General features: G+C 32.7%; 3 protein-coding genes across 3 annotated transcripts; 1 reads left to right on the plus strand and 2 right to left on the minus strand.

Annotated features, from left to right (window-relative positions):
* Nucleotides 1-22946: 22946 nt before the first annotated feature.
* LOC132746584 (uncharacterized) lies at nt 22947-26175 on the minus strand. The gene is made up of 5 exons (XM_060735783.1): nt 25073-26175; nt 24614-24727; nt 24327-24404; nt 23551-23688; nt 22947-23345 (listed from the first exon to the last, which is right to left on the minus strand). The coding sequence occupies exons 1-5, from the start codon at nt 26015-26017 to the stop codon at nt 23169-23171; spliced, it is 1452 nt and encodes a 483-aa protein (XP_060591766.1). The 5' UTR covers nt 26018-26175; the 3' UTR covers nt 22947-23168.
* Nucleotides 26176-26519: 344 nt separating this feature from the next.
* Nucleotides 26520-27074, minus strand: LOC132746586 (golgin subfamily A member 6-like protein 6). The gene has a single exon (XM_060735785.1). It carries the CDS (start codon nt 27072-27074, stop codon nt 26520-26522), a length of 555 nt encoding a protein of 184 aa, XP_060591768.1.
* Nucleotides 27075-32443: 5369 nt separating this feature from the next.
* Nucleotides 32444-88307, plus strand: LOC132746585 (proteasome activator complex subunit 4B-like). The gene is made up of 47 exons (XM_060735784.1): nt 32444-32501; nt 32996-33185; nt 35205-35321; nt 36010-36054; nt 40322-40471; nt 44375-44438; nt 45329-45403; nt 45815-45934; nt 47589-47681; nt 48302-48360; nt 48810-49016; nt 49585-49771; nt 50093-50182; nt 50848-50912; nt 51271-51415; nt 51884-51982; nt 54544-54616; nt 54946-55013; nt 55869-56084; nt 56528-56682; nt 57743-57835; nt 58617-58678; nt 59004-59069; nt 59386-59441; nt 59860-59958; nt 60501-60563; nt 60863-60958; nt 61406-61531; nt 62005-62220; nt 63067-63197; nt 63517-63570; nt 63963-64092; nt 64786-65033; nt 65709-65977; nt 66227-66387; nt 69247-69411; nt 72177-72281; nt 72783-72874; nt 73493-73624; nt 75215-75366; nt 77897-78016; nt 78706-78782; nt 81901-82029; nt 85789-85941; nt 86648-86722; nt 87391-87594; nt 88278-88307. Exons 1-47 carry the CDS (start codon nt 32444-32446, stop codon nt 88305-88307), a joined length of 5580 nt encoding a protein of 1859 aa, XP_060591767.1.
* The last annotated feature ends 17285 nt before the right edge of the window (nt 88308-105592 follow it).

The raw sequence follows: 105592 nt of genomic DNA on the forward strand, positions 1-105592 counted from the left end.
CTGTTCCAGTTGGCCTCTTAGTTCAAAGGCCCAATTTGGCATTTTGTTAAACGAACAGTCATTTAGTAAAACACACGTGATGTGGATACAGCTTTAAATAATATAAATAAATATTGACATATAAATACAGTGAATGAATGTAAACAAAGGAAAAATAAATAGATGTTTTTATTTTAAAACATGTTCTCTGCATATATTAATTTTAATGCATCAGCTTTTTTAATGAGCATATTCATATTCAAAACACTTTCTCGATCATGTTTTAATACTGTTTTATATTATTAGCATATATGTTCAACAAAAGGTTTGGTCATATCAGTAAGTTTTTTTGTCTGTATAGAATGACTCAATTCCTGTGATCAGACCTTTATAAAAGTCATACAATGTTAAATGTGTTATCTAAGAACTGTGTCTGTAACTTTAATACAATACATGTATAGATACGTGGCGTTCCAAGTACAATTTCGTAGACTCGATATATAAGCGCAATGTGAATTAACCTCCGATAAATATACAGACTTTTCGGAATGTTTATAATGTCAAGTACACTAAGTTGCTATTCTAACCAAGCTATTCAAACAAAATGCTCGTGTATTTATCTCAGGTCGCGATAGTTTGGTAGTTAAACCTCCGCGGTACGTCTGAAAACATAAATAAGCATGCAAGAACGTTTTTTTATAGGCGGTGATCGAGAGGAGCTATTAAGGTCTTACGATTTTAAGCTGTTTTTGTCTCCGCAAAAAGTAATGCTGTTTTTCATGGTTAACGTTCGCGTGATAATGAGTTGGTGCGTAATAATATTTAGTAATGTGTTAGTTTGATTGTTTCCACGCGCAATTTTAAAAATCACAATGAAGCCGCGGTCCCACTTGAAATTAATATACCATCTCTCAAGTAGTGGATTAGCCAGAACCAGCATCGGACCAGACCAGCCTGCGCATGCCGCGCAGTCTGATCAGGATCCAGCTGTTCGCTGTCAGTTCTCTCTTGCTATAGGGTTTTTAAGCGACCAGCATGATCCTGATCAGACTGCGCGGATGCGCAAGGCTGGTTTGGATCCATGCTGTCGCAAAACGCACATATGCTGGTTTTGTCGTGAACATCGGCTCAAATATTTGGTCATTGGATCGAGGCAGCACGATGCTTAGAGTCTACCTCAGTCAACTTATCAGTAAACTATCAACCAATATATACCTATCTCTGCTCAGAGAGTCAGAGATTCCACTTACAACTCACTAGACTATGATTTCCCAATCTGCCAAGGCACCCTCGTGTCTGGGACAAAACAGCTTGCTACTATAAGCAGTAGAAATGTGAGATAGACCATGATGATAATCCGACAACGTTCTCCATAAGATTCATATCGACTTGCTTTCTTTATTGTGAGCATTAAGATCAGTCATTTTAACGTGACTCAACTATTAAATCAAAAGCATGGCATACAATCTTACAAAGGCGATACATTACAAGGATGGCACCAGAGTTGTGTGCGTGTGTGGCGTGCGTGTGTGTGTGTGTTTTTTAATTTTATCATTTCTAGTGAAGGAGTTAGTCTTAGCAGCTGGTATCGAAGAAACTAGGTGACTATGGCCTGCCAAGTCGTCGGAGCGAGTCAGATAATTAGAATGAAAAGATCCAGAGTATTTATAAAAAGTTGAAAATAAATTAATATTTAAATATATTTTAAATATTGATTGAAATTATAATTTCATTCGAAAATCTCAATAGCTTTTAAGGAACTCTTTTGTACCTGTTTCATCACTACTGTTTGCTTTACGCTGACAAAGATTTAAATGTTATTATGATACAGGCTAAAACGCTACTCTATAGTGAGATGGTAAAAGATCGTACAGATATGGAAAGCAAACATGATATTCGGAGAATAGAACATGTCGAAATATAACTCAGCCCGAATAGCTATAGATATGCAAACATTTGTGGTACTAACAACGCCGAGCGCGTTAGAGTAATGACCTGGTTTAGTGGAAAGTATATATGTCTATGTCAATGCTTATTTAAACCAATCTCCCTTTTGGGGTATTAAATAGTCATAATAGGTAAATAACTAAAACTGAAGCGGCTTAGAGTAAAGTCGTCCCAGCAAACCACAGGCAGAATACAACAAAAGTATTATTTATCTACAACTATTAGCCAACTGTCACCCCTTGTAATCTTGTAAGTTTAATATTGGAAACCCTGAACAATTACCATGTACAATTCAAAATTAAAAGCAAGGCAAGTCTAAGACATAAACGGCGCTAGCCAGAAACAAGGTAATAATATAATAACACAGTGAGATTCGTAACCGGATTTCGGCCTGAAACAATTGAGTTATTTAACTTTTAAGGTTAGTTGGTACTGTGGCGAGAGAACAATGTCCTGGACCCATGTGATCACAGAGTTCACTTAGTCGTGGGCCACGAGTTACTAAGGAATCAACTATTTCGAGAAAAAACGTGGAATAGCAGGTGGTTACGTATGTATGTGCGGAGGCTGGGTTTGGGCGCCAACGAGTTACTGTGTTTATTTTTAGCAAACCTATAAACCAAAGGTGTACTTCGATCTGCAAGTATCGATGAGGAGAAGAATGGTTGCAATGCCTTATACATCTCGGAAATGTTTATGCATGCTATGTTGTTTGTTGCAACCTAATGAGGTCCATTAAAAAGACGAATAAATCACAGACGTATGCAGAAACATTGTATAGAGGCCGCTGAAGATCCCGGAGTTACGACACCTATGACAAAAAGATGGCCATCAAATCAAAAGATAAATTGGAGCGGGAGGAGGGTAGATGACCACACACAGAGGGCATGGCCCGATAGTTGAGAAGAACGTGGAAGAGGAGCACCAAAAGTGTTAGGACCTCATCAAATAACGATATAAAGAAAGCTGAGAGCTGAGAGGATGTTTATTAACATAGCGGCACGAGATACCCGAAAATGGAAATTATACCAATATCAAAGAACTAAAAACATCATGAGAAACACCGGCAGTGCGAATCAAAAATTAACGAGAGCATTGCATTTAGAATAAGAATCTAGAGAAATCAAGCATCTCTAGAGAGATTCTGTATAAGTTTAGCTATGAGAATGTTTAAGTGAGGATAGCACTCAAATGTATAACAAGAGTATTGAAACAATCTATCAGATGAGTTACAAATGGCCGCCAAATCTCTTCAGCTCTATATCCTAATGAGAATATATTTGAATTCTAAGCGACAAATGTTGACAGATTTTTATCTCTATTTCCTGTCAGCTTTTTATGTAAGAAACCATCATTATGCCTTTGATAGGCTCAAAGCAACAATGTTGTACAAGAAAGTTAAGCTTCTTCAGAAGGCAAGATCAGGGAACACCATATTAAATGTCAAAGATAAATCAAAGCATTGAAAGTCGTTACCTTGTGATCGTAGACAATATTCAGTGGATAGAAACATTTCCGTTGCTTTTGGGTGGTGATATTTATACACCAATTGAAAGGAGATATATCAGTTTAATTACCTAAGACTCACTTTCTGCGCAGATTATTGTAAAAATGAACCATTGGACTAGATGGTTAAACAGATTATCAAATCGATTATAATCGGCTATTTAGTGGTCAATGATGGTTTCTAAGCTTCGGTCCAATTCTGCACTGGGTCTATATGTGCACTGCTACATCTTTTGTTCTAGTATGGATTTGCTGTTTCATGAAAGTTATTTTTATATATATCTTAGTATCACCTCATTTTCCAGGCGTAAATAAAATAAGACAAATCCTAATAATAAATACTCCTTAAGATGGAAAAGATCTAAATCTCTATTCGCTCCATGATTCATGTCCATGTTTGTCTGTCAGTATTTGAGTCTTTGAAATGTTAACATTCTAAAGTGGCAGTGATCTGTATATCATTTCCCTCCTCGTGCCTAGGAATTTAAACAAATCAATACAACTAAATTTAAGTCTATCGTATTTGACTGAATCCATTATAACCCTTATTATATACCTTAAATATCCTTCAGTGTGGACATTGTTTAAAACACAGCATCACCGTATTTATTGACAAGAATTTTTATTAACCCATGAGTGTCACAATAGCTTATAGACTCTAACATTCCTCATATATGGAGAGAAAATTCATTATTTCTCCAAGTATAGAACATCGTTTATCAAAAACACATACACTGTTATACAGGTAGGACAATGATTTTTTCGGGATCGAAAAAATATGGGGCAGAAAGTTTATTCAGCTGAAAGCGCTTGTCTGAATATATTTGGTCGCTTGTCCAGCTGGGTGCTTCAGGGCGAATCCAACACAAAAGACGCTTGCTCTGATGCAAGCCTATGGACAAATGTTTAGCAATTGGGAGATGTTTAATGTTCACGGAGAATAGCGCAGTAAAGTAGTCTATTTATTCATTATTATCTATCATGTTAAACGCTAAAAGACAAATCTGATTCTCTCTATGCATGCGTATGCTTGCTCTGTGCTTCGAACGGATTACTTTTGTAGGTGAAATTTTGTCTCACGAGTAGTATAACAGAAAAAGCCGTTAAGCTATGTGTTTAATAGACTATGTAATCCTAACGTGATTAGTTGTTTAGTAGTGAATATAGGTTTATTTTTAATAAGAATATCAAATAATTTCTAGGGATTAGAAATTCATGCATCTGAATTTAATGAACACTTAAAATGACTTTTGACTTAAGTCATGAATTAATGCCAAACTCATCTAACATTTTTAAATATACTTGTACGCGTGCTAGCCTCTTAATGAACGTAAAAGAAATGTATTCTAAAACTCACCGTTGTACGAAGATTACTGCTAGTCAAGATATTTACTACTATTTCAATGTGAGATCATTTTGAGGATACTAATCCACTCTTCATAACATCATACATAAGGAGATTGGAATCATTGATCGCGCAACGATACTCAAAGGTCCATAAACACTTTAGCCGTCTATCAAGTTGGTTTGCCTGCAAATGGCAAAAATGTGAATGTGATTTCCAGGACTTGTCTTATTTATTTGGCCCACCTTGGACGCTCTTGTTTGCTCAGGTAAATTTAAATATTAAAACTTTCATGAAAGACTCCAATGAGAAATATGGTATGTACCAAAATTAAATCAGCTTTGCAATGGGTGTATCTCCACTAATAATTGTATGATGCCAGTAAACCATGGCCGAGATGTAGTGGCTTAAAAGCACTCTTATATAAACCTCGTTTACTAGCGTGTAGCATGCATGCTAAAGCCGTAGTATTTCAAAAAATCCATATCAAATTCATATTGTACTCCACGTAAGTAAAAATTCGAGGTCAAGCTGCTCAAAATTTTATGTGATGGTGTACAATGTATATACAGATAAAGCAATAGCACTATCTCACATTTGCTATGATTCAGATAGAGTGACACAGAAAGTTTATTAACCATGAATTCGTGGTTTACATCGTTGTTCTTGTCCTCACCTGGATGAGAGGATAACTGCGAATGTTAGTTTGTTACCTAATATATTTTACGTCTAGTGTTATACGAATCCCCACGATTCAATTGCGATGTCTCTTGGTGTCGCAGTAGCCCTTTTGTTTCTTCCTCGCCGCCAGGAATCCCAAGCTACTGGTAGCACATTTATATATCCGTCGATGGGACAACGGAAATGTCTGATTAAAGAGTATTCACTAGCGTCGGACATAAGAGAAATTCTCATTTGGAGATTGAACGAACATATCCTCAACAATTTGGTTCTAGCTAATCCGGCAAAGATTAATTAATCTACTGAGTAGCAAAAACGGTGGCCATTTATAGGAAATTATTACGTATATTTGATCTGGTCTCGTGATATAGACGATCAACAAAAGCACCATACATTATATCACTGTGCTACGCAGTGTTTTAATTACACTGTTATATATTATTTGTTATATACGAGAATATTGTAGTGTTTTAGGGTCGTAGGCCCGAGCTGCGATTATAAAAGTGTCTAGTTGCAGCTCATATCCCATCTGTTGAGTACCACTCACTTTTAGTCGCTGTTCAGAAATACTCTACACCGAAACCAGAGGAACTAGCTCTTTCATGTGAGAAAGATACTATCAAACGGTGTTAAAGGAACGTCCAAGTGGTTCCACCTTCTGAATACAGACACACATTCGAACTCTACAGAGAGAGGTAACTCGAGGTATCTTACTATAGTAAAGCTGGAAAGTCGCGCATACGATGACATTTCTTTGTGGTGTGACGTAGAAATTGCAAGCGGCCAGAATGAATAGGAGTTGCTTGGAAAAACAGAGTGCGGCGTGATAGGAGAAGAAGCTGGTGAGACGAGAGATGGAGAATTGTTGAACGTGCGATGTAGACAAGAGGGAGGGCCAAGCCTGATGAGCTTTGTAATCATAATAAGAAAAGATCAGTCTGTTAAATACAACCACTAGAAATCTTACTATAAAGTGACAATCTATTTCATGTATTCACAAGTTGTATAATTTGATAACTAACTAACTAAATACGCTCTAAGATTTGACATGCATATCAATGTAGGCTCTATCTATATATATATTTGTATAAGTGAGTATTATACACCTTGAATACTCAGATGAACATTACAATCGTTTCATAATTTACTTTTACGTCACTGGTTTTTGCCATTCTAAGGGGCTTGGCCTATCTTCAATTTGACTCTCAAGTAGTCTGAACTAAATGATGTTCTTCTTGGTGCGTTGTGTTTTTTTGTTTTGCTCCTTAGCGATAATCTATAGAAGAAATATGCGATATATATGAAATCTCATACTTCGCTAGGTCATAAATATACCTGCGCGCATACGCGTAATCGGGAATAAGAACTGTGGCTGTTGTGTGTGAGATTGAATCTCATAAATATACATTATCACGTATGCTATAAATATTTTGATTTACATGAAATATTATTATGTATTGATATTTTATCGTACGCACAAGTCACTCTCCGCTTCATATTAATATTGGTCAGCAATATATCTCCTGTATATATACTGCCATAAACGCTTACAGACAATAATTTTGAAATGGACGTTGCCCATGCTTCGACAAAATCGGTGGTCAATGCAGACAAAGACCCACTAATCACCATGATTTAATGATAAAAATTGAGTCTATGTTGCGAGCTGATCTTATGGCATCATGAGGTGCGGCACGGGAAGCTATAATTTCCACATCAAAGGCTCTAACACGGTCAGAAATGGAATTTAAAGGCGATGTTAAGAGAAAAATGCTATCTTTGGGATTATAAAATTCATGCCTGGTTTCTATGGACTATTTATAAACAACTTACATTTGTCTATATGTATGGGCGAAACAACTTGTTAATCCGAGAATATCCTTTTTATTCAGAGCTGCAAAATATTTCGGAAAGAGTCAAAGGTATTAACGATTCGACTGAGTCTATGAGAGAGGTTTTTACTTAGAAATTGGCAAGCAAAGCCCTAAATATGAAGATCATACGCGATAATTTAACGATTCTCTAAGCAGCTGGGTGTGGGAAAATGCATATGTGAGATCATGCTGGCGCGTGACATAGAGCTAAGTAAAATAGCTAAACGGCTATCAAAAACATTCAGAGAGTGATTTCGTCTGGCGATGGGAACGCCTGACAATCTTAGCAGTATTGTCACAATTATAAGTATCATGTCTTTGTTAAATTTAGGCACCGATTGGGGTGAAAATTTACAAGTGTATTTCTGTACTCAGCTTCAGTGTCGAAATTTTTATGGTAAATTTACGAACAATTAAAGACCTTAGGACATGTTCAAAGAGAAACATAGACATTTACCAGCATCTTTCTAAGAAAATTATGCTAAGCTAATAAAGTAACTAGAAATGTATCCAATAATCATATAGTATAATTATAATACAGGAGAAAAGCCTCAATTAAAGACACCATTAGGACTGGTCCAAAAGTGGCCTTAAATTTCCGGGTGGTCAAATGTTAATTTCTTATTGGCTTACATAGCTTCATGACGCACCGGGTGTATTGTTAGTCATGTTGGCATGAACAAAATGAAAAGTGTATCTTTAACAATATGTCATATATGATTTAATCTGATGCAGAAGTTGAATCATTATTTCTGAGAGAAATTAACATAAATTCCTCTTTGGTCGCTGATTTCATAATACATTTCATTAATTACTCCTTATTAGTTCAATATATTAGTTCACTGCATTGTACAAATAAGAAAAATTTAATTCTTCTACAAAATAAATGTCGGTCCTAGAAAGCAATCATTAAATTAATCTACACACTAAATATCTATTTCTCACCCTAATTTTCATAATATACGCGCCAATTATATAAATAACAACAGTTTTATCCATCACACTTATGTTAGACATATAAAGTGTCATGCATAGAGCATTTCGACACGCAGATGATAAGAGATAAATTTAAGAATTAGCGTGAGACAAATGTTTAAACCAAAAACAGTGATTAGGTTCCAACAGTGGCGGTCAATTTTCAGATATACAAACAAGAATATTGGACCTAATGTGGTGGTGTAATATTTAGTTGATAAGTTCCATCACGACCGTAGGTTCGTTGATTCTGGAATCAATTGGTTAGCAGAGGCTGATGATAATACCAATTATACATGAATCTATTGCACTCTGGATCATTTTAAAAAAAGGTCTAATAGGCGGGATGTGGTTAATTCGGGAGGTGTTAGGGAGGGATTCTACTGTACATAGGTAGAATTCAACCTATTCTAAAAAGTGGGTCTAATAAAAAAAAAAAGGTACGGAGATGAATTATAAAGGAGGAACAATAATATGGCTACATCTGAATCGAAACGAAGTAATAGAATCTGCATTATGCATGAAAAATAACATAGATGACTTCTTGCACATATATAGTAATCTAGGCACTACAAACACCGAGCAGACTATTGCCGCAGTGTCATAAGGCGAAACCGAAATTCATCATCAACACATGGTAGATCAATTGTAATAAAAATTGAACGTATACATTCACAAACTTATAGCGAATCATTGAGGCCATATATCACATCGCTTGATCGTTCTAAAAAGGACTACTTACTTCTGTAAAATAAGATATTTTATTTCATTTAACAACAAATTTAGATGCTAATTTAGGAAACATCTCTATTATAGCACTTTGGTGTAGTCATATCTTCCAGGCTGTGTTGCCTTCTATTTTCCTTACCTCGGCTATATATTTACGACGACATGGAAATTTAATGGCATGTCACGTTCCTGCTTCTCTTTCTGCGAAACACATAATTATAATATTGATTAAATGTAATCTCACCTATATAATTAATACATTTTTGCATTAGACACTCGAAAAAAAAAATGAATAATTCACTGGACAATTTACCCTGAAGAAAGTAATCAATATCAGTATCCAGCTACGTAAGAATTATCAAAGGAAATGGTCGATTGATAATCGAATATTAGATCTCCAAATCTAATTTCTAGCAATATGTAATTTTAAAGCTGACTGCGAAGTGAATTGAAAATACAACCGAGCGTATCACAAATTGTTTTCTACAAGTCAGACCTAAATAAGTCTTAAAAAAATATTTTAATAACCAAAATTTAAAACTATGTTAAAACTTATCTAAAACATAAGAAATGTCTTTGGAATAATTTGAAACACTATTTGAATTGATGTTAGAAATGGCCAGCAATTAGACTATAGCAACTGTTCTGGAGGTCCAAGAGCAGGTGAATCTGTGCTCCAGTAGAGAGGCTTTAACAGGCAAGCATTCACGAAGTTTCTGCTTCTTGGTGGAAATAAATAAAGTTTCAAATAAATATATGCCATATACATGATATGAGAATATAATCTAGATTCAGCTTAAGTTTGTGTTTACTTCACGTGTTAGTTTAGAGTTACAAATACAAGTTAAAATACAGCATGAGTAATCTAAATATAATATCATATTTAAGAACGACAAAGAGTTTCAAAAGCATCCAAACAATTGCGAATATATAAAAACTATTCCCTTATGCTAAAATTGACAAATATGAAGAGTACCATTATCTGGTATATATGGAGACCAAGCAAAATGTATACAGGAAATTAAGATGAACAAAAAATATTGGAATTTACATGATTCTTATGAATAACATAACATGAACATCGATAAAAAATATTATTCATAAAGATCGATATATCTGACCACCCAAAAGGACATACTTTAAAGAGGGACTGGCAACTCATTTACACTGCATTTACGCACGACATGTATAATACATTGCTAAAATATTGTTTGACATGATTACCTAGCTGAATCTGATGCGGATATTTCAAGTTATACACCTGTTAGCTTTATATATATAGTATAGAAAAAACACAAAAGAACACAACTTATTTCACTATTATTCACAGAGGTTCTCATTATCACTTCATCTTACTAAACCTGTTCACTGCGAGAATAGAGGAGGACTGCGTGATTGTGAAGAAGAAGTAACCTCTCTCATCACCTTCCAGTGGCAATATTTGGGGATTACCATCAAAGTGAAGCATTAATACTGTTCTTTGCACACATGGAAGAAAAACAAAGAGTCATTAAAATGTTACAATTTGATAACTGAAGTAAATAGGGCTAGAGAGACTATATAATATGCCTATCCTAAGGCACGTTGATGGTAACAATGCTTATCTCTATAATTCTTTGGTCTGATGATATACCACCATCTTGAGAAACTAAAATAGGTCTAATATAGTTGCAAACATGTTTCTCCGTACTATATTTATTACATATGAAAAGGTAGGCAGAACAGACAACAACCATATAGAAGTGCCCCGATAAAAGTTTAGGACTAGAATCAATCACAAATCTGACATGATATCATCTCAAGACACAAGTTTCTTGTTCACGAATAATGAAACACTGAGCTATCACACGTGAAAGAAATTCCTTGGCAGCTATACCATAGGTAGTGCATGTATTTTTCTGAGGATGAACATATGATATATTACAGTGTAATGGAGAAATAAACATAAGGCCATAATTTTGCAAAAACAAACATCGAAATATTAATATTGGATACAGAAGAACCATGCAGTTATATAGACTGGTGGATTGCCCTCCATAGTAGCTAAAAGCGGCAAGTGCGCAATACGGTGTATCAAATAATGCTAGTTTACGAGTTGAGCTTGAAGCTTTCTATAGTTAATCTATGATTCCAACTATCGCGTGCCCTCTGGTCTCTTTCGAGGAGATATGGCTAAGTAGCTACGGACTCCAGCGACCTTGGGAAACTGTACATCTCCTAATAAATACATAGAAATAGATAAAAGGTCAAATAATTTATATAGCTGATTTTAGAGTAAGAAAGCACTAATTATTAATCCTTAACATGGATAAATACATTAAATACAAGACTGCTTAACTATAGATCAGGATTAAAGTTTGTCAAAAGCTCTTTTGCTTATATCAACATCACTTATATCTTTTCTGATCAGCATATACTATTTAAGCATATATGACAGAAATGAGTAAATATCTTGAAACACTCAAAAATTGAATAATATAATTAAACCTTTGAAACTTGTAACATTGATATAGTGTAAGTTTAGAAAAGGTTAACTAAGAGATATTTTCTTTAAAACAATAATAATGCTCACAAACACTTAACCTGAGTTAATAAAGTATTGAAAAATTCCCTGATTTTGAAATGATTGATATTCAAAGGTCTATACCAAAATGTTATGGGCAGCAGTCCATACTTACCGAAGTTCGTCCCCATTTAAGAAGAAAACTATCTTCAAAGAAATATCATGTGTCCTAGTATGAAATAAATCCAGTTTTGTAAATGAAGCAAATTAATGACAGTCTCAAATTAAAAGGAGTCTGCCAGGCAGAAAAAAAAAAATAGTGACAAAGCAAAATCAATTATTATTAATTCTTTGTTGGTTTTATTGACAGCACTACCATTCATGTTTATATTTTACTGTCAAGCAAACGATTCTCGCGGAGCCCTCTGTGCATCTCAGGAACCTGAAAAAACTAATCATCTTCACATGTAGAATAGGGAATCTCAAGTATAGTATTGAAAATCTGTTAGATTAAAAACCCAACAGCAATTTCTAGCCCGTGTAAGAGCCATAAATAGACTAAATCGCAAAGCTGCTTAACCATTCGTAAGTAGTCGGCCGTGACAGTATAGACACCTCAGAAACCGCTTCAACGCACCCGACCCCCAAATAAATGTTATCTACAATAAAAAATACGGAAAATAAGAAAAATGACTTACAGAGTGTAAATATATATTTTGAAGGGCCAGTTACAACTTAGTGGTAGAGAACCATCAGTGTTCCTGCTGACACTGTCCTTAATTCGTTAATTCACTTAGATGGTCTTTCGCTGCATATATAAACCGTTATTGGGGGGCAAAATCAAACCACACTGAAAAGAGAACAGTATTATTATGAGCCCAGTGACACAAACAACTTATGGTTGCGAACAGCAAAACGTTATGTAGCACTCGACTCGCATCCCGCAGTCTGATCAAGGTGATCCATGGCTTGTTTCGTCATATTCTAGTTTCTCTACTTGTTTATACGTCGTGGCCTGAGCCAAGGGACGAACATAGCTATAAATGCCTATCAGACGCCCAGATGCGCAGGCTTGTCGTGATCGCATGCTGGGCAACGCCTACCTGTAAGTCGAGTTGCCGATGGCGGCGGTCTCAATATACTATACCCATCATTATGTTTTTTTCCTGCATATTACAAATTAATGATATTTCGAAAAGAAAATACCAAAACTTATATTTTATCTAGCACTTTTTTCTGATAGTAGCGTTTCAATTTACATCTTCATCCATAACAGCAGAATGACATCATTCCGAGAACACATTTCATTCATAAAAGGTGCATGGGAATGACATCATTTAACGCAGGCAACTTGTCCTAAATGGAGGGTGTAAGACAGGTTTTTTGTAGCACCGGTGTGAACAGTAGATAATCCTGTCTGATATGCAAGAAATATTTAATCTGACAAAGTTCTAATGTAGGGGAATCCCCTTAAAATATTGTGAAATGAAGTTGTACTCAAAAACTTAACCAAGTCTTACATCAATCAAAATGCACAATTTTATATTAATCAAATTGTCATTAATTTTTTTTCATATGAAGCACTGTAGAAGATGATGAAAATGATTATTGTTTAATGTCTCAAAAATAAGTTTCAGCTGTTGATAAAGTCACTTTTTCAGCTACTTTAGTGTATGATGTCAATGATCCCTTTTGATTTCAAAAAATTAGAAGATCAAGGGGCCTACATGTGACTTTTTCTAATGGTATCTATATTTACATCGAGGCAGCTTACATAGGAAGAAAAGTTATTACACTGAATTCGTTGTTGGTATCAAGGTCACTCTCTAGATCTGGTGAGAGAATTATGGTATAATATACTACATCAGCCTACACTAACTTGGAGAGGTAAAACTCTTTATATATGAATAAACATTGATTTTATAAACAACCTTCCAGTGCTTCCCACAGAGCTTATGACGTAATACACTCGGTTCAATAAGAATAGCTAATAGCTTTAGATCATATATTATCTTATATTATATATAATGTTTATCTTTATGAGATATCTTGCTGTCGACATCGTGAACAGCCGAGATCAACGGCGTTAAAGTCCTCCGTGTGTAACATAGCGTACGAGCAAATGATAAGTAATAAATGAATTGCATAATTCCTAACTTTAATCTATAGAGAATTTACATTTTTGCTTTTATCTAATATTTGAATATGATTTGTGTTAACTGGATATAAATTTAAGCAATAAAACAATTATCTGGTCTGGGCCAACTGGCTAACATTTTAACTCATGATAGATTGATTATGGTATCAGTGTGATCCAATCCTTAAATATAGTTAAGAGAATAAGATTGTGATATAGGTATCTGTCACGATGTATGTTGGCTGGCACAGTCCTGAAAATTAACGGTATATTACTATCTGTTCTGTTTTAAAACATTTACCTTGCTCTAATGATCTGTGCCAGGCGGTCCATGGCATATTTTTAACCAATGATTAGCACGGTATTATGACCGTCCTCCAGATCGTAAACAACAAATATTCCACAATTTTTCTTTCAGTAAAATATTGTTGAAAAGAGTGAATATCACAGCAGTTGTACTTATAGATGTGCAAATAACGTATGAAGATCTGAAGTGGCAATTATATATTCGCACTGCATGGAAGGCCAACCATGCGAGTACGACTAATTATTTGTAAACCGTGAAAACAGCTCATGACACACTGCTAACAAACTTAATAGTTCACCACACATTTTATATGAAAAACGCGGTGTTTAGGAAACAAGACATCGCTCTTATCCTGAAATTACCTTGATGTCTTCTTTTGGGACAACCTACTATGAATTTGGATCATAGAGACCATATCTTATTATTAGTTCTTTGAAGCACATCCAGAATAGTATTGAATCTTGATAATTTACTGAACTAATTTAGTTTTTAATTTTGGAAAAATCCTCAAACTGAGATACAGATATTTCTCTCACTCAAATGTTCATAGACAATGCTTTTCCTTTAAGGCTTTCTGGCCTACTTCATGATTCTATGTATTCTATAAACAAAGAGGAAGCAATTTATAAATTCGGGAACTCGCAACTATCAGTGTGAAGAAACTGTCAATGTTGCTTTGCGTTATCATAATAAACTTTTATTAACTTTGTAAAGAATATTAATATTCAAAAGATTATAGCACTTTCTAAGAAACTTTAATAAATAGTATATACTGTTTAAGATGGGAATTTAAAAAAGATATACTTTCCTAAGATAATTTTTAAAAATATAACTTTGAAGATTCTACTTGTTTATGTTTTATAACAGATATATTCATTTCTTAACAAATAGATTGAAATTAATTAAACCAGGAATAGTCCTATTTTTCAACATAATGTAAAATAAAATTATCATGCAATGCTAAGTTACAACATTCTCTGTTCACATCGTCTAAGCGGCACCAAATACAGGAAAACGTACTCCTAACACAGTTTAATGGCAGGGACATTGGTTAGCAAGAACCAAATCACAGAGTCCGTAAGAATATCCTTAATAGCAAAAATACCTCGTTTCAATTATTATACAAAGAATATCTTTTGAGCGAGTTAGAGCAAAGATTTATAAACAGCTCATTTCATTAATTGTGTAATGTACATATATAAGACGACTGATGTATCAACATACTTAAAGATATCTTAAATCTAAGTGTACATAATTATAAGTAATTAAATAAACATTAACCATAATAAGCAATTGAAGCATCTCCATAACTGTACCTAACTGGAGAAAACATACGTCAGTAAATAATTGAACATTCGAGCACAATAAAGTTATTATATTTTTTATCACACAGCATTTTTTTAAGATTGTGTCATTGTCTACCTAAATGGAATGGAAAAAAAACTGTGAGCTGAACTAATTTGAATCAAGACATTAAGAGTTTCATTATACTTCAGAATGATCACTTTCTTTTACATTTATGCTTTATCTAATAATGAACTAGGTCTAACGAGCACTCAAATGAGATGCTATGTAATTCATCAGATTAATGCGGATTTTCATGATAAAAGCTTAGGAAAAAAATGTATAATAAGTCTACTAGTATAATTTTAATATGTGAATGAACAGGGAGAAGAGGTGGTAATATCATTAACTCAGCGAATTTGATATTTAAGCACACACATTCCACACATAATTACCAAGAATATAGTCCAAACTGTGTATATAAGTCATGCAGTAGAAAAACAGTGATAAATACCGCAAAATCAGTCATAAATTACACATAACATGTAAACTATGACTTGAATTGTGAATCTTTTTAAAAATCTTTTTTAAATTTTTCTCAAGTTTGATTTTTCCTATATAACATAGTTCTCAGGCAGCATCTAACTTATCAAAATATTTTACACTCATTCTTTATTATTATTATGTCTCCAGGGAGAACACAAATCAAAATTACAAGTGTAAAAAATACAATCTACAATATTAACAACTAAGCAAAATCATATAATTAGCGTAAACTAAGCATGTAGTTTACATACCTGCTGCTAAAAACTTTAGAACTAATTCTCATCAAATTCCGCAGATATCTCCATATAGTAGCACATAACACAGAGCCTTTTCGTATGACACTGACAAGATTGCAAGCTGTTGACACCATTCTGTATCAGTGCCATTGAAAAATTATGTGTCACTACAATGATTGCTAAGTAATAAGAGGGCCATGATGGCCCTGAGGTCGCTCACAGCTGTTATAGTCCCCTCCCCCGCCCCCCGCCTAGGTTGCCAATTTTTAACCCAAGGGCTTTTTATTGATACACAACTCTTGTAATAAACACTATAAGAAGATGTTTCTATGCTAAACTACTACTGCATAGCACTATTTGAGAGGTTATTAAAACGAAGAGGTTTTTAGCCAGTAGTTTACTATAACACAAACACTATAGTATAACAAATGACACCACTGGGGCGGGGTCCATTTTGACCCCAGGCTTTATTGAAACAAACTTTTGTAGACACTACGTAGAAGTAATTTTCTTTGCTTAATATCTCTAGAAGTCTAGGCTATTTGGGTTTTTTTCAAAAGAAGTTTTTGCCCTATACACATATAAGGAAATCAATGACCCCAGGGTGGGCCGAATTTTGAACCAGGGCTTTTTATTTGAACAAACTTTGTAGACATCCACTAGAAGATGTTTCAGTGCTTATATATCTAAAACTCGTAGCTATTTGGGTTTTTCAAAGAAGATTTTAAAGTTTTGCATATACAAATATAAGGAAGAATCAGATGATCCCCCGGGCAGGCGCCAATTTTGGACCCCCAGTGGCTTTTATTAAACCAAATTGGTAGACACCATGTAGAACAGTGTTGCATGATAATATCTTTAGCTCTAGCTCTTTTGAATTTTTAAATAGGAGATTTTTTTAAGTTTTTTACTATTAATGCCATATAGGGAAATCAATGACCCCACGGGGCGGGGCCAATTTGAACTCCGTGGCTTTTATTTGGAACAAAGCCTTGAGATAGACACTCATGTAAAGAGTGGATAATCTATTCGCTAAATTGTTCACGTCTTCTTACACTATTCGCGTTCTTTAAAATAAGACGGTGCATATTTTTATAGTATTTTTTATCTTATAATGCGATATAGAAGATCAATGACCAACGGGGCCTACTGGGCAGCCGGAGCTCAGAGTCTTTGTGCGCAACTAGTCGGTCCTCATATTGTGACAAAACTTGGTAGATTCACTTCTCACTAGACAGTGTTTCCATCCAAATATCCTAAGCTCTAGCTCTTGGGGTTTTTTAAAAAGAAGAATATTAATAAAAGTTTTCTACTCTTAGAGTTTCTTCACATCGTAACCTAAAAAGTTATTATGCAATGGCGAACAGTAAATATTGTCGAATGATGGAATCAATTATTTTAAATGAGATGAATCCACCAGTGGACATTTGACATGTGTGAGTGGAGATGTATATTTGGTCTCTATATGGTTTCAATGAGGCATAAAATAATTGCTAAAGTAAAGTTACCAGGAAGCGGAACAGCAAGTGGTGGCACCGAATAAAAGAGATCACATAATGCATGAGCATAACCTTCACTTTGGTGAACCCACATGTGGAGCTAAATAATATGCGCGAGTTGTAGAATCAGAAAAATGAAATATATAACGAATATATTAATAAACCACTTCTGACTAAGTATTGATGAGAGCGAGATATTGAGAAATACATTAATTATTTCAAATTACACAGACATTCGTGAAGGGCTGAACAGAAGAACAAAGCAACCTATAATGTCCATAATTCTGCCATAAATTACCAAATGAGTCTTTACATTAGGGCCATGATTGGCATATGCCTATTTCTGAAGATATATATAGGTTGAATGCAACTCCCTTGGTGAAATCCTTGGAGACATGTATGCAGTTATCTGACAAAACTACGATACATAATCACATATATATATAATTGCAGGTTTAAATGAATTCATATATTTAAAGCTGTAACTGTTAACATAGTAAAGAGCTAAAATACCTTATTTTGGCCTATGCTATATATAACTACACTTTCTTTTAATCTAAGGTGTAAAGTAGAAGCGATAAAATCCACTTGACAATCAAACTGATATTACCAAGCTTCTCTTAAAATAAGCATCTATGTAAGCATAACGTAGGATTAATTCTTAAAACGGATTGAAAATGTTCAAATATAAATAAAATTAAAGCATCATTATATATATCGATGAGTAAATAACTCTTAACTCACAAAATGTTGTTGTTAGTCAGAATCACAATTTACCACATATTTTGTGGGGTTAATTTTACTATTGTATATATCTTTTTTAATCGCGATACAATCATTTGTTTCACTAAGTCAAATGCTAGCGTTTATTCATGTTGAGCAGCCTACACAGTCATTAGCTAACATAAAACACATAAAAAACTCAGCAACAACATCTTTGTTTTCGTATAATATTCATAAATCCCCTTCTCATATTTCTAAAGTTCATAATCCGAGATAAAATACGAACCAATAGTGATTGCTAGACGATTCTTATATTTCTCTATATATCGCAACATTTATATTCTTATGATATTGAATTATTTAGTCTTGCCAACCTAGTCTAATTAATAATAATTAAACTGAAAATATGAAACAGTAACTTTGACTGAATATGAGAAGCTGTTTTCTGTCTCAATGTGATGGTTTAGAAAAACCACCAACAAAAACACCAACAAAAAACAAACAAAAACCTAAATACGATTAAGTCATGTCAAAGTATTTTTAAAACATGAGGAAACACAAACTGATAACACAAATAAAATAGTTTCTAATGTATCTGTATTCCCTAGAGATGATACGTTAGTCAAAGAATTTATCTGCTAAGCACTGAATTGGCAGTATAAATCGACTTTATCTATAGTACTAGCGAATCAGTACAATATCTGTTTGCCATGCTGCTCGACCACAAAACCATTCGTATATTATGTCATTATTCTGTATTTAATAAAATGAAATTTTCATTATTATCAACAACATGTCTAAACATTTTTAATAGAAGACTTATAGATACAAATGAAAATCTGTAGCCTCTGATCAAGCAATAATTTGCTATTTGCCCTGAATTTGGAAGCAGTCAAATTAACTACTTTACCCTATACTGGAGACCAGGAAGTAATTAGCTATATGAGAATGTAGCTGATTATATCCTGTGTTCAGTCTGATCATAGCTGCTGAGCATGCAAAATTGGTGTCCAATTCTGCGAGCATCGCCATTATATATAGCTGCTAACAAAAAATTGATAAATTGACAAGATGGAGAGGCTTTGATAACACAGTCTATGATGAGAATAAATATTAAACTAGGTAAAAAGTTCCAGATATTACTAAAAATTAGAGTCTTACAAACATTCTTAATGCTGTGATAAGAGCTAGTTGGTAATAAATCGATTGGATATTGCCAATGCTGTTCTTTCAGCTTATGAGAATGATCGTCGAAAAAGATACATGGTTCTAAAGGTTAAGAGCAAATGATAAGTAAGAGAACATGCTCGACAGACATCTTGACACTGATAACAGATTACAATATTGATGCGCGAGTGCCTTTTCACTAAATTTGCCATGAAACAAAATAAAATTGAGAGCAATAAGATAATCTATGTAAGGAAAGAGTACCATAATTCAGCTCATTTGAGTACTTATGTAAACAGACAATATAATTGACATGAATACTTTTGATATATATTATTATTCAATTATCAATTTGTTGAGAACGCATCTCAATCTATCTATTTTACATTGAAGAAATGATCGCTTTGCTCTTGTACTTGTGAGTATATACACCTAACCTTTTAGTCATTAGTAAATAATACCTTATTCAAAGTTATGACATCTTTATTCAGTTCCATGATATTTTTAGAGGCTTCTGGCGCAAAGGTGGTGAATGAACTAACGACATAAAACTATAACAAGCCTGTAAAGTGTATGCCTTAATATAAGGACCCACTAGGATTAAAAAAGGCCAAAAAAGTTATACCTCTGTCGAAAATGCAGGTTTCATCTAACAAGGATATAATAAACTTAGTCATGAATTCTATTATCTGTAACGAGGATAAAAACGATCCCTTAGAGTTTGATCGTTACCATTATAATTTGTAGCTGGACAAAATTACCGAACACACATACTAAGGCCAGTAAGAAGAATCAGGGGAAGTTGGGATAAGGTGATCTTTTCTTGCCAGGTGAGTTGTCTATGTTCTTATATATCAATACCTGTGTTAAACAAATTGCTCTAAAGGTGGGATCGATCCGCTATGAAAGCGTATTATTTTTAGAACTTTTTAATAGCAGTTATTTTTCTTGAACGTCACATGACAATATTAGATTAACCCCGAAATTAATTAGGTTTAAATGAAAAAATATCAGATGATTGACAGATTACAGTCAATTAGAGTTTACTGTTCTAATCGCTGAACACATATTAATCTGTTCAGAAATACATCAATTTTCATCTGACTGTGAATAAAAAATGATAAGACATAATTTCGACCAATGCAAAAGGCAGCTTAGTAATAATCAGCGATTAAAGATGGACTGCTGATAGAAACATATGCTGAGTAAGCATAAACGATCAAGAGAGACTGATTTAAAATGAGATTGATCGACAGACATTTCTGCTGCGAAGGATTGTTATAAACCTCGGAGAAAGCGAAATTTATTTACCAACAAGCTTTCCGTATAACGATGGAGATCTGATGCAGAAACAATGCGGTACTGTAGGAAATCAAAGCTAACTGTCGGGAAAATTTGGAGAAGTATTGTCATATATAAACATAACGAAAATTCTCTAAAGTTCTGAAGAGCTGAGACCCTCGTAGAGCGCGGGAAGTAGTCTGGCAGTTATTAGGTAAGCAAAATTTTTAACCTGCCTCACACTGAGTTTTTTTAAATAGAATAAATAACTTAAGCAGTTTATCAGTTACAAATTTTATGCATTTTAATTTTTTTATAAAATTATGTTTGTTAAGTTGCCATATTCTGATATTTTTAACTTAATTTAAGTTTAAGTGGCTAGCTGGGGTGGGAGTGGTTTTTCGTCGAACTACCAGTTCATCGAACTGATCTTATATAATAACACAGGTAGTGGTTTCGGCAACTTAATTTATATAGTGAACAATAGCTATTGTATAATGGGCACGTCAATTATCGCGGGTCATAATGTGTGGTTTATCACACCTTTTCATGCAATTAAAGACAAGATATTGAAAATTTAAACCTATTATTTATTCTTTTCTTTGGCATAATAATGATATTTACATAAAAGCATAACACAATACAAAAGAACAACATCATAGAAATATATATGGGTCATTCTAGATTTTTTTGAAAACACAATAAAAGTTGACAAATCAAGTCAACATTGAAAAAGACAGTCATACTTACAGTTTTCAAAGATTATCTACATTGATCTTGCTGTCATTTTAATCAACAACGAGAAATAAACTACTTTACGTCATATTCCTCCATGTTTTATTACCAGACCAAATACAAACTTCATTACCGTAATGCAATTTTGGCCAAGATTTAAAGAAATATTAATGGATTAAAATCTACAAAAATGCTTGCAAATGAAGCAAGTTATATTAAAAAGCGGGTCTGAAAAAGAATAAAATACTTTTTTTCGGTAGGTGAGAAAATATAGTTGAAAAATTGAAGATTGGTTACTTTTTGACAAAAATGTATAATAACACATTTGTTAGTGGTCTTGAGCAGGTGCATGGCACCTATAAATCTCTATAGACTAATGAAATATATTACAAGCAGAGATCTGCCAAGAATTTGAAAGTACTGGGCCCTGGGCCCACTTGGTCTGAAAATGATGGGCCATTTTTACCAAAGTATGGGCCTTGGGAAAATAAGTAAACATTGACCAAAATAACTGTTAAAAAGTTTGTAGATACATGTAATTGAATTTCCCCGGTAATAAAACTTAAATCATATTTTATGACAAGTGGTTCACTTATAATTCAGTACTTTACCAATAATTAAAAATTATGCCTACATGGTAACTTTCTAACTAATATTAATTGCAGGCAAAAATGAAAATATTTTTTTAATGGCTGCTCAAAAATTTGATATGCAAAATTTATTCACATAATTGCTGGTTCTTACTTGTAATGTCTTATATTGTGCATTATCCATTTAATTGTTCCTACTTTGCACAAAAATGTCCCTTATCAATGTATATTGACGAATTTTATTGCCCCTTGTATGCCTCTTTGTAGACAGCATACATCAAAGACATTTGCCGACAGACCTTTTGATCATGAAAAAAGTCATGCACAATGTTTCTCTGATTGGTTAATCACCCTGTCAAACATTCTGATGACGAAATATACATCTTTTTTTACACTTCATCAGCCAAAACTTGCGTGAACTTGAGTGACCTTAGGGTTGATCAAGTTGAACACCTGTCAGATTATACTGTAACTTACAGCATTTCTTAAAATAGCAACACTATTTTTTTTCAGTTACCGATAATCATTTTAAATATTAAGTTGTTGTATAATTTGTTTGTTTGTTTTATTGGATTAAATTTACGGTAGTAGAAATGAGTATCTGTGTGGGAAAGGGATTATGAGAAGAAATGCGGTAAGTAGATAACATGGACAAAAAGCTATAGGGGAATGGATAAAACTAAAAGAATATGCGTAATTACAGGAGCATGGGTAACAATGTTGCTGTTGGTACCAGTTTTGACTGGATGACTAAATAACCCAGCAGACAGTTTTGTTTTCTTATAAGTCTGGCACAGATTTTAGATGCGCCCATGGCCCTTTGCTGCCGATTTTCCTGCGCCATTCTCATTTTTTTAGCGCCAATGGCGCAAAATCGCGTCCTCGGCAGATCTCTGTACAAGTAATCATAAAATGTTAAACTGACTCGTTTATAATCCGAATTAAACTATCTGATTAAAATTTATGCAGTGTTACGGAAGTGAAAATGTGTTACGGTAATGAATGCTTCGTTATGGAAATGATATACATGTAACAATAACACATTTTTATTAACACGTCATAACTATTTAATTTCAGTTAAGAACATTTCATAATCAAAAGCAGCAATCTGAACAGTTTGATTTTTACAAGTCCATTTCTGCCTCAATCGCTCGCCAAACGTCAGGGTGAACCTGGCAATGTCTCCCCGTCACCTTCTCTGGGGGCCCGTCAAGAAGTGTGACCACTTTCTTCTTTTCGTACCATAGAATATCCGGTATAAGAGGCCAGAAAAAACGATTTTGACCAATCTTGTGCATAACCTGAAATATAAAATACCAAATATATCAATTTAGACGTTATAGCTCTTGAAAATATGAATTTTTATCTTAATGAAGGATATTACGTTCAATAGTTCAAGAAAAACGAAATAAAAATAAACAAAACAACAATTGTAAAGGTCGTTTTAGTTTTAATCTGATAATGCAAGGAAAACAACATAATATATGCTTTAGATAAAGAATATACCTTAACTTCAACGTCATTTTCATCCACGTCTAATATCTCTCCTGGATATGGCAACCCATCATACTCTACCACAGCCCAAAGCCCTATAAGGTCCTCATCTACAACTATCACTTTAGTGAGATATCCCGATAATGTCTCCTTTAAAAAAAATTCAAATAACTTAAAATGACTGGAATTTCCAAGGGCAACAGAATAAAAGGCATCAATCTTAATATATAACTTATCACTTATTATTATGATGGTGTGGTGATCCCCTGATTAAAAGCTGTCAGAAAGAAAGTAATTTATCAATAATGCAATAATTATAATGTGATAATGCAAATTGATTTCTAGAAATTTGAAGCGCGCAAATGACATTGTTTTATGGTTTACTATGTGTGTGCAGCTTTTGGTTCTTTATATTATATTTATCGACTTTAATAGTTCACAACAATGATGAATTTTAAATTGCACTTTAATGGCGCAGCGCAGGCGTTGTCTTGATCTCCTTTATGACTATCTTGTCTCCGCGCTTCTTTGTCAATAATTGCAAAATAAATATAGAAATTTTATAGGATATTGCCGTCAATAGTAACGAGCGCTATTATAATCCGTAATATACGTTGCTGTCTAGGTATACGGGAGATATTTCTCTGAGATAGATATAACCCTCAGTTTGTACATAGGCCTATATGTATCTCATTCAGACTATATATTATCCCGTATACCAAATGACATAAAGTCAAGAAACCTGTCATACGATGCTTAAGACTATATAATTCAAGATATTTAATTACCTTTATAGTATTTTCAGGAATCTGATTCGTCGTTATGCAGTTTAAATCGTCACATGAAGACTTTTCTAGTATCTTGTCCTAGAATAAAAAAGTAACAAACATACAAATCTCTATAAATACTGTTATATGTCTTAAATTTCAATTTATATTATTTTACAGCGATAGCCAGGAAGCATTACAAACAAATTCAAATTGATAATAAAGTTAGCTACACCATCTTTACGACAAAACCGCTTGTAATAATTATAACTATTCTAAAAGTTTCGTCGTTTATCATTGTATACTACCTTGTCAAACACAGTCATAACTGGCTTAAAACAGCTGCATCCATTTACATTAAGTCGATTGCAGAAACAGGACAGCTCTCTAGCATACACAATACCAGGGTTGGTCGCCGTCACCTTGAATCACAAACAAAAAAAAACTGTTATTAAATTATTATTAAACCAGATATATTACATCGTTTATTACTATCACAATATAGCTCAATTTCATTACAACATAAACACTTTAATTACAAATAAAAGTATGTTAAAAGATTTGAGCATGTGTTGTTACAAAACCATGGCTTTTTCAAGTTAATGAATTATTCGTGTATGGTTTGTATTTTAATGACAATTGATAATCATAAATTGAAAACTTTAAGTGGGTATTGTTTTATTTTGTAATGAACTATAATATAATTTATATCTATTTGAAAAGATAGTTTTGATAATTGAGATCCAGATTACAAAAATAATTCATACCTGATGAATTCTCATTGTTTGAGGAACAGCTTTTATATTTGCTGCCGTTGGTATTTCTATTGCCATTATATCAGACTCTGTGACTTCAAACACGTGAATAGATGAATCTTTAAGGGCATTTTTTAGGTCTGCTGCGCACTTTATATCATGACCAGCTAGCACATGACGATCACCTGTTCGCTTCACTACCGCCCCGATTCCATCTGCCGCCCCTTTACCGTGACCAGCTTCAAGGAAATTCCATGTGCCACTTTGGAAGCCAAAGTCAAATATCTTTGTGGAAAACAAGAACATATTTGTCTTATTCCTATATTGTGTAGTTGGGCCATCCGATAGAAAATGTATTATTGTCTGTCCATGTTCTGATGGCTTCAAACAATCAAATATAGGATATAAGTGACCCCATATTCCCGCTGGACTGTGTAAAAGACAATCTGAGACAGTTGCAAATGGCCATAATTTTTCTTTTGTGTAAGCAATTCCAGTATGAATACTTATTTGCCTTTGAGACGCACCAAAATGCATACTTTGAATTTCTGATTGTAACTTGCAATTGTAATTTTCACTGAAGTCCATATGGATAAAAATTTCTTGTTCAGTCATATTGTCTTTCAAAAATGCCATAGCTTTGTATTGATGTCTGATGTTAAAGATATGTCTAGCCGCCCTTTCCACCTCTTTATTTACTTCGGAATCTAACGTTTCGAGTGTACCACTTTCTACCTCTCTGATTACTTGTGTTAACATTGTCTTTTTTTCTGTTTCGATGCGCCTATTTTTCCACATACGCCACTTAACCTGTTTCCCCATGTCTATTGCATTGCTTTTTGGTACTTTGCTCTCTTTACAATTTTTACATTCACGATACATGCATTCTTTAATGTCAAGGGAATTTTTACACGTGACCGTCTTAACAATATCATCTACATTTTGACTGGTATACATGTTTTCAGCATATGCCGTTACGAGCTTGAAGGCTAGATTTTCATGAATTTTGCACAGGCATGTTTCTCTGTCCTTGGCTGTGGGTGGCCGAATCCAAAATGGGCGAAGTTTACAAAACAAACTATATGAAATATTCCTTTTGCCTATTTCTGAGTTAAACTTTTTTATTTAAGGGGTTTATATCATTTATTAAGGAGCCCGGACTGGGTTTTTTTTTTTCCCTTTTTTTGTTTTTTTTTTTTTTTTTTTGTCACTTTAACAGGGGAGTTATATCCTCTCGAAAAAATTCTGCACATTAAGCTTTACCTTTTTGGCTTTTATTTTAAAACTTTTCTGGCAGAAGATTTATCATTCATTTGATGAGTTAAACCCAAAACCCCCTTCGTTTCGAAAATTTTCTAATTTGTACTTTTTAAAAAGACGGGTAGCAAAATAAAAAAATTGAAATTTTTTCTCTTCTTTTCTTATCTTAGTCATTCTATATTTTTCCTTCAAAAAGCCGCTATAACGGTAAAAAAAGTAAAAGAGGGCCCTTTTTCCCTCCGTCATGGCCTTTGATTATTTCATCTTCATCTTCTTTATTTTTATAATACTTTTTCTTCTGTCTCTGCCATCTTTTCTTATACTTTTCCTTTAGCCTTTCTTCTTTTTTTAAAGCCACACGCAGTCTGAAGATTTCCCTATACGCTTTAGACCTATCTTTCCTAACCTTCTTTCTTCCTAGCTGTCTGGCAACTTGTTGTTGATAATTTACTTGTTCCTGCCTTGCATCTGGGGACGTTGGTGGCGTAAGTGCGTTTTCAATAGCTCCTAGTATTTTCTTTTTTCTGTTATAATATTCATTCGAACTTTGCCTCCACTGTTTTCGTTTGGTTCTCTGTTCTCTATTTGTCATATCTTTTATTGACCTCACAACTCCTCTTTTCTTCTTTTGTTGATACCTCTCTCTTTCTTTTCTTTTATACTCTTCATGTTTACTTGGACTGTCTCTTTGCCTCTGCCTCCATCTTGCTACTCTTTCGGCATTAGACATTTTCCCTCCTGTTCTACCAACCATTCTACAAACTGTTTTCTTCTAAGAAGTATCAAATCTTTCAGCCTATCAATTCTTAATTGCAGATATAAGATGCGCTGGGTCAATTTATTGCTTAATTCTCTTTCAGGTTCTTGCAGAGCACAAAGCTTTTTTTCCAACTTGCCAAGAATAATGTCTAAACCATCGATTTCTAATCGTGTTTCTACAATTTTAAAAATTGTTTTCATTTAGTTACTATTAACAAGTTGTTTATATTATATATTTATAAATGGAAAAAATGAGACATACATTGTATTGATTAAATAGAATATGTATTTTCATGATCCGTATTTTCACCGTCAAAACTATTTTTTCAAATACTTTTTTTAAAATTACTTTCGGTATTTCAACTGGTGTCTTCAATACGTGCAGCTCTTTCAAATTCCAATGTCAAAAAAGAGAGATAAATGTATATAATACACTGAAAATCAAGTTTTATTTTTCTATAAATACAGGAATTATTCTCATCGTGTGGTATAAAATGATCAATCGATTTCGATGCTACCGCCACTCATAAAGTATTTATTTTCTTACCAATAAATGAAAAAAAACCTGCATTTATAGAAAAAAACTTGAATATCACCCATTTATTTCTTTCGAAATAAAATAATAAAATAATTCTATATCTATCTATTTATCACATCTATTGGTATTTTGTCCGCTTTGTATATTGTGTTGCAAATTTTTTAAATTTGGCATGTAGAATCTAAACGTATTAGATCTATCTATTTTGTATTAGACATGTTAGAGAAGAGATTGTTTTATATATTGCTTAAAGGATTTTAAACATTATAATGACATGTTAGATAATTTTAATTCTGTGAATTCATGTTTTCTTATTTTAATTAATATGTCTTTGTTTAACAACATTTATCACAATGTATCATCTATATTTGTTTAAGTTTAACTAAATTTCAACATAGTTATTAAAGATGCAAATATACTATCAGTTCCGTAACACTATTATCAACTCCGTAATGATTTTTCATGTTACGGTAATGAGGATTACGGAGATGAGATTATTCCAGTATTTTCTCTAAACCACACTGTAAACTGTGTAAATCAAGAATGTTTTTCTGTTACAAAGGTTATTAACATGGCTGGAAGCGTATGCCGATATATCAATGACTGTGTTTAAAACCATTTATTTTTCATAAGATATACGGAATTGAAAATAAGAAAGCATACGCTTAAATAAAATTCACTCACCAGAAACGTATTCGTCCGCCATGACATATCTTCTCGCCAGATCTACCGCCTTTTGAATTTTCCCGCGGTATCAACTTTATGTGACGTCACATCATGACGAAAGTAAAAATGTTGCGAAAATCTCCTGCCTTTTCTAACATTATTACGGGAATGATAAAAAACTTAGGAACATGATTCAAAGTTAGATTTTGTTTTGTTTTCGTGTAGCCATTGTTTATTTGTATGTAAATCTTTAACTGATTGTCTATTGGGACGGTCAGGGAACACTAAAACCGAGGCTTAAGCGCGACGGTACCGGTTTCATTTTACTAAATAAATAAAAGGCTGTGTTTTGGGACATTTCCATATTACGATATCTGGTCAAAGATGTGTTCACTACATAACATTTATAACGCAGTTTTGACATTTTTCTTAAATGCAATGCTTTTGAATATGTATGTCTGATCACATTGTAAGATATATTAGCAATAGATAGATTATATGCATCAGAAAAACACCTATTTATGGCCGGGGACATTGGTTTCTAAAAAAAAGTAGAATTAACCATATACATATAAAAGTACAACCTGAAAAAAACCTAAAGAGTCAACATTTACACAAATTACATTTCACACAAGTTTATTTTTATAATATAGGTCAAACTATATACACAAATAGTGAAAGCTGAATAAATTGCTTTTAATCGGGATAAAATTGATATATATACAGTCAAAACTGTCTGCAGCCAGCCAAGGGATGCAGTCATTTTGGCTGCTTAAGACAGGTGGCTGCTGAATGGAGGATCCAGTTTTTATCCCAATTAATTATTCATTTAAATATCTTCGTAAAATAAATCTAATTTAAGTATAAATAAACCAGTCTGATTCATCATCATCATCATCAGTTTTTTACCACTTACAAACGTATGCCATTAATAGTTTAACATGTACACACTCCTTCCAACATAAAGCTTTACATGAATGTAACACAGAAAAACAAATGCACTCACGATTTATTATGTCAATAATTGAAACTAATTTTCCCATAAAAATATCTTCTTGCACAATACATGTAACTTAAAATGCGTAATATTTCTTAACAAAAAATAAGACAGTTTCTTTTTCTAACTTTTGATCAACAGAATATTGTGTACACGTCATCTAAGTGTCGGCACTTCCTTTGATGTTCCAGAACTACAGGTTTGTAAACATCAAAGATTCTTTTGAAGAGCCCGCTAGTTACCCCTTAGAGGTCATCTAGTGTGTAACTTAATGGGTGTGATTTAACAATGACATCATTATATTTATGCAATTTTATTTTCACACATGGATCAAGTTTTTCATGAATTTATGACTGAGGAATTTAGACAATCGGCGATGTAATTCATTTTCATTTCTTTGGTAAGTACCATGTATGCACCAAATTTTTCTGAATCGGGATAAACTGATAAAAAGGAAAACAAATCAAAATATTTCTTTCCGCCATCAACAATGCATTTTTTCTTCTTTTTTATTTCTTAAAATCGGTAAATTGAAAAATAAAGCTAGCTAGTAATTCAAAAGAACGAATTGCAAGTGCGTGGAGACGTTCCAAACGTTTGTAACTACGACACGGATGAACAATTATGCAAATTCATTCTTGAAATGTTGTAGTTTGTGCTAATATCTAGCCTGACAAGTAGCTTTTGTTAATCCGTGACACGTGTCATCCTTACAAATAAATGACAAAAGATTGTCTGGCCGTTTCACTTGGCTGACCGCTTAAGATGACCGAGTTTAAGATTCGGGAAGCATTTTAGGTGACTGTTGACCGCGGACAGCAGGTGACCGTTGAACACATGTATAAAATAGAGTGGTTTTCGTGGGGAGCGTCACAAAATGGCCGTTAAGGTCAGGTGACCGCTGAAAAGAAGTGATCCTTAGTACAGGTTTGACTGTACACAGAAAAAAAATAAAGCTTGAAATTAAGTTATACATGTAATATGATTAGTGTTTACAGCTTAACTAATCGGCTGATAAGACAAACAAACTTTCTCTGTCATCAATTATAAACAATTGATTTATTTCGTAAACCAAGCCCTAACTAAACATTTAATTTTGCAAACAAAATAATATTGTTTTTTTTTTTTGGTAATTTATTCTTGACTCAAAAATAATTTATCGAATAACGAAAAAATCATTATCAAAATAAGTATAATAAACAAACTTCTACAATATATTATATTCATTAATGATTTGTCATAATTTAATTATAACAAAACATTGATGATAAAATCATTATATATATATGAACCACGTCTACTTTGCCTTTAATTACTATATAACTTAAATTCGACGAAACCACTTTCGCACCTCTTAATAGATTAAGTTCGCCGAATCGGTAGTTCACGAAACCACCATAATTAGCTAGCTGTACCTCATAACCTGGGGTTGAGCTGTATGGACCTAATTTAAGTTTTTAAGTGGCTAGCTGTACGGGCCTGTCCTAGCCAAAAGTTCTAGCCATATGGAGTCACGTCCGTCTAGCCCATATGCACTGTTTGCTCTAGTTGTACGGCATTTTTTCAATAATAAATCAAATTACAGTCATTTAAGATTTTGAATTTACTGGTCCAAATTCCAGTTTAGAATTTATTCTACTATATATTTAACTAAAATTTACGCTGGCCCGAAACTAATTTTCACTGGCCATGGGCCACCGGGCAAGTGATAAATTCGATGACTGAAATTATGATGAAGTCAGTAACTTGCATGTCTTATAAATATAGATTTTATTACACTTTCCCAAAGAATGAACATGTCCTGATATTATGACAAGATATCGGATATCTGTCAGAAATAAATTCATCTTTAATTAAAGAGTTTTTGTGTGCCGATGGAAATTCTGTGTTATTTACAAGTTGTAATTATTAAAGATACTATGTCATACTCAAAATTGACCATTTTTATTGCCCTTAAGTCCAAAAGTGCCTGTGGCAATTTAATGTGCTGCCTCTATATCCACAATTAGGAGTGATTATGCTGAACCCAAATTCATAGCTGATGGTTACATTTTGGTCGTACAGTATCCTTGTTTCTAATAACAGGGTTTGTAATATTTTTCATAGTGGGGAATTTTTAATTATCCCCCGCCGAAAAATTTCGGCGGAGGATATAGAAATAGTCTCCGTCCGTCCGACCTTCCGTCCGTCCGTCCGTCCTTCCGTCCGACATTTTTGTCCGGAGCATATCTCTAAAAGTATTTGAGGTATCACCTTGAAACTTCATAGGTGGATAGACCTCATTGAGGAGGAGTGCAGTGCACAAGAATGATAACTCTACCTTGCATGATTTTTGAGTTATTGCCCTTTGTTATTTTTCAAAATTGATTTTTGTCCAGAGCATAACTCCAAAAGCTTATGAGATATTAACATGAAACTTCATAGGTGCATAGATCTCACTCAGGAGGTGTGCAGTGCACAAGAATGATAACTCTACCTTTCATAATTTTTGAGTTATTGCCCTTTGTTATTTTTCATACCTAATTTTTCACCTGAGTGGAGCATAACTCAAAAAGTGTTTGAGATATCAACATGAAATGTCATAGGTGGATAGATCTTATTGAGGAGGAATGTTTGTGTGCAAGAATGATAACTCTTCCCTATACAATTTTTGAGTTATTGCCCTTTGTTTTTTTCTATGTTATTTTGTCCAGAGCTTATCTCAAAAAGTATTTGAGGTATCAACTTGAAACTTCAAAGGTGGATGGATCTCATTGAGGAGGAGTGCAGTGCTTAAGAATGATAACTCTACCCTGCATTATTTTTGAGTTATTGCCCTTTGTTATTTTTCAAAATTAATTTTTGTCCAGAGCATAACTCAAAAAGCCTTTGAGATATCAAAATGAAACTTCATAGGTGCATAGATCTCACTCAGGAGGTGTGCACTGCACAAGAATGATGACTCTACCTTTTATAATTTTTGAGTTATTGCCCTTTGTTCTTTTTCATACTTAATTTTTCAATTCAATTTTTTTCTCAAAAAGTATTTGAGGTATCAACTTGAAACTTCATAGGTGGATAGATTTTACTGAGGAGGGATGCAGCACACAAGAATTATTCCGCTCTACTACATATACATTCTTCCAATGAGCAAACACATTCGGCGGGGGATGGCCATGTTGACATGGCTCTTGTTCTGATTGAAATAGCCCCTCAAAACAATAATTATATGAGAAAACAGGGTATGTGTCATTTCAAAACAGCTTGCTGTTCTACCGGCATCATTAATATCAAAGTTGTGGTGACATTTAGCATTCATGGTAAGAATTTGAATGACTGACAAGTCATTTTGTTGAATGAAGAGTCTGCAACAAAATTCAAGGCTTCTGCATAACATGTTTGAGCAGGAGACATAAACATTGTAAATCTAATCTTCAATGCCGAAAACTTCCCTCGCATATTTCCACGTCAACATTTTGGTCACACACCACTGTTAAGTTGATGACAAAGGGCCAGGTGATAGTTTGATTTGTAATATACATTGTACAATGAATAAAAAAAAATAGCAACTCTTTGGTGCTTCTTATTTAAGTTGATGTGTTAGTATTTGAAACACTGCTCCACCCTATTCCAACTAGTTAAGCTTGTCAAAGAGACATCAAGATAACTTTTGGATGGGCATTGTCTTTTTTTCATTGGTTTGATGGTGCAAAAAAGTCTTAAAAATGGGTCAAAAAAATTCTTGTGTGTTTTACCTTACCATACAATATTGTGTTAATTTTCAGATATATACGCCTATATGGATTGAAGTTTTCAAAAGAGGATCATGTAAATTTTATCCATTTACTGTATGAGCTGACAGTCATTCCTGACCTGGAGATGTCTCTGGTCTCAAAGTTTGCTCAACAACTCTCCGGTCTTCTCAAGTAAGTTTGTATTCACATATAAATATTACCTGTGTCCTAGCAAGTATGATATTGGTATTAGTAATTACTGGTCTCAATTTGCTTTCAGGAATGCCTTTATAATGTGCATTTGTCAAATTTCACTACAGGTGTATCAACTCCAGTATAAACAAGCCTTGTGCATGAAATAAGATACAAAGGGGCATAAGAGGCTTTCCTCTATCAGTAAAGTTTGAAAATTGCGATCCATGACTTTGTAGTGTCAGAATGACTTAAATACATGTACATGTAACAGGAAGTATGAAATCTAAATTGAGTGATATACTGGCAAAAGATATCTCATATATTTTATACCAGGGCTCACACTGGCTCAAATAAAATAATAGCCAATAATTTTAACTTAAAAAAATAATAGCCAAAAGTTCAGCGGACTATTCACGAATTAGCGATTAACAACATAAGCAGTTGATTAAATAAACATTACATTTATATCTTTCAGTTTTATAAGGATTCTCAAATAAACTGATACATTTGTGTATATTGATAACTACCTTTTTTTAAAAATAGAACCACAACTTTAATTGTTATTATAGAACAGAATAAAAACGTTATAATTAGTATAATTACTGTATAACAATAATATTAAAGATTCATTATAACTTTACATAATGCTGTTATCAGACAACTTTTTTTGTTTGTTCTAATCAAATTTTGTCAGCTATAAAATTACCACTGTCAATTTCACACAGAACTGGAGCATAGGCACTTGGTTTTGGGATAAAAAGCCTTTTGAAGGGTTTGTAGAGCTAATTATTACTAAAAAAATAATATAAATAGTAATATCGGAAAAATGTCAAATTTAGAATCGAGACATCTACGTTAAAAAATCGTTACATTCAATCAAATTTGAGCTCTACAAACCCTTCAAAAGGCTTTTTATCCCGAAACCAAGTGCCTATGAACTGGAGTAGATCTAGGTCATATTAGCCTATAGAAATAACACAAGTTTGCAAACTCATTCACAGAATGCAGCCTTTTTTCTGAATAATTTACTGAAAAATATCATCATCACCAATGTAATACATATTTTCTGCCATAGTAGTAAAGATTTTTAAACAGAACATAGCTTAATTCACCTTTAAATAAATATCAAAATTATCGGTGTCGCGAAAATATGTGACAATCGGATTTTTCCTGTTTTCTTGAGAAATATTCACAATTTTGGTTGTTGTGCAAATAGTTGTTTAGAATTTAATACTTTTAAATATTTTACCATTGTTTTCCACTGGCGATTTAGTCAAGTAGCTTAAAAAAAAAATCAAAATTTGCAATTACTGGAATTCACGGTAAATTTTGGGTAAGTCAATATCCAGTTTATCAATTTTAAAACGATTTTTGTGGCTAATTGACGGATATTTGATGGCTATTATAAATGCTGGACAATATCTTTAAAGTACTTATACAATTATACATCTCGCATGTATTTTATCACCTCGGGCAATATAGTTAGCAGCACGTGACCGGTAAAAAGTTGACACTCAATTAAATGCACCCCGCTGGTGTTAATTGGGACTACTGCATTCATTATCGATTTTTACACCTTATATAAACACTGTTGGAAGTAAAAAATAATCGCCAGATTTTGTAGCCAAAATGCAAAAATAATCGCCAACCTTATAAAATAATCGCAAATGGCGACTATGGCGACCGACAGCGTGAGCCCTGTTATACTCTGCTTAGATTTTGTGCTTAGTTGTCAAGATATTTAAAAAATGCCATTTGTCAATTTTACATGTATTACAAATAAGTCACACTGTATCAATAAAGTAAACTCTTGTTGATGGTCAGAGTTTTCTTACCATGTGTGCATTGCATAGTTTTGTATGATTGCAAAGATTTAAAAATGTTCCATGATGATAAAAAAAGATACATTTAATGATGCATTAGGGTTGAAAAAGGAGTAGTTTAAGTCCAGAGATGTTGCAGTACATTATAAAATTTACAATTTTTATGGTATTTAATAACAGTATCATATTTCAGAAAGAAGAAGTTGTTGTTTAGAGATGACCTGACTCTTCAATGGAAACCACTTTATAAATTGTTAGAGTCTGTTCTGTACTCACAATATGAGCAGCATGGCCTTCAGCTGTTTCCAGGGTAATGTACAGCCATTTTGTTTTGCTATGATATGTTTTCATAACTTTATTTATGTTTTTATTGTCAATCATGTTTTGGATTGTCAATACACAGGTGGTGGGCTTTTATCCTGACTTGAATGATTTGTCTGAATTGTACATTTGTACATTCAGTCACTTGCTTAGAAAGCTTTAAAAAATACATGTATAAATGCATGTTCATCTCTATAATTATTAATATTTGCATTCTACATGGAATAATACAAAAATATAGTTTCCATTGTACAAGTTTTTGATTCAACAGTCCATTTAATGTATATGTCACTGTTTACTTATAAGGCAATACCAATTGCTTTTTCTTACGAAAACTTAAACAAAAAATGGCGTATCTGATTAAAAAAAAAGAAGAGAAGAATGATGACAAAACAGAATTATTTTGTAACTTCATGTATATTTCGTTATTTGTATTGCAGGAAATTAAGGATCTTAAGATGAAAATGTTATCATTATTTCCTGTTCCATGATAAAGTAATTGATTTTCTAGAAAATTGTAGTTTTCTTAAGTTGTTTGCATACAAAACGAACATTCTTAAAGTTATGTTATCTTATTTATCAAGTGACTGTTAATTATCTTACATGATATAAGAGTGTTGTATTAATATAAACACCCACATCTCAACTTGCTAATATCAAGTATGTTTAAATTTCAGAAATATTGAGTCTGTTTTGAAGAATCTTGTGCGAGACTGTAGAACGTAAGTTATCTTGAGATTAATCATTATAAACCACAGTATTTTTGGGAACATACATGTAAAACATACCCTTTAGATTGAGAATTTTATGCTCTTTGCTCATATGAAAAATACAAGATTACAATGTAGCATTAATTTGGTCTCGCATTATAATTTACTTCATCTTGAGTGTGTTAGTTTACGTTCTAAGCTAATTACTCGGCCTAGTATCCTTTTCATATTTTCTGGTTTTCCCAAATATAATATAATATGTTATATAATATATTATATATACAAAATGTATTATGTTTTATTATGTTTTTGTCTTGGAAGTTCCGTTTAGGGACTTTTGTCTGAGAATGGGAAAAAAACTTCCATATAAAATGTGCCCAAAAAAATCCTTCATGATATATAAGAACTGATGCGTTATACGATGTATATACAAAATATTGTACAACAAAGACTATCTTTAAGTTTCTACAGGCAATTTATATCCATGCCTTTTTAGCTCGACTTTTCTATGAAAAGGGGAGCTATCCTACTCGCCCCGGCGTCGGCGTCGGCGTTAGCGTTAGCGTTGGCGTCACACCTTGGTTAAGTTTTTCGTACCACCCCACTTTATTTCAGAAGTATTACAAGTATGGCTTTGAAACTTACCATACTTGTTCACCATCATAACCTCCATCTACAGACAAGAGTACATAACTCTGTCAAGGTTTTTGACAGAATTATGGCCCTTTTTTGACTTAGAAAGTGTATTGAGCTTGGTTAAGTTTTTTTGTACCACCTCACTTTATTTCAAAACCATTGGAGGTATTGCTTTGAAACTGACCATACTTGTTTACCATCACGACCTTCATCAACAGACAGAGGACATAACTCTGTCAAGGTTTTTGACAGAATTATGCCCCTTTTTGACTTAGAAAATACATTGAATATGGGTAAAATCCACTTATTGCCTTAACCCTTTGAGATATTGCTTTGAAACTTTTAATGCTATTTCACATCATTACCCCCATCTGTACGCAAGAGAAGGTAACTCTGTCAAGGATTTGTTTTAAAAATTAAGGCCTTTTATCGACTTAGAATCTTGGTTAAGTTTTTTGTACCACCTCACTTTATTTCAAAACCATTGGAGGTATTGCTTTGAAACTGACCATACTTGTTTACCATCACGACCTTCATCAACAGACAAGAGGACATAACTCTGTCAAGGTTTTTGACAGAATTATGCCCCTTTTTGACTTAGAAAATACATTGAATATGGGTAAAATCCACTTATTGCCTTAACCCTTTGAGATATTGCTTTGAAACTTTTAATGCTATTTCACATCATTACCCCCATCTGTACGCAAGAGAAGGTAACTCTGTCAAGGATTTGTTTTAAAAATTAAGGCCTTTTATCGACTTAGAATCTTGGTTAAGTTTTTGTACCAGTCCACTTTTTGACTGAACTGTTTGAGATATTAATTTGAAAGTTGGAATACTTGTTTACAATCATGATTCCCAAACATGTCCAGGAGAAGGTAATTCTGTCAAAGATTTTATTTGAATTATGGCCCTTAACTGTCAATGTTTTGTATTATAGGCAAGCACTAAAAAAGTCGAGCGCGCTGTCTTACGGACAGCTCTTGTTAGCTCACTTGTCACAAAGTGACATGTTGAGCTTTTGTGATCGCTTTTTGTCAGTCTGTCTGTAAAATTTTACTTTAAACAACATCTCCTCATAGGAATGTTCCTTTGGTCGTCAACTTTAAAATTGTTCAAAGAATTTATTTCCAAGCAGAACTCTGGTTGCAATGGCAACCGAAAGAAAAAACTTAAAATATCTCCCTTTGGGAAAGCGAAAGAGCTAGAGCTTAAATATTTGGCCTGAAACATCATCTATTCAGTTTTCAAGTTTGTTTAAATAAAAGCCCTGGGGTCAAAATTGGCCCCGCCCCAGTGGGTCATTGATTTTCCTTTTTTATATGCCCGAAAGAATTTCGGGCATATTATGTTATACCCCTGGCGTCCGTCAGTCTGTCCATCCGTCCGTCTGTTAGCAATTTGGTTTCCGGAGCATAACTTAAGTTCCATTTGGCCCACAATATTCAAACTTCATAGGATGATTGTCCATCTTGGGTAGTAGACCCCTATTGATTTTGGGGTCACAAGGTCAAAGGTCAAGGTCACTATGACCTTAAAACTGAAAACAGTTTCCGGAGCATAACTTAAGTCCCATTTGGCCCAAAGTGTTCAAACTTCATAGGATGATTGTCCATATTGGTTAGAAAACCCCCATTGATTTTGGGGTCACAATGTCAAAGGTCAAGGTCACTATGACCTTAAAACTGAAAACAGTTTCCGGAGCATAACTTAAGTCCTGTGTGGCCCACAGTGTTCAAACTTCGTGGGATGATTGTCTCTATTGGGTAGAAGACCCCTATTGATTTTGAGGTCACAAGGTCAAAGGTCAAGGTTGCTATTACTTTAAAACTGAAAACAGTTTCCGGAGCATAACTTAAGTTTCATTTGGCCCATAGTGTTCAAACTTCAAAGGATGATTGTCCATTTTAGGTAGAAGACCCCTATTGATTTTGGTGTCACAAGGTCAAAGGTCAAGGTCACTATTACCTTAAAACTAAAAACAGTTTTCGGAGCATAACTTTAGTTCCATTTGGCCCATAGTGTTCAAACTTCATAGGATGATTGTCCATATTAGGTAGAAGACCCCTATCGATTTTGGGGTCACAAGGTCAAAGGTCAAGGTCACTATAACCTTAAAACTAAAAACAGTTTTCTGAACATAACTTAAGTTCCATGTGGCCCACAGTGTTCAAACTTCATAGGATGATTGTCTATATTGGATAGAAGACCACTATTGATTTTGGGGTCATAAGGTCAAAGGTCAAGGTCACTATTACTTTGAAATTGAAAACAGTATAATTAAGTATAACTTAAGTTCCATTTGGCCAACAATATTCAAACTTCATAGGATGATTGTCCATATTGGGTAGAAAACCCCCATTGATTTGGGGGTCACAAGGTCAAAGGTCAAGGTCACTATGACCTTAAAACTGAAAACGGTTTTCGGAACATAACTGAAGTTTCATTTGGCCCACAGTGTTCAAACTTCAAAGGATGATTCTCCATATTGGGTAGAAGACCCCTAGTGATTTTTAGGGTCACAAGGTGGTCATGGTCACTATTACTTTAAAACTGAAAATAGTTTCCGGGCATAACTTAAGGTTCATTTGTCACACAATATTCAAACTTCATAGGATGATTGTCCATATTGGGTAGAAGACCTCTATTGATTTTGGGGTCACAAGGTCAAAGGTCAAGGTCACTATTACCTTAAAACTGAAAACAGATTCTGGGGCATAACTTTAGTTCCATTTGGACTACAATATTCAAACTTCATAGGAGGATTGTTTTTTGATAGAGGTTATACTTTATTTATTCCAATGTCTTACATTTGCGTCATCTTTACTTAAAATGCTCTGCCTAGCGGTGCTCTTATTGTATATAGTAAAAACTTAAAAAATCTTATTTTAAAAAACCCAAAAAGCTAGGGCTTAGATATTAAGCTTGAAACATCTTCTATTGGGTGTCTACCAAGTTTGTTCAAATAACTGCCCTTGGGTAAAAATTGGCCCTGCCCCAGGAGGTCATTGATTTTCCTTATTTGTATATAGTAAAAACTTAAAAAAATCTTTAAAAAACGAAATAGCTAGAGCTTAGATATTAAGCATGAAACATCTTCTAGTGAGTGTCTACCAAGTTTGTTCAAATAAGGGCCCTGGGGTTAAATTGGCCCCATCCCAGGGGTCATTAATTTTCCTTATATGTGTATAGTAAACACTTTAAAAATTCGTTTATAAAAACCCAAAGAACTAGAGTTTATATACTACGCATGCAAACATGCAAAGTCTTCTAGCGAGTGTCTAATTGTTCAAATAAAAGCCCTGGGGTCGAAATTGGCCCCTCCCAGGGGGGGGGGGGGTCATTGTTTTTCCCTATAAGTATATAGGAAGAAATTAAAAAATCTTCTTATAAAAACCCCAAAGAGCTAGAGCTTAGATATTAATCATGAAACATCTTCTAATGGGTGTCTGCCAAGTTTGTTCAAATAAAGGCCCTGGGTTTAAAATTGGCCTTGGCCCAGGGGCCTATATACAGGTGAGCGATTTTAGGGCCATCATGGCCCTCTTATTTGTCTTTAATGACAGAAAATGATAGAATACACAATGATTTCAAAAGATTATTGTAGTTGAATAACCTTGAATTGCTTTTTGGTAATTTTTAGGTATTTCCCTGCTGAGAGTACCCAGGAAATGTTAGATGAGTGGCGCCCTCTACTCTGTCCATTTGATGTCACGGTGATAAAAGCACTACAGTACTTAGACTTGTTTTTACCCACAAATCTCATGGAGCATGAGATGGATAAAGGATTTAGGTAAGTTGTTTGTTTGTTTGTTTGATTGAGTTTTTCGTCACATGACACGTTCCAGCTTTACTTGTGGAGGAAGACCTTAGGTGCCCTTCCATGCATGATTTCAGGCACAAACGGGCACCTGAGTAGAACCACCGACGTTCCCTAAGCTAGTTGGATAGCTTCCTCACATGATAGAATCCAAAGTCCCTGTCGGGATTCGAACCCACAGCGATGAGAGTTTTAGGTAAGTAAAGTAGATACAAATGAATTTTATATTTACTGGTGCCTGCTTGTGCTTGAGTTATAAATATACAAATGGACAATTGATAAGCTGGAATGTAGAATAAGCTTATATTTGTAACACCACTTGGGTCAGGTTGGAGCGTTAAGATTTCACAACAGTTGTCAAAGTGAACCCTGGAAACGTTAAAGAACATGTCAAATGAACGACTTAGACTTGTTTCAATCATACAATATCCAAAATATATGTTATTGTAACTTCCAGGGTTTGTTCAAGTCTCATGACTTAATTTAAAATTACCCATGATTCAGTCGATGTTTGAATTTCGTTCAACATATATAGATATATTTACAACTAAAACCCAATATATATAATACGAATACAGAAATCATGCTGGGACTTTAAAAATGTCATTTCAGCATGATTTGAGTACATTAAATCATTTTAATATTTTTTATAGCCCGTTTGAAAAACGGGACATATTATGGGAACGCCCCTGGTGGGCGGGTGGTCCGGCGGGCGGGCGGTTGGTCGGGCAGGTGGGCGGGCTTCGTCCAATTTTGTCCGGAGCATATCTCCTACATGTATGGAGGGATTTTAATGAAACTTCATAGAAATGTTCACCACTATGAGGAGCAGTGTCGCGCACATGAACCAGGTCTCTAGGTCAAAGGTCAAGGTCACACTTAGAGCTCATTGAAAAATGCTTGTCCGTAGCAAAACTTCCACATGCATGGGTGCAAGTTTTCCGGCATGTGCCGGAAGTTCCGTTTTTTCACGTGCCGGAGGGACCATTTTTGCAAATCACGTAAATCCGTTGAGATATTTGGAGGGGTATGGTGTGGGTCTACTCTTTCAAACTGAGAAGTACCACCGATTAGAAGTTCATAATCGAGAACGCTATATAACATACGGATGCTCACGGTTGTTCTCGAAGCGTCAATAGTAAACTTTCGCGGAAACTGCCGATAGTTTCCGAAGATATACGAGATGTTTACGAAAACATGTATTATTAATCCCGGCATGCAATTTTATCCGTGAATTTATTACAACGATTTAGATTGGCGCGCTAATTATAATCATCCAATGAAAAAGCGGCTTCGTTACCGATTCGGCTACAGAGTAATATGTAAACAGAAAGTAATTGTACAATTTGTTAGTCAAAATGAAGTTTCTACACGAAGGATTTAAAACAAAAGATATCGAGAAGACCTCAAAAAATAAATGGAGATGGGAATGGTTGTCTGTATGTGATCGAAACGGGGATAACTACGGAAACTGGCTGGAAAAGCCAGACGTTCCCGGCGTAGCTTTCTGCACTGTAGCGGGAAAAAAAGAATTAAATGCACGCAGACGATCCAAACCATATGAAAAACAAACTTACTGTGAAACATAACCAGGCTTGTTTTAATTATCTTTTTTGAAAACAATTTTTTGTTTGTATGGAATCAGGGTCAGCTCAGCCCTAATTAAAACGTAAACTCGGTACAAATCAACTCAGTTTTCAATTTATTTATATATTGGTTTGTTTTATCACTCTTTACTTTTGGAACCACAATATTAAATAGTGGAAACAATATATGAATGCACATTTCTTTTTGTGTTGAGATGTTTTTGTTTATATAATTAACAAAAAGAGAGAGAAAAGAAGAAAATAATTATGTGAGCAATATTTAAGTGAAAATACTATACTACAGTATGTATGTTATCTGGCATGTAATCATTCAAGGGAATTGCATTTTAGGCCTTCAAATGTGCTATAATGCAGGAGCTTCCGGGGGCCTCCGGCCCCCCGGACCCCTGGCCAGGCGTTGCCCTGGACCCAGCGGGGGCCCTTGCGGCCCCCTGGCCCCCAAACAAATAGTTCAGGTTTTTCAAAATTTTTAACTTGCACCCATGCACATGTATAGAGGGATTTCAATATTACTTGGCACAAATGTTCACCATTGTGAGGCGGAGTGTCGCGTGCAAGATTCAGGTCCTTGCGGCCAAGGTCAAGGTCACACATAGAGGTCAAAGTTCAGATAAAAATATGAAGATGTGTATATGGACCATTTAGTCATCATTTATTGAGGGATTGTAACACAAATGGTCATTATCAAGACTATAGCTGTGATACATATAATTTAGGTCAATATATACAAGGTCAAGGTCACTAAAGATGGTGAAATATCCAGATTTTGTTCGGAGCATATCTCCTACACGCATGGAGGGATTTTAATGAAATTTCATAGAAATGTTCACCATTATGAGAAGCCATGTCACGCACATGAACTAGGTCTCTAGGTCAAAGGTCAAGGTCACACTTAGAGCTCATTGAAAAACGCTTGTCCGGAGCAAAACTTCCACATGCATAGAGGGATTTCAATATAACTTGGCACAAATGTTCACCATTGTGAGGCAGAGTGTCGCGCACAAAATTCAGGTCCCTGCAGCCAAGGTCAAGGTCACACATAGAGGTCAAAGTTTAGATAAAAATATGAAGATGTGTATAGGGACGATTTAATCATCATTTATTCAGGGATTGTAACACAAATGGTCATTATCATGACTACGGCTGTGACACATGTACTTTAGGTCAATATATGCAAGGTCAAGGTCACTAAAGATGGTGAAATATCCAGATTTTGTCTGGAGCATATCTCCTACATGTATGGAAGAATTTTTATAACACTTTATGGAAATGTTCACCACCATGATATGTATTGCTCCATGCATGATCCAGGTCAAAGGTCAAGGTCACACTTAGAGCTCATTGAAAAACGCTTGTCCGGAGCAAAACTTCTACATTCATAGGGGGATTTCAATATAACTTGGCACAAATGTTCACCATTGTGAGGCTGAGTGTCGCACGCAAAATTCAGATCCCTGCTACCAAAGTCAAGGTTACACATAGAGGTCAAAGTTCAGATAAAAATTTGAAGATGTGTATAGGGACCATTTAGTCATCATTTATTGATGGATTGTAGCACAAATGGTAACTATCATGATTACAGGTGTGACACATTTAATTTAGGTTAATATTTGCAAGGTCAAGGTCACTGGAGATGATTAAATATCCAGATGTTGTCCGGAGCATATTTTCTACATGCATGGAGGAATTTTAATGTTACTTTATAGAATTGTTCACCGCCATGAGACGTAGTGCCCTGCACATGAACCAAGTCTCTAGGTCAAAGGTGAAGGTCACAGTTAGAGCTCATAGAAAAACGCTTGTCTGGAGCAAAACTTCTACATGCATAGAGGGATTTCAATATAATTTGGCACAAATGTTCATCATTGTGAGGCTGAGTGCCGTGCATAAAATTCAGGTCCCTGCGACCAAGGTCAAGGTCACACATCCTGTGCATATCTTCCCTACTGATTTGTTTTAAGGTTCATTTAACAACACAGTGCCAAGAATAAAAACTTGCTTGCTAGATAACACTTATCCATAATGCCCCCATCTCCATCTAAAGCTTTCGTAAACGGGCGTATTTTGTGACTATGGCACCCTTGTTTGTTATAAATTTGCCTGAGTAAACCTTTAACATCAAATTTTACACATTTTTCTCTTCTAAAATATTTATGTAATTGTTAGCAAATATTGTTCGAAATAAATTAATGCATATAGTAAATTAACAAGTTAAACCCTCATCTTGTTTGATACAACATTTGTTATGATATTCATTATATATTTTCAGACTATGGTTCAAGGAATTGATGGATATGTGGGACTCTTTTCAAAATAACCCATCATGGGAGAAGGTACATGTACTGATTAACATTCTTATTCAACAAAGAGTATGATATAATAAAATTCATTTCAAGATATAATCACAGAATGGCACTGTATGTCAGATAGGACTTTAAATGTTTAAGGACACTGATCTAGAAAAATTTGCCCCTCACTGCTGTGGGTTCATATTCAACCAGTGACTAGTTTACAAAAGGTTATAGTTTAAAATAATGCACAGAGGTGCACATGAGGTCTTTCCTCTTCAGTAAAGCATGCAAGTGTTGACTTGACTTTTACATTTGAGCTGCAACTTGATAATTTATCCAAATGAAAAAAAAATGTGAGGATGATCAGAAAATTCAGGGAAACTGTGATTTGTTGATTTACTATATTGTACAGAAATTAAAGTTTGCTGTTAAGTTAAAATTTGACTAGTATTAGCTTTATTATGACAGAAGTTGTATCTTTACATTGCTCATTCTTGGATCCTCATTCTGGGCTAACTAGTGCAGGGTTAAAATAAGGACTCTAGGTCTTTTTCAAAGTTAGGCTTGAACCTATGACCCTTAGGTTGATTTGCAAACACCTGCACCATCAATGATTAAACCATACTTTTATAATTTTGCTATCTCTTTGTAAGGTTAAGTAATTTTATTTATGATATACATTCTTAAAAATTTAAGTGCTTGTCTAGAGTTTACATGTGCTGACAATATCTCAGATTAATATGAAAATTATTTTTATGTCATGAGGTTGCTTCATTGTTTTAGGTTTGTTATTCTTTTGTAGTGAAATTTGAATTTGCTCTGTTCTTTATCTAGAAGTCTGGACTATATTTGTATTTTTATGTATTAATGGATATGTTTACATCATAAATGTTTTAGAGTGGTAATAGACTATATTTGATTTGTTATTTCAGTGCCTTATCAACCTAATGTCACGTCTTGCTAATTCAAACATAGGATATATAGACTGGAGTCCATATATACCAAAGGTATCAACTTTGTTACATCTAAAATATTTTTTGAAAAAAGTATATTTGAGTACATTCTTAACATGCTTCTACAGTTTAGATGTTTTGAAACCTACAAAGATTTTATTGTTGTTTACATATGATAATGAAACAGAAAATTATTTGTAAATGGTTAATGCTCAAAGATCTGGTGTTAAAAATGTTTAAATCAGCTTAAATGGTTCAGTCAGAAGCTGGCCTTGTTTCAGTACTTAGTGCATTAAAGAACAAGTTATGTTTGAACATTAGCATCTTGTATTTGTTTATTTGAGTAAAAACAAGTTATGTTTGATCATTGGCTATTTGTGCGTGTTTATTTGGATAAAAAGTGAACAAATACGTATAACACAACAATGGTAGGCAACTACTTTATTGCTGTTATTGTATACACAGGTGTTCACGCGGCTTTTGCGAAGTTTTGACCTACCCGTCGGAACACAAAATGTTCAGGTCAGCCGTAATCACAACAGGGTGGAGATAGAGCCTTGCGTCATATGGATAGTATCTAGTATGGTAGGTAGTGTGGTTACTTTGATGTGTTTATATATCTAAAATGCAGGTCTTCACTCGGCTGTTGAAGGGTATTGAACTTCCTGTCGGGACACAGCCTATCCGAATTGTACGATCCAAGCTGATAACCAATAGGACTGAGACAACGAGTTTTGTCATTTGGATCATTAACATGATGGTTAGTCTATTATGATAGTTTTAAACTGTGGAAGTGAGCTTTGAATTCCAGTTATTCTTTGGAAAAAAAATATAGGTGCAGATACTGTTTTGTTTTCTTTGATGAGAAAATGGAAATAACTTTTCTGAGATTTTGTTCTTAAGTTGACAAATTTGTGAAAAGAATGGATTTGTGCTGACACTGGCCACAGAATCAAGGACTGACCCATACTGTTGAAATATATGAGTACCTAGTCTGCTAAAGTGTTAAACGCTTGCCCTTTTTAGCTCGACTATTTGATAAGAATGAGTAGAGCTATCCTAAACACCCGAGCGTCTGCGTAACCACTTACTGTAAGTTTTTATAACAACTCAAATATTTTCAAAGTCCATTGACATTTGGCTTTGAAACTTTGCACACTTGTTAACCATTATGCCCCTAACAGGAGACAGAAGGAAGTAATTTATCAAGCATTTTGGCAGAATTATGCCCCTTTGACATAGAATTTACGTTAAAGTTTTTGAAACGTTAAAGTTTTTGTAACACCTCAAATATGTTCAAAGTCCAGTGACATTTGGCTTTGAAACTTCGCACACTTGTTCACCATCATGCCTCCAACCTGTAACCTGTAGACTGGAGAAGGTAACTGTATCAAGCATTTTGAAAGAATTATGGCCCTTTTCAACTTAGATTTCATGTTAAAGTTTGTGTACCACCTCAGATTTTTTCATATTTGATTGACATCTTGCTTTGAAACAAGTTGAAATTTTATACACTTGTTTGAGAGCATAATAGGACTCTCTCCAAGGCCTATAACTGTAACATGGATTTGAAAAAAAAATGGCCCTTTTGTGATATTAGAAAATTTTATATTATCTAGGCTGTTTTCCTATCAAGCACTAAGAGTAGTCGAGTGTGCTTTCCTACTGACAGCTCTTGTTATATAAGGAAAAGTAGATTAGTACTTAATGGTATTTTGATATTCAAAGTACCATAACTGATCTGCCATTTGACTGTGTCTGTACAAACTGTACATATGTGTAGACTAGTTTATGTTGGTGTGGCATAGTTATGCTTTTATTACCACAAGAACTTTTTTATGCTTCAACAGGGAGATAACCAAGATGAAATGTTGCTGTTATTTATTCTTGAAACACTTGTTTTATAGCAACCATGTCCTCGTGGTTTCTTTGCAGTGCTCAGCATTGGGTGAAATTTAAACATTTACAAAAAATTGTATATGCGGGAGCCTTAGTGTGATCTTAGTTAAAAAGGAAACATATTTTCTTTGTGTGTATTCAAAAGATGTTTATTTTACATTTCAAAAGAGACTGTGTAGTAATAACAGTTTTATCAGTTATTAAATTTGAGCATAATATACCTTTAATAGATTTATCACACATGGCCAGAAAGTCTGATTTTGACTCAGAGATTTTTTGAAATCAAAGGTGCCATAAATAGCTTCATTAGGAATTTGTTTATGTAATAATTTATTTGCAGGGAGGAGAGGGAAATAAAGTACAAGATCACATAGATATGTTATTCAAAACCTTACAGAATTTCTACCATCCATCTAACCTAGGAAAATGGAATGTAAGTTACCTATTCACATTTATGTCAAGCTACTTATGACTGTGTCTATATATTTAAATGATGTGGAGGGGGCTATAATGGTAGAACTTTGTCACATTCAGTTGGTCAGCCAGTCAGTTTGTTAATGCGTTAGGGCTTTAATTTTTTCTTCATATATATTGTATAATTTACAGTTATAACTGGAAAATCATGGTGACAAGTAGTTAATCACTACGTCATTTAATTTGCATCTGCATATAAGAGCTATGTAAAGAAATGATTTCATTATCAATATTAAATATTAGTTTGGTTAAAGACCAGTTGATGTAATAAGAAATTGTGTTCTACTGACATTTTGTCATAGCACTATTTTCGTCCATTAGTAGTTAGAATAAGAATATGTAAGAGCATGTAACTTACAAAATAGAAAGAAGTGTGATTATTAAATCAAGGCAAACTTTTATGAACTGAAAATCTTATACCCTCATTCACAAAGGCTAATAGTTTCAAACCAGGAAATATAAAACCACCTTTTAATAATTAATATCAATTTTTTAAGAAAATACATGTGTTAATAGTAGACATATTTTAATAATCATTTTATGATTTGTTATTACAAATTTTAATGTTTTTGTTCACAGATTAAGTTAAGTGGTCTGTTGATGACATTTCCAAAAGTCTTTATACGAAGAATAAATAGGTAAGTTATAAAATCAATTAATACATAACTAGAAGAAAAAGATTTATGCTAAAAATGTAGAGAAGATTTATATTGAGGAATGGAAAAATAATGTTGATTTGTATGGAAAAAATAGAGAATATAGTGTTGATTTGTATGGAATAAGTAGGGAATATAATAATGATTTGTATGGAAAAAGCAGGGAATATAATGTGTGTTCATATTGAAAAAGTCGAGAAGATTATGTTGGTTTATGGAAAAAGTGTAAAAAATTAGTTTCTATATGAAAAACAGTAGAGAATGCTTTGTTCATCTACATGTATGCATAAAAAAATAAAAAGGTAATTGTCAGAATTCAAATAACTAACATGTATAATATGTAATGTATTATTATCATATTATAATTATTATTATTATTGTTATTTTTATTATTATTATTATTATTATTATTATTATGATCATGTTAACAGAGAAAGGTACAGGAAACCAACCTGGATGAAGGAGATACCAGCTTCTCATAAATTGTCAGATGCTGCGATAACAAAGTTTGTTGAGAGCATGAAGAGTACAGTATTTACGTGTATGTTTAGCAAGTACGGTAGTCAGGACTCGGCTGTTGCTCTCCGCCATTTGTCTACTTTGAGACCCGAACTTATAGTTCCTACGCTACTAGAATTGTAAGTCTAGTCTTCATGTGTGATAAGTATGTACTTTTATAATTACAAGAAAGATATTCCGATATTTGTAATTTGTAAACTTTATCAGTAACAAATGATGTAAAATCTTTCATTAAGATATTTTAACTATTTGCCTTCCCCAAAGCATCTTTATTACCCCAAAAACATATATTCTTTTACAATGGAACAAAAAACATTTATAATTTCCATAAAGTTTACAACTTTAAATGATTTTGGATTTGGAATATAATCTCATTTAATGAAGCCTTATTTGATTTGCCATTTGACCTTAACATAATAGCTAATTTTAGCTTAATTTTGATGGAAGCATTTTTGAACCACTCTTGGATGAAACATGTATGTGTCTCCATTAGGACCTGAATCCATGAAATCATTGAGAGGGAGACAACACTTGTCAACCTTTCCTGTCTTATAATCATTTGGCTACTCTTTCTTACATTGCAAAAAAATTAAGTATTGATTTAGGTCAATCTGTATCTGAATGAAGTTAGAGCTGTTTCTACCCTGTTATATTTAATATATCTAATTATTGATAATTATTTTACAGTATGTATCCTGCCATGGAGACACTAATAGAGCCACATAGACTTATAGCATGTATGAACTGTGTTGTGTCGGTAGTGAGAGCGATGCTGAGTGCTGGAAAATGGTACCCTGAGGGTCGGTCACATCTAATCCCATTGCTCAGTCTGTCACTTCCTGGTATAGATCCAAATGACTTTAAGAAATGCTTGGTAAAAATTTTGTTTATATCATTTCTCATTCTTATAATGTGAGTTTATTTTAATTTGTTAAAATAATATGTTGTGATACAGTGAGGAAATAATAAGGAAAAAATGACAGTACAAGATGATTTATTGGTTCTTAAGTTTAAGTAAGTGAGTAAGAGTAAAATTTTTATAATACAAAACTGTAAAGAATTTTTTAATGTAAAATTTACTATACAAATTCTCAAGCAAAAATTTCTTATCTGACAAGCACTGCTGGCACCAAAGAATTTTTAAAAGGAGAAATGTTATTTTTTTGTAATACAATATGATTGTATACATTTGTAGGTAACATTCCAGATGATATCCACATTTGTGTCTCTAGTACCTATAGTAGATTGTTCAGATGCTGTACATAGCAGAACTGACCTTACTGAGGTATTGTTTACTTATATCTATGAACTCTAACTCTAACAACCCTTACACTCTTAATAACATAAATGGGATTGACCATCCATGAATCTGGACAAAACAATTTATAATTTATATGGAAAATATCAAAATAAGAAATGACTCAACATCAAACATGACCATGATTAGATAGCACAGGTCTGTTCCATCTGATATTGGTCTACACAGGTTGTCGGGTAGAATAAGCTGCTTACAGTCTTACGGTTCAGTATATATTCTATATCAAATTCTCAACTCCGTAAGTATGACCAAACCAGACAAACATAAAAATTTATTTTTAAAATTTCATTTACAGTACCATTCTAATTAAAAATAACCTCATTTATGTCTTTGAGATGTGTTTCATGGATTATTCAGAAGTAAATATCCTGAGTGTGACTCAAGTTTTCCTTTTCCAATGTGTCTGAGGTCAGTTGTAACATACTGTTGTTTGAAGTGATCAATATGGAGATGTTGGCATGTACTTCTTGAGAAACCTAACTGTGTTAAGTTGATGAACATTTTTAGGTAATAACCTGCTAGTATATGACTGAAATACATGTACTGTTCTTGGTTATCATGTTTATTAAGTTATAACAAAAACAAATCACTGGAGGATATTTGTGAAAAAATGAATGCTGTTTCTTATACAGGAGGAACGTGAGCTGTGCTCAGCAACAGCCCAGTTTGAAGACTTTGTTCTACAGTTCGTAGATAGGTAAATAATATGTTTTATTCACAAATCTGAATGATATATGAAAATAATTTCTTTTATTCTCAAGTCTGAGTAATATATGGAAATGATTTCTTTTGTTCACAAGTTTGAGTAATATATAGAAATAATTTATTTTATTCACAAGTCTTAATGAGAACTGAATTAATCGATTCTTGCTGTTTATAGTCTGGTCAAATGTACAGATATGCATGATGACCAGACTACTGGTTACATAGTTGTTATTATCTTCACCATTACACATAGGGTTTAAAATAGATAGCTAAGGAGAAATGTATGAAGCAAATATTCAAAGTGGCAGACTTAAAAGATTAGCCTAACTTAAAATACTTTTTTCCATCAGGATATTTGCACTGATAGAGAATAGTGCCCAGGAACATGTTCATGGTAACCAGGACAAGTTAAACCCAGAACAGATGATAGTAGAGAAAGCCCTAGCTTCCACATTTACCTCAGTGTTACAACAATCTTCTACACCAATCTTCATGGTAAATATTCTACTTTATGTAGACACTTTGTATGATGTAAGCGATACAGCTGAGCAATCCCATGCTTCAAACTGTTGATCGCCTTGTTTAAATTACGATATCATTTTCACATCTCTGCAAGGATGTTTTGATTGCATTTAACAGGTATTTATGAAGATACATGTACATTTCCAAATTTGTGGACTATTGGGATATACAAATCTTTCTAAATAGCAAAATGCAAAATAAAATAGAAATTATATATTTTTTGAGAGTAATTGAAAATCAATTTTACTAACCGATATTCGTTTCTCGGTTAACCGGTTACTCGTTGCCATCCCTAATTAAATTTGATTAACATGCACCATCTCACTGTCCGTTTGAATCCTGCTGAGGAAATATAATAGCTTGACAGTAAGCTAACAGGTGTTTAAGTTGTTCTTTTCAGATCTGAAATAATTCAATATATATACTATATTACATTTACAGTCGGCATTACGTAGGTTACACAACTTTATAACAGGTTCTGTGTATGAGAGTAGAGTTGGAGGAAGATATGCTGGTAACCTTATCAGAGCTGCTCAGCAGGTACGAGGTTCTTCATTACATAAATGATATACCAATGCTTTGATTGAATCAGAATTAAGTTTGCTGGGAAAAAAATTTAAAGTCAAATATTCATGAAAGTTCATTGTCATAAAGGTATAATTTTGATGAAGATTTACAATTTCATGAAAAAAATGCTTCTTTATGTTTTAATTGTAAAAGGAGAAAATTTCCGTAATGTTTTATATTTAGTGAATGATATTGATTACTGTTACTTATAATAATGTTAGATTCTTAGATTAACATAATGAGCCGCGCCATGACAAAATCAATATACTGCGTTTGAGACCAGCATGGATCCAGACCAGCCTGCGCATCCGTGCAGTCTGATCATGATCCATGCTGTTCGCTTACAAATTGTATTACAAGTAGAGAACTGATAACGAACAGCATGGATCTTGATCAAACTGCGCGGATGCACAGGCTTGTCTAGATCCATGCTGGTCGCAAATGCATTGTTAGTCCCCTACCGGTTTAACCGGAGGGGACTTTAGGTTTACCCTCCGTCCGTCTGTCTGTCCATCCGTCTGTCTGTCTGTCAGTCCGTCAGTCCGTCCGTCCACAAAACTGGATCCCGCGATAACGCAAAAAGTACTGAAAATATTTTTATGAAACTTGATATATGGATAGATGGCAGTATGGAGATTATGCACGTCTTTTTCTTTTCTTCCTATGTTGAAAATTCTGGTTGCTATGGCAACAAATAGTCTGAAAATATGGCAAATTTAACACATAAACTGGATCCAGTGATAACTCAAAAAGTACTGAAAATATTTTTATGAAACATAAAATATGGGTAGATGGCAGTCTGCAGATTATGCACATCTTTTTCTTTTCTTCCTATGTTGAAAATTCTGGTTGCTATGGCAACAAATAGCCTGGATTTCAAGATTTCTGATTTAATTTTTTCAGCTTTTTCACTATAAGTTCTTTATTTCTTAAGGTGTTTACTTCAAACATTAAATATAAGTTTCTGGTCATCAACCACATCATATGTGACAAGGTTTACAACTCTAGCACAAAAATTATCAGTATTACCTCCCTTGAACTTAGAATTTTTATGAAAAAAAATGTTGTCTTTTTTAAATTACTTCTTTATTTCCTAATGTATCTACTTCAAACTTCATATATATGTTTCTTATTATCACTCAACATTTTTGAGAAGGTTAAATACTCTAGCAAGACTATTTCCAGATTTATGTCCCCCTTGAACTTAGATTTTTTCGAGAAATTGGTATTTTTTACTCCAACTTCTTCATTCCTTATAGGATTTACTTTAAAATCCCACATCGTAATAATATGACAAGGTTGTATAAACATAATTGCCTTACTAGGCAGGGAAACTTAACACATTACTGTGAAATAGACAAACTTAGAACTCAAAAGATTTAAGTTCATTCATGTCATTCATTCACTGGTAAAATTGAAATCAGAATGTTGCTTGGGTTCTAACCGGTAGGGGACTTATGGATTGCTTGCAATACTATGATAATTGCTTGTTAGTTTTGTCATGGCGTGGCTCAATTATAATGATTAAACTGGTGAACACTTTTGATCTGATAAAGTAAATAAACCATGTCCTTATAAGAAAAATTTGTTTACCATCTAAATTTTTATATTATGTTATACTCCCTGGCGTCCGTCCGCACTACGGAATAGGGGAAGGGGACCATCTAACTGTAAACAGAACAAAAGAGAACAATAGAGTTCATTCCGTAACAATAGAGTAAGGGGCCATTGGCCCTCTATTAAACAATAGAAAATAACAAAAGAAACGGCCCCTTAAAGTTCCATTTGGGCCACAGTGTTCAAACTTCATAGGATGATGGTCCATATTGGGTAGAAGTGCCCTTTTGATTTTGGGGTCACAAGGTCAAAGGTCAAGGTCTTTTTTACTTTAAAACTGAAAACAGTTTTTAGAGCATAACTTAAGTTCCATGTGGCCCACAATATTCAAACTTCATAGGATGTTTGTCCATATTGGGTAGAAGACCCCTATTGATTTTGGGGTCACAAGGTCAAAGGTCAAGGTCACTATTACTTTAAAACTGAAAACAGTTTCCAGAACATAACCTAATTTCTATTTGGCCCATAGTGTTCAAACTTCATAGGATGATTGTCTATATTGGGTAGAACACCCCTATTGATTTCGGGGTACAAGGTCAAAGTTCAAGGTCGCTATTACCTCAAAACCGAAAACAGTTTCAAGAGCATAACTTAAGTTCCATTTGGCCCACAATATTTAAACTTTATAGAATGATTGCTATTTGAAGGAGGTAATACTTTATTTAATTTATGTAATGTCTTACAAATGCTTCATCCTTACTAAAAATAAAACACTTTCGGGCATATAATGCTCCGCCTAGCGGTGCTCTTGTTAAATATTGTAAAGACAATAAATAATTAAAAACTCAAGTGAAAATAATTTATTTTATTATAGTTTTGCGAAAAAAAGTTCTATAGATTGCTAACAATCAAACGTTTCCTAATGGTTTTTCATGTGTATTAGTCTGTATACTTACATGTGTAAAATTATTTTACAGGTAAATCCAAAGGAAACTTTGAAGATGTTCATGGACAATATATGTGACAGTCTCCTAGTGCAATTAAAATCACGTAAATATATTTTACATTGTGTAAGAATAATAATCGAATCCTTTACGTAGATACAAGTTTCCTTATAACTCATATACAGTTAAATAAATATTTCTGAGTTCCCAGAGATACAATAAATGAATAATAAAATAAATAATATAGCTTTGACATTGGCTAATTGGAGGAAAATTTGACGTTTTATGTGTATAAAGATTAGTATTTATACTCAGAAGGCTGAAAATTCTTTTCATTAAATATTTATGATACAACCATTTTTAAAATTGCTGTTGATTTCAGCATATTGGCCTGACATAGTTGTTTTGAAATGTCCATGTCAATTTTATATTTAGATGAGGAGGTTCTACAAGCAGAGAGACTTGATGATGGATTCTTGTGGAATCTTTTGATGTTTTCACAGGTAAATTTTTGTCCATGATTGCTAGTCATATTTCACTGTGATAATGTAAACTTTTTTATTTTATTTTGAAAGTATGTATCTGTTTAATTAGCTTATGATTGCACACAAGCAACATGGTTGCAATATTAGGACTTTTTTTCAAAGATAAAACCTTTGATTTATAACAAGTATCTTCATACAATAGTTAACTTAGTTGTTATTAGTAAAACCACCAATTAAGTGATTTGAATGAATGAGTGGGGAATAACTTTCAGATGTACATTCATTAGAATTGCAGTTATTGCCAGATTCTTTGTATAGTTTTTAAGGGGTAATTATCAGGGGTAAACAGAGAATCTGATCTTTAGATAGACATTGTATCATAGTTGACCATTTTGTTAAAAATGTGTCAGAGTTTATCGTATACACATACATGCACAGTGTGTAAATGGAGTGAAGGTATTAGTTACCTGCACTCCAGAGCATGCCCATTGATTGGCTCTTTTTTTTTCTGGGGTTCACTTTTTGTGACGACAGAGAAAGAAATAATGATAGAGTGTCACATTTGGATGATCGTTCATTGGTTACTTTTTTCTGGGGTTTCATATTGTGACAACAGGGAACCTGATTTTAGTTTTGCCTATGATACAAAAGAGAAAGAACATCAAAACACTCGGCAAACGGATTTATACTCTGGGGCTATGCCCCCTCGTACAGATCAGATAACCTTGTGTTTCAATGCTCTTTCTATTACTTATAGTTTGTCAATATAATCAGTGTATCACTATTATAATAATCATTCTTTTTAAATAAATAATCAGCTTGAATGAACAGCAGAAATTGTTTCAACTATCATTGTAATCTTTCCTATTTCAGTTGCTAAGATGTAACGGGTCCTATTTATTACCATATAAGACTAAGATAGTTGATGTGTTCACATATATACTGAGACTACAGTGTGTACAGGGATATGAGATAGCGGGCAAGTCACTGATGTATTTACTACGCGGTCTTACTCTAGTCTTTCCAGTAAATTATGCTAGTGTTAGTGGATCTCTTGATAGACCTGTCACAGAATATCTTGCCATAAGGGTAAGTAAATGCCTTTATATTTTTTATAGTTAAAAAATATGTGTTTCTGATATTGTACATACAGGGTTAATGGTTACGATGTTATTTGAATCCTTATTGTATGTTGTTATCTACATGGAAAAGCATAGCAATTAGCTTTGTCATGTTAGGTTTGCCAGCTTGTGTCTAGAGTAATATATGAAGGGCACCTTATGTATTTCTCTTTATAAAGCTGTTAAGATGCCAATTTAACCTTAAAAGAGTTATTTTGTTTGAAGCTTCAACAAAATGGGCAACAAAAACTCCGAATAACCTTATTCAAGCTTCTGTAAAGAAATAGAGATGGGAATGTTACAGTTCTCATACTAAACAAAAGTTTTCTCCTGTTTTTTTACTCCACATAAGTGTATTGTTCTGGTTTTTGTCATGCAGCGTTTAATTATGTTTTATCCATTTTATGATAGGAATGGGCAAAGCCAGGAGATATAGACAACCTTGGTCTAGAATGGCATGAACCGTGTCAGGAAGAAACGGATTTTGTACAAGAATTGCTAGAGAAATTCTTAGTACCTGAACTAAACACTCTTAAACAAATATCAGCTGAGAATGCCATACCGAGGTATGTAGTGTTATAAGAATCGGTCCTTTATTTTAATGATTTGTTGAACTAGTTTCTAGTTGTTAATAAATAATTTGAAAAAAGGGAGATGTGGCTGAGAAGTTTAGATGTCCACCATAGTAGGTTCGAGTTAATAATTAAGTCACAACTACAGTCCAACCTCGATTATTTTCGAATAGCTGGGGACTGAATTTTTACTTTTTATAATCGATGGGTCCGAATAATAGAAATACGAATATAGTGACAGTAGACAACTATTCAACTTTGGCCATACGCCAATCATAGCAAATTATAATCGGCACCGAAATTTTACTTCGAAAAATTAAATAGGAGGTAGTCGGATAATGCATTTCGAATATTTCATTTGTATTTATATTGATTAATATAGAGATAAAAACAGGACTGCCAATCTACTTCAGATAATGCCGGGTATTCGAATAAAAAGGGTTGTCAAATAACCGAGGTCGGACTGTATGTTTCTAAGGTGAAAGAACTTATTACACAGTTACACTTAAAGGCACATTACACCTTGGGGATGAATAAAAGCTGTGTTAATTTAAAAAAAAAGCCAAAATGTGTTTTGTAATGGTGTTATAATGGATCTAGAATATGCTCTAAGCCTATCTTAATAATGTTGAATATAAAATAATTTGTGCTAAATGTGGCAAATTGTAAATGCACCTTCTGGTAACTGTAACAGCACATGAAAAATTTATAGCCATTGAAAAATAAAAATGAGAGAATTTATATTCTTTTTGGGCCTTTAAATAACTATGTTTACATGATTGAGCATGAATTAAACTAACAACAAATGTTAGATATAGATTAACAAATAAAGTAAAGTGATTTATCTTCCAAAGGTGAGGAATACATTGTACATTGAAACAGGTAGGCATAAATGTTTTGCTATTGGATTTTAGCCATGGAATCTGTGCAGACAGTGAAAGTTTTACAACAAATGAAAGTTAAACTTAAAAAAGTCATGTTTATTTTTATCCCTTGTAAATAATTTTTTTTTTTTTCCGTTTTTGAATATAATGATTTCACGGGTTTTTTTCAGGGAGGATTTATTAAGACGTCTCAACATTATAATGGAATGTTTGAATGGAGCAGGAGGTGTGTTACCTATGTGGCAAGGAGATCACATCTCTATGTAAGGCTAGAAATTTCTCCAATTCTTTCATCACAGGATGTTATCAAAACTTTTCAGTATGTAAAGTGTAATGTGAAAGTGCAAAAAAGAAAGGAAAAAAAAAAAACAGCTGCCAAACTTTATATATTACAAGTTTGCAGATACTTGTTTGTTTTACCAAGTTACACTTCTTGTTTAAAATATTATGTAATAGGCATTTCTTGGATTAGAAATATTTGCTCACTTCCAACCTAACCACACTGCAACTGGAAAGCAGCCATGTGACTGTAATAGTATTGTTGGCATGAGTGTAATTTCTAGCTAAAATCACGAAAAAAATTGAACACCTTCACACTGAAATATAGTAGTTGCCCCTAGATCAAGGTATCCAAAGAATTAAACCAAAAATTCAGTTGCACATTAAGAAACTCACAAGAACTTATTTTTCAGGTCATTTAACCAGCAGACATGAATAATACAATGTTAACTTAAAAATTAATGATAACTTTCTTTATAACATGATGGATAATAATTATACCAAATTGAATACATCAGGCAGACACATCATTTATCATTTGACCTACAAGTGCATCTTGTTAAAAGTTTCAAGAAAAACTACAAAATGAATTTCCACATGGTTATTATGATATCTCCCTTTGTTGGTTAGTAAACAGTTAAGACCAATATCTCTGGACTGAGAACTTTGTGAGTTTTTTTTTAAATAAAAAATGAAATTTATATGAATGGCAAGAATTGTTTATGTTTTATTAATTTTTTCAAGTGTTGATGTTTTATATTAAAGGATTGAGAGTCAGGTTCCTCTTAAAAGATTTGGTTGTGCAAAATCTTGCGGAAGTAACAGAGGTATTTAGACATTTTTCATTTAACTCTTACTGAAATGTGATGTGTATTGTTTTCATTAACTTGTAACTGTGTGTTGTATTCAGTAGATATAAGATTTTTGTTAGAAAAAATAATAGAACAAATTCAGCATTTTTATTAAGGAAGTGCCAATCTTTGATGAAGTTTGATGAAACCACTTACAATATTTGATATTGAAAAATAATTATGGCTTAGCTTATGTGATGTTATAGCAAAATGTTGTTTAATTTTAAGTTTCTATCTGTTGGATTTAAGGCAGTATAAGATATAGAATGTATTCATATATTGTCTATTGATTTTATTACAGAGGTAACAGTATCAGGTGGACAGAATGTAAGGGTGGTTGTTATCGAGGCTATCAGAAAATTGCTCAGTGAGTTTAACCTCTTACATGTGAATTTTCGTAAAACTTCTGTGTATATTTAAAACCATTTAACACTTAAAAACTTATGTGTAGAAAAATTCAAGGAAATTTAGTTTCCGGTTTCTTGAATGTCATGATATGAGATTATTTTACACACCAAAAACAATTAAAAGAAAAAAAATTGCCTATAACATTATTAAAGTCCAGCTTGTTCTTATTAAAGGCAAGTTTTTTAAGGAATATCAGGTTTGATTTTGTAAAAGACTTTAATGTGTCATGGTCACATTTTGTGTTGAGTCGTTAATCAATCAGTTTATTGTTTCAGGATATATGCTGTCATGTGCAGAGGATGATACAAAAAGTTTTCACAGACTTTTAAGGGTATGTAGATATAACAATTTTTAAATTTGCTTCCTACAATATTTCTAAATGGGTATTTGTGCTTTAGTCAGTTCATCCGTCACACTTGTTGTTTCTCACGTTTTTCATTTGTACACTTATTATGTGTGATCTTTATTTTTGATAGTGTCTTTATATAGACTTCTCCATTTGGGTAAGGGTCAAATTCATTAGAGTTTAGGAAGCTAAGGCATGAAAATGAATTTCTTATGATATTTCTATTGGCCTCTCTCTAAACATCACAGGTAATGATTATTTGAGAGCAGAGAAAAAAATTGTCTTGAAAGTTGTTGTTAAATTAAATCCAAAATAAAAATAAAACACTCATCAAGTAGTTATGAAGAACATGATTTTAGGGATTTTTCAATATAAACTAATAAAACTTGTTTATATTTTACAGATATATGAATCAGTGCTGTTTTTCCATGGTATACCAGAAGGGGAGTTTGATGCTAGATGGAAAAGTTTCCATGCCGTCAAGAAAGCTCTAGAAGATAAGGTTTGTGCTGTGTATTTGAAACATTATTTGCAACAATGGACATAAAAAAAGCGAATTAAAGAGCTCATCCATAGGATATAGAATTTTCAAATAACTTTCAATCGTCTCTTTTTCACTTTTGATGAAGACAAGAGCTGATACTCATTCTCTGTTGCTAATTCAAGTTGTATTTTAGCAGAAGAGATGGTAACTGGTACAGAATTAAGAAACAGTTAATGAATACAATGTACTTGTAAATGTTTTTCACTATTTATAAACTTATAATAAAAGTTTTCTTGCCACAAATATTGACAATACTTGTTAAATTAATGTATAATTGTGAAAAATAGATTTATCTTACTATCAGTGTGGAGCTATCGATAATAGATTTTAAGATCAAAAATTTAACTTTATCAATTACATGTACTGTAATATAGCCATATTATATCAAACATACATGCAGGTTGGCCTAACCAAGTATTGGTGCCATAGGAAAGTCAATACTGGTGCTAAGAGTTAAATTGTGAACCTGAAAACATTATCTTTGTTTTGTTCAATTACAGCTAAGAGGTGGTAAGAATCATCTGCGAGCCATTCTAGTAGACAGGGTTCTCTTACAACATCAGGTAAGCTAGATAGTATAGTACAAGAAGGTTAGTTTTGATTACATGTAGTATTTGATTAAAATTGCAAAACATGTAAACAAATACACATTTTGAATGTTATTAAAACATGTTTACCCAAAAGTTAATATAAAATTTGAATAAAGCTTTTTTTGTGACTGTTAATAAGTATTGATTGAAAATGCCTGTCAGAATAATATGTTTATTACAAAATAATATAAGAGTTTAATAATTATCCAAATGGACATAAAGTTGGGTGTAAAAGAACCACCAATTGCTCAACCAGAGTTGTATATTTATAGATGAGATGTCTACAGAAGACAGACAGGTCTTTTACAGCCAGACATCAGGAATTGCTTCAAGATCTATATACATTGTCTATTAGTAGATACAGTGAGGTATGTATCTTGTGATAGTTTACTTAAATTTTGTTTTTGATAGAAATGTGAAACTTGTTTTGGTAATTTTCAAGATATCATCATTAGACAGTCAAAACAGTTCTGTGTCTAATTGGGCTTAATTTACACTTCACTCACAATACAGTTAAAATATGAAAGGTGGTCAAAATATGAAAAAGAGGTCAAAATATGAAGAAGAGGTCAAAATATGAAGAAGAAGAAGAAGAAAAAAAAACCTTACTGCATTAGTCACAAAATAGATATATGGTGATAAATACTGAAAAATGAGTCATTAATGCTCATAAAATGCAAATTATAAACAGAATCTTGAATGAATCTTTTTATTTTTCTTGAAATCTTAGTTCATCAAGTTTGATTTTCTTGAAATAATTTGGTTCACCTGGTGGCCTGCAGCTTTAATGACGGATTATTTTGTTGATATTTCAGGTTAGAAAAAAAGCTCAGTCTGTGCTGTTTCAGCATTTCCATAACTATCCATATTCCTACAGAACTCTAGTAGATCCTTTAGTTAGCAAAGTGCTCAGCCCTGATACCCCGGAACATGAATTTCAGGTAATGTATAACAAACTGTCGACAGCATTTTACATACCTGATTGGCTTGTATTTTGTCAAAATGTAGCTATTACTATAAAGAGGGTAATTGTCAGCAACTAAACTTAATTATCAATTGTACAAATATATTATAAGTGGCAGAAATGTAATTATTGGTAGAAACTTTGTAATTATCAATAGCAAGCATGTAATAATCAATTGAAAATTTGTTATTATCACCATGTCAAAATTTGTAATTATCAATGGCAAAAATGTATTGTCCTTGGTAAAAATGTAATTACCAGTATAAATTTTTTCAGAATTGAATTTGCGAAACACAAAAATTTATTAATCAATAGATTAATTTGTAGTTAATGTAATTTTTATTTGTATTTCTGTACAAAGCAACAGTTGTCTTAAAACAAGAAATTTCAGTTGTAATGCTTTTGTCTAAATTGTTTACATTACATTGATTTTATTTATGCTTATTTCAGGGAGCCTTGTATGTGGTACTTGGTAACAATAAGCGTAACATAGCAACCAAGCGTAGCTGGGAGATAATCAGTAAAGTGTGGCCAGCTATAACCCAGGCTCAGCATTCAGAGAAACCTTCCATACTCAACCTGATTGATCAAATTGTTAGCAAAACTGTCAAAAATGCAGAAACCACAGAAATAAAAATCTTGGTCAGGCAACATTTTATATCTTCTAACACATAAACTTTTAAAAATGTAAATTTAAAGACACATTATGCCTCAGAAATTCATATTTCTGTAATTCTTTAGAAATGCCAAACATGTTAAGAGCAAATTAGATGTTTAACAACTGAGGAAAACAGCACTGAATTTGCAGTAATGTGTCGTGAAGGTAGCAAAATGTAACCAAAGTAGTATTTTGACTTTCATACAATAAGTAACTATAATTATATTCATTGCCAACAGAGTTAAAGGCAGTAAAAGACAGTTCATGTATGAATATTGTTTTGGAACTATAACATTATACCTAAAGTAAAAAAAAAAAGAGAAATAAAAATGATTTTTTAAGGCATAATGGGCCTTTAAAAGACCTATATTGTCCACCATGTCTTGAAGAAAATGTATGAAGTAGAATATAGCCATCCAGTCCTTGTAACTGGTGTATTAAACACAAGTTCTATAGATAGATTGATAAGAAATAGTAATTTATACTGATGTGGTAATTAAGATATTTATAAAATGTATGTTTTCCACAGGAAGCTACATTGTTACTAAGTAAAGAAATAATTCTCATTAATCAATGTTGGTTGATTTTCATGCTTTTTAAGGTCAGCTCATATCATTATAATGTTAATTTTCCCAATTTTAAAGGGTTAAAAAAGATTTTGCCTTTTTATACCCATTTATATTCAATACTTTCCCCAATTGTGTAAAAACCCTAATTTTATTAGAAAAGCCTAAAAAAGTATTTTTTTTTGTTTTTATCATGAATTTAAAATAATGGGTTTATATAAATTTTTTTTTTTTTAATATAATAATTTTTTTTAAAGGTTTTATTGTTTTTTATTATAGGTTTAAAAGAGGGGAAGTTTAGCAGCAGCTGGTAAATTGTTCGAGTCTCAGCACCCACCACCATCTCAGGGTACTTGTTCTAGTATAGAATTACAGGCTGCAATACAACACGAGTCTAGCACCAATGATAACTGTCAAAAGTATGTATAACAACTTAACAAATTTACTTCTATTTTGATTTCATTTCTTTATCTTTTTTCTTAAAAAATTTCTGTATCAACATTTTTCATCATTGATCTTTTATTGGTTTAATCACAATTCAAATGCAGTATTCTACTAGAAACTGTTCAAAATGATTTATGATTTTAAGATATTTTGAAAAAGATACATGTATGTTTTTCGTTGTAGTTTTATATGCTAAGTTTGTGTAACATATTGGGACAAAGTCCAGAGCAAATTGCCATGTACTGAAGATTTTGCAATGAGATGCCAAGTTTATATTTGTTTAAATATTTACAGAATGTATGTTGACTTAGTAACCAAACTCACTGGCTTAGTCACTGGAGGAAACTTGTAAGTGTTCTTCATTTAGATTAATTTGTATATTATGTGTAGAAATATCTTCTAAAAAGGAATGTATTTGTCCGGATGTGGTATACTACACATGGCTTTGATCTTAATAGATTTTATTGCTTCTTCTTTTTTTACATACATTTTAAATAATCATTTAACTGCTAATAAATATATGACCTTTTATTAAGTTTAAATTGTTAGTGAGTTCTTAATCAAAGGCAATTCTTAAAAAAAAATGTTACTTTTTTGTATCAAAATTAAAGGTATTGATAATGTTTTATTAAATGGCTTAACTACATTCCTGTGGGTTATGTGATAAAAGACTATCAATTCCTGTACAGGGTTTAACAGATCAAATGATTTCTTATAATTTGTTATTTTGTTACATACAGGAGATGGAAGTTTTGTCAGATAGGTATGGAGTTTATGACATTACTAATCAGACATGATACACCATTACCTACATGTGCTGTAGAATTGTTTGTCCAGAAATGTGTTGATGATTCCATATATCTGAGAAAGGTAAGTCTGTGACTGTATTATTTGACATCTTAAATTTTGAGAAATTTTTACACATTATTTGACACCTTAGATTTTGAGAAATTTTCACATGTTTTCTAGCCAATGATGAATAGTGCCAATCAACTTATATGATGGGTTTTGAGTACAGAATTGTGTATTCTAACGGACTTTCTATGTGTCCCTATGTATGAAAACATGTCTTGATTGCAATCATTTTAATTGCTGTTGTAGTATCAGGAAATATATATTATTAATTAGTTTGGTTGTGGATCTTCAGAGACCCAATGTAGGGTTATAATCACACAGGATATATTTACTATAAGCTGGTTAAGTTATTGCCCCTTCCTTATGTTATGCCTTTTGTAGGTCACTTTTAAATGTTAGTGGCTTGAAATTTTGTTATTAAACTGATACTGGTACAAGAGTTGAAGTCCTGATGTCTTAATTCTTTTTCTCCGCAAGTCCCTTCAACCTTGACTTACTAAAGTTCTACTGTACTTTATACCTCAAAGTATGATGAAGTTTTACTGTTAACTTACAGTTAATTTGAAGCGTATTCAATGTTGTTAGCTATTTACAGCACCCCAAAATTTATTTTTAACACTTTATATATTTACTTCTTAAATAAAAATGTAGAAATCGGATTAAAACATTGTTGTACCCATTTATACCTGAACTTTCAATTATTTTCAGATAAGCACCTCTGCCCTATTAGGTATTCAAAAGCAACATAAAAGACCCCACAAGAAGATAAAGATTGACCCTACAAAACAAGGAGTTGATACAGGTGTTACAGCCCCTGGCCACACTCTGTCTCCTGGAGATAGACCTGATAATAGATGGCATAAATATAACTCACAGAATTTACCTGACACTCAGGACAAGTGGGAAAAACTTGTGGTTATAGAGAAGACACACTGGGGATATTATACCTGGCCTAAGTGAGTTTTGCTTTTGTTCTTTATTGTTATTTGTCAAAATAAATTTTAAAATTATAAAAGTTTATCTATAAGCAAAGTAGTGTTAGAGTAGTCATCTACTGACTGACTTTTTATAAAATCAGTTCCCAGATATGGCTTTCGGATTTTCTTGTGCAAATGTGTAACTATGATGCCTGAACTAACATGTATCTAAACCAAACAATTAATGTTTAAGATATGGTGTTCCTGTAATGAATTTATGTCATTTAGAGTATATGAAGATGTTTATCAGGCAGTTTCCATAAAAATCTGGAAAGAAGGTGACCCCTGGGAAGAATTAATCACAACAAAGTTACATCGTATGACAGTGTTTCTTTAATCCCTGTATTTTTTTACCATGTACAAGAACAGAGTTCGTAAATGAGCCGCGTCACGACAAAACCAACATAGTGGGTTTGCGACCAGCATGGATCCAGACCAGCCTGCACATCCGCGCAGTCTGATCAGGATCCATGCTGTTCGCTGTCAGTTTCTCCACTTGTAATAGAGTTGGTAAGCGAACAGCATGGATCCTGATCAGACTGTGGGGATGCGCAGGCTGGTCTGGATCCATGCTGGTCGCAAACACACTATGTTGGTTTTGTCGTGATGCGGCTCAAATGTAGTCTGATTGCTATTTACAATTATCTTTTGCAGAGAAATGGAAACATATGCTCCACATAGTGAGCAGCCAAAGTTAAATAGAAGCACAGATGAGCTGACAGAGGGGGAGAAAGTTGTGTATAATGCCTTCAGCAACAAAGAGTATGTACAGAAACTTGTAGACTTCCTTGCACTGGAGGAAAACAAGAACAAAGACAAATTTAGTCAGAAGAAAATGACATTGTTTAAGGTATATTTCATTGGTACATTTTCTCTAAGTTCAAGCTACATTTTAAGATGTATAATGCCTTCAGCAACAAAGAGTATGTACAGAAACTTGTAGACTTCCTTGCACTGGAGGAAAACAAGAACAAAGACAAATTTAGTCAGAAGAAAATGACATTGTTTAAGGTACATTTCATTGGTACATTTTCTCTAAGTTCAAGCTACATTTTAAGATGTATAATGCCTTCAGCAACAAAGAGTATGTACAGAAACTTGTAGACTTCCTTGCACTGGAGGAAAACAAGAACAAAGACAAATTTAGTCAGAAGAAAATGACATTGTTTAAGGTACATTTCATTGGTACATTTTCTCTAAGTTCAAGCTACATTTTAAGATGTATAATGCCTTCAGCAACAAAGAGTATGTACAGAAACTTGTAGACTTCCTTGCACTGGAGGAAAACAAGAACAAAGACAAATTTAGTCAGAAGAAAATGACATTGTTTAAGGTACATTTCATTGGTACATTTTCTCTAAGTTCAAGCTACATTTTAAGATGATTTTTTTTTTCCTATCAAAATTCATTGTTATTTCTTATTATGTGAATTATAAGTGATTAAAAAGAATTAAAACATGCCTACTCATAGTGGTTTAGGTAGAAACAATAGCATAAAATTTGCACTAAAAGCTACTCTCACAAACATGGTGGTTTGAACATTTCTGAAGTAAAATTAAACCACATGTTCATATATTGACGTGACACTAGATGATAGAGGCTCGGCTTTTTCCCACGAATACCAGCTTCTCAAAATTTTGGCTCTTTTATTAGCTCACCAGAACTGAAAGTTCAGGTTGAGCTATTAGTATCAAAGGGGGCTGCTCCGGCACCTGTAGACCGGCACCTGTCATGTGTTAATATTCATCTTTTTCTCTAAAACTGCTTGGCAGATTTACTTCAAATTTGACCTTTTGTGAAAGGTTTCTTTTTTATTTTGAAAAATAAATAAATTAGTGTCGTGAAACTATATAACTTGAGGGGCCAGTTGAATTTGAGTTGGACTTGCCTTTCTTACACTGAAAAACAGTTGTTTCTGGTGAGCAATTTAGGGCAATCATGGCCCTCTTTTTATGCCCCCCTTCGAAGAAGAGGGGGTATATTGTTTTGCTAATGTCGGTCTGTCTGTCTGTCTGTCTGTCGGTCTGTCCGTCGGTAGACCACATGGTTTCCGCTGATTATCTTGAAAAGTATGTATCACAAAGTCTTCATATTTCGCATAGTGATTGGTTATAACTACTAAATGTCCCCTATTGATTTTGGGGTCACTAGGTCAAAGGTCAAGGTCACAGGGACCTTAAAATGTCAAAATGGTTTCTGCTGATTATCTTGAAAAGTATTTATCACAAAGTCTTCATATTTCACATAGTGATTGGTCATAACAAGTAGATGACCCCTATTAATTTTGGGGTCACTAGGTCAAAGGTCAAGGTCACAGGGACCTTAAATGTCAAAATAATTTCCACTGATTATCTTGAAAAGTATATATTACAAAGTCTTCATATTTCACACAAAGATTGGTCATCACTAGTAGATGACCCCTTTTGATTTTGGGTGTCACTAGGTCAAAGGTCAAGGTCACAGGGCCTTAAATATCAAATGGTTTTTTTCCGCTGATAATCTTGAAAAGTATGTATCACAAAAGTCTTCATATTTCACATAGTGATTGGTCATCACAAGTAGATTACCCCTATTGATTTTGGGGTCACTAGGTCAAAGGTCAAGGTCACATGGGCCTTAAATGTCAAAATGGTTTCCGCTGATTATCTTGAAAAGTATGTTTCACAAAGTCTTCATATTTCACATAATGACCCCTATTGATTTTGGGGTCAATAGGTCAAAGGTCAAGGTCACAGGGGTCTTAAATGTCAAAATGGTTTCCGCTGATTATCTTGAAAAGTGTGTATCACAAAGTCTTCATATTTCACATAGTGATTGGTCATAACTAGTAGATGACCCCTATTGATTTTGGGGTCACTAGCTCAAAGGTCAAGGTCACAGGGGCCTTTAATGTCAAAATGGCTTTTGTTGATTTTTCCATAATTGAACACTTCCATGTACCCATTTTTGGCAAGTTTCTGTAATAAAATTACCAATTATGTGAGTCAATGGCTAGAAAGGGGGGTATATGTGTCGTTCGACATTCTTGTTCTTCTTTAATTTTAAAAAATTGCACAATTTTATTTTGTAAACATTGATTTAAAATCAAAACTGTATAAAAATTTATCCTGCTGGAACTGAAAGTGACTGGTCTTTACAAACAGTTAAGATTCAGGCAAGTCTGCACTACCATGCTGTCAGACCAGGCTCTATACTGTTATCTTGATGACTTTTAATTTTCACCTTAACATATGGCCTTCGTTGTCAATTCCTACGCATCAAAACTCCAGACTGGTGTTAAATAGCTGATAAACACCGCTAAGACCGATATTATTTCTTAATTCCAGATTTAAAGCACATTAGTCCCGAGAAACAAATAAACTTTTCACTCTTTAGAAATACAAAAAATGAGTTTTAAAATATTTAAACAATGCTTTTAAAGCATGTAGGATTTTTATCACTTGAAGAAAGAAGGGCTGAATGTGATATTATTTGTCAAAAAAGTATCAAACTGTAAACAGAGTAGTATTTTGACTTCCATACAAAATACAAATTCACTATAAATGTACTTATTGCCAAATAAAAATAGAAGCAAAAGAAGGTTCAGGTATTTGGCCAATAAGTAACTTTTTGAAAACTTTTTTAACAAAAAATAAAAAAGCTTTTGAAAAATAAGAATAAAAGCATTATGAAGGACATTTTGGGGCCTTTAACAAAGTAGTGGTAAGTTACTAGTATTACAATGTCTGTCATATATCATTCTTTATTTAAGAAATAATATATCCCAAACTGTGATTTTATTGCTCAATAACATCACTGTTTGAAGTTCTGATGCGAGGAAGTATATCACGAGGGCGTAGCCCAAGTGATATAATGATGCGCATCCTAACGACAAACAGTGATTTTATCAGGCAATAAACTCACCGATTTGGATATATTATTTCGATTCTAACACGACATCAACAAATCAATGCTGCCGTGCCTGATATTAAGCTTAATTGCGCCTGATTTGTTTCCATACTTATTGTCAACGCGTCGCATTTAAGTTGTTACGTCACGTGTATAATGATTACGTCACATGTCTAAATATAGAACGTCAAACAGTGACTTTATAGCATAATAACACACTTTTTTGGTTCTTCTATGTTTAATAGGGAAAACTGTGGGTCGTGTTAGAATAAGTGATAAAACAGTTTTATTTATTTATTTACAGGGATTGTTCCGTAACTATGGTGACTGTTTGTTAGAGAATTTTAAAGCACATGTAGAGAGATTAGTGAGTGATACCAGTCATGATAAACACGACTCCAGTCAACGATGTGCCATGGAAATACTAGCGGGGATATTGAGGGGGTCAAAACACTGGCCATATCAACAGGTTACATTATATATACATACATGTGTCCATTATGATGTATTTTAGGACAAATATTTTATCAAATAAAGTTTGAAAAAATAAAGTAACTAAAGAAATGAGGCTTAAATTGTGGGGCATTAATTGTAGTAAATAACTTATAAGCCGATTTTAAAATTTATGCTTATATTACTGAAAAATAAAAGTGAATAATTAAATATATTATTCTACTGATAACTATTATTTTTATGCCCCCACAATGTGGGAGCATATAGCGTTGCACTTGTCCGTCCGTCCGTCAGTGCGTCAGTCCGTCCGTCCGTCAGTCCGTCCGTCCGTACGTCCCGAAATCTTGTGAACGCAACTCCTCTTAAACCGGATGGCAGATTTTGCTTAAACTTACAGGGATGAACAACCTTAATGTGTAGATGGTAGTAAAGGAAGGAATTTTTGCTGCGACCAAATTTAACAGAATTATGGCCCTTTGTTCATTTTTTCACAAGATACTATGTAGAAATTTTGTGAACGCAACTCCTCTTAAACTGGATGGCAGAATTTGCTTAAACTTACAGGGATGAACAACCTTTATGTGTAGATGGTAGTAAAGGAAGGATTTTTTGCTGCGACCAAATTTAACAGAATTATGGCCCTTTGTTGATTTTTTCACTATATACTATGTAGAAATTTTGTGAACGCAACTCCTCTTAAACCGGATGGCAGATTTTGCTTAAACTTACAGGGATGAACAACCTTCAGGTGTAGATGGTAGTAAAGGAAGGAATTTTTGCTGCGACCAAATTTTACAGATTTATGGCCCTTTGTTGATTTTTTCACTATATACTATGTAGAAATTTTGTGAATGCAACTCCTCTTAAACCGAATAGCAGATTTTGCTTAAACTTCCAGGAATGAACAACCTTAATGTGTAGATGGTAATAAAGAAAGGAATTTTTGCTGCAACAAAATTTAACAGAATTATGGCCCTTTTTTGATTTTTTCATTATATACTATGTTGAAATTTTGTGAATGCAACTCCTCTTAAACCGGATGGCAGACTTTGCTTAAACTTCCAGGGATTAACAACCTTAATGTGTAGATGGTAGTAAAGGAAGGAATTTTTGCTGCGACCAAATTTAACAGAATTATGGCCCTTTGTTGATTTTTAGTTTTCAACTTGTGGCACATGTAGTCCAAAAAATATTTGACCTAGCGTCATAAGATTGACAGAACAGTGGCGTGTGGGGGCATCCGTGTCCTATGGACACATTTCTAGTTGTTATGTAGTGTTAAAAGGAAATTTTGTCAAATAAAAATTACAGAAAGAAATATTAATAATCATCAGATGTATAAGTGATATCATAACTGATTTTTAAATTGCATGTAACTTTAAGTTATAAAAGGAATTTTTAATTCATATTTTAATTCATATCCTGGAGAATGTAACACAAACTTGAGGTCAAGTCATTGTTAACCCATAGCCTACTGGTGGCAACAGATACACTCATGTGACTTGTGCAGACCTGCCCATTTATAGTTAAATATTAGCCTGCTGATTGCAATAGATTTTACGTATGTCACCAGTGCAAGGGTTTAACTCACTACAGTGTTGGAGCAGTACCTCCAGACACTTGCAGAAATCATGATCACAAAATAGAAAAATATCGCTTTTTACACTGCTTTTTACATTTTTCATTAATTATTATATATAAATATGTGTGATTGGATTAATTTGGTGTCTTTAAAAGTACATTTGGAGGGTGAAAAGGCAATATTTTAGCATTTAATTATTCAAGCACATTGTCCGATATACGAGCGGTTATCCAAAAATTTGTGGACTTTCTTTGTTGCATAACAACATTTGAGATATTAATTTGAAATTCTTACACTGTTTAGAAGCATTAATAACAAATAAACACAGAAAAATTCATGTTAGTAGCTTCTTATATTACAACAATATTATATTTTACATAAACACATGTCGGTGACAGCGGCACACTCCAAAACGTTATTGACATCAACGTCATAATAACATACAACTTTTGCTTCAACGTTATGCAGTCAATGACAGTTACTGCTTCTCAAAGTAATGACCATCACTAATTTTTTTATGCCACTTAAACATTAATAATCATTATATATTATTTTCTCTGTTCATCTGCTGATTTTTATCAAATGTTTTTGTAGGTGTCATACCCAAATTACAATATAATTATAATAATAATAATGATCGTTTTATAACCATGGGATTTTCAAATATCCGCCTGTCCGTCATTTTCCTGTTGTAAACAATATCAGCATTTCTAGCAATATCAACAAAAATTAACGGAAATGGCATCTGTTATTTTAAAGAATTACTTAAATAAGGTCATAGAAGAATGATGCGATGTTGAGCGGATTTTCTACATTAAATTTTTAGTTTTTTAGTAAGAAATATACGATAACTTACTGCGCTTTTCTACCGTGCGTCGGGTGATGTGTATGTGCTTATTTAAAAGCAATATAAAATCATTATTTATTGTTGCAGTTAATTGTTCCTTTCAAAATGTGTTTATAATATTCTACAAGGTATGCTGAAAAAATTTCATTACAATACATGGTGACGTTCAAGAGATATTTAAAAAGTCCACGAATTTTTGGATAACCCCTCGTATACCGAAATACAACATTTAGTGCTCCAACACTTTTTAGTCCTGCCCTAAATGTAAGCCAAGATCAGCAGACACAGCCATCCAAATCTTAACATATCATCTCTATCAATCAAATGTTTATAGTTAAATGTTTTATTTCAGACTAAAGCATTATGGGATTGGGCCATACCTTTGATGAGAACTGCAGTGAATAATCTAACTGTGTCAACAGTCTCTGATTGGTCAACATTCTTTACTAATGTCTCTGTAAGTAGTTGTCAAAGTGTTGAATGCAGACATTTAATTTTATATAAGAATTACAATTTTGTAGAAGTCATAGTTCAAAAGAATTTTTTTTATGTATTTACAAGATATGGTTTGTATGAGTGTTTCTGCCAGATACAGACTAGTGTTGTTAAAAACATTTTTCCTGAAAATTGTACAAGTTCTAGCTTTATTATCAAAACATGTCGGCCAAATTTCTATCCTTGAAGATATTTTTATCAACAATTTAGAATGATTTTTGTTTTATGTATGGCCTTCTGTAAACGGATCATAAAATAACACATACTTTGCCTTGGATTTGAACTCTCACTTCTGGGTAAATAAGGAATAGGACTTGCATCATTCAAAAATGCATAAATGACATATTTTTTTTACTGTTTTGGAGAATGAAGATGTGTGAATATTTAAGTTTGAGAAAGAGAGGTTAAATTCTGAAATAAGTAGTTTTAATATGGTTTTAATGTGTATATATGTTATATACAGGAGAGTAGAGATCCTAGGAAGATATACTGGTTGTATGAAATGTTGATGGATAATCCATTAAATGGTGAAGGCGGATCATTTGGAGATGCTGGGTAAGCTGCTATATTCTACATATATTCTTTATATTCTACTACTTAGGCTGTTTGTTATTTATATTGTTCACCAAGATGTAAAAATAACTGACTCTGAAGAATTTGTTCCTGACATATTAGGAGAGATGGGTTTGATTTCTTCTTGTAAATAATTAGTCTTTCACAGGTGTAATAGTACTTGACAGTTTCATGCAAATGTAGAAAGAGTCATAAATGACATTTTTCTAATAGTAGAAAGTGTAAAAGTACATCTTTGGGTCTTTCTGTATCATGCCTGTTGTGTTAATAACAAGATATTTATCTATGATAAATTAGTTTATGGAGGTATTCAAATAAAAGTATTAAGTTTAAGGCTTGGTTTGTTACACCCTCATTTTAAGATACTAGAGTTAAAGTTGCTGTAGATTTAAAAATGATCTGAATGCATGTAAATGTATATGATGGCTACATCCTACTTGAACTGGAAATACTATGTAACTGTATTGCCATGATATCTTAAGCATGTTGCCCATAATTTATACATAAATTTACTGTTCTTTGATGTGTTGAGAGAAATATGGACTGTTTTAGTAGTGTTCATAACAGCAACCTGTTATTATAGTTAAGTTATATTTTCAGACGTCTTCTGATGATACAGAATGCCTTGTTACAACAAGAGTGGCGAGTTGGTGACCTTCATCGTAGATTATACACTTACTTATCTCCCCATTTCTCATATACATACAAAAATGTGAGGGATAGGTTGGGCAGGTATGTTTGTTTAAGTCTCAGTTTGTTTTTATGCCCCCACAATGTGGGAGCATATAGCGTTGCACTTGTCCGTATGTCAGTCCGTCCGTCCGTCCCGAAATCTTGTGAACGCAACTCCTCTTAAACCGGATGGCAGATTTTGCTTAAACTTACAGGGATGAACAATCTTAATGTGTAGATGGTAGTAAAGGAAGGAATTTTTGCTGCGACCAAATTTAACAGAATTATGGCCCTTTGTTGATTTTTTCACTAGATACTATGTAGAAATTTTGTGAATGCAACTCCTCTTAAACCGGATGGCAGATTTTACTTAAACTTACAGGGATGAACAACCTTAATTTGTAGTTGTTAGTAAAGGAAGGAATTTTTGCTGCGACCAAATTTAAGAGAATTATGGCCCTTTGTTGATTTTTTCACTATATATTATGTAGAAATTTTGTGAACGCAACTCCTCTTAAACCTGATGGCAGATTTTGCTTAAACTTACAGGGATGAACAACCTTAATGTGTAGATGGTAGTAAAGGAAGGAATTTTTACTGCGACCAAATTTTACAGAATTATGGCCCTTTGTTGATTTTTTCACTATATACTATGTAGAAATTTTGTGAATGCAACTCCTCTTAAACCGGATGGTAGATTTTGCTTAAACTTCCAGGGATGAACAGTCTTAATGTGTCGATGGTAGTAAAGGAAGGAATTTTTGCTACGACCAAATTTAACAGAATTATGGCCCTTTGTTGATTTTTAGTTTTCAACTTGTGGCACATGTAGTCCAAAAAATATTTGACCTAGAGTCATAAGATTGACAGAACAGTGGCGTGTGGGGGCATCCTTGTCCTATGGACACATTTCTAGTTATATCAGTGTTGAGATAATTCATATAAATTCTTCTTTATGCTGAAGTAATGTACTTTATACCTGTCCTTGCAAATCTCTCCTTCCATCTGTATTTCAACATTGTTCAAAGATGCTTTCCATATATAGTTTTGTTCTGTTCATAGTAATGATACAAAATTAAGGTTAACATTAGTCATAGTAAGTTTAAATGCCTCAGGAACAAATAAAATTTTACTACCATGAATTTTATAATGTTTTAATAATAGTTATAGAGCAATGTTAGATGCTCGCTACCTGAAAAAAGGTAAAGATAAATGTGAAATAATTTGTCATGAAATTAGCAAAATATAAACAAAGTAATAATTTGACTTCCATACAAAATACTAATGAACTATAATTATACTTATTGACAAATTGCATGAACTATAGTTATACTTATTGACAAATTGCATGAACTTTAATCATACTTATTGACAAATTGCAACAGATGAAAAAAGATTGGGCAGGTAATTGTCTAATGAGTAACTTTTTGAATACAATAAAAGTACATGTACACCAAAATTGAAAAATATTTTGAGAAATACATGTTTTTCTGAGGCATAACATTTATCATTAGCAAATTTGTACTTGCTCTTTGTTTGACAGTTTTGAGACAGAATAGGGTACATTGGATGTTGATATAAATATAATAGAAACTTGAAAGAATGTAGTCAGAACAAAGCAACTTGATTGATTTTGCCTTTTTATTTCAGTTTACTATCAGATGTGTTCATACTAGACTATAAGATGTTCCCATGGTCAATGACTACATCACCAGCAAGGAAGGAATTTATAGATCATGTTTTACCACAGTTACATAAACTTAAAGACCTTATCATTGAGGAAGCTCAAAATCAAAATGGAGGTATGTTATCTATATATTTGTTTTTCAATCTTTTACACAAAATGTAAGTACATGGGTACAATTTTTCAGGCATTTGCCTGAAGTTCAGGTTTTTCCTACTCCAGAAAGTTCTCTTTTTTCAATATAAAACCAACTGAAATTATGTAAATTAAAGGTTTTCAGGTTTTCTGATATTCCATGTAACTAGTACATACCATTCAGCTATGTACAGTTATAATGAAAGTTGAGAAATATATTTTTATTTTTCTGTTAAAAAATACTTCTTCTTGCAATTGACTTGAAATAGGCAGTTTTTTGCTGACATTGTGTTAATGACACACATTTTTAGCTCGACTTTTCTATGAAAAGGGGAGCTATCCTACTCGCCCCGGCGTCGGCGTTGGCGTCACACCTTGGTTAAGTTTTTCGTACCACCCCACTTTATTTCAGAAGTATTACAAGTATGGCTTTGAAACTTACCATACTTGTTCACCATCATAACCTCCATCTACAGACAAGAGTACATAACTCTGTCAAGGTTTTTGACAGAATTATGGCCCTTTTTTGACTTAGAAAGTGTATTGAGCTTGGTTAAGTTTTTTTTGTACCACCTCACTTTATTTCAAAACCATTGGAGGTATTGCTTTGAAACTGACCATACTTGTTTACCATCACGACCTTCATCAACAGACAAGAGGACATAACTCTGTCAAGGTTTTTGACAAAATTATGCCCCTTTTTGACTTAGAAAATACATTGAATATGGGTAAAATCCACTTATTGCCTTAACCCTTTGAGATATTGCTTTGAAACTTTTAATGCTATTTCACATCATTACCCCCATCTGTACGCAAGAGAAGGTAACTCTGTCAAGGATTTGTTTTAAAAATTAAGGCCTTTTATCGACTTAGAATCTTGGTTAAGTTTTTAGTACCAGTCCACTTTTTGACTGAACTGTTTGAGATATTAATTTGAAAGTTGGAATACTTGTTTACAATCATGATTCCCAACATGTCCAGGAGAAGGTAATTCTGTCAAAGATTTTATTTGAATTATGGCCCTTAACTGTCAATGTTTTGTATTATAGGCAAGCACTAAAAAACTTTGCTGCAGTGTTCAAGGGTATCACACAATTCAGTAAAATAATTCTTCACTAAATATCTTAATGCTCATGGCCATTGTTCACTTTAAAAATACAGAGATTCTTGTATTGCCTTTTACTGCAAAAACTTTTTTTATTGGCAAGCAATAAAAAAGTCGAGCGCGCTGTCTTACGGACAGCTCTTGTTAGCTTTATTAATCAACGAAAACTAGGGCTATCTTACTCGCCTGTATGTTGAAGCTACACTTGATATAATTTTAATTTTTAAAGGAGCAACTTCGTGAGCAACTCTTCAAAATTCACCAGCCACTTGTAGTTCACTTGAAGCTTCATGCATGTCTTGGAGATCATAATTGTTGGTTACTTTCCAAGGCCCGAAATAAAATAAATAAATAAAATTTTGACTGTATTTATGCCCTGTATGAACTTAATTAATCATCGTGTAAGTTTTGCACACAAGGGTTTAGTCTGTACAAGTGTTTTAAGATATTCACTAGAAATAAACAAACTTGTGTCTTTTGGCTCAGACTTATTTATCATAATCCTTGATATAGGCTATATTTCATTATTGTCTCAAGCAAAGTTACATTAATTTTAATAAAGAACATTGCCTAGTTAGTGTATCCAATATTGTGTACAAAGTTATTGCTAACTCCCTGTAACTTTCTGCACTCAGTAAAACCTTGATTACCATAGTACACTGTTCATGATTACCCTATTTATGCTAGCAGCAACATAAATAATGATTTTCAGCATTTGCCTGCTAATTTGCACTGTGAGACAAGACTCTTTACTTCAGTCTGCTGAGTTTAATTTATTTTTGGTATTGATTCCTTCAAAATCAATTGGAAGGTTCCAAAATCAACGCAGTATAAGTCCATTACACTGATTTAAAAGTTAATCACACAAAAATTTCTTTATTGATATTCAATAAAAAAATAAAAAGGCAAACAGCAGAGAATGACTACTGTGATCATTCCAATGAGATCTAGTCTTAACATTGCTTTTACAGATTTCCCATTTTTCAACAAAATAATTTCATGTAGATGCATATAAATAAATTTCCATTTCTTTAACTTTTTTATGTTTAAGATAATATTATATCAAGCCCAAATTTGATATTTCAAAATACTGATAATTTCTATACAGTTCCTCTTAAAATGTAAATATATTTTTAGAACTCACAGAGAAATATATGCTATGTTTAATATTCTACTTACTATGGGTAACAGAGTATAAATATAGAGCGTCATTAAAAAGACCAAATTGACATTTATTGAGAATGCAGTTTCTCAATCTTAGTTTGTGCATTTAGTAAGAATTTCTTATATTTCAACATATTTCTGCAACCCAAAGATGTACACAGTATATGTTTAAAGTTTGACAGGCGTATTAAAAAGTGATATAGATACATGTCATAATAATTTAAATACCATATAATATTTTAAGGATCTGTAGAATCTAGTATGACTACAGATAAACTAGAGACCAGTGTAGGGAAGATGGACATAGACAATCAAAGTGAGGAAAGTGAAGAGAGGAAAGAACTAATAAGGCTTTGTAAAACAGGTATTTCTTCTAATCCTTATAACTTTGTTGTTGTTTTTGTGTTGTTGTTTTTAAACTGAATCTAGAATTATGTCCTCTGCACAGACTTCAGGTTTTTCTGTGTTAACAAGCTGTCTAGTTGGATTACAGTTGTGCTACTTGCATTTTTTGCTTGTTCCTGAAAATATGCATGAAGGGACATCTACAAGTAAAGCTTTTAAGTCCTCATGTAACCTTTACAATGTTGGTGTGATATAAAATCTAACTAACAACATGTAAACATACCTCATTCATCATTTTGAATTATGCTGTGGATTCTATATCAATTTTGTTACTACATTTAATACCGCCTCCGTGGTCGAGGGGCTATAGTAGATGACTATTAATCCAGTTACCTCTCTGGCGTGGGTTCGATCCCCGGGAGATGCTTTTGTAGTTTAGCACGGAGGAAGGTAGTCTAGTACTGGTGTAACTCTCCAGGAACGATGGTTAGGAAACTACCCGCCTATATAACTGAAATACTGTTGGGAAAAGGCGTAAAATGAAACAGACAAACAAAACTACATTTAGTTAAGTAACCAACCGTATAGAATCTGGTCAGACTTTGTGGATATGCACACTGGCCTGGCCCTTGACTGTTGGCATACGTCTGACATAGGCCTGTCATTATTGAAGATATAATAGTAAAATAGAAAAATATTTTTTTCCAGTGATGAAGTGTTTGACAAGTTGTATTAGCAGGACATTCAACTCCGCACCTCCAGAAATCATTAAATTACTGCCAGTTGTAAGTATTGAATGATATAATTGATCAGTTATTTTCAATGATTTAAATAGTACATAATGTCTCAGTGACAGTCTTTCAAACATTAACACCATTTGAGACGCGTCATGACAAAACCAACATAATGGGTTTGCGACCAGCATGTATCCAGACCAGCCTGCGCATCCGCGCAGTCTGATCAGGATCCATACTGTTCGCTATTAGTTTCTATATATGTAATAGAGTTTGTTAGCGAACAGCATGGATCCTGATCAGACTGCACGGATGCGCAGGCTGGTCTGGATCCATGCTGGTCGCAAACCCATTATGTTGGTTTTGTCATGACGCGGCTCATTTGTCTGAACAATAAGTTTGTAAGGAGATGAAGGTTTGGCTTTGACAATAAAACATTTATTTTGAACTAAATTATGGGAGAAGAAAGACTTGATAATGGTATTTTATTATAGTTCTCATTTTGTTGAATAAAATTTAGTTTTATTGTTTCTAGGTCCATTATGCCTTAGAAATGCTATAAATTTCATTTCTCAAAAAGTTTTTATTTTTAGCATCTTGTTACAATTTGCAAAACATACTCATTTGCCATATACATAAAATATATTTTATTTTGCTGTGTTGGCAATTGGTATATTAAGTGAATTAGTATTTTGAATGAAGTCAAAATACTACTTTGTCTACATTTTGCTAGCTTTACAACTCATCAGTGCAAGTTTAGTGCTACTCTTTTCAGTTGTTGAATATCTAACATGCTCTTAATCCATTATTAAAACATTTATTTAACACATATTTGGAATTTCTAAAGTATTAGAAAATATGGATTTCTGAGGCATACTGTGCCTTTAAACTTATATTGCATCAAAAAAGATTAAAAGTCATTCCATGTGATATATTCTTACAAAACAAATTTTTGTAATGAATTGTAAATATATTTTTGAAATTGTACATCTGTTTTTGACCTTTTACACATTTTTACAACTTTTACACTACTTGTTATAGGGTTTGTAAGCAAACAGCATGCATTCTGATCAGTAATGAAATAGATCTATTGGATTCTTGAATGAATTAAAAAAAATCAGAAAGGTGCAGACAAGATTGAGTTTACTGATAGACAATAAGTAGATTTTTAGTTCATTACTGGTACATAAGAGATTATGTTCACAAATGCTCTCTTGTCACTCAAACTGTTTGGTAAATGATTAATCAAGTCTTTATAATTAGAGCAGAACATTTATGCTCCTTTTTTGTATGTTTTTTTTTTTTAATTCTTTTGTTAAATGAGCATGTCCCCCAGTTTCAAGCAAATTTAAGATTGACCCTTATCTCCCTAAAGATCTTAAATGGACCTATCCATCTTTTATTCCAGACAAAACCATTCATTTTTTTAAAGATATACTATGCTCAAATTTGATATCAGAAAAAAAAAAAATAATTGCTACACAATCTCTTTGTAAATATGAAATAAACATGTTTTGACTTCACACAAAGTTGATATGTCACATTTAAAACGCTACACACTACAGGTCGTTACAATATGAATATATAGTGTCGTTAAAAAAACTGGCAGTTTTTTAAGAAAATACCAACTTTACTTGTCCTGTAATAGAGAATGTGAATTGAAATGCAAAGTTTATCCTTTTTTTATTCAAATAAGACACATTCAGTAAGAATTTCATAGGTTTTAAAATATTTTACTCAAAGATGAGCATAATATATCTTTAAGGGAAATTTAAATTTTCAAAGTATATGCTGGCTGAAAAGCAAACAGAGCAGTTCATGATCATATGGTACAGATTTGCCAGCTTATCTTGGACTGCCCTTGTCACTTACGATAGAAATAGAGAATAACAGGTTACTGTCTTTTGAGAATGGGTTTCTCAGACGAGGTTAGATATGGTCCTGGAAGGGGCGAGGCTTGCCGAGCCCCATTCCGGACCATATCTAGCCGAGTCTGAGAAATCCCTTTCTCAAAAGACAGTAACCTGTTATTCTTTTTATCATGCCATTACTATGACTACTGCCTGATAAAGCCTGTCTGAGAACAGCAACCTTTCTCAGTCAGTGACTTGAGAACACTATGTTCCTACGCCAGATCAGCATTGATGATGTTTATTGTTGGTATTGTTTAATTGACTTTGCTGAATATTTATGATAATACACAGTAAATAAATTGTTAAAGCAAATTGTACCAAAAATTGCGTTGTGTTATAAAATTATTGGTAAAAACCCTCGGACTACTTTTTTGGCGTATAACCCTCTTGTGGTTACCGTACTTTCAGAAATTAGCGCCCCGAATTAAAAAAATAAGATGCAAAATCATAATAGAGGCATGATAAAAAGAATAACAGGTTACTGTCTTTTGAGAAAGGGATTTCTCAGACTCGGCTAGATATGGTCCGGAATGGGGCTCGGCAAGCCTCGCCCCTTCCAGGACCATATCTAACCTCGTCTGAGAAACCCATTCTCAAAAGACAGTAACCTGTTATTCTCTATTTATCATGCCTTTATTATGATTTTGCATCTTATTTTTTTAATTCGGGGCGCTAATTTCTGAAAGTACGGTAACCACAAGAGGGTTATACGCCAAAAAAGTAGTCCGAGGGTTTTTACCAATAATTTTATAACACAACGCAATTTTTGGTACAATTTGCTTTAACAATTTATTTACTGTGTATTATCATAAATATTCAGCAAAGTCAATTAAACAATACCAACAATAAACATCATCAATGCTGATCTGGCGTAGGAACATAGTGTTCTCAAGTCACTGACTGAGAAAGGTTGCTGTTCTCAGACAGGCTTTATCAGGCAGTAGTCATAGTAATGGCATGATAAATAGCAGACTAAGGGTTAAGACAGTATTTTTCATAGTTAAAACATTTTCAAGGTTATCATAAATAGGTGATTTAAAATAGCTCAACTTTTATGGCCCCCAAGAAAGGCGGGGGCATATATATTTGCCCTTGTTCATCTGTCCTGCTGTCACAGTATTTATCTGTAGACTGACAAAGCAGTGGAATGTGGGAGCATCCATGTCCTATGGACATATTTCTAGTTTTGACAAATTTTCATTGGCAAATGTATAGCTTTAAGTTGGTGAGTAAAGTGTAAATGTTCCTTATTTCAGATGTGTACATTAGAGAGCGAGTCAAAGGATGAAGAATTGAACACAGATTGTACAGTGGCTCTAGCAAGTCTGTCTCAGGCATTGATACAGCCTGAAGTTATACCTGATATATTACATACTGTCAAAACTGTAAGTATTGCAAATAATAAAATGGCCATTGAAATAGGATAAGCTTAAATGAAACTGCCCTTAAAATGAAAATGTCATTGAAATTGGACAAGCTTTAATGAAAATGCCCTTTAAATAGGGAAGCTTTATTGAAAATGCTCTTGAAATAGGACAAGTTTTAATAAAAATGCCCTTTAAATAGGGAAGCTTTATGGAAATTCCCTTGAAATAGGACAAGCTGTAATCAATATACCCTTGAAAAAGAACAAGCTGTAATGAAAATGATCTTCAGATAGGGCAAGCTTAATGAAAATGCCATTGAAATAGGATACCATTTTTAGCTCGACTTTTCTATGAAAAGGGGAGCTATCCTACTCGCCCCGGCGTCGGCGTCGGCGTCACACCTTGGTTAAGTTTTTCGTACCACCCCACTTTATTTCAGAAGTATTACAAGTATGGCTTTGAAACTTACCATACTTGTTCACCATCATAACCTCCATCTACAGACAAGAGTACATAACTCTGTCAAGGTTTTTGACAGAATTATGGCCCTTTTTTGACTTAGAAAGTGTATTGAGCTTGGTTAAGTTTTTTGTACCACCTCACTTTATTTCAAAACCATTGGAGGTATTGCTTTGAAACTGACCATACTTGTTTACCATCACGACCTTCATCAACAGACAAGAGGACATAACTCTGTCAAGGTTTTTGACAGAATTATGCCCCTTTTTGACTTAGAAAATACATTGAATATGGGTAAAATCCACTTATTGCCTTAACCCTTTGAGATATTGCTTTGAAACTTTTAATGCTATTTCACATCATTACCCCCATCTGTACGCAAGAGAAGGTAACTCTGTCAAGGATTTGTTTTAAAAATTAAGGCCTTTTATCGACTTAGAATCTTGGGTTTAATACTATTAAATTTATTTAAGGCTCAACTCAGTTTTTTTTTCTTTCTTACCAGCCCTCTTTTGACTTAAACATTTCAAACTTTGCTGCAGTGTTCAAGGGTATCACACAATTCAGTAAAATAATTCTTCACTAAATATCTTAATGCTCATGGCCATTGTTCACTTTAAAAATACAGAGATTCTTGTATTGCCTTTTACTGCAAAAACTTTTTTTATTGGCAAGCAATAAAAAAGTCGAGCGCGCTGTCTTACGGACAGCTCTTGTATGGATATGCCCTTGAAATAGGAAACACTTTAATTACAAAAATTACCTTGAAATAGGACAAGCTTTAATGAAAATGCCCTTAAAACATGACAAGCTATTATGAAAATGACCTTGATACATTGTATAGGGCAAGCTTTCATGAAAATGCCCTTGAAGTAGGACAAGTTTTAATGAAAATTCCCTTGATATAGGACAACCTTTAATGAAAATATCCTTGAAATAGGACAAGCATTGTTGAAAATGCCCTTGAAATAGGACAACTTTTATTGAAAATGCCCTTGAAATAGGATAAGTATTCATTAACTTGTATTAGAATTTTAGTTATTCAGCTTATGAAATAAATTAGACTTTGGAATGTGACTTTAATAAGATAGGCTTATTAACTCACAAAGCTTCTTTGCCTTAGTGCATTTTTATGTATCAGTTATATGGCCTAATTATTTTTTTAGAAAAAGAAAAAACATCTTGTTTATAAAAAGGTTCAAGCCTGATTAATGTATAATTAATTAATAGTGGCAATTGTATTGTTGACTCCAGGTATAATTAAATATCACATGACAAGATTTTGTATGGATATTCTTTAATCTTTATTCTAAAACCTAGTATGTCCTGTTTAAGGAAGATGAATTATGTAGTGCTTATGCTCATCTGATAAAAATACTAATTAGGTTTCATTCTAGATGTTGTCTTACTGATATATGAAAAGTAGCCCTATGACCTTGACAATGCGTCTTCTGTGATATAAAAAAAAAAGAATGTTTAAGAAGAGAATCTGGAAACTGTGTCAGTCTTGAATTATGTGTAATTAATTGTCAGTTTTATCAGTGTAATTGTTGACTTAAGCATGATTAAATGTAGTACAAAAATAGATGTATATTTGTTATGAAAAAGTCAACCTTGGGTCTAATTTGAAAGTACAGGATGATAAGATATGTGTATAAAAGTACACTCTATAGGAATTAAGGGCACACCCACACATGTACACTACAGAGTGCTGTATAATCAATACTAGAAGTACATTGTATATGTTAGTAATACACTTGTTGCTATATATAGTAACAAAATCGCCTATGATTTCAACTGATTATGAGTGTCATGTGACCTATTATGAGTTTGCGGCCCTGGGCCGAGAACTAGTAATCAGCCCGCTGAACATGTGCACGTGCACAAACTGAAACAATGACGTCACATTTTACATAATCAAACAGTTAACTATAAAAAGTGAGAGTAGGTTTAAGCATGAATCGCTTGATTTTATTATGAGAGCTTAAGCGTATTTCGTACTCACAGAGTTTTATTACTATTGAAATTTAAAGAAATAATACGACAAATTCATTCTGAAAAAACGAATTATAGATTCTACAGTAGTGTACATTGAACATACAAAAAGTAAGCAACTCTATGGAAGTTACTGTACTGTACAGTACGGTAGAAACGCAGACAGGAATTTCAACGAAAGAAATTCCAAAGTATTTTTTTAGAAAAATTCTACTATTAGATCTACTGTACCAAGTGTATTAAAGACATTAATACACAGCAGAGTAGGGCCAGGAGGTTATAATCGGCCCTGAAATAAATAATGCCCTCGGGCTGAAGCCCTCGGGGGCCATTATTTATTTTGCGGGCCGATTATCACCTTCCGGCCCTACTCTGCCTTGTATTAATCTCTACTTATTCATTATTAACAAGGAATGAAACAATGGTCAGAAATGTCAGCCAGCAATAACAGCAACAAGAATGAAAAGGCAATTTTAACAATGATCAGTGCGCATTTTGTGCATCACCTGAATAAAGATCCTGTTCCCATTAGCAAAGTGCTCAGAAGTGAGCTTTTGTAAAGGCAGTCTGTCTTACCTTTTGCATTGTTAGCCACAATGATTTTTAAACAAGATCTATGTACTCATATATTGCATGATGAATTGTGACCAGAATGATCCTTTCAGAAACTTTAATGCCCAGCATAAAGGTGATATGCTGTGGTGGTCAAATATTGGCTCCACACTGGGGGTCACTAAGTTGACATATTGTTAAGGAAAACATACATGTAGTTTAAAATCATCTTCACTTTAGAATGAGAGCATTATCTTATGACCCTCTTTAAAGTTTTATGAGTTTTGCCCCATAGGTTTAAAGTTGGCCCATCCTGGGGGCCACTAAGTTTTCATAGACTAATATATAGGAAAACACATAAAAATTCTCTTGTGTAAATCTAGAGTGCCTAGAGCTAAGATATTCAGCATGTAGAATTGCTTTATTGACCAATACCAAAAAATACATTGGGGTCAGAAATGGCCTAGCCCCGGCCTCTGTGGATAACTTAGTTTATATCGAGTTTACATTGACATTGATAGCAAATTTTACCTACAGCATTAATATTTGGCAAACTGCGTCACCTTTTGGTGTTCTACAAAAGTTATATAAATCATACCTTTAGGGTCTGTTTTGGTTCTGGCCTTGGGATCTTTTGGTTTATAGAAGCTCATGTAGGAAAAAAATCATATAAGTTGTCTTTGAAGGAAACTGCCTTACACTGTAACAAATGCCTTTTATCCCCACAAAAGCTATTTTGTAATGATAATTATTTGTATCTGGCTTTTACAGGTGACAGGTTTACAATCTTGGCATGCAAGGTCTGCCATTCTAGGATACATTCAAGTGATGGTATTTTGTAATTTCTTCACCTTACAAGACCCTAAACACAAAGAAAACATCAAAGAAACTGTGATGCATCTAATATGTGATGATAAACTTGAGGTAAAAAATACTATTTTTTGTTTTGATTTATTTAAAGATGGCAATGATGGTCTGTTTAAGACCATTTACAAACGTTGACAAAAACTCAAAAAACAAATTAAACCAACTGTACTGGAGATAATGTATTTTGATGTAGATCTGATTTCCAATCTTTACTTTAGTTATTCAGGCAAAATAATGACAAAAATATTGAAATGATCTAATGTACGCAAATCAATCTAAAATGACTTTTCTTGAAGTTTAAGCATGAATTTCTGTTAAAATTCTATATATTTTGGGTTTGAAGCATAAATATATCTATATATGTTGTACAAAATTTAGACGCCAATAGAATCACCAAATAGTTTATAAACAAGCACAGTGACTTGAACTAACCCTTGAAGTGACAATAACAGATATTGTTGATATTGTATGATTTTAAACAAGCCTAAGTCATTCATTTGACACGTTTCCAGAGTTCACTTTGACAACTATTGTGAAATGCTAGTGCTCTAACCTGACCCACGCGGGTCAAGTTAGGAAACCACCATTTTATTCTTTATATGGAGAAAAGTTTTGTTCCTTTGACTGTCTAGTGTATTCATTTTAAGGGCATTTGCAGAATAATGAATAAAAAAAATCAAAACTAAGAAATGAAACTTTTGCCTGTGTCTCCCTTTAATTAACTTGTGAAAGAAGTCATTAAGTGTGAATTATATATTTATAGGTACGGGAAATGGCTAGTATAACACTAAGTGGCCTATTACAGTGTGGGTATCTGGAGATGGACCAAGATTTACTGGTAATTCATTTTTTGCTTTTTTGTCGTTTTTATGTGAAAATATAGCTAAAATAAGATTTGAATTTATAGTGTTTTTAAGCAAAACTGTAAATGTTTTGGTAATAATGTTTTGTTTTTGACTGCTAGAATGAACTAAAACTTTGAGATTCTTCTGATAATATCTGCCAAGTATTTCCAAAATTTATATATAGCAGTTACTGATTGGACAAGAAATATGAGAAACAATTTTTTGAAAGGGAGATTTAATCATGGTTATTTCATGCAGCACATTGTCCTGATTTGATGATAATTTCTACAATTTTTTTTTTTATATCAAAGTTCAAGACTGTTTATTATAAAAACACAAAATCTGGACAAGTTAGTGATGCAAACTCTGTATGCTGTCTCCCATGTAAGCTGGAGGAGATAAGGGCTTAGTTTATACAAGTTTGTGTTGGAACAGGAAGCTATAAGCTTATTGAAACACTCTCAGATCCATATCTGGAACCAACCAGTACTAAACAATAAATGTAGTTTCTTTCTTAAGAAAACATTGTGTAATCTTACATGTAAACCACTCAGGCTTGACATAATAATAATTGATTACAATACACATACTTTTAATGTAGCGTATTGTGTCTTTTATAGTTATTGAATATTGACGTGCGATTGAAATGTAATTATTTCAGGACCATTTTGAGAGACTGAGCAGTACAAAGATAAGTAAACGTATGAAGTCAGAGAACTTACCTGTTGAGAAGCTGTTACAGCGCCACGCAGGAGTTCTGGGTTTGAGCGCTTATGTACAGGCCTATCCATATGATGTCCCAGAATTTATGCCACAAATTCTTATGGATCTTAGTAACCATGTTAATGACCCACAACCTATACAGGTAACATCCAAAATCTTATCCAACTTAAACCTATTTTATTTTTGTTACTCTTGCTTAAATTTCTTTTTTCTAGATGTCATTGTGATTTATGAAAAAAAGAAAAACTAAAAAAACACAGATTTATAATTAAGTACATGTTGATTTTAAAAAAACTTTTAAACTTTGATAAGTGATGTAATTCTTTTTACTTTTTTATTCAAAAAAACAAGATTCCTTTAAAGTGAATTTCAAATTAATATTCATATTTATTATTACACTAGCATGACTAAATAATTAAGACAATTTGAAGATTACCTTACATGACCCAAAAGAGTTGTTTTATCTTTTCACTCAAATCTTTCTTAAATATGAATTAACCTTTTCATTATGATTCATTTAAAAGAATGAAATCAATTTCAAAAACAGATTTGTTCAAACTGCATTTTCTTAGGGCCAAAATTAATCAAGTTTGTAATATTCATCAACAATTAATACTTTAGAATTCTAGAAGTGATAACAATTGTTTAAGCCAAAAATATAAAGTCACACAAAAATGCAGTTGTGTATCTGACTATAAGGACAATACTATTGGTTACTTGATTTTGAACGTTGAGTATTGAAATCTGTAAAACTTTCAGTGAACCATATTGTATTCAAAACATGCATGTTCATGGATAATGATTAGTTTCATTTCTATTTTATAGATTGACAGTACAAGAAGGACCTATGTCTAAACTTTCCGTCGTACTCACCATGATAAACTGGCACGATCATAAGCTCATGTTTACAGATGACCAACTTTGTTGTTACTAACAGATCTGTTAGTCTCACCCAAAAATTACTATGCCTTGATACCAGTCAAGACAATACCTATAGTGAGTATCTAACACTTATTATGTAATATGTGTATGGGCTGGTGGCCCCTGATAATACAAATAAACTTTTTGAATATTGAATAAGAATAACTGCATTTATTCTTGTATTTCCAAATCGAAATGACATTTTGCATTTATCTCCGGTGATTTTGGTATGTGCTGAATAAGCTAGCTAAGAAATTTTTAAAGCTTTGAAGCATATTTGAAACACTTAAATCAGCCCTCCTGGAAATAAACATTTCTGGTTAACTATTGTTGGTCAATGAAGGCTTGAATTTTTTTATCTCTGAGTTTATAGGCAACAATCAATTTACCAAGAATAAAGGCAGGTTATTGACATGAAGTGATAAAATCGCATATGCTGTGAAGTTTGGGTTCACTGACTGGATTTTCTTGTTACTGAAAAATTACTGATTAACTTGATCTCCAGTGGCTTTTAATCCATTAAAAACAATATAGAGAGCGGCTGAAAACACATATGGTTTACAGTATCTCTATAAGAAATTAAGAGGATTACAGATGATAAAAAATTAGATAAATTTCCAAGAGTTCATTTCTACTAGTGTCAAAAATGTTATTGTCCTCTTTCAGTACATAAGAGTATATTTTTCTGTGTTGTGTTTCCAGTTAATTGTTCTGGATACTCTTTGAAGCACTCGTATTTTAATGTTATCCTTTCATTGTGACACATACAAGTTGTTCCCATTTTCCAAAAAAAAAATCTTGTTATTTGGATAATGCTGATAATGGAGTAAACAGTTTTAGCTGGCCTTAAAATCAAACTTTGTTGTGGCTTTTATTGCAAGTTCAGGATCTAGATTTTTGATTGACATTGAAATATTTAAAATTGAAATAATTAGATGAACTCTAAATGTACCTACCTAACAATGTTTAATGTTACAGTAATTGAATCAATACATTACCATGTTTATATCTCCTTTATTTTGATATCAATAGCTTTTGTCTAATTGCTGGAGTAGGATATCCTTCAGAGATTTGATTCAAGTTATTGAAAGTGTCAAGTATTCTTCATGTATGGGCATATGGTTTTCAAATATTGCTTGCAGAGATAAAAGGCATCAATCTTTAATATATAGAAGATCACACTGTGCAATAAAACTGTAAGCAGATCAGAGAAGTATATCTCTGTGGGAATGGGAGTGCATGGTTGATTTTGTAATGTTGGATTTATTCTTTTACTGTTTTCTTGCTGTATTATTTCTATTTCTAGTATTGCCAGTATTTTCTGGTTTATCTTTCTTGGAAGCCGGTGTTGTTCTGCTAAATAGTTTATGATTAAATGTGGAGTCATAGCTATATCAGTGTGTCGTCATTTTAAGCATGCCACCAGTATCAAGATATTGAATTGTTGTTTCAAATTCTAGATAATTACAGTTTCTTTTTATAAAGAAAGTTAAAACACAGCTTCTTGTTTTAAGCTGTACCCTTCTTTTTATGTAATGGAAGTTTCCTGTTTGAAAGTTTGAACTGTTAAAGTGAGGTATTTATAATTATTAAAACTCTTAAATTTAATAGGAAATCAACTGTCGTGAATATGATCATGCTTAGAAGTAGATGTAGCTCCATGACAATGGTATAAACAAGTCATTATTGTAACTGGTATTTAAAGGGTTAATTAAGCCACAATAGAATGAATGAATGATGAGTATACCATACTTAATTTCATGCTTACTTAAGGGGTCTCCTGCTTACTGAAGAGGTTTTTGTTGATTGTAGTGGTAAATGTAGTTGACAAAGATTATTTGGCCACATTGGTGTTGCTTAAAATCCAAGTTATCAAATTGGAAAGATGTATTGTCACTATTTTTGAAGTATGGTAGCTATTAAGGTAACCAAGTAGCAGACTTGTTGTTTTTTGTCTAACATTGTATTTGCAGGGCTGCAACCTTTCTCTGTCTGTAAAGCTAACAGTTGAAATTGAAATTGAAAATGAAAAAAAAATTCTTACTGAATATGTCTTATGATAGGAGCTAAACAAGCCAAAATGTTTATCTTTATATTTCTTTTACCTTTTTTACAGACATCAAAACCATAGAGATAAACTGCAGGATGGTCAGGCTGGGAGAGAGCAATGTATCGTACAACAATATTACATTGGGAATCTCACAGATCTCATTTCACATATAGTAGTTGTAACAGACAACGGATCACATTATGTGTGCTAAATGTATATGTTAAACAACAATATGATTTATATCTGTAATTTATTGGTAACTTGTAAGATGAGGGGAATTATGATTAGCTAAACAAATAAATGCAAGTTCAAAGGAAAGTTCATTTATTTACATGCATGCTCTTCAGATAGATCATGTTCAATTTCTGGTTATTGACGCATTATTTTAAACAAAAATGTGTATTTGTATTTGAAATAAGTTACCAATTTAGTAAAGCCAATGGGTGAAAGTATAAGTTTAATTATTGTTCAATTTATGAGAAACTTAAATAGAAAAATATTATTAGATGTAAGAAATTTAAGCATTTTACATGTATTTGCTAAAATATTTGTATATTATCTGTCAGTGTTCTAGAATTAAATATGTACGATTGTTTGTTGATTTATTTAACAAAAGTATAATACAATCATTATTACTGGTTTAGAACAATATTTTTGCTAATGTAGTAATATTAATTAGTATTATATTTCCTGGGAAAATATAAAATAAAATTGTTGTTTTTTTTAACACAAAAAACTGTGTGTTTGTTTTTTGCATATGTTATCATGTACATATTCTTTTATTTGAGTTGGAAGTCCTTAATAATGGTTTTTGTTATACATAATTTACAATTTTGCCATGAATAGTTTTCTCTGTTTTGAAACTTAAATTGCAATGTTGATTAGTTATATATAACGTGTAACATTTAAGTTCAATAAGTCCACTAAGTGGTTCCAAATCGAAAGTAGGCCACTTAGTGAAATTAAAGATGGCTGACAATAAGGAATCACCTTAAATATACCTGTAAATTTAAACAGTTCTTCCTTTAAAACCATTAAAACCATTAAATGATTAAAACTTGATAAATTATGACCAAAAAAAATGAATATTCATGTTTGTACCTATATTCTATATTTGGTGTTTTTTTTTTAAGAAACTTAATGTATCAGTTTCAAAATATATTCTGTAATAATTTAACACACACCAATTTAAGAGAGAGGGAGAGAGATTAAAAATATACTATGCTCATCCTTGAGTAAAATATTTTAAACACAAAAATTTATTGAAATCTTTTAAATTCTTACTGAATATGTCTTATTTGAATAAAAGAATGAATAAACTATGTATGGGAAGCTTTGTTTCTTATTACAGATCAAGTAAAGTTTGTAATTTCTTTAAAACAACAACAAAACTCAGTTTTTTTAATAACACTATATATTCATATTGTGGCCACATTTAGTGTGTAGGATTTTAAACATAACATGTCCATATTGTGAGAAGTCAAAACATGTTTATATTATTTTTACAAAGACTGTAGCAATTATCAATATTTTCTAATATAGTAAATCTTTAATGTTAGCAACAGAGAGGAAGAAAATGTTAATTATTGTTAATTGTTCAAGGGTATTACGTTGATTTGAATAAGATCTACATGTTACTGCGTAGCAATCAATTCTGATTATGACTAGCAGGCTAGATTGTGAATGGTAATGTAAAGGAACATACATAAAAATATTGTACTGTTTAAAAAAGTTGAAAAGTTGATTTTCATTAAGTCTTTATTTATATTTATTATTTTACTGTTTATAAACCATACCTAGGTGACTTTGTGTTATTGACTTACATTGCTGTAGATTTTGAATAGTCCATTGTGTGCTGAGCAGACGGCATGTCAAATAGCACCCATGTGTCAGTCTGTATTGACTCCATAATGGGTCATAAATCATATTAATTACTGTAAGCACTTTAAGGATAATAGGGATTTTCATTAAGAGGGTATTTTTTTGTTTGATTCAACATTATTTTAGATTTCCGTATTTCTTTGCTGTAATTTCATGAGAAACCTAGGCAAGTGTTTATTTGTAGATTTGATTTTAAATCGTGTAATTTCCATTTTATTTAGTTAGAATATTTTGCAAATTTCTTGGTTCTTTGCATAATTATATTGTACAAATATTCTGAAATAAAGAGAGAGAATGATACACAATTACGGTTTGTTTTTTATACATAATCTTTTCATGCTTCCCGACGGATGCGCATGTAGTCGCCGCCTCGCCCGTCCTTTCATTTGTCTGTCTGTCCGCAGTCCCAAAAATAAAAAGGGGGCATCTAACTAAACAAAACAACATTGTAACAGTCCGTACCATTAAGGGACCAGGGACCATTGGTCCCACTATTAAACAAAAGAAAATTAACTAATGGCCCCTTATTACATTTCAGTCACCCTTCAGGCTGTCAGACATACTCTTGTCCGTAGAATAACGTAAAAAGTATTTAAGGAATTTTATTAAACTTTACCCACTGAGATGTAGAATCATACATTAACAAGTTGTATTCCGGACAAGCTTTATTGAAAGTGAATTTTAGGTTCCAGGACACTGCACTTCATGTCAATATTCTCTGACACTGTGTGAAGCCTTGTATTCATTGGCTAATGACTCGTAGTTACTTTGGTTTCATGTGTCCGGAGATTGAAATAGGTTTTTTGCGCATGTCGTTCAGAGTTGGTACATTTTTTTCGGTGGTCCACTAACTTTGAGTGAAGCAATACGACAGTCAAAAACTAAGGTTATCAGTTCTGTGCCTAAAATTGATTTTTTTACTTTTGCTAATTTAAGTCTTTGTTGACTGATGTCACTTATTTAATATGTGTAGGAGAGTGGTTACTTGTCTCAAGGTACACGATTTATAAGATTAGATTTTTTGTGTCACCTGCTACTAAGTAGTTGTTTAAAAGCAAATTTTGAGTCCTCTCCTTGAAATTTCAAGAGTCTTATCAGGAAACATTTTATGACACTAGAAGAGGTTATGGGTTTGACAGTCAGACACCTCTACCACTAAGCAACAACATTCATTAATTAAATTGAACTGTACTGACATCTCTCAAGCTTATTTAAGAACTAATTTACATTTGCACAATATAGGATAGAACTGAGCTAGAATACCATGTGAACTCTCAGATAAGGCAATTTTGTTGACGTCTTCTATGGTAAACTATCATATGTTTGTCAAGTTAGGTCCTGTTTGTACTTGAATTCATGCAAATTACTGATAAAGGCGACCTGTGGTTTTATTCTATGTAAACAACTTACAGGGCAACTGAAAGTATTATCACAATAACAAACTAAGGAGATGACAGGTGATAAAATTAGATAATTTCTCAGGAGTTCAATGTTAAAAGTATGTAAACAATCTCTCAATGATCATGAATTTGAAACAATATTATTAGTGTTAGTTCAGAAGTATATTTACAGTAAGCAGTATTATACAGAGATTATAATTTTCTGTGTTCACTGCTGTCTTTCATCATGATTTTAGAAATCTACATTTTAATGCTCTTTTAAATGTATCTAACATTTTATGTTATTACCCCTCACCTTTTTCGTAATGTTAATTTCCCATAGGCCTCTGGGAGTTATTCTTACTGTTAATGCAAGTGTACCACGTGACTACGAATTTTGTACTGTTACATAGGTAACAGTATTTTTTAACAGTATAAAATCTGGTCACGTGGTCTATTTTCTAAATAAAATTAAATAAAATGGCCGGCATTTTTTTCTCGATTCTTTCTTATTTTCGATGATAGGGCATCGCCAAAGTAACTATTACTCTGATAAAATTTAGTTCTTTGCACCCTAGAGTCCCTTTCGTGTATTGAATATCTTTTTGTTGAATAGTCAACAGGAAACATCCGTTTTCAACGGAAGTCATTGTAATGTAAATATTTTTGTGTCAAACTGGAACATGCAGACAATTAAAGCAAGCAACAAAGGATAATTTAACAATTTTAACCAGTGAAACGTTACAGATAGAGTTGGTGGACAGATTGTTTTGTTTTCTGAATAAAATACAGCTTATTTTATGTTTATGACTGGTAGATATCATCACTTGCCTAAAGAATAAAAGAAAAACAGCTTCTCAAGTAGGCCTACAGTGCACTTAAAACTTGCAAGGTAAGGACAGTTTAGTTATTGCTTCTCTTGGCTTATTTTTGTGACAGTTAGATTTAGTTGACAAATTCAGATCATCACAGTATTTGTTCGGGGTAATAAAATAAATAACACATGGGTTTATGGGTAACAGTAAAAATATCATCCCTCGTATAAATACTGTTACCCTCGGCTACGCCTCGGGTAACAGTATTTTCCTCGGGTTGATATTTTTACTGTTACCCAAAAACCCATGTGTTATTTATATAATATCTTAATGATTCTCGTAACATAAGCAAGCTGTTCCTGTTGTCTGAAGTGCTTTTTTCGCGTATTGCTGGTAACGAATGTAAAATTCTTAGGCTACCATGTTATCAAACCATATGGCATTTATAGTATAAATATGACTAACTCCCCCACCCAATAAATAGATTAATATATAAATAAATAAGATTTAATATACATGTATATATAATTGTAAAAATGAAGGGAAATATACTTTTAAAAGTTAGTACCAAATATAAATATCTAAGAAAATAACATCCATATAATAATTTAACTGTTTGTACTGCAGTGATGGTATCCCCTTTATTTTGAAATCAATAGTTTTGTAAAAATGATTCAGGTAAATGACTTATTAACTTTTTTTAAAACTAGATCAGGACAGCAGATAAAAAGCTTTTGTGAAATAGAATATGAAAGAAAATATTTCGGACATAATGGGCTTTTAAGCTGTACCCCTCTTTTTATGTAATGGAAGTTTCCTGTTTGAAAGATATCATACTAAATTTTCCTGCTTACTGAAGAGGTCTTTGATTGTAGAGGTAAATGTAGTTGATAAAGACTTTTTGGCCACACCGGTCTTGCTTAAAATCCAAGTTATCACATTGGAAAGATGTATTAAGTACTAGTATGGTAGCTATTAAGGTAACCAAGTAGCAGACTTGTTGTTCTTTGTCTAACATTATATTGGCTGGGGCACCTGCAACCTTTCTCTGTCTGTAAAGCTAACAGTGTTCTGATGGGAGCTATACGAGCCAAAAAGTTTATCTTTATATTTCTTTTACCTTTTTTACAGACATCAAAACCATAGAAATAACCTGCAGGATGGTCAGGCTGAGATCCTTCAAAAATATCACATTGGAAATCTCACAGATCTCAGATATAACTTCATCTTTCACATAGTGGTTGTAACAGACAACGGATCACATTATGTGTGCTAAATGTATATGTTAAACAATACGATTTATATTTGTTATTTGTAGGTTACTTGGAAGATGGAGGGATTCATTATTATCTTAACAAATAAATGCATGTTCAAAGAAAAGTACATTTATTCACATGCATGCTCTTCCGAACATGTTTAATTTATTGGTTTTGACACATTAATATTTTAAACAAAAATGTATACTTGTTTTTGAAATAAGTTACCATATAAGTTATGTCAAAACGCCTAAGTCACTGACACCTGTAAAATGTAAACAGTTGGGTTTTTTTTCTCCGGAGAAAATAATTAAAGGAATCAAACCTGAGACACTTGTTCAATAATAAAATGTACAGCCATATCAAAAGGGAAGATAATCCCAAAATTATGTTCTATATAAATTTTCACCCAAAATATGACAGAAAATCGTTCAAACTAAAAATTCTTGTTTCCTGTCATAAAACAGAATGTTCTGCCAAATAGTTTTACAGAACTATGCCCGTATTCTACCTTCAGTATACTACACAAATTCAACAGGTTAAAATCAGCATATTAATAAGCGTCTGTGATCAGTCCTTAAATACTTAGTATTTCTTTTCTAAGGAAAAAGCAACGTTTTTACTTATTGCTAGGTAACTGGCGTCTTATTGCAGTAGTAATGGATGCACAAAGCAGCAAACAGAAGGTCTTGACAATGAACAGATTGGCAGATCAAATGCACACTTTATTGTGTTCAATTTGACCAACTCCCTGAATAAATATTACATTGTTTCAATACATTGCAAATGTCCGCAGTTAAAAAGGTTAAGCAGAACAATGTGTATTTATTCAAATTTGTGTGTTTTACAACAAACGTTCACATACATTATTATATAATAAGCCGTGATCATTTCAATTTGAATGCAAGGACGGAAGTCATGCTGTATTTCTAAATTTGGTATTGGTTCAGCATGATTTTGATAAGATAATAATTTGCACGATAACCCCGAGAGCAAGTGAAAAAGTATTTAAGATTTGGCATGATGCATTGCAGTCATTCATTGCTCTACAATCAGTATAATTGACGAGTCAACAAGTAAGAACACACATTATTTTACTGAAACAACACATTTCTTTTGTAACTGTATTTAACGAAGAGTCAATAGTTTTTTGTCAACGTTAGTACTGAAATTCAATACTTGTGTTCTTATTCATGGCAACATTATCATTTGATTGTCATCATAGCGTTTTGTACAAACTGAAGTACGAATAATCCTAGGTAAATATTGTTTAGTTTTAATACAAAACAATAAATCTTTTTGGCGCAAATATTTTCACTGTATTTTAATTTTACAAGTTTCAGGTTCCAAAATGTTTGCAAAAGTATGCTTTGTTTTGTTCTTTGTGTGTATAATGGTTGGAAGTGCTTCGGCGAATCGTAAGTAAAAGAGTAATCTGTATTTCATTTAAGATCATTTTAACAGTTTCCCATGCAGATATTTCAACAACTGTAACTATATATTTGTTGTTCTCTTAATATCACACGTATAAAAACTGAATTTCAAATCCTATCAATTATGAATCTTTGAACAGTAATTCATTAGCACTGTACTGAGAGTGTTCAATGAGCATAACAACAAACAATAACAAGACAACACATTTTATTTAAACCCAATAAAATCATATATTCTACTGAGATATTACAACCAAAGTGCAGACACAGTATATATAGAGGATATTTGTTTGTTTGTGTGTAAGATGAAATTTTATTTCATCGAGTGGGCTTTAAAAACAGTATTCTCACGAGTGGCGTAGCCACGAGTGAGAATACTGTTTTTAAAGTTCACGAGATGAAATAAAATTACATCTTACACAACAAACAGACAAATTTTCTTTTTATTTTATGCTTAAAAACAAGTTAAAACGAAATTTCCATAATTTTAACGTTAATATTAAAACTGTTTCCCCCATTGAGAGCCCCATTTAGTCTGAATTTCTCATTAAAAACAAGAAGTCTTGAGCTGAAAAATAAGTCCGCCAATCAACATTAAATGACGGTGATATTTATTTATTTTATTAAAAAAATATGAATGATTGCTTGTTTTAATAATAAAAACAAACAATTCTTGTAGGAGAAAAAGTCCAACCATCCATCCATATTTCTGTTACTTACTGCGAATTTATATTAGACATTGGCTTTGTAAATTGTAAGCGGCAGCCATTTTTTAAAGTTGTGTATTTCATGGGAGGAAATAATTGTGTAAGATTCAGAGGGATATAATTTGGATTTGTTAGTCATACACCTTTTTAAAAGAAAGAAAACTTATTTGAGGATTGTAACAGACAAAAAATAAGTGTTGACAGATGTGAAAACATTCAGAAAAGGAGCTAGGAAAATGGAAAACTTGGAAGCTTGCTCAAGAACGCTGGGTTGTTTTACTTATTTTTCGAGTGATGGCTGTCAATGCTTTTCAATTTTTCATAAAGCATACGGCAGTTATTGCTCGTAGGATACTTTAATATGCCCAAATGTCATCAAGAGCAGTTTTGCATGGGGAAGGAATGTATTTTTCAGACTGTAAAAAAAATTAAACAAAAAAATTTAGAGACGAAATTTGGTGATTGGAATTTGAATGAATAGATCTAGAAGTAAGTTTTCTTCTTTTTATTATTTTTGACATTTAGTTATTTATCAATTTCAGCTTTGCTTTTTCTTTAAACAGCCTGACATTGTCAGAATTGTCAGCAAAAATAAAATTGAGGTACCACATGGGGAAAATCTTAAAAAAGTAATTTCGTCATTGAAAAGAGTGAAATTATATTTTGATAATTTTCACTGTGAAATTACCAAATATAATTTTCACGGATAAATCAGTAATCCACTGAAAAGCATAAAATAAAGTTATATTCTTCTGTACTCTTAGCCTCAATTGAATTCTTGTACTGTACAACGTCTCTTTTACTTAATATGTTTTATTGGGTCAAAATAAGAATTGTTGTCTTGTTATTGTTTGATGTTATGCTCATTGAGAGATAAGATGCAGAGCATTGTTTTTATTAAAATTATCTTGTTCGAAATACAGTTTTACAAGCGTACATGATAAAAGAACATGGCACCCTGATATAATAAACAAAACTCGTTTGTTGAATGATTTTACTGTATGTGTTTAACTAATTTGATATCTAGCTCAGAAGAGATTAACTTGTGAGTTTGGTGGTGACTGGGCATGTGCCGCTCACTGTCTCGAGTTAGGTCACTATGGTGGATGGTGCGACAGTCATAACTACTGTCATTGCAAGGCGAGTGGGAAAAGGGAGGTAATTCATATGATAGAGTTTTATTCCTATGAAATAGTTTTAACAGTATTTTATTTTTAAAAAAACGTCTCTTTTACATGACAACAACAGATGGTATATATTTTGGAAACTTGAGAAACTAAGCATCAATATTTTAAAAAAAAACCTCTGTCTATTGACTTTTATTCATTGAAAAATATTCTTTTTTAATTCTAGAATTTTAATATATGTTCATAGTATCATATCTAAGGATATCATTTATTAGATTTAAAGACCACATTATTAAAACACATCTTTAAAATATTCGAAAGTTAATTTTGTACAAGGTATGATCCTGCCTAACATATCCCACTATATGTACACTCTAGTTTCATCAAAAATATGAACAGATTATATTACTATTTGGTATGATAAGATTTTTATCTTTATTTTTCAGACGGAGACTGTCTAATGTTAAAATATCAAGCAGTCTTGTATCATGAAAATCTAAAATTTATTCAGAATAAAAAGCATTAGAGAAAGCTCATGTGTTTTTTTTAAATCATAAACTGCTAGTTTTGTGTAAATGTTTTGTTCTGTTTACAGTTTATATAATTATGCCTATTGTTAATTATAAATTATGGTTTTATACTTATCGTTCGTTGAACGCCGCCTTTCCTTGTTGATCTTGTTTATCATATTTTAATTACATATACAACTAAAACTATATGCATCTTAGAAGTCAGTCAATTCGCCGACATAAAATTATTTACTAAACCTATTGTGAATTTACGGTATACAATTGGCCGACATTAAATTATTTGCTTAACCTATTGCGAATTTACGGTATATCTCCTCGCTAAGTTATTGTACTTTAGCTTTTCGGGGACAGAAATACTGAAAAGCCAGTTCCTGTACAGTATATAGATCTTCTTTGTACAGTATTTTATTTTATACAGAAAACCCGCTCTATTCTATTTGAAAAAAAAAACAAAAAAAAAACAAACCAACCAGAAGAGTAAAAAATCTGTGTTGATTCATTTCAATACTTAAAATTATTTAACACTAATCTCTTCATCAGATCTATTCACACAGCAACTTTCATTAAAAATTATCTTTAGTTTATGTAGCAAAATACAAATATAGATTGCAGTGTCTAACTCAATTTTAATTCTTGCTTTAGAAATAATATACTGTTAAAAAGTGTAACATTCAATATCAATAATGTTAAGTAAAATCAAATGTTCAAAATTCAAAGTAATTCATTTCAAACTACCAATCTATAGCCCAAGAAGCGGGAACAAGGTTCACACACTCCACAGAATATCCAGTCGAAAGAATACCCGTATGAGCACCAAACATAAACGGTGCAAACAAATGGGATGAAGAGGACACAAACGAGAAAAAAGCGAATTAAAAGGAATGAACTTAATGTGCGCGACATATACAGCAAAAAGTATTTAGTTAAGACTTGTTTTAGAGAAACATTTTTGTGTAAACCATGTCTACATAACAATATGTCAAATTGAGAGCATATATAAAGCGATACGACCATGCACAAGTATTTGTTTGGTCATTTTTACTTGTTTAAAGTTTAGATCATATAAAACAGAATAAATTTCATAAAGAAGCTGTCAAATTGATTTGTTAATTGAAACTTTTAACTTTCAGTTATCGATAATGAAAATTTAAAACAGCAATCTGTTTCTTCCTTTCGCAATATTAGATTGTTAAATTCAGACTTTAGTTTGTTTGTTTTTCTGTTGTTTATTTTCACACATGTTTTTGGTCATATCTCGGGGCTCGGTCCGTCTAACCGGCTGGATAACCAATTCAAATTTTCCGAAATCACCGATTACTAATTCCATTTAATTTCTGAATAAGCCATGGGAGACGAATGACCATAAAACTTTTGGTTCCAACAGTATACGTTAGGCTTACTGACATTTGGCTTCCTCCTTTTTAACATTTCGACAGAAAGCAGAAATACAAAAAAAAATCAAAAATCAATGATAACCTAAAACATCAGATCGATTTATATCGAGACAATTGCTTACATTAATTACAATCAGCATATCGCTTTGAGTACACTACCGTTTACTCTACTTTATTTCAATATAAAGAGTGAAAAAAAACTTCCCTACCTTTATTCAAAATGAGCAACCGCAAAAGCTTTGAAAAAGGAATATGCTCCATAAGTCTTTAGGAAGGGGTATTGTAAAAAGTTAAATGTGTATTTTTATTCTTTTTACTGAAGCGAGCTTTTACGTGTTAATACAAAATGTAGGATGATCACATTTTAAGTGAGTCTAATTTATTATCAGAAGGTGTTATTATACTGACAAACAGTACACGTCATGTGTATCTGTAACTCAAAATTGTGAAAATATTATTGAGCAACGTACAGTTCGGTAACGTAAACGGATACATATATTGTATATATAAATATATATATTGTAAATTAATTAATTAATTCAAAATAAAAGAATAAATAAATAAGTACATTTAAATCCTTATAGATTTATGGTTTCCAAAAATTATTGATTTGTTTTCACTATTATGTCACTCTTAAGCCACCCTTTCTCTGCGCGAGAGGACAACTGCTTACATTTTTCTACTTTTATAACGAATAATTTCAGATTACGCGCTACTTTCTTCAGGTGGTAAGATGCTCTAACATCATTATTTAATCGCTGTAAACTTGAGTTAGCTATTGATAAAGAATGGAAAAAAAATCATTGCTTTCTGAGGCATAATATGCTTTCAAGTTCGTTTGTAATGACCTACACGTACTTGATTAAGAAAGGTAAAGTGAGAACTATTACACGAAGGCAATATTGAAATTGTTGGATTTTGTCTTTTAATAAATCATCACTAGTTGGCCTTAGAACGTTTTTTACACAAGATAATATTCAATAGTGGATTATCAAAGTGACATTTGAGCTACAATGAGTATGAGTATTAAGAGATTGTTAGTGCATTTTTCAAGTCCATGACATTTTATTCATTAAAATATGTTTTGGTTACCAAGTGTCTATTTGTATCTCATAATCGCGAAGTATTTTTTGTCCTCATGAAAAAAACGTCTTCATATATCCAACAACGATTCCGACACTACAATGCTTGATTTTCTTAACAAGGATATTTCAGTCATGTAATACTGTAAATTAAAGATGTTTTTTTTTCAATTGAAATTAGACGGTAACTTTAACATATTTCTACTTCTCCTGTGTTGTTTAGTCAACGAGTGTTTTGTAAAGAATTTAAAAAGAATAAGCAAGACTATAAAAATAATTCAGGAACTTACAGAATTTGTTGAAAGATTTGATGTCACTGATTCAAATATTCCTGAGTCAATGAATAATATAAAACCCTAAATAATAATAATCCGTATACTGGGATAATTACCAAAATGATTTAATGTTAATGCGCTTAGCAAACTTATGGTAACATTTAAGAATAAACATTTTCGGGACAGATCACTTATCTGAATCACATGTGAAACTTTACATATAAACACATATTGGAAAGGGCATTATTTGATTTATGTAACGATTTGTCATATTCATTACTTTGCACCATAACGAATTGTAAATCATTTATCTTTCCTGAAAAAAGCAAAACATAGTCGATGCAATAAACGACTGAATAGTAAATCGCCTTGATTTTCTAATCTGGGTTGAAACAATTGAAGAGATTACTAATTTTCTTGCAATAACATTAATCTATGATTGGGCTTCGCAATATAAACGATATACTTTTGCAAAATTTTATCAATCTCTTTATGAGTAAAAAGTGTACAAGATATTTAAAAAAAAAACGCAAGACAATAAAAAAAGTAAAGCCAGTCCCAAGACATATGAAGAGATAAACATTTTCATGAATTTTAAATAAGCGTTCCAAAGAAAACCAACAAAAAAAAAACAACAATATTCAGCTGACCCGAAGTTGCTTTCTCGAAACACAGACATTTAAATGTGATATATACATCACCTCGCTTTCATTTTCAGAGTCCAAAGAATCTATATCAAATGCATATCATATCCCATCTAGCCTCGTTTTCATTTCCCAAATATCCGTATCAAATCCTCATTGTACTTGAAGAAACAAAGTTCTGTCAAAATGTCAAAAATTGTGGGGTGAAAAAATGGTCGTGTATTCCCTAAATAAAATTCAGTGATGTTCTCTAAAGCGTATAATAACCTCATATTATTTCACACCTTATAAAGTACAACCAATTAATTCTCAGCGTTTGAACCACGTGAAATTCCATTAGAAAACATTATCGGATCCTAATATTTCAATTAAACCTCTTTTACATCTCCAGAGTCCATAAAATCCATATAAAATGCATTTTATACCCCATACAGCCTCGTTTTAATTCCAGAGTATACCTCAAATGCATATCGTGCTTCATCTAGGCTCATTTTCAGGGTAAACAAATTCATATCAATTCTCTATTGTACTTGAAGTAAGAAACGAGTTCTGTCAAACATAAAAAAGAAAAGGTGAAATTAAGAGAACTTTATGCATCGTTTAGAACAATACTGATTTGTTTGGACTCGTACTTCAGTACTGTACACAGTAATGAATACTCTAAAAAGCTATCATAATTTACCAGAATGGTTAATGCAATGTAGGATGAAAACCACTCCATGCACAAACTTTAACATTAGCCTTTAAATTCCTAATATGTTTTTGTATAGACTCAGCATTGAAGTACACATCGAACATATTAAAACATGTTTAATGGATGTTTACATATTCTAAACTAAAAGAGAAAATGTTAAATTATTTGCAAATACAGGAATATTAACGTTTACTTGTAATGATTTTACTAATAGCTGTTTTGTGTTTTGAAGTGTAGAATTTGTTATATAGAAATTATATAAGTAGTGTTCTTCGAATGTACTTCGCTTGTTTTTAAAAAGGACAAACACTACACGTTTGGTAAGTTACTAGTAACCTTATTTCAAAATACGTTTGCCTGTTTTATTGTGTCTATTTTGCTCTTTGTTTTCGCTCGAAGTTTTTCATGAATTAATTAAATTAATTAATTAATAGATTGAAATGTCAATGGTGATTGTAAAGTTAAACATGATACTGATAATATTGTATATACATGTAACTGACAGTGCTACACAAGATAATTGTGAGTACTACCTTATTGATACTTCAATTATCGCAAAATCTAAAACATATTTTATGGAAGAAAATTTTGTTATCATAATATTGTTATCAAAGTTTGATTTTTAAAGTACAACATCTTAGTATTTGAAATCAATGGAATATATATTGTGGTTGTTGACATCACTGAAATCTAAAGAAAAACAACATCATAGATTTATACAAATGCATGTATATATCTGATTATTTTCAACACTTAATATGATTGTGAAAAAATCCACTTTATTTTCAGATATCTTGTGATATTTGTGTATGGATCGTGGGTGTGTTTTAAACCTGTTTAATTGTCGGCTTCAATGATGGCTGGTGTGTCTGGAACAATCTGTGAATTTGCCGGATTTGAAAAGTAACACAGGACAACGCTAACATATGTTATAACTGTTCAGTAATAATAAAACCAAGAACACACTTGAAGTAATGAATTGTTAACTATAAAGTTAATGAAGTGTGATGTAAATGCAATAAAATTCTTATTTGATTTGCTAAAAGAGAAATGAGCGTATAATGAACTTGTCGCGCTCTCATGTAATAATTTACCCAAGAGCTTATTGGTCTACTCTGTCATTTAATGGAACAACGATTTAATAAAAGCAGCAATGTGGCGCCGTTAAATGTCGCAACGCCGCTAAATGTCGCACTTGCCGCTAAATGTCGCACAATTGCCGCTAAACATCGCATCCGCCACTAAATGTCGCAAAATCATTTGCCGTTAAATGTCGCAATGTTAACGCTAAATGTCGCACGAATTTCCCTTACTGTTAAATGTCGCAACACTACCGTTAAATGTCTCAAGATGTAAATTCATGTTAAAATCATAATTAAAAGTAGTATTATATTACTTTTTAACATTCTCATAGTTATTTTATTGTAATTGCCATTATACAAAAAGTATCTTTGTTTTCTTTTATGAACCTAAATATCCAGGTTTTGAGCTGCTATATAATGTAATCTTTAGGCTAGAAAGGATAATTGATACTAAATTCTCAATAGATAAGTATTTTCTTTTGTTTCCCATTTTCATTTGTAACCCTGATTGACAACAGATTAAAGGTATTATGGTATTGTCGCTCTCAGAATTTGGTTTTAAGTAATTTCATTTATTTCTCAAACACTACCGAATTTACTTTAAATGTGGTTTATATGTTTACTATGATCATATGATGCAATATCAAATGGGCAGATAATCCTAGATATAGTTTGCCAAAGTTATTCCCCTTATTTCTCTAAGATGTTTTCGCTCTGATTAACCTTTAGGTTTACGGCTAATTTCAAACATATTCACTTTAAACTTAAATACTTATTTCATATAAAAGTACTTATGCATTTTCTAAAGGACTGGATTTGATCAGGTATTTTTGCTAAATTATCTCTCTTTTTATATTTTCCCCCCAAAAC

The sequence above is a fragment of the Ruditapes philippinarum genome, unplaced genomic scaffold, assembly GCF_026571515.1.
Source record: "Ruditapes philippinarum isolate M1 unplaced genomic scaffold, ASM2657151v2 ctg10192_1_1_1_1, whole genome shotgun sequence".
Lineage (NCBI taxonomy): Eukaryota > Metazoa > Mollusca > Bivalvia > Venerida > Veneridae > Ruditapes > Ruditapes philippinarum.

Excerpts from the sequence above, each read along its gene's own strand:
- LOC132746584 (XM_060735783.1), bottom strand. The coding sequence starts at position 26,017 with ATGTATACCAGTCAAAATGTAGATGATATTGTTAAGACGGTCACGTGT. Across the intron at positions 24,405-24,613 it reads TTATGACTGTGTTTGACAAG|GACAAGATACTAGAAAAGTC; the intron begins GTAGTATACAAT and ends TTTTTATTCTAG. Across the intron at positions 23,346-23,550 it reads AAAATGACGTTGAAGTTAAG|GTTATGCACAAGATTGGTCA; the intron begins GTATATTCTTTA and ends TTTATATTTCAG.
- LOC132746586 (XM_060735785.1), bottom strand. The coding sequence starts at position 27,074 with ATGGTTGGTAGAACAGGAGGGAAAATGTCTAATGCCGAAAGAGTAGCA.
- LOC132746585 (XM_060735784.1), top strand. The coding sequence starts at position 32,444 with ATGGCTCTTGTTCTGATTGAAATAGCCCCTCAAAACAATAATTATATG. Across the intron at positions 48,361-48,809 it reads TTTATACGAAGAATAAATAG|AGAAAGGTACAGGAAACCAA; the intron begins GTAAGTTATAAA and ends TCATGTTAACAG. Across the intron at positions 60,564-60,862 it reads GGGTTCTCTTACAACATCAG|ATGAGATGTCTACAGAAGAC; the intron begins GTAAGCTAGATA and ends GTATATTTATAG.